This window comes from Lethenteron reissneri, chromosome 64 (genome assembly GCF_015708825.2).
Source record: "Lethenteron reissneri isolate LAM-NWPU_2019-01 chromosome 64, ASM1570882v1, whole genome shotgun sequence".
Taxonomy (NCBI): Eukaryota; Metazoa; Chordata; class Hyperoartia; order Petromyzontiformes; family Petromyzontidae; genus Lethenteron; species Lethenteron reissneri.
In genome coordinates this window covers 3,509,854-3,639,092 of record NC_083842.1, presented here as the reverse complement: position 1 = coordinate 3,639,092, position 129,239 = coordinate 3,509,854, and the positions used below count along the sequence as shown (strand labels likewise).

Genomic DNA, 129,239 nt, shown 5'->3' with positions numbered 1-129,239 from the left:
GTGACCACGTGGATTATTGAACGCGCGTCGTACATTTTGTTCGTAAGACTCTCAACCTCGCTTGCGTTTTGTATACGGAAACGAGGTTGGGGGTGGGGTGGGGCAAATAGCCGTACCTCAGGTGGATTTCAATTGGTTGAGGTCTATCGTTTGCAGGATAGCATGAGCTTACAGAAAATGCACTGAAGTGCTTTGGGACGTCACTAACAGAAGGGACGTGTGTGTGTGTGTGTGTGCGTGTGTGGGTTGAACTTTTTTTGCACCGTACATAGCCAACCGCGCTAATCGGACACCAGCCTTGCATCCAATTTGGAGATGTTTTTGTTGCTGTTTTAATCTGCGCAGACATTAATCTGGCATAAAATCATCTGCACGGAGGCCATGCGATGGCCAAAGGGGATCATTCAACAAGCGCATGCACGCAGTCGATGTACACGATGCCTGCTTAGCACTTGTGAGCTGGGTACTGCGGCACGAAACGACCCCGCAGCAGCTATTCCAACAAGAACGACGGCCCTTTGTCAACCCACTGCCGGAACGAAAGTCCCCCGTGGACGACGCGAGTTGTGGGGGGTTTTCGCCTGGCCGTACTGCACCACGCCGGTCGGTGTGGCTTGCCGAGGGGCGCGGGGGACTCCGGGTGGGCCGGGACCGGTCCAGACGGCGCTTGCCGCCGACGTTATAGTCGGGGGCCCGCGAATCGAACCGGCGGCGTCGGGAGAGCCACCGACCCACCGTAGCAGACGGGAGACGCGGTGCAAGGGTCGCGTTCCTCGCACGGCACGATCGTGCGATCGACGACGAAACGACGCAAGTCAAGTGAGAGCGACGGCGTTGGTCGTTCCGCACACGAGTTGTGAGAGTGTTTAACCAAAAAAATATCCGGCAATTGCAAACGATGTGCATGTAGGCGACTACTGGCGTTACCTGCAAACACTGTTCAGTATTCGTTTAAGTATTGTTAGGACCAACAGTTGCAATAAAATGCTAGACTAAAAGGTGGATCGGTAGCGCTATTTACACTGTGGTGGGGTCTTATGGGTATCACGATGAGTCTATGGGTCTCTGCACGAGTCTATGGGGTCTCTTTGCGCGAGTCTATGCGCTTAGTGAGTCCATGGATCTGTGGTCTATGGGTCTGTGAGAGATGTCTACGGGTCTCTGCGTGCACTCGTGTCCATGGTGAGCGATCCCCCAAGGGCACACGGCTGGTATGCACGACTCGCCGCGTCCAGAAGCCAACAGCTGCATTCACAACCAACTTAGATGGAATTAAGAGTTGCTATTCAATTCGAGCGAAGGCGTCCCAGTCCGGTGGAGGGCTTAGCCCACCTGTGAGCAGCAGCGCCTTTACGATAAGTGTTCACAGTGGCTAAGTTCTGCACCTGCCGGGGATTATTACTTCTGCACCTGCTCAGGTGACACATTCCGCATTGTTGGTCACGTTCAAGTCTGTCTCCTTTCAACCAGGTGAGAATTCACGAGAGCAGCGATGTCCAAGAGTGACCTGGGTCGCAAAGACACCTGAAGCAAAAGACAAATAAAGTACATCATGGAAGCCACAGAAATGAGAGCAGATGGAGTTTGTGTAGTTTTCCTCCCCCCCCCTCCCTCTCCTCCTGCGTTGAAGCAGCGCAGACCGCCGTGGTTTACTGGCGGTCCCCACAGTGGGAGTGGCATGGCCACAGTCGAACTGCCGTGGCAATCGTCTGTAATTTTCCATTCACGGAGATGTGCGCATCGGCCCGTCGATGTTGTTCCGATGCGGTTGATGGTCATCACGCCAATTTCTTCGAGGAATGCCAAGGCAAAGGGGGAGGGGTGGTGCGGTGGTTTGGGTCTCAGATGAAGTAAACATCAATGGCAGCACTCGATGAAAAATAAGATGACAGATACCCACCGAGACGACAAACATTCATCGACTCTGTCTGCGGTTGGAAGCCGTGATGGACAGGTGGTAAGTGGGAAGGACATGTGGGGATGTCAAAAGCCGCTTCATCACATACTCGAGCCAGCACCTGCCGTGGCACAAGATGCCGTTCACACTCCACGTGGCTTGCGGCACAGCGAGACTTGTCCACACCTCGACGTCCGCTCTCGGTAAGGGCCCACGGAGAGACGCCAACGCGAACAAGGCGTTGGACTTCCCCTCCCGATGAATTTGCAATTTTTTTTCCAAGAGTTAAAATTGCCTTTCGGCAATGTGTAAGAGCTGTTAACGTTGTCACGGGAATTGTTCGACGGAATGTTTGCTGCGATTACTGTACACGAAATAAAACATCTCGCGAAGTGAAACGCGCGAAACGCTTGAACTCCATCGGCATTGCACTTTGTGTCCCAGCTTCTCCTTTGCTCCCGAGTTGAAAACAAAACTCAAAGCAGAACATGCACAAGGATACGGCCGCTCCCCACCCATCATTCAAACCACACAATAAATCTTGCCTCTATTGCATTGCAGGTACATAGCATGAACCAGACTGAATGAAATAACAAAATACGCCTCGTGTTCTGCACGGTATGCTTGCTTACCCAGGAAAGCCTCACCGAGCCTCAAGACTCATTCTGAGGAGGGTGCTGCCAAGTTTTCGCCGTAGTGGGGGGGGGGGGGGGACAATGTTGCCGCGTCTAATTCCAATCGAGTAATCTGCGGGTAATTTTTCGATTCCAGTTACATTGTGAGTTTGTTTTTAGCTGTGGGGAGGAGGAAACGCATGCAAAACAGGGGGAGACGAAAGTTTGTTGTCCTTCCCCCGCACCTCCAATTAGCACGGTTGCCTACGTATGGTGCGAAAGAAGTTCCAACGTACACACACATACGTACGCACAGAACAGAAAGGCGCCCGGGTCAGGAATCAAACCCGGGAAATCCACTACGCTGCCGCCCCCGTCGCCAAAATTTCGAAATGAAAAGCGGCGGCGAGGTACTCGCCTCCGAAACTAAACGCATTGCAGACGCACCAGTCGTGGTAGCATTGGTGAAAATCCACCTAAACCAACAGGAGGAGAGGGTACGTGAAATGAAAGTTAAAAAATGTTTTCCCCATTTACACCCATGTACATTATCGCCATTGAAAGAATAACATCATTATTGCCGCGCAGTGTGCGGAGAAAGAAAAGCAAAACAATAAACCGCCAACTTAGCTCTCGAGACTTACAGGGTTCCTTGGAAGCGTCACATGCTCTGCCATGACGGCGAAAAACATCTTGATTCATCTTTGCTGCTCACAAAGCGTTTATTCAGATTTACTCGTGGCAGCTTCAAGTCCAGCGCTCGCGCACACACGCACGGGGCACTACTCGCTTGGCGTACGCCGCGCGCGCGTTCTCCGAGCCAAACGAGGAGGAAACGGATTGCCAGGGATCATCAATGCACGCTCAAGAGCCGATTTTCTTTGTACGGTGAAGTGTCCAAGTAGGCAGAATAACAGCAGAGGGAAGCGATTCCTCGTGTACTATTCGCCGATGCCAAGGGAAACAACAAAGGCTTCTGCCGTTCAGACGAATAAATTAAACTGCGACCAAAAAAAACCTGGGAGGCCTCGCTCCGCAGTGGTTTCCTTTCGGTTGGCACAGCACGCGAGCGTTTAAACTCAGCACGCACACTCAGCCGCACATCAACACTGGGTGTCATCCCTTAATTTGATTCGACTGCTTGCTATCACCGCTGCCGGCGAATGAGCCTCCCACGAGGAGGGCGAACTCTCCAGGGCGTTTTGGTCTACTTCTCCACTCTCCCCTTCGCCCAGCATTGATTCGAGCAAGCCGGGCTGCTGACGAGACGTTTAAATGTCAAAAAACGCTCAAGAGCGTTGCTCGCATCGAATCGTCGGCCCCGAAATGATTCACTCCCAGGGAGGCCGTTGGGCTGATTGGGGTCGTGAAAGCAGAAACACTTTAATTGTTTTCTTATGTGGAGGGACAGCTGTGTGAAGGAGACGCACCGTCTATGTTGTCTAACGTTTGCTCATGCACAGCTGGTTTCCAAAAGCTGTGCGTGCCGAGCACGTGCGTGTACGTACGTACGTAGAACTTCTTTTGCACCGTACGCAGCCGAACGGTGCGTGCGAGCGGCTGCCAAGAGGCCCACCGTGCAACGTCGGCAAGCCGGGCTCGGACGTGGACAGCCAAATCCGAGAGCGCTCCACGGAAATGCCGCCGGCTCAGCGGCAAGTTTTCAGACGGCGGAAGTTTATTTTTCCCCAGGAAAGCCGACCGAGAGCCATGCGGGGCGACTTGCCTCGGCCTGGCAGACGGCGGCAAAGTGCCGCGCGTTCAAAGTCTCGCGTGCTCAGCGGCAAAAGTTAACTTAAACAATATTCTCTTAAACTTCATTTGGAGCTTTCGCGACTGTAGGAGTTACTCGTTGGTTCTTTCGCTGAAGTCACATAGAAAGTAAAGTAATTAACCAAATTAATTAACCGAAAGAACCAAAGAATATTCTGATTTAAAGATTTCGTGACTGCAGGGATTCATATTGTTGGTTCTTTCGGTAAAGTAACGTAGAAGGGAAATAATAAAATAATATAAATATAAAACAATAAAAATTCTCACGACGTTTCGACTGCAACACAAGCAATCATCATCACGTGTGAAATCCACAGCAAGAAAATTAGAAAAAATATGTTTAAAAATATTTAAATATTGTTTTAAAAATATTGCTGTGGATTTCACACCTGATGATGATTGCTTGTGTTGCAGTCGAAACGTCGTGAGAATTTTTTCTGTTTTATATTCATATTATTTTATTATTTCCCTTCTACGTGACTTTACCGAAAGAACCAAGAATAAAGAATATTCTCTTAAACGTTTCCTACGATTGTATCTACAGCACGTTATCCAAATGTAGTTCGAGGTGGGGCCGCCGACCCGAGCATCTGTGTGTTACACAAGATCTCCCTCAAGGTCAGTGAGTGCTGTGGCTGGAGTACGTACGTATGTTGAACTTCTGTTGCACCGTACGTAGCCAACGGTGCTAATCGTAGCTGAAGTGCTCAACTTATCCCCGTGCCAGTGGGCGAACACTTCCAATCATCATCGATCATCATCCATCATCCATCATCATCCATCATCATCCGCTTGGTTGGCTGGGCCATCGAACAAAGACGGTGGTCACCGCATCGCGCGGCGCTTTCACATGCATTTCTGCCGCTGTCTGGGACGCTCTTTCCTTCCGATGTTAGGAAGTCACCGGAGCTATGATGCACTTTTAAATCGTCCAGATTGAAAACTCATTTTCTTAGAACTGCTTTGTGTGTTTAGTTTGTTGTCCTTCTACCACACCTCCGATTAGCTCGGTTGGCTACGTACGGTGCGAAAAAATTGCAACGTACACACATACGTACCCCACGGAGAGGCTGGATTCAGCCATGGGAGTGTAGAAGCTCCACGCGTAGGGGGAACAGAGATAGCAGAGTGGAGATGGCCAGGAAAAGACGAAGCCAGGGTGGTTCCAACACCGTGGGAGAAGCTACAGATAAAAATTAAAACTTTTGAAGGAACTTGTGTACAAAAATCCCAGGAATTGTCAACGGACAATTTACAATGGACACCACGGGTCTCCACAGCAAACCCCGTGGAGACTCCTTAACACTCACCGCCACAATCACACATTTGCTCTCGGAGGGTTGTCTTTCTCCCATTTTAATTAATCAACGTGAACAATTCTCGTACATTAACCTCATAGAAATCCTCAACCCAGTGTTCATAAATGGACTGGAGATGAACACTATTGTAAGAGGTATCGTCTTCTCCGCGTGGCTGACGTTGACATGGAGCCACGGATCTAAGTCTTTAAACAGATACGCTGACACGGATGTGTTGGACAAGCGTGACAAGCGTAGCACAAGCGTAGCACACGCGTGCCGTGTCTTCCTCACTGGACGTGCCATGTGTTCCCACGCACAAAACCCTGTTATTAGGTTAAGGCGCATCGCCCGGACTGTATTACCACATTTCTTTACATATTCTACCCACAGGACGAGTCCGAAAGCGGTTTTCAATTTACCAATTTCTCGAAAACGACGGCACGTGGTGTTCTTGCACAGGACGCCGAATGAGAAGATGTCACGCAACAAGCTTGTTCGTGAGCGAGCAACAAACATTTCTAGACGAGACGATCAAAAATTAAAACATTTCTGGTGATTGCAGCGGTGCACAGGCACCATGACCAAAAAGCCCGACTCATTTGCCAACAACACCGTGGGACTTCAAAAAGATAACATGAATGTATAATGGGTGACGTTTCGGGCAATGTCCCTTCGCCATGGCACCCACACACACACACATGGCATGAAGGAAGAGCCTTTGCTCAAACCGTCGCCTAGAATTTTCAGAATATTTACTTGCAGGAGGAATCCGATGAGCTATTAAGCTCTTTGTTTACAAGATGTCCAGTTGGGGCACGGGGTAAGAACCTTACAACAAACAATACCAAAACATTATAGGCGTGCAAAGTACAAGACAAACACCTCGCCCAAACACAAACAAATAAACCGAAACCATCTCCATCCAGACAAAGCCCACTGAGGCATTAAGTTGTTTTTCAAAAACGACCTGGCCACAAATGATAGCTCGACAAATTGGCTGGTCATTTGGACATTCATCACAGAAAAATTCTCTCAATAGTCTAAACGCATGTTTCTATCGGCCACACAGTGTTATTGGCGAATGTGCTGTTGCCATTTCTCCGCTGGGATAAAAAACGAACCCACACCTCAAGGAGGATACCCACGGCGTTCGGGGTGTTGCATTCAGCTGGACAACATTTGGCCACGTAAAACGTTTCTGCCAACCGACACCGGCAGAGAAACACGATGAGCATTTAGAATTAAAAGCACTTGCGGAAATGAAAAAATAACATGCGTTTTTTTAAAGGGGGAGGGGGAAAAAAACTCCACGAGTAATAAATATTGTGCAGACAACAATAATCGCCGGTGCTCGCAGCAGCGTTGAGAGCCCCGAGCTCCGAGTTGCCAAGCGCATTCCCCGCGGAGCGAGCGAGGCTGCTCGTCTGCAAAGTCTGAGTGCTAAACGCAGCCGCCGCCGCCGCCACCGCCGCATAATGGAAACCATTCGACCGGCTTTCGTGCAGTCTACCGTGCCGTTGCAACGAAAACGGGGGTTTTATTTTCCTGTTTTTGCTGGAGAACCGCTGGATACTTTCCACGCCGAGAGCTGCGCGCCTTGCGACAGGAAGGAACAGCGTGGGATCTTGCCAGAATGTTAAATAACGCGAGAAAATAAAAGTGAAAAGCAAACAGTTCCCGCTCGCTCGCGCGTGCACGCACACGTACTCGGGGGGGGGGGGGGGGGGCCTGGCCAACGAACACTCAAGGTGGCCCTTCTCATGGTGCGTACACAAAACTGAAATCCAAGGATTTATGCGGCCAATGTTGGGACTTTGATGATTGGCAACCGATATTTCCGAGGACGTTAAGAGTCAAGAGTCAAAGTGATTTCCTGCTCAAACGACTATTGGAACAGTGCTCATTTCCAACATCCCTCCGTTGGTTGATAAAATAGGTACCACTTTGTGGATTGTCTCCAGTGGTTGGAGAGACTCACCAACACCATAGGGATGCATATATTCTACCTCTGGCTCCGCAGGGCTGTGAACGGGATATGAACACCAACGCCGAGACGCTCACTTGAGCAGGAAACTTTGAATTTGACATCTCCTGTTTACAGCTGTGAACGAGCGCTTGCAAATCCCGCACACCTACGGCGGCAAGTCTCTCCAAACGCCGTGAGACTTCCCGCAAAAAGCCCTTCTCGTTTTTATCAACCCCGTAGGGAGTTAACCCTCCGACCAGGATCATTTGAACTCGCTCACCTGTTCCCATTCCGACTTTTCGCGCCCCCCCCCCCCCTAACCGTCGAGCCGCCGAGCCGGTTGGTCACCTATATTTACGGACACATCAAACCGATGTCGATCAGGCCTCCGGTTGCACTGTGCTGCTTATTTGTGATTTATAACCCACACATTGTGGGTTAAACATCACAACCCCACCCCAACACCCACTGGTGTTGTTTGTTTTGTATTTGTGCACCGCGGATCTGTCGGAGAGCATCCCTCAGGTCTATCTAAAGGGCGTGACATCACCTTCATTATTAATATTTTTTAAACCCCACTTTCCAAGAACACTTTTATACTCATCAGCGGGCGGCTTGACACTCGGCTTTCATGTCGTCCCACCCAGGGATCGAACAGCTCACCGGGCAAGCGGCGATGACATTAAAGCCCCCCCCCCCCCACGGGTGGATTAAATAGGCGGTAGCTTTACCCGCACAGGAAAGGCACTCTGATGGTGTCACGCACACATCTCGGGAACTGTTGATTTTATTTCAGCAGGTGTAAGAACTCAAGAGACTAACGAAAGAGTCCCATCTGACAAGAGTGACCTGGGGTCACCGAAATTACTAAACAAATAAATAGAAGGGGGGGGGGGGGGAAACCGACCACGCCTTCACACACGAGAGATCAAAAGCAATGCGCAAACACAAACGAACGTGAAATCGAAGTTAAATATTAAATTGTGGTTATGTTTGGCGGGGCTTACACTCAAAACAAACTCACACATTTTCCATGATTAAAGAAAGGAGAAAATGTAAGAATGTAAACTATTACTTTTCAATGATCGGCTTATGACAGCCTATTCGTGTCGATATTTTCAGGCTGTTATTCCTGTTTTAGATGTATCTGCAGGAGCTTGGCTGTAAGTCATTGTGGTCTAAATAATAATATTAATAAAAAATATGAAATGTCATCTACTGTTCTCTCAGCATTATATAAGTACAGTGCCGAGATTAATTAATTAACATCGCATATACAGCACTTTCTGGATAACGAGGGCCAATTTAAATCAAGACATCCTAATTAACCTTCAAGAAATATGAACATTATCTTGTAGTGAAACTGCGTTGGCAGTGATGCACAAAAAACAAAGCAATCAATACATTCGTCAATAACACTGTGGCCTTCATAATAAAAAACGTTGACTGGACGACGTTTTGGGCGATGGCCCTTCTTCACAGTACATGGAGGGGCCTGAGGGGTAGAGAGAGAATGAGGCCGGAGAGGCAGTGTCTAGGTCAGGGGTAAAAAAAAACCCTCAATATTTCAAGAGCCGCGCGATGCATGTGGCGAACGAGACGACGGTGGTGGTCCTCAATAAATAACGGCCACGAAGCAGTTCTTTAAAGCGCCGCATGCGACTTCGTAGCCGCAGGTTGGCGACCCCTGGTCTGGGTGGTGTCCACCCTCTGGTTTACGTGCCGCTTCTACTTTTTGACAATCAGATTTCACTTCATTGAGTGCTCACATTATTCAACAAATAAGCACAAATATAGATAACAAAACATCCTTCGCGAGAACGAGTATGGCAACTTTTGAAGCGCAGTGTTCGAGCATTGCGCGGAATTCCTGCCGCGCAAGGGACCGCCGGGAGCTGGCTCCCACAAGGCCGTCTTGCGGCGCGCGCGACCACGTAAAGCCGATGATGCGATTACCTGCGCGGGCCCCCTGCCAGATCGAAGCGGCACCACTTTGGGTCGGCCGTCGACCGAGGCCACAAGGGCATCAGGCGGGGGGGGGGGGGGGGCCCGATAGCACCCGCGCCTTATGCCACGTGAAATTAAACACCCACTCACTGCTAACTGCGCAATAAATTCGCAGTAACGCCCGTTGCACAAATTGGGGGGGGGAATTAAACGCGTGGGGCAGCATATATCACCGGGCGATGTCAACGGGCCGGGCCAATGTGCCGGGTCGCTCTTCGTTAAGGGGCAGGGGGGGTTCAGAACTCGGTTTATATAACGGCTACTCCCCGTCGACCAGAGCGTGGCCTTTCCTGCATAAACAACGCGGGCCTGGATTATTCAACTCCTCGAGCCGACGAGTAAATTATCCGACGGTGCCAAGGCTGTGATTAAGAGGGTCGGTTTAAAGATCTCGATGGTAGCAAGAAAACCACCTCCCCACCACGGAGATAAGATCGTCAATCTGGAAGTACTTGTGCGGTCTAACTTAATTGTGTGCAACACCACCACGGGCCACCAATTAAACTTACCACAAATATGCTCCTAAAACAAATGTTGCAAACAGTTCCTGTTGGCGCGGTTTCTTGTTTTGAAAGCACACAAAAACAAACGTCTAATCTGGGGCGCGGGATAAGCATGAAAATGCAGGCACGTCATTTTACATTCAGCTTTCATAATAAGGCGATAATTGCGATGCGTGTAGCCGGAGCATGGCCTTGCCCGTCCCTCGTTCTTCACGAATCCCCGGGCAGAAGTAACCCCAAAGCTACTTTGGTCCAGAGGGCTGAAAAACGCATCGACACTCTTTTGGCCCCGACTACATCTGCTAAATTTAACCAGTGCGAGAATGCAGCCCTTTCGGTTGACGTCTTGCACCCAATTTGCACACTAGTGTTTCCTCTTCACAATGATGAAAGTTCAAGTCTCATCACGGTAAAGTGTGGACGATGGCGATGCTTTAGAATCGTATGATAGCGTTTGAGAAAGCCCGCCCAAGTGACCAGCACGTCTGAACGTTGCCACTCATCGATTATAACCTGCACCATCAGCGGCCTCTGCGTATGGAAACCATCCTCGTCGTTGCTCGTGTGAGCTGGATGCCAACCTGGAACAACAGTTGGCGCTTTCCCCGACCCCGCCCCGTTCGTTTCTGAGCGGACTAATCCTATCATTGTGAACACTGCTTCGTCTTCCGTCCACGGGGGAAAAGTTTTCAAACCGTGGGCTGTTGTAGAAATGCCAGTGCCTCCAAACTTATATTTTTATGTCCCCCCCCCACCCCTCACGTTAACTTGCAAGTGAGTGTAATCAACTTCACATCATTAGCCTGGCTCCCACAGCTAAGGGTTTTCCCCCAGCAGGTTGCCTCCACCTCAGAAAACACTCTTTTCTTTGTTCGACTTTGGGTAAAAAAAAAAAACTTCGTAAAAGCTCAACGGCAATTTGTTGCCTGCGCCCAGATTAAAATAATTAAAATAATTAATGGCCGTTATTAAAAAGTATGGAGAGGAGTAACAATTGGCGCTAGCTCGCCAGGATACAGTGTTCCAAGAAGCAGCAATACAACGGGAGCTGCTTTTTGGATCGAGAGGGGGGGGGGGGGGGGAAGTTCTCTAAAATTACCTGCAAACACTCAGCCATGAAAACATAGCCCCAAGCCAGGGTTACACAGGCAAGCCGCCTCCGTGCTGTGATTGTGTACCCAGCCATTCGCAAGCCTGCACACACCGCCGCGGAAGCCCTCTCGTCCTTGCAAATAGTCTGAAAAAACATTGCAAGAGAGAACTTCAAGCCGGCTGGAAAAATGCTGCAATAATTGCAACAAGTCTTGCGTACCTCCTGGAGTATTTGTAGCACAGATGATTTGCCGCGGAGGTGGTTTGTTTAATTGGAGATTAAGTGGAGGAGATGCTCGTGTACATTTCTGAATATGAACATAAACACCAACACTAATGTACAGAATTAGAATATTTATCGTGGAGGAATCCAATGATCTATAAAACTCTTTATCACAGATGTCCAGTCGGGGCGGGTAAGAACGTCACAACAACAAACAGTACAAAAACATGATAGTAGTGCCAAGTACAAAGGTAAACAAATCACCCAAACACAAATTTCACTAAACCATCTCCATCCTACCAGGCAAAGCCCACCGAGGTATGAACGGATTTTTCAGAAGCAAACTGGCCACAAATGATAGCTCAACAAAGTGGCCCATCATTGGGACATTTACAGCACCAAAATAATCTAAATACAATTTATTTTTCTAAATGTGGCGGGAAAAACCGGAGGACCTAGAGAAAAAAAATCCATGCGACCATGGGGAGAGAGAGAGAGACACGCAAACCCATAGGCACATTCTTGACCATCATTCTTTCAAGATTATTGTCAACTGAGATGATGTGAATGTTGGACACGGGTAGGAAAACATTCCGCGCACGAAAGTTGTTTGATTGTCAGCTATTTTCTATTGTCGTTCAAGAACAAAACTAATTTGGAGTTGGATGGCACTGTGCGGGTAGTCAACATCACTGTGCGGAGGTAGCCACGTGCAGGATAATGAGTACCTGTGGAAAGGTAGCAAAGTAAGCAGATTTATTACTCGAGTGTCGCCCTGTGCTTGGGTTTCTCTGGGTGTTCCGGTTTCCACCCTCAAGGCAAAAAGACATGCACGCATGCACACACACGACGAGACGTTGGTGAAAAACATGCCGAGCGGGACGGTCCAAAAAATATTATTAATGAAATTTCAGCGAGGCTTTTCTGATATAAATACACCCCACTATTAAGCAACATCCGTGTAAATAAATAAAGCTGATATACATGTTCCTAATAGGCTTAGCAGCTTACATTTCCCCTTGCTATAGTTAGTGCAAGATCGGAAGGTCCTGGGCATGTCGGGTTAATTATTACAACCATTACACGGAGCTACAAAAAGGCAGATGCAGCCCACCGCCTTGGCCTCTGCACGCCACAAACTCCCCCGAGGGAAAAACACGTCGACGACGATGGTGAACGAAAGAAAAAAAACCACACAAACCCGCCCCAACAACGCATTAATAAAAAAAATATTGCTTAACTGCAATTTTACAAACCGGGAGAACCCAACCACATGCCACCTGCGAATAAACACGCAGGGGACACGGACGGCGGCGTCGGCGGTGGCGGCGGTGCGGGGCGGATAAGAGGCGAGGTGGCGGCGCTTGAGGGGGGGGGAGAGGCGATGAGGGGGCAGAGGGCGCGCGTTGGGGGGTTGGAGGGGGGGCCCGACTTGACAGCTCTGCCGTTATTAAATTGCCCGCGCCGACCACCGAACAATTTCCACCGAAACTTAATCCGTCCGTGCCGAAGCCTTTGTGAAAATAAGCCCTTGTTCACTTATGGCGACTGTTCTTTTGCAAAGCTCCTAAATGAAAATGGCAAAGGGAGGTTTTTCATTTTTACAGACGATCATTTAATGCAGCAGCAGCAGCACTCGAGTATGAACTATATGTATTAACAACTTGAGACGACTATAACTCTGTCTATGCTCCCAAGTGGCTGCATCTTGTTCCAGGCTGCCCTCCCTCCCTCTGTCACCCAAGACACTGTCAAGTCCCTGCTTGTTATCCTTCCATTACATCTTTGCTCTTCCTCTGCTTCCTCTAATCTCCACTTTAAACCTCTGCGTATGATGTCGCCCCCCCCCCTCCACCACACCTCACTCCACACGGCCGCACTGCCTCTGTCTTGCTAACCCAGCATTGTCGGCGATAATCGGTGACCCCCCCCCCTCCACCACACCTCACCGCGCTCCACACGACCGCACTGCCTCTGTCTCGCTAACCCAGCATTGTCGGCGATAATCGGTGACCCCCCCCCCCCCGGGTCGTCTCCTGACGCGGTCACTTCTCTTGTCGTCTCTCGGCATCACTCCGGCGATCCATTGCAGCCTGAGAATTTCTACTTTTTTCACGCGCTGTCTGTCTCTCCCCCCCCCACTTCTTGACATCGTCCAGCTCTCTGCTCCCCATAACGTACCATCACTGGTCTGATGCGGTTGTGTGCGCATCTTTGCCTTGGTTTGCGGCTTCGAATTGGCATACTTTAATTCATGAAGGCCACACCTTAAAATTCCTCTGTTGAACGGCAGCTGAGTGAAAACCGCTGAAAGCATTTGAATTGCGATTTTTTTTTCTCATTGGAAAAACTCAATGAGTAAGATGCTCCACTGAATGTACAATAACATGCCAAGTGACTCACGGTCGATTTTGTCTAACATTGTCCATGCATAGTAGGCTCTGCGGACTGCTTTGTGTTTGTTGCATTACTTCTAACAAAGGTACTGGCACTTGAACAAATTTCCAATATTATTATTTCTCTGAGTCATCCGCGAGCACCGCCCTTGTGGTACGCAGCACAACGAGGCCTGGACGAGCTGGGTTTTATTTGGAGCCACGCGATGAATCAACCCCCCCTGGTCCCCCCACCATCGCCTGCCTAATCGGAATCGCGGCATTAAAAATAAAAGCGCGAATGTGCCCGCGTGAGACCACAAGGAGCCACACCCTACGCCGGGAGCACATGCCACGGTCCTTCCCCCGGCCCCGGTATTATTGCTGTGAGTCACTTTGCCACGTGATCGCGCCCCTGCTCGCAACGCCCGATTATATAGACGGGTGAGTCACGGGGACCGGAATGCAGCGGGGGTGGGGGGGGGATGGACAAGCCCGGCCATTCATTCCATCAACTTGCTGGAGGCGACCGTGGACTTGCCGGTGGCTGGGGCGCGTCAGGGAAGGGAAAGCCTCGGTACGGATTACCCGCCGAGGAGGAGCCCGGCGGTGACTCACTGCGAGGCGCACGGGTCCGGGTTGCCTGCACGGGTCCGGGTGTGCCTGGACGGGCCCCTTTCACGTCCGGTGAGAAGAGGCAGCAACGCGCCTCCTCGATCGGCTTCCCGACAACCATTTTGTAGAGGTTGCTCCGTTGCTTCGAAAGCCGCGTTGTGGTTACCAGGACTGCCCCTACTCAGCCACGGATTTTAATTAATGTTCCCATTCACAAACGCTGCGTTTCTTTCCGCTAAACAGGCGGCATCATAGTTTTTATTACAATGAAACTATTAACATCAGTCGTTTTTTTTATTCCACTCATGTTACAGTATTACTTCATGCAACATTCTTAACTTTCATGGCATTGCTTTAAACAAGGTCGACTCGCTTGGAAAAACAAACTTGGCATCTTTGCATTTTGAAAATAAATATATAATGTCTGTTAACCATTCAACAATAATTGCACTTCATCGCACAGTGTATACAAAGATACACATTACATCTGTCGTTGACTTTCTGCCAAAATATATTTGTTTAAAGGGGGAGAGGACCGAATTGGCTTTTCTGGGTGGTCAGTACCACGCCCAGTCACCTGTTTCCCCAGCTGCTGATGTGTGATACACACCGCAGAAAGTACATGTTCAAGGCCGAGTCGACCTAGGGGAGGCCCAGGAGTGGTCTGGATATTTGTCTCCGATGTTGGCTCGGGCAGCCAGGTTCGCAGTGCAGTGTGCCATCCCGCACCCCCCATAGGAGCGCACACATGTATCACACATGTATCACACATGTATCACACATGACAACTTAATTTGCAATTTACAACATTCCACCCACCAAAGATCAAACGTAGGGGATGCATTTACATTTTTTTAAATTACACTGCACCAAAATAATTTGGAAGATGGACATCGGACGTTGGCACGCAGATTGTACAAATTATAACGACTTATTTACCCCAAGACTAATTTTTCAGGAGGGTCCTATGTTGGGATGTTTTTCCAACACCGTGTTTATTGTATGCTTTAAGCTACAGAAAAATAAACTATAGGACCCTGGAGGAAACACATGCTGAACAGGGGAAGATCATACAAACCTCCACACACAAACTCCACGCGAAAAGGTTCCCGGGCCAGGAATCAAACTCAGGTCGATCTTGCTGTGAGGCGCAAGTGATACACCACCGTAAGAGCTTATCACAAGAATCCACAAGTCGGTGACGGGAAGTCAAGCAGACGTACTGTGCTTGAGAGAGGAGGGGCCCCCCCAGGGCTATCGGGGGGCACCAAGACCCTCGTCGCCTCGCCACCCGCTCAGGACCCGTCTCACGGTGGCGGCCCGGACGCTGGCGGGCTCCCCCGGTTGCGTGCGGGCACGCTCCACCCAGGCTGCGGCAGCTGCCAGCGTGTCCGCCAGCTCGCACGGGCAGCGCATCTGGAGGGGCGTCGACACGGCCCATGATGTAACGCGACTCCATCACAGTTACGCAAGCGAGGGCAACTTCAAATCGTTGGTCAAAGCGGTGGGGATTCCACATTCCTACAGCAGGGGCGAGTTTCTCTGCAGAGCAATCGCTGTTTTATTATTCATAAAGTGGTACTTGTTTTAACGACCCCTAACGGATGATGGGCTGAGTCAACAGTCCCTCCAACAAATATTTCAACTCGCAACCTTCCGATTGCTAAAGCCGAGCCGTGTTGCCGCGTGTAATCCCAATCGAGGAGTTTGCAGGTCGTAATTCAGCATTCGGATGTTTTGGCCAATGACATTGTACGTTCTCTATTAGCAATGGGAGGAAACCAGAGCACCCGGAGGAAGCCCACGGTGAGCAGGGGCGAGAGCAGTCAAACTCCCACGTCGAACCCAAGGCGCGGCGGGTCTTGCCACAGTGCCAACGTGCCGCCCATATTAATATCCTGCTGTCATTAAAAAAAGGCTGCGCATGGTAAACCCCTAATTTAGCTGGAAATTTCCCTTTGTTGAGCACAACCGTGCAAATCCTTAACACAACAAACATACGAGTTGGAACCTTAATAGGGTAAATAAGGTATTAAGATATCATGTCATTTAATAGGGCTCGAATTACACCAGAAACCAGACACGCAGTTGTTCAGCTGTGAAATCTTCGGGGCTGGCTCACAGAACGTTTTGTACTCGTACACCATTTTCACTCTTCAAAGCCGTTACCTAATTATTGCTTTTTTACTTTCTGTAAATGATAAGCAAATGCAGGAGGAGGGGAATGGTGGCGCAATGGTTAGCACACTGTGCTCCGCATCTTCTCATTTGACTTCAATTCCCGGCCGTGGATAATATCAGTGGCGATTGATATCAGAAGCTGGTCTTGGTGCGCCCCCCCCGCCGCACCCGATACGAACCCACCGGTAAAGGTGTGGTGAAGTGCGGGAACACAACCCCAATGGCAGGCGCAGCACGGGGAACCGCTCGATTCAGCAGCGGATTAACGAAGTAGCCCGGATCGTTCAACTCGTGAAGATGCACGCAGCGAGCAGTGCGTGGCGAAAGCGCGACAGAAGAAACGCTCAGCGCCCCACGCGACCCGGAAACCCACACTTGGAATTAAACAACTTATTACAGGACGGTACTTTATTTTCCCAAAAGCACGAGTGTGTAAAGCATCGATATGTTTTTTTTTTATTCTATGCCGAGTACATAAATAACAGTGCTTGGAATGTTTTGGAGCACCATAGTTTTCAAATCCTTGATCACGAGTCAAAGGCTCAGCCCTGCAATTGCTTGCTCACTCCACCGCTGGTGTGTTTTGGCCTACTCTTTCGCATCGCCCATACATCCTGGAAGAGGTGGGAGTATCGACACGTCACCTTTTGCGCTACCTCTTGTTTACACACTGCCATATACAAAATTTCTACTTTTGTTTTCACTAAACGCAAACTGCAGTTGAAAAAACATTCTGAACATCACCGAAACTCTTCCCGCGACATTCAGGTCGATCCAAACAAAAGCTTCTGGACACCATTAAAGATGGTGCATCTCCGATGAAAGCTAACACTCAGAAATGTGAGATTTCAGCAAAAAATCTCACTTGGAATGTGAGGCACTGGCAGCAACATAAGGCTCTGTGGCCAATGCAGTCAGCTCCAATTCCTTCCATTCATTGGGTACCTCCTGCAGTCCAAACTCACTTGGTAGGAACCCATCAGTTTGTGTGAAGGGACATGATAGCAAACTGTCAAAAAAAACCCCTATTTTCTTTTACGAGCAGTGAGTTGTTACGTCAGCTGGGACACACACACACACGCGCGGTTCTTACTTGCTTCAAAACCTCTTCCGAAATCCCTTGGCCACTTTCCGCGAAGATGAGAAAATATACGGCGAGTTGATTGGCGACGTCTGTCACACGGGTGTGAACAGACGACAGGATGGCCGTGACGTCACTGGGATGCAGCCCGTCCACATCAAGAAGGTCCCGAAGACAAACGCACGTCCCCTTCAGAGACGCCTGTCAAAAGAGCACGCGGGCGTACGGCAACACGCTTTGAATTAATACATTCTGTTACGGGGGGGGCGGGAGAGAATGGAAATATCACATTACAGGGCTTGAAGGGAATATTGCACAAGGGCTCCGACATTTCACATCACTGTTCATTTAGGTCGGCCTTTATTAGCCGGAAACTATCTGTGCTAGGCAGCCTTCGGCACATGATACAATAACACAAGTAGTAAGGAAATCATTGACCTGATATTCAGCCAAAATGCAATTACATAAATGTTATCTAAATAAATAACAGACGTTTAAAAAAAAAAACTTTTCTGGACTGGACTTCAATAATATTTTGTGCGCAGTTCCAGCTGTTTCCCACAGTAACTGAACACAGGCCTGTAACGTGATATACTCCAAGGGAAAAAAAAAACCTTGAGGCCAAAGACTGCTTAGCACGTTTGCATTCAAAAGGACACTGAATCTACCCAGGGGGCCTGTTTTAAAAGTACACGGGCGCGTTTCTGATTTCTCGAAACAGACGCCGATAGGTAGCACACATCCATAGCCGCGTTTTCCCCAAGCCAAGAGGCCGAATTTAAACTCTTTTTCAGATGCACGCTGTAATCTTTATTTGAAATAAACACGTTGAGACAAACGAAAGATCACTGCTTCTTTGGCAAAGGCGGAGACGTGGGTGATGCATCGAGACTTCAGTTGGCCTTGGGAACACAAACGCAAAACTTCTGCGTGGGCCAGAGCACTGGGAAAGGCTGCCCTCCCAGGCCTGCAGTCTACATTTCTTGAAGGCAGGTTAGCAGCTGCGGCCGGTGATAATGTGATACATCCGCTGAAAGCACAACACACGGCTGGAGGATTCCGTTAGCACCAGCTGCTGCGTGCAAAGTGTATGACTGCCCGAAGCTAGTCTCTTCTTTCCATTTAAATAAACAGCTTAATTATTTATGACAAGTGTGTTCCATGAATTTTTTTTCTTTCTTCTAACGAGTGTCAAATTCTGTCTAAATAAAATCCGAGAAAAAAAAAATACAACTCCTTCCGTCGGCGATGGCTCCCGCTGAACACATCCTCGCGGCGTCACGGCCATTTCAAAGTAGATGCTCGTGGCGACCTCTCGCTCGGCGGCGACCCACGCGGCGTCAATGCTGCTCCATAACCACAACAAGCCTCGCCCGGTGGAACCGCCTCCCGTCGCGGTGACGTGGCCCAGCGGCGACGCCGCGCTCGCCGCTCGTTGCAGACCTTTACGGTTCTAGTCACAGCAGCCGCCACCATTCTGACTGCGGGCGTAGCAACTGCGGCGACGTGCGCCGTCCGCTCCACGGCGGACACGTTCAAGATGCCCTGACGTCATTTGGCAAGAGTGGGCCAATGTGTGCCAGCGACTGGGGGGTAAGCAGCTTGGAGGTTGTGATGAGTGAGACACGTGTGCAAGGTGGAGGAGAGCAGGTTACCGAGTGGCACCTGACGGTCTGTGACCATGTGACCAACGGGAAGAGACACCGAAAGCCAGACGGTGGTGGTGGTGATGATGGCGATGAGACTGCAACAGTGGTCCTTGCAAATTGAGTGTCGAATGTGCTACATTCTTAAAACACAGCCGAATACTCATTTGAGACTCATACATAGCAATCATCGCCCTCTACTGGCAAACTTACACCCCAGGTCACTCTTGCAAATGAGACTCATCGTGGTCGATTGAGTTCTCACCTGGTTAAACAAAATATAAGCTAATATCTTCTGCGCCCTTTGGCTAAACATTTCCCCCCATTGAGAGCGATCATTTAAACATAAATTTTTCATTTCTTGAGCCATAGAGAGAACACACCATCTGCTATATACGGTCACAACTACACTTTCCAATGTTTGCCAGTAAAGCTTCTTAGCCGCAATGGAGCCACTTAACAAATCACCGACGGCTACACGGCTGGAAACGTGTCAACCGCGGCTCAACACAACAACCACGGATGTCACTAAGCACATCTATGCTGCCCAACGCTTCGCTGCTGGTGCAGAAAAACATCCGTCGACTTGAATGTGTTTAAACCGCATTCGAATGGGAGTCGGCAGGTCACATGTCGAACGGGCGGAAGTGGGGCGACTGTTGACGACACTGCCCTGTGCGACGGTGGTAAAACATTGACCAAAGAGAGCATCCCTGGGTCTGTCAGCAGCTACGTACAGAGGAGGACCTCACCAGGGCTACAGACCGGGAAGCATCATCAAGCGTCCAATGTTGGATGAGCATATGGCTGTGGTGGCAGGACATGGAGACTATTTGTCTGGGGTACAAAGTGGAACCTGCCGTACAGAGCGAGGAGCAAACGTCCGTGCCAGCGGTGTACCTGGGCGTCCAATCGCTGCTGCTCAGCGAGCCAGGGCCAGTGGTAGAATCCGAGGAAGCTCAAGAGGGTGTCCAATTCGCCAGGGCTGGCCGCGAGGGTCTCCTGCAGCGCCACGTCGGCCCAGTCGCCACACTGCACCAACAGCGTCCACAGCTCGTGCCGCTCGGCCCTGTGACGAACGACGACGGTGACACGATGGTCGCTCCCGCTGGGGATGGCCGTTTCCCTCCCTTGCGGCTATGTTGAGTTACTTTCACGGAAAAAAACGACGAATATAATAGAGCAATGGAAATCATTCGGCAGCACGTCGCGACGCTGCATTTAAACTACGCCGAATGGGTAACAGAAATGATCGTGAGAAGTGCCAGCAGCTATGGGAGGCCTTCATCAAGCAGTGGATGACCACAACTGATAATTATCATGATGACAAAGGAAATAAAGTTGCCTTCACGCAACGCTTCTTGCATTGAGGGGTCAAGAGCGGCACGCTTCCAAAGTTAATAATTACTCCGAAATGTTTTAAACATCCCTTCATTACAAGTTATACAAAATTATAATTAGCATCGTTGTGGAGAATATACGTAACAACATAAATAAGCAAACAATAATCCTTCTTGACATTATCTCTCCATCCACAGAGAAAAAAATATCTGTTACACATTCCATCAACCACATCGTCTTCTGGGAGTGCACAAATTTAGCAACATCGGTTCAACACAACCAAACTCTGCATACATTTTGACATCCAGTGTCTCATCATCAACATCATCAGAAACAGACAGGTTACGAAAGCGTCGTAGGGCCGGGTCGGCGTGCCGTGTTTAAACCGCGAGCACCTCTGCAACGAGTAGCCCAACGTGCTAAATGTAAATGTTTGTAATCTAAACAAAAGTTGGTGGGTTAACATTTTTGCGTTTATAAAAGGAAGCAATACACTTTTCAATGTTTATTGCATAGTTGGATGCTAAGGTGTATGCATTAATGCCAGAGCGAAAGTATAGTACGTACAATGCATACACAGTAAGCAATCAAACTAAGCTATACCAATTGCACAATGCTGAGTATTTATCTCGTGCACCTTCATATTTAGTTTTTGATAATTTTTAGAAAATATGCAAGATTTTCCCGTTTAAACCAGGTTTTAACAAACCAGTAACAGAAGCCGAATCTCTTGAAAATGTTTTGCATCGATTGAACCGTCTCCAGTTACAATGGTTTTCGGTTAACCCGCACCGCACCGAAAACCAGACAAATCGATTGCATGGTTGACAGTTACTTCGGTTAAAAGTCCACTCATCCAAACCCAGCCAAACAAGAAATTCAAACCGAGTTGTCTTTGCCAGTGTCAGGGTCACGTCACACACTCAGCGTGCCGATGGGTACTGGCGTTTTAATATGCACCCTGGACTTGTTTGGAGACCAGTGGTTTTCCGTCGGTTAAAGAATGCGAGTAAAATTGGCCTACAGGGGGTCGTTATGGACCAACCCAACTTAAACCGAAAATTACCCACAAAAATTACCCACATAAAACCCATGATTCACACCTCGGACTTGCATCGCGGCGTTTACAGAAAACACTTCATCCTCTTTGAAAGTTCATGAGCAAGATTATGGTGGCTGCTGCTCATGCATAGCTGAACAGGCAAAATACTGACATCCAAACAGGACAACTGCTTTTGGCTAGTCATGTTATAATACTTGGGCAGGCGACGTGTCCCTCTAATGATAGCTACAAGCACCGTAACACCAATTACATTCCATCCACCACATGGCCTTCTGGGAATGCAACAGTTCAGCAGCAATGGTTCAACACAAGCAAAACTCTAGACCGGTTTCCACCCTCAGTGTCTGATCAGCAGCAATCATCATCATCATCAGAAACGTGTGACCCCAGGCCTCCATTTATTTGCAAGTCTCCCCTAGAATCCCACTAAATAATGGAGGGAGCATACTCAGCCAGAGAACTTTGTGAACTGCTGGTCTGGCTGATTATATTTTCTCCCACACACTGCATATTTCACAGTTCATCAGCCTGAGCAGGATGTATTTTTGTGCCGTGACTCACGTTTGGGAGGCCGTGAGGTTCCTAAGAATGTTCAGCGTTCCACTCGTGATCCTGAGCAGATGGGGGTGCCAGGATTTGAGAGGTAAATCTGCAAGAAAATGGAACACATCCAAAAATATAAGAGTTTTTTTTTTTAAACAACTGAGACTAATCCAACTGACATATGCAACTGAGACTAATCCAAGACAAAACGATCACAAGTTCGTCAATCTTCAGAAATTAGATTTCCCATAAAATACCTGGTCTCACAAACAAAACGGGACAAAAGCTGGAAAACAGTGCGCAAAGAAATATTGAGTGATGCGTGCTCCGGATTGCATCGAAAGACAGAAATGAAACCCAACGTAATTCATACCAACTGCGAAGGAAAGAAAGTAAGTAGAGGCTTGGGCGTTGGACGCATCGCAAAGAAGTGTTCGATGGCTGAACAACGACAACAAGGTGACAGGATGGCAGCCAGAGGAGGGAATGACATCAGCCCACGTGCACAAGATAAATTGTGGCATCACAAGACCAGTGATGATTATGATGGTGATGAAGTCTGTGCCATTATATGTTTTACAATGCTCCGATAATAATCATGATCCTTCATTATTATTGTCGTACAGTGCTCATTTACCCAGGAAAGCATCACAAATAAGTCTCAAGATATTTTCAGGAGGGTCCTGCCAAGTTTTCACAGTACAAGGTCGACGTTGCGGCCGTGTAATCCAAAGCAAGTCATTGGCAGTGTCGTTTTCCGGCATGGGTATGTTTGGGCCAATACGGTCAGCGCATCTGGAGAGGCGTCGACACGACGCATTACATAAGATGACCCGATCCCAGTTATGAAAGCGAGGGCAACTGAAAATCATTGGTCAAAGTGGTGGGATTCCACATTCCTACGGCAGGGGCGAGTTTCTCTCCAGAGCAACCGCTGTTTTGTTCTTCATGAAGTGGTACTTATTTGAACGACCCTGAATGGATGATGGGTTGAGTCAAGAGTCCCTCCAACCAATATTTGAACTCGCAACCTTCCGATTGCTAAAGCCAGCTTGCCAGATCGGCAAGGTGTGTTGCTGCGTGTAATCCCAATTGAGGAGTTTGCAGATCGTTATTCAACATTCGGATGTTTTTGGTCAATGACCAGTTAAATTGTACGTTCTCTTTTAGCTCTGGGAGGACACCGGGGGGGTGGGAGAATAGAGACTCCACACACACTCACATCCTGCATAACAGGGGGAGAGAACACACAAACTTAACCAAGTCGCCCGAGTCAGGAATCAAACGCAGGTCCTTCTTGCTGTTATCACTGCGTCACACAACCGAGCAGACCTCCTTAAATGCCATTTCAGAGGTACAGTGAAGCCAGTGAAATTGCATTCACTCATTACATCGAGTGGTGCATGTTCAGACAGCTCCTTTGCTTAATGCGAGTTCCTGAGATCTGACCCGGGAATCGAAGGCAAAAATGCAGTCCAACAACCCAAGAATTATAATCCTCTTTGCTCTGTAAACCATCCAGCTACCTTTGCTGATAACCAAGCACTTAACCTTTTACAGTTCAGTCAGATTTAAATTGGTCAAGTGCTGCCAGTTTTAGACTCGGGAATATCTGCGTTCAGGTACATATTTCATACGTGTTTGATAACATTAAAATCAGAAAGATATTCATCGATTAGAAGAAATTTCCACAAACTGATTTGTTTAAATTGCGGACATTTCTTTTTCAAGTTCAGATTATAGATATTATGTAATATGACTATATCCTCATAAAAGCTAGTTTTTCTTGTACTGTATTGTGTAATCTGTATGGTAAAAAAGATTAAGTTTATTACACCGATACTGTATTGATAAGTGGCTGCTGCACACAACGCTATATGAACCGTTGTGTATTTTAAACGAGAACAGTTTCCACTATGGAACAAACAAGCCTCGAGTTGGCAGACCTCAAGGGAAGGAATGTCTGGCCTGGTGCTTCAGAAGCCATGGAAAAAAATTGGGTCAATTTCACAAAATAAAAAAATACTGTAAAAATTTAATGAAAATAAAAACAAGAGGTCTTCAAAAAATCATGCACGGGGCGAAGCTGCGCAGAATGCAGACCGCAAACATGCCAGGCCGCACAGTAGGGATCACACGGAGCCTCTAGACACTGACATTTTAAAATCGGCAGTGAAGCTCCGAGAATGGAAAAAAAAGAGAAATTATTTCAAGCAGACGCTGCGATTATCAACGTCGAGCAAAAGGGAGCCGCCGCGGTCTGCGATTATGGCGCCAATCACGGCCAGAGCCCTTGGGCCCGGGCAGACCGTCTAATGACATCCCTTGCATCCGCCAAACCCATGGCAAGTTGTGCAGGAAGGGCCCGTGTGCACGCGGGTGGTGGGTGGGTGGGGGGACTTCTCAGCGGTGCCGAGGCCGGGTCATTACGTTGGTCGTGGAGCGGCGGGCGCTTTGTCTGAGCCGAGGTGTCAGGTTGCATGGCGACATGGCCGCTGTGAGCAACGTCGTCGTCGTCGGTGTTTGCTGTGAAACGCCAGCTCCTCGTTTTGGTGAATAATGAAAACCGCCACTCACACTCGACACCGCCGCCGTGCTCTCAAGGCTCACTCCGAATTCTCATGCTTATTGAAGCAGGATTATTTTAGGTAGATATTAAAACAAAACTGGAATAATAGAGCACAACAAAAACGACACGTAATTTTTTAAGCACAAATGCGCGCGTGTTTTTTTACAAGCGCATGCAGGTTAAAAACTGGCGGGGTGCTCTCGGCGGTAAAGTGTCTTTTAAAGTTGAGCAGCGGCCTCGGCAGTCTGACACAATCAATCAAGGCCGGTAATTGAGATGCTGAACCTGGGACCAGTGCTCCCAACAAAAAACGTTTAATGTGCTTAACCATGGCAGTCCAGGAACACTGCTGGGCGCAACAAAGCCTATCGACAGCACCATTTCCCAAACGCGGCGGTGCGAGGCTGCGCCACACAAAGGGAGCTTTCTCCCCGACAACGCGCCGGCCCCGGTGGCGGCGGCGGCGGCACCACCGGCACCCTGGACCCCGCGTTATAAACGCTCTTGCACCGAGGCCCCACCCACCCGGCGGGACAAACAGAAACGACTTGGGGCTGCCACCCTTCGGTCCTCCACGGCCCGCCCGCCCGCCCGCCCACCCCCTGCACGGTAGAAGTCAGATGCGATGGAAGGGGTGGCAAGGATTAAGCAAACAACAAGGCATTTGTGTGTGGGTCGGGTTGATGACTAAGACGCCCTTTGATTCCATTTCCCTGCCATTGCCAGCTGCCCGCCACTGCTATTTTGGGGCCGTCCCGACGTAATTTGTTGCAGATGGGTTTCCTTCCTTTTTCCTTTCCAGGCTCACGAGAGAGCGCGCGTGTGTGTCAGTGTGCGTGTGTTTGTGTGAGAGCGTGCGTGCGTGTCAGTGAGTGCGAGTGTAAATGTGCAAGCGAGCGTGTCTGCTCACTCGCTCCACACGGTACGTGTCTCACTGTTTTTCTTCCATCCTCTTTTATTTAACAAAGTTTGCCGGGATGACTGGGAGAGGGAATTCAAGTGAAAATATAATAACGCAATAAACCCAATCCTCACATTTTCCAGGCATGAAGGATGCTTATTTTGGCAGCAGGCTTTGGGACCAGAGCTTTCACAAATTGTAATCAGGCCTGCCAAACTTATTTAGTGAGCAGCTGGGTGGAATAAAAAACCTAACACAATAAGGGGTTTATTTTTCAAGACACAACATGCACTCATTGATAACCAATTGGCTAAGCCAACTAACTCATGAACTTGAACAAAATAGGGCAGTTTTAATATAAAACGGAGTTCATTATTAATTACAATTTTAACACACTGGCAACATCGATAGCATGACTGACTATACATATACAGTACACCACATTCAACATTTAGTTCAGTTGCGGAAATATAAACAAATGTTGATTCTGCATCTTGATAGACAGCCTTTAATTTCTTCACGATTCCACTGTGGCCACAAGGGAGGAGACTGTAACATCTCAACCGCAATGTACTGTTTGAGCTCTACATTAAAACCACAGACACTCGCAATTAGGGCCAAGGTGTGCTTGCTTGTGAGAGGGCTGTTTTTCCCTCGTCTGGAATAAATTATCCACCTAGACTGCATTTCTCCTGGACGTGGGATTTGATCAATAGACGGCAGTGTTTGTGTTCAAAACTTCAGTCATATAAGCACGCTTCTGTACCCCTCCGTGTTTTTCCTACAAAACTTATATCCTGTACATTCCAAAATAAAATACCATATTTAATATCCTGTACGTTCGGTTTCATTACGCTGTGCTATTCAAATAGCTAGACCTGGGCAAAGCGGCTTGGAACGACAACATTTCTTGCATTGTTGTTATTGTTTGACCTCGGACAAGGCGGTTAACTCGCCGCGTGGGTTCTAACAAGTTAATTGAAAAATGATTGCTGGCCAAGCTCAACTGAATAAATGAAAGCGGATTTGTCGTGTAAATTATTCGGATTGCGGGCCAATGTATGTATGGAAGGGAAAGATTACAGTAATACGGCCCCTGTAACGGATAAAATAAAATGCTATGCTCCGTTAATTAATCTTCCGCTAAGTACACACAGAGAAGCTTGAGACGGGTGTCACGAAAATGAGCCTCATTGCGAGTGCTGACAGGAGGGCACTTGGGTTGGTGGGCAGTTACAGTGGTGCGAGCCGTTACAGTTTCTTATCAGCCAGACACGCAAAACTCTAATCGCCATCGCCACACTCCACTGCTGCTAAATCTGGAGCCCATGTTTAATCTTCAAAGGGCAGTTTGCTAAAATTAAGCATGCCTTCCAGCCCAGTATAAATTACCCCAAGAGAAATTATAATGCATCCATACCAACACCAAAATAAATATATAGTTTCGCAAAATCTGCTGCAAAGTCATATATCGTATATATACTGTACATCTAATGTTAATCAACTACTAATGATTTACAGCCAATTGTCAGTTCCCACGTAGTGTCAGTTATGGGGATTGTTTAACCAATTATATAAAATGTAATTTGACACGAATAACTGTAATGTAATTGTAAGAGGGAGTGACTTTGTGGCAAGGGTAATTTTGTTCGGTTCCAGCTGTTCAGCTTTAAATTAAACTCCTTCATACTGCAATTGTTCATCAGTTCATGAAGCACCACGGCGCCTGCGTGATCCTTCTGTGGTAATGGTGAAGATGAGCTGTTGCACCGTCCACGACGTGGTAAAACATTTACAGCGCTAATTATTTTTTTGCTTTAAATAACGCGCTGTTCCGTGAACACTTTGCCCTTGACTTTACACTCTTGCACGAGGGCGGCCGAGATGAATCAAGGGTAAAGCGCCGCATGGGAAAGGGAACGTTTTTGGATACCAGTATATATTTACAGCTCTTGAACAACAAACTTCAAAGCAGGTAAAAAAAGGCTTGTGCCAGGAGGCTTTGAGTGAAGCAAACTTCATAAGTAGCGGGTGATAAACGACGCGTGCTGCCTGCCTATTATCACAATGATATGGTGAACAATGCTCCGTTTATAGCGGGCGGTGCACGATCGCTATCGGCTGCCCGCGGAAGGGTGCAGTGCTCGAAGGTAAGCATTTTCATCTGTAAATTACAGTCAGTCGCCTCGATATTCCTGCACACCATTAGTCTAGTGCTTCGGGGGCCTGCATTTCTGGAAGCAAAGGTTGGCACAGCGTGCAAATTTGTGAAGCTTCCAAGCTCGCTTAGGCTGCAAAGTGGCCCGCAATTGGCAGTATAACAGGCGGGCTGAATCCATTTGTGCGGAGCTTTGAACATTAGAAGTTTGGTTTCTTCCCAAATGCCTAATGCTCATTAATTGAATTGGCCAAATGTATTACGAATGCAGGAGCCCTTCTGAAAGAGATTCTCAAAGTTCAGTGAGGTTTTCCTCTTTATACATAGGGAGTAACTGCTATTACTCAATAAGAGCCCATTAACATATCCTCTATAAGGCGCACATTGGAGTTAAATATTCAAGTTAAACCTTAACACTTGTCTTTCTTTAAATGCTTTCAAAATAGAAAACTCCATGCGATTGAGTTAATTATTTTGCAATTACTTAAACCGAGTACAATTGAATCGTTATAATGATCAGTCTTTTTTATATTGCGTCACTCATGCAAACTGCATCTGACAACGCTGTATCATCAGCAACAAATGGAGGGCGCATATGAAGATGTTTTTTGACGATGAATTATTGTTTATTATATGTGTGGGAGGAAACCAAAGCACCCAGAGAAAACCCACAAGTGTGAAGGGGCAACACTCTATCCCTCTACTGATGGAACAGTTGGAGGTTTGTCCACACATTGCTGCTACTGCCATCGGCCAGAAAATCAAGGTATGGCACCGTGACACCCACCCACTGGAAGAACGGGAGATTCACAAAATCCCTGCGGTGATCCACCGACCCTCACTGTGGCCTTCAAAGCGCTGGATCATTACAGGCAGCCGCGTGCAGCAGCGTGGCCGCCACCGCCCCCCGCGACTCTTACAATGAGTTGGAGTTTCTTCTGTTCCGCCCTAAGTGTGCACGACTCGCACTTGGAATTTCCAGCTCACGAGCTATCTGGAAACGTGCTCTGCTGGAGACATCCTGGGAAACACTCGAGCTACGAAGCGTCAAACAATGCCGACGTGTAAAAAAACGAAATCTAGGCGACGTGGTGGTTAATTTGGTTGCTAAATGCAGGAAGTCCCCACTGTGATATTCATTGCACTCTATGGAATCACGTGACGTCACTTGTTCCCTGTTCCATAAAAAAATCACGTCCCTCTTTTATCCAGCTGAAGCAGAATATCCCAGAATCACATGACACGTAGAGGACTGTACGGGAAATGATGCTAAGCACGGTGAAACCAGCAGGTTCCTTGGACTTTTGAGTAAAGTGTCAATGCAAGGTGACGTTGTTGCTCCTTTATCCCATCAAAGCAGTCTTATTTTAGCTGTGCAAAAATGTCATTTTGTACATTTGTTGAACTCTTTCGCACGGTACGTAGCCAACCGGCCATAGGAAGAGTTTCAACATGCACCACTGTGAACGTTGAAGGACATCCATTGCGGACAGCGGAATCAAACGTCATCGATACGCCGCTGCCGGTGCCGCATGTGAAAACAACCATCAGCTGTGGTGATTAAACAACACCGAGGATACTGATGATGACAACAGTATAGAACTGAGTTCCGTGAACGTGTCAGCCGCCTGACAAAATACAGGTCGGGGAGGGGGGGGGCAACGCGTGCCTCGGCCTACCACAGAGGGCACGAATACAGCTGCTTCTGTCTCACACTGATGAGGACGGCACTCTGGGAGGTGGCCCACCACCCTGGGCTGTAATTACTGCTCACACCACGTGCCAAAAAGCAATCAAAAAAATATGTACGTGTGTGCGTAAGTGCAATTAAATAAATATATGGCAATGCCGGCAGGCTGGGAGGTGAACACGTGGAGAGATGGGGGGGGGCGGGATGAAACTGGACCACCAAACAGAATACCATTCCACTGACCTGGCAGCTATAATGGCTAATAAAGTAATGCAGCAATAACAAATGCATGTAAAGTGAGCGCTCTGGTTGAGGGCTGGCACGGCGTAGCGGCCAAGTTGAAAGCCATCTTCGGCGACGGTGCCAAAGCCACTCGGCGCGCATCTCCCCTTGTTGGCGGCTGGAAAGCAACGCCTTGGCATGGTTAGCGACGTGGGTCTGCACAACCTGCAGCGCAGCCGGGCTCAAGCTGCGGACGGGCAAGCCCAAGCAAAACTAAGAAACGTGCAGTGGCTTTACGTGCATGCGGCGTTGTAACGCGTAATAACAACGGTTGTAAACATCGACGTCGCTTACCCTGTGCGGTAGAGCGTCGCCGAGTTTCGAGATGCTTTTTCTCGGGAGGATGCTGATCCACTGGGACGTTTGGCCAATTTGTTTTTCAGAAATGATCTTTGAGGCGGTGACACGGCCCAGCGGTGGCGAGCTCACCGCGCTCTGCAGGGAGGTTCACGGCTACAATCCAGCAGCCACCCCGATTCATGCCGCAGTTGCATTCACTCGAAAAAATACGTGCCGCCCGTTTCACAGCGGACGCGGAATGTCCCGTGATGCCATTCCCACAGACCCAGTGTTTGTGTGTGTGCCGTGGTCCAAGTTCGGCAAACTTTAAAACTCACGACGCAAATTACTCGATTCAAATATACAAAAGCTCAATGGGGCTTTCCTGGCTAAACAAGCGATTGACACGGTTGGCTACGTATGGTGTAAAAGAAGTTCCACGTCCATACGTACGATAATATTAATACGAATTCCAGTGAAGAAAAAAAACTGCTCACAGCCACAAACATTGGCAAGCAGGTATGAACTTGGCAAAGGCCGACAGCGTTGATACTCGTCTGCTTTACTATCCCTGTCTGCCTTCAGAGACGCATGCTTGAGTAGAGTGCTCTAGCAATCTGACAACTCACGTCAGTGACTTCGCTTGGCTTCGTATACAAGTTCACCCTTGTGCATGCAATGTTATCGTCACTTGCTACTGCTGGCACAGAGAATGTGTTTTTTTTACACAATCGTGTTAACACAAGTGACTTTTGCTGGATAAGCGGGCAATTACAGCGCTCGGCTTTAGGTAAAACAAGTGCATTGAAGCTTCGCGTTAAGCAGACGTGATCCTGCATTGGGGAAACGAGAGCTATTTGGGGCATGTTGACGTTAGCCAATAAAAAACGTCCCTAATGGTCACTCCTTGGAAACTGTTCTGTCACTGGAATGCACGTTTTAAATAAAACCATTTTACCATGAAGAAAAATCCGAAAAATGTGAATCCGTTAAGAGAAAACCAGAAATTAGTTAACCTGCTGCTAGTTTTACATTGCCGTGACAAATGTTTTTTTTCCCGATAGCTGACAAGATACGACGCACAGCCCAGCTGTGTTTAAGCCCATTGGCAGCTGTCCACAGGATGCCAGGTTATCTGATAACAGGTCGGGGTGACCCAGTGGAAACACTTGAGCCTCCCCGCAAGAATAACCTGGGCTCGATTCCCAACTCAGGCACGTTTCTCTGTGGCAATTGTATGTTCTCCCTCTATTCTGCAAGGTGGTTTCCTCCGGGTTCTCCGTTTCCTCTCATATAAAAAACACACAAAAGCCACACAGTGTAGCTAGCAATAGACACAACATCCCAATGCTGAATAAATGACCAAAAAATGTCTCAATTGGGATTCCACACAGCAACATCGCCCCCAAACTGTGAAAACTTGACAGGAAACTCTAGGGGGGGGAGGGGAGGGGGAAGCCTCGAGACTCAAGTGAGGCTTTCCTGGGTAAGCAAAGCATTCAATAAGCGTGTGTGTGTGCAGGAGGTCAAGTAAAAGGGTGGCGGAGAAGAACAGTGCCACACATCTTTATTAACTATGCCCGTGACAGTTGTCCGAGGCGGGGGGGGGGGTGACGTGAACCTTGGTAATAGAGAACAGCTCCTTCTGTATGTTCCGTTCCGCGCCGGCTTCAATAAGCTAAGGCAGTTTTTTTCCCCCTCTCCCCCCGTTAGTTCTTGGGTGGGGGTCAGATTTCGCCGTCCATTTTAATAAGTGATTTTACATTCACAAGTTACCGTGCACATTTTGAAAGGCACAGCCGCAGCCAACATTTTTCGGGCATTTCAATTTCTGAGGGCTATCCGTGATGAGAAACAGGCGCGACTGTCAGCGAGAGTTGGGGGAGGGGGGGGCTGTCTAGCTGTCGAGGATTTTCTAGAAGTTGGCGCAGAGCCCAACGCAGCATGCATTTAATGTTACCCTCTAGGAACTAGAGAGCTAACATTCTCATGGAGGGGAACAAATGGTCAAGTTTAAGGGGATTTGTGAAAGTCGTGCATGCAAAGATATCCCTGGGGCGTGCGCGAGTTGATGGGACAGAACAACATCTGACCATTCCGGAATCTAGCAAACAGGCCAACGTACATAACGGCGTAGATAATTTTTTCAGCTCGGTTTCGTCTGGAAGAAATTACTCCCAAACTGCCTCGAATCCCACGCCATGCTCGCAGCCTTAAAAGGCATTTGACAACACGCCTATAATTCCATTACCACCCTTATGGGTTTGTGTTATGCAAATAATCTCGGATAAATAAGCCAGTGGTCAACCGTTGTGTGCATTGTATGGCATTGGTGACTCACGCTCGAGTATTACTATGTGTGTGTGTGTGTCTGACATTAAGCAAAAGCAATACTGTACAGAAAATATCAATCTGATGAGACGCTGCGTGTTGAAACCAGTCCAGTGTGTTTGTGTCGACCTATTTCTGCCGCCAAGAATGATGCACTCCCCGAAGGCTGTGTAGCTATTGGGATGTGCAAAAAGCACAGGTGTGTGAAGGAGGTAGTGTATCGTCTGCAATGTTTTTTGTTGTTACGTCACTATTTTCTTTTAAAGTCCATTTAGGTACAATTAGGCACCCGGTCCTCACCGTTAACGAATGCACCACGGTTGCTGACGACGCCTGCCCTTGGTTGTTGTTGTGTCGTTAATTCACCCATGAGATGAAAAATACAACTAAACCCATGGAGATGCACGAAACATCATCACTGCAAGGACAATGACCCTGGGGTGGGGGGGGAGGTCACATCGCTTACCTTCGCAGGGCTGCAGAATCAGAGGCAACAGCGGCCGAAGCAGCGCTGGAAAGTAGAGGCGAAGAGGGATCTGCACCTGGGCCATCAAGCGCAGACGGGGACGAGAATATATACGACGTGCCTCATCGCCGCGCTAGCGCCTCGCTCGATCGGGGCGATTAACTTCACAGAAGGCGAGCGGCGGGGTGACCCCGCACGAGACCGAACCATTAGCTCGCCACAATCACGCCATTGTGCGGCTTTATTACGTCGTCGGTGGCACCGCTCACAAACAGCTCTCCAGGCGAAGAATGCACATTTCAGTACGGAATAGCGACTACGCTTTTTTGCGAGCGGTGTTAGCGTCAGGAAATGAGCCCGTGGGAATGGGCCAGCCCGGGCCGGCTGGCCGGCCTGCGGACGCGCAATCGCCGTGGCCAGCGAGGGCGCCCACCTGCTGCACGTCGTCCTGCTGCCTGGCGCGCAGGAAAGATGCGGTGAAGCGGCGCGTAATGGCCGACACAGGCCAAGCGCCGGCGGCATCCGCAAGCAGTGCTCTGGAATGATCATTGTTACAACAAGCACGGCAAAAACACACGGTCAACTGGCTGGCTGCTAAGCACTCCCCAAAGAAGAGACACAACTCGATAACAACTCCGAGTGGTTTTTGTGTTTCCCCATCATCTGTGCGATTTAAAGGTAATGGGCACATCTCAAGATTTTACTTGGTGTAAGGGTGGCGCAATGGTAACACTCGTGCCTCACAGCCAGAAGTGCCTGGGTTCGATTCCTGACTCAGGAACCTTTCTTGTGTGATGTTTGCACATTCTACCCCGGTTCTGTATGGGAGTCCTCCAGCATCTTCGGTTTTCTCCCATTGCTAACAACAACATACAATGTCACTGGTATTGGCAGAAAAACCTCCCGATGCTGAAAAATAACCTGCCGCTTACTTCATTGTTGGGAATCAAACCCAGGAGCTACTTGCTGCGAGGCACCAGTATTACCGCTGAGGCACCCTGCCGGCCAAGGTTTTTGCACCGCGTATTTGTTCACCCAGTGAAACACGTAAAACTATGCCTGCCTATCCTGCAAGAACATGCTGTCCTCCGTCACACCTTAATTTCCTTATAAAGGCACAAATCTTAATGCGTCTCCATACATAACACCTACATTCCATTGAGCATGGATTGTTGTTAGAGCAGAGCTGTAGGAGCTCGGTAGGAGTGTTCAAACATGAAAGATATAAATGAACGAATAAAGAAAATAACACAAATACAGTGTTGCGTGCAAAATCATCATGGCATCAAAGCCAGACGCCATCCATACCTGCCCTTCCCACAACACCCATCACGCCCACGATCGGGACGCTATTCCCTATCGATCGTCTTTGTCATCGCGAGCGCTTTTTTACGTAACTCTGACGAACGCGCCGCACCACCAAGTGAGAAGTTGCCACGCACCAGCGCTCTTGTATAAAACGAGCCCCCGGACTTGCAAACATGCGTCGAGTGGGGGAAATAATCCGCGCCATCTCCACCGCCGTCGTCACAGGGAGTGACGCGAACAAACAAAAACTGAATGGTAATTCTCTGAATATTTGGTAGAACTGGGAGCCTAAGTAATTTTGCAAGATACGCCCACATAAAAAAAATCACTCACTAAACAATGCAAGCAGCTGCTCGGGTGCTAAGAGCATAGGTTTATTATTACAATGCTTATCTAAAGGTTTAGAAGGACTTGTCAGGATAGACTCTTACTGGATAATAGACAAATAAATGAATGGTGTCACCAAAATAAATGTTATAAAGGCTGCGCTCACACACGTCCTTAAAACATCGCTCGATTTTTGTTGCAACGCGTAGAAAATCACACTCATGCTTAAAGCACTTTACACACGACTTGAAAAAAGCCGTCTCGGTACAGCCTGCCAGATGAATATGCCCGAGATCCCTTTGGCGCCGCTGAAATTGATTCCAAGTACTATTTGAGCTGGAATGTGCCAACTACCTGTGAACCGTGCGGGCACGGTGGTGGTGGTCATGTCACATGGACCGTGTGGGCCATTGAAAAGGTCCCAGCTCAGATGAATTTTGCAAAACAGCAGACGTTGAGAATTTCAACAGATTGATTGGAGAGGCTGCGCTGGTGGTGGTGCACAAGCTCGAGCCCTACTCTAACACATCCGTGTATAACACACGGGCCTGAAAATAAAAATGTATATAGATAATAGGTGATGTTTGGGCAATGGTACCCTTCTTCAAAGTACGTAGAGAGTCCAGAGAAATGGAATGGATGCTATGGGGCCTAATGAGAATAACATAAAAAAAATGAAGACCAGTTGTTAAATTAGCATATGAATAGTTACCAAATAGTAGCCATTGGGTAACAGTCAAGCTCTTTAATGATAACAATAAAGTATTTAGAAATAGACTAATTTATGTGACAGATAAAATTCAACAATGTTTCTGGCACATGGCATTGTGGGAAGATTTGTTCGTGTGCGCACAAGGCACAATCCACCTGGCAATGCACCCCTGGGCCCAGACACTGGGAAAGGAAAGCACGTGTCTCCAATGTGCGCGGCTTCAGAAAAGTGTCTTCACGACGCACATTAATGAGCACGTGCTCCCAATTGCTCCAAACACAACGGCTCTGGCGAGCGGACGGTGCACAGATAGGTTTTTACGGGCGCACGCGAAACCGAGTAACTTTGGAGGACTTGGAAAAAGTAAATTCCACGGAAGGCACACATTTACTTTTGTTCTGCAGCACGTGCGCGGGCTGCTTCTTGTGCCAAAAACTGGTGAAAGGGTAAACAGGCTGTGTGCGCTCTCTTTCTGATAGCTCTACACGGATACTGCTGACAGTCACTGGAAGGCTGCTCGTTTAAACAAGCCAAGCCAAACATGCGCACGGAGGGGAAAAACAATTTACAACGGAAATTAAATAAATAACAGCACACCACCATGCTTCCAAAACCACTGCCTCTCCCTCGCAGCGGCAATCATAACATCGGCGCACCAACCAGAAAACGGTTCAAGTAAATCCGATTTGACATGGCGGAATATATATTTTTTTAGACTACATGTGAAAAACGATTGCCAGTCGACGACGGTTGTGAAGGTGTGTTTCAAAGTGATTATTTTGCTAAATTATTCCTGCAAGCTGCAACCGCACACCAAAAAAAATCACGTGGGGGCTATATTTAAACATACGAAAATGACCCAGATAAACTGGAATCAGATGTAGTTCAACGCAAAGTACTCACGCGTAGTTTAATCCTAATGCGAGAAATAACGCAACTTTGCATGGAGACCCTGCGCAGGCCAAAGTGTCCACGGCTCGAGAAACTTGGTAAACCTGCTTAAAATGGTTCTTAAATGTGCAACAATGCATGGCATGTTCCGCCAAATTGTGGCAACGCAAACTGGACACCAGGGACCACAATCATTTACCAAACATTCAGGAAAGTTAAAGCGTAATCACAATTTGCAAATGATTGCATCTTATTGGAAAAAATTCTCAAATCCGAGCAGAAATATGATGCAGTTTACCAAAAAGAAAAAAATCAACGGCGTGTGCTCCAAATCTTTGTGTAATGCACGAATGCCCAGGGAAGTCACGTCGATTATCGAGACAGTGCTAGTGTTGCCTGGAGATGTAATTTAATCCGACTCCTGCCTTAACAAAAAAAAGTTCCTTTAGAACTTCCAGGGCTGCGCGGTAAACGGGACATCTGGCAGAATTCTACTCCAACCTGGGCTGCTTCTGGATCAATGCGGGGAAAAAGTTTAAGATGGGAGATTGCCATCTGATCTACAGACAGGTATATCATTTGAAATCCTGATGAGACAAGATGTCAAATAATAAGCAAAGAGAAACCATGGCCTCCTCCATTCACACAGGACCAACCAAAGTGAAATTATACCGATGCATATCATAGCCTTTCGAGTAAATGTGTTCATATCTCACGTAAAAATCACGCAGAGTTATTGCGGAAAATAAAAGTAGCTAAATTAAAAATCAGACCGTACGCTTCTTCACAAAAAAATTAGTTTTACATATCGCATCAGCCACACTGCCTTTTGTGAGTGAAGATGTTGAGCAGCAATCATTGGGATTATTGGCTGATAAGGGTTACACTGTGTGCTTTTATTTAGCTATGAGAGAAAACCAGATATCCCACGGGAATCAAATGCAGAACAGGGGGAGATCATACAAACTCCTCACACTTTTACACTCACACTGTAAAACATGGGGAGGTCATGCAAACACCTAACAATGATTCACTCACTGACACACTCACACAAACTCACATTCACGCTCATTCAGGAGAACATACGAATTGCACACAGAAAGGCGCCCGAGGAAGAAATAGAACCCCGGCCCTTCTTGCTGCAAAGGTCAGGCGTCACCACCACTGCAATGCACCCTGCCAATCAGTTTACCCCCCCCCCCCCCCACGTGTGTCCCAGATTCCAGTTCACACCACCGCCAAACTCACCGGAGTATGCCGAGGACTGCGCCAAACAGGACGGGGTGGTCAACGCACGCTGCAGGCTGTAGGGAAGAAGGTCAACAGTTACGCAGTGCACATATTCATTCATTATATTCCAACCACAAAAAAACTGGGGGTGCAACACTAATGGGGGGGAATTTAAATAGACCGGTGAGGAAACATTTCCTGCTGTGTACAACACAGCCAACAGAGGCACGCCACTGCCAATGAGACTGGACAAAACTGGATACCATGAAGCTATGGGAGGGGGGGGGGGTAGCGGTTCGGGTAACCTGTGGAAGGTTTTCAGTAAAATATAACCTCTTTAAAAGCCTCGTGTTGCAATCAAGAACATTGACGACTCTGCCAAATACACTTAAGTTTCCAAATTAACGCTTTAAGGCTTTCGAGAAAAGGAAAATGTACTCCATGTGAGGACAGCAATGAGGGAAATACATTTCATGCGCTATTAAAATTGCACAATTCTCTGCGACCCTCATGTGTTTACACGCACAGAGTAGAATAACTCTTTCTGTAGGGAAACTTACCTTCCAATTTTCCACCCTTTTTAGCTGAAGTTAACATTCACTATTCCGTCGTTAAAAATACAAAAACCAAAACTAAGTAAGTGCTGCCACCTGCTGGAGAAATAAGTATGTTACCCGTGGCAGTACCGGCAATACAGCCACAAACAACTCCCAAAACTGACATATTTATAACAAAACATGAGCGGTTTCGCTTATCAGCGCCAATGCAACAAGAGATATTGCAGCAACGTTCTATACCTGCACCAACTATCGACGCACTGTTTTTGGAAAGAAAAATACGATGCCAGAGGTGAAGTCAATATGATTCCCTGCTCACATTGAGCATTGAGGCAATTGTCACCTCCTGTTCACAGCCCCAAGCCAACGTGGAAAGTTTACATTCCTATGTCAGGGCTAGTACATCCACAGGACAACCTCAGCTGACTTCCATGGAAAGTGGTACTCATTATTATGATGGGCCTAGTCAAACCCCAACAAGGATTTGAACTCAGAAAGTTCTGATTGGGAGCCGTTCCCTCCACCACCAAGCCACCGGTCCGGTCGCAAGGTGGCTCAAGGGATCCAATAATAATTCTGGACTGGAAAGATATTGGAAGCGGCAACTTCTTTAATATAATAATAGGTTTTTTACCCTTTTATCTGGCAACAAAACTGACACCTTTTTTTACAAGGGATCATGTTCGCATTAACCACAATACCTGCGGTCAAAATGCAAACAAAAAACAGCACTCTGATAATGTATGCATTGTCCTTGAAATTGATTGGTCCACACCAGAGACAGCTTTTGTTAGAGCCCAGTCTCACATGGTGTTCGACTAGATGACGCCAAAAGGCACACAACTCAAAGACAACGCACCATCAGAGTATTGAGAGCTCGGTGAGACATTAAGAATACAGAATTGCATTATTATTCTGCTTGCTAATCTTGGAAAGCCTCACCGAGTCTCAAGACTCTTTCACAAGGTCCTGCCAAGTTTTCACAAGAGGCGATGCTGCTGCTGCTGCCGTGTGTAATCCCAAGCGAGTTATTTCAAAGGTAAATTTTCAGCATTGGGATGTTGTGGTCAATACCAGTTAGGCTGTGTTTTTTTTGCTATGGCAGGAATGAGAGAATCCAGAGGAAAACCCATGCAAGAGGGGGAGAGAACATACAAAGACATCATAGAAAGGCAGTAATTGAACCCAGCAACTTCTTTCCGTGAGCCACAACGTCTTAATATTGCTTCACACAACCATACAAGTAATTACATTAAACAAAAACATCAATGGCCCATATGAAGCAATGTAGTGGTGAAGCTGTTACTATGTGTTACCAGGTGAAGCTGTTACCAGCTGTCACTAGGTGAAGCTGTTACCAGGTGAAGCTGTTACCAGGTGAAGCTGTTACCAGGTGTTACCAGCTGTCACTAGGTGAAGCTGTTACCAGGTGTTACTATGTGTTACCAGGTGAAGCTGTTACCAGGTGTTACCAGCTGTCACTAGGTGAAGCTGTTACCAGGTGTTACTATGTGTTACCAGGTGAAGCTGTTTCCAGCTATCACCAGGTGAAGCTGTTACCAGGTGTTACTATGTGTTATCAGGTGAAGCTGTTACCAGCTATCACCAGGTGAAGCTGTTACCAGCTGTCACTAGGTGAAGCTGTTACCAGGTGTTACTATGTGTTACCAGGTGAAGCTGTTACCAGCTGTCACCAGGTGAAGCTGTTACCAGGTGTTACTATGTGTTACCAGGTGAAGCTGTTACCAGCTGTCACCAGGTGAAGCTGTTACCAGGTGTTACTATGTGTTACCAGGTGAAGCTGTTACCAGCTGTCACCAGGTGAAGCTGTTACCAGGTGTTACTATGTGTTACCAGGTGAAGCTTTTACCAGATGGGACTCCTCTGTAAGGCTCTGTAGCCGGCCCGGCGCTGAACCTGGGGGCAGAGCAGCCACCCTCTCCACCAACGTCAGCACTGCGGCTTCCAGAGATGGCAGGTGGCGCAACCACAGGCTCTCCTTGGCGGCACGCGACAGCTGAAGCCGCCCGCTACGCACCACAGCCACGCACAGCCACACCCAATTCATACCGGTGGCCACAATCCATGCCATAGCACGCTTTGTGCACAGTGGGACAGATAATCCCCTACTTAAGCCCCCCTCCCCCTTTCAAACGTTACAATGTTGTGTATCTGGCACCATTTTCATACGATGCCATTCTTGGCCAAGGTTGGGAGACGTTTATGCATACACGTCACACGAAGGGCCGTTGTTGAAAACGTTAGCCTGTTGCATATATTTCTTTCTGTTATCAGGCAGTGTTCATGACAAACGTGGCGGGTTTTTATTGTGGTCGTGCAGCACTGCCATGCAATTGCTGGATAATTGAGGGCTGTCCTTGAAAGAACTTGACAGTCACAAGAGTCCATAAGAGGTTTTTTTTGGGGTTAGATCGCGTAAAAAAATGTGCCGTTAAACCCGCCACCACCCGACACAGCCAACTAGTAAGGGTTGTCACGTAAACAGAACGTGGCCAATTCGTCAATGGTACAGCACTAACCGGTGTGTTGGAGAGCCAAGCCACAACATTTACTATCCGAGTTCGACGTATCGCCAGTAATTAAAACTAGCTTCATCAGGCGACAGCCAGATGTTTGGAGAAGTCTACCTGTTTCGTTCCTTATATAGAGGCGTAGATGTGGTGACCACATTTCTACGCTCTTGCACAAAATGGAGGGGGGGGGGGGATTAATGAGTTAACGTACATTAAGCATGCGCCTTATGCGACCGAATTGATCTTGCCCTGCCTGTCTATTGTGTGTATTAAATTAGTGTACCAACGGTAATCCCTATTGAAGTATGGTGGCCTGTTTTGGCATGCATTTAAACAATGCATTATTTGATTATTCGCTTCCACGCAGCACTAAGTCGGTAGCTATCCGAACGGTTAAAATTATTTGTATTTCTTTCAATTTCGATAAATTCTCTAATTAGTCTTGAGTCCTTTGTCCAGAAATTAGGGCTTTGTTGTGAGTCGGCCGATTAAGTGGGTGAAGTGAGTGAATGATTAAGTTTGCGTGGCCATTTGTGAGGAGCCGATTCAATTGCAAGTATATAAACGATGAATAGTCAAGTGTTGTTCAATAAAGCCAGCAAGGGTTATACATTTTTACACCATCACATTCGACATTTTTCCACATATAAGAGCCGGCAACGATCACAGGTCTTCTTTGCACCATAGCCAAGGGTTTCTCATTAATATCTTTCGCACCACACTCATCGTGGGATGCTGCCATCGTGCAATGTTCAACAAGCAGAGGTCAACGGTTCAATGTTTTCACAAGGCAGTCGAAACAATGGGGCACATTTATTAAATCCCTCCACCTCAGTCCGCGCATCACTTGAAACAGGTGCGCCAGTTAGTCGATCAGCAGGTTACCTGTGGTGGGGTAAAGTGTGGGTACCCCAAGCTCTTATAATATGTCTGGCCAGTGTGGCGGGGCTGTTTAAAGCTCCTTCTAGGGGACGCATTTCCACCAACGTGAGCAAGTAATTGCGGGGCTGCTCCATTGACTTTTATGCTCATCGCCTCAGGTCATGGTGAACGTGTTGCAATTTTCAAAATATTCCATTAACAAACACTACAGCCCAATTCGCCAATAAGTGGTGGTGACATCACCACAGTGCTTGTGCCGGGCTAGGTGCACTTTGAGGCCATCACGTGAAGTGCGGAAGGCTCGAACTGAGGTGAATGGCGTATGCACCACCAGTGATGCCAACTTGCTTCGTTCAGCCACCTGGTGCTTTGCTCGTTATTGTGAGCGTTGCTCCTCTGCAAACACACACGAGACTAGTCAAGCATGTCAGCTTACCTGGCCAGGGCATCCCCTGCAGCTTGCAGGAAGCCGGTCGCCAGGGCTTCTTCCGTTCCCTCACCGTGGCAACAAAGCAATGCCTCCACCAATGGCAACATGGCAGGGAGGTCGAGCGCTGGCCAGCAGGCAAGAGAGAGGCTGTGCAAGGTGGCATCCCTGCAAGCCCTGCCACCCACAAACATAACTATAGCCAGCACACCACGCCGTTTGAGGGAGAAAGTCACAATTGTGCTCTAAGTTAAATGTATCACTGCTGCGCAGATGGAACACGTAGGGTTTTGCAGCCAATATAATGATTCGTAAGAGATTTTTGGGTTAAGCCATGCAGTGATCTGGCCAAATCTGTGTTGCAAGACCCTCCCGCCACCACCCGAAGGCAATAAGATTCATGAAATCAGTTATGACATTATCACGGGTTTTATTCCGACTTCATTGATTTTATCCTGATGATGCTTGACGCAGTTTCAAGTAAAACATTCTGAAAAAATTGCTCAACTCACCGTTGAGCTCACCAATAATAACCGGTGCATTAAACGCTTGCACACGTTACGAGTTCATCTGTTTGGCTGTCGGGTGGTGGAGGGTCTAATGACACAAATTTAGCCTGTGGCCTAACCCAAAATTCCATCACCTCCAATTAGCACGGTTGGCTACGTACATTGCAAAAGTTAAACATACATACATACAATTATGAATTACTGCAAGGACTGTGTGGTGTGTCACATGTCAAGTAAGCTTACCCTGGCCTCCACTGACTGCCACTCAACTCCTTAACTAACGAATTCACCATCTGTTTTTGAAAGTCAGAACAGATTGGTTCATTTAGTATACAAGTGGTAAGAGGCATTCAATTCACATCAAACAATATGCACCAATAATCGTTACGGTTCAAGTCATGCTGTGTAATTAACGTATAAATTAAATTACTGTAATCAATAATTTGGAAGAATTTACCCATGTGAAAATCTGGACTGTGATAGTCAAGGAGAAATTGTATGTAGGCCGTCGAGTCTAGGGTTGAATATGGTTGCAAGAGCCTGCTGTGGATTAACCAATAAAAATATAACTTATTTACCCTGGAAAGCAATAATGAGTCCAAAGACTCTTTTTTACTGGTAGGAACCCACTGGTTCCACCAGCCCACAGGGGATTATTGTGTCCGTCTGTCATGCAGGGAGGGGCTGGGTGGGGAGGAGAGGGTGGGGAGGGGCTGGGTGGGGAGGGTGGGGCTGGGTGGGAGGGGTGGGGCTGGGTGGGGAGGGGCTGGTCACCCCGTGGTGCCCTTATAAAACTCAACGTTTAACCTACTCACGCCGGCTTGTGCCCGCCCTCACAGTCGGGCATATTTACGGAATACACCACGCCGCCGTTGACCCTGGCCATTGACAGAGCAACCCAACGTTCCTACCAGCTCCCTCCGCAGGAATGTGTTCAACAGGATTGTGGTCAAGACCATTTATAGCGTATGGTTTCATCTTTTTTGTTTGTGTTTAGCTATGGGAGGAAAGCAGAGAATAGGGAAGAAACCCACTCAGAACCGAGTAAGCAATCGAACCGAGGTGCTTCTTTCTGCGAGGCAACGGTGTTAACTATGGCAGCGATACGTGCAAGACTCAAGGGTTCTCACATGAAGGTTCTGCTGGTGGTTGTACACATCTGGTGAGCAGCCAAGGACGTCCACAAAGAACTGAATTTCTTCTGTTCCTCTGGAATAGTGTGGTCCCAACAGAGCAGACACCATGTTCTGGAAAGTGATGAGATTGGTTTTGACAACATTGGCTCCAAGACTTTATCACGTTCATTTCACCCTCCGTTGCTTCGATTCAACGTGCAATTACAACTTTAATAAATGACGACTTTTGCCACTGAGCATGACTATTTTAAATGCCACACCATGTTAATCTCTGAAATAAATGCCACGGTCAAAGTTTATTTACCTGACCGCCAATTCGTCTAAAATAGTGCTTATAAGCTCTTTGAGGAACAAAACAGCCTGTTGCTTGCATTATTCAAACGTGCTGCATTGTGTCATTTGTCAAAGATCTATGAAGCCTCGTGAATTCTCCATACCATTGACGTATTAAATCACTTCTGTAGTGCATACGGAACGTGCCCTATAATTAATGCTTTGTACAGCTCAGAACGGTTATTTGAGTTATATGCTGCTAAAAGGATAAAAAAAATACTTATCATCAAACTAGATCTATCCACTCCTGAATGAAGACATCCTCACCCCATCCCTCAATCCATCTTGCTCCTGCGCTTGAGCTGACCTCATACATTCATTTCCGCAATGGTCACCGTCTGTTGTGTGTTTCCCACCTTCAACTGTCATTCCATCACCAGTCATTCACTGGGCATCATCCCGTCTAGAGGAATCTCTCCGCTTACTTTCCTTCAAAGTCAAAATGACTTTTCTAACTTGGATTCCGTCTCTGATGCAACTGTTCCTCTTTCTGCCTCTCAGTAGCATGCATCTCTCCATGCTTCCTATTCACCTTATTTGCTAATGTTTCTGATCCAAAGGCCAAAGCAGACAATATGCAACGATTGAAAACTCTCTTCTTTAAGCACAATGAAATGTTTCTTTTCATAATACGATGAAGCTTTACAAAAAACACCACACCTTGCTTGTATTCACCTATATTTTGTAATCGTGATGCATCTTCTAGTTATGTCCCTCCAAACAGATATCTTAGGTGGTCTAGCAAAACTTGTTGTACACGGTTTTGCTTTAATGATATACATTTAAAGCCCAATGGGTGTACAAGCACACGTAACAAAAACTTTAAATATTCGTCAATAACACTGTCTGGCGCTTTGAAAAAAGACCACTGCTGAAATGCCGCCTGTAATAGAAATGTGCGTTCATTTTAAGGCCACAGTGTTATTGACAAACGTATTGAATTTAAACGACCGACACATATGAAAGGGACACGCATTCTCACCTGAAGCCACTCGTTGGCCTTGCGCTCAAGGGCAGTGCCTGGCTGGGCTGTGTAAAAGTTTCCAAGGCAACGCCACAGCCCTCTGATGCTTTCTCCTGACAAACAGATGGTACGCATCTTTACTGCTGCATAAACCCCTCCTCGGAGGTCACCGTTGACTCCAAAAACATGCCATAGCGTAAAATGGACACTCTTCTCTTTTATCTGCCCATAACCTTCAAAGGGAGAAGAGTAGCTGGTGCTGCTGCGTATATTTCTCCCTTCAAGCAACTGTGTTAGCCATGACCCCAAAATGCATATATATTACATGGCCTCATGGAAGAAGGAGTGCGCGCCGCTCGTTGCAGAGGTTCGAATCCGGCAGGCTGCACTGATTAATACTGCGGTGTAATATTAACTGTAAATATATGTGGCCGTCTGCTTGACGGCAGATGGTAATAAATGGCGTGACGTCATTAGTAAGAGTCGGCCACTGTGATGCCGGCGTTGCGGTCCAAATTTGCCAAGTGTAAAAAATTACCCGCGAGTTTCTCAGTTGGAATCTGAAAAGCAATCGTCGGCTCCTACTGCGAAAGCACGAAAATTTCGCCCAAAGTGCACCGCAAAACGCTGAACACATGTTAAGATCAGAAAGGGCAAAACACCACAGGATACAAAAAGATTAAGGGTATGGTAGTAAACAACACCATACATACAGGCCATGTACTCTCGCAACAAATGAACGCTGCCACTTGGAAATGGGTTGAGCCCATTCAATTGTTCAGATGTGCATTTATACAGCACGATATACTTCTGCAAAACATTCCATCGTCTCTTTTAAAACTCTGTAACTTATTTGTATGAACACTCCATTTGGTTATATGCAAATGTGATTTACATTTTTTGCATCCCGACTGACCTTTTGGTGACAGTGAATACAATAGTGAACAGTTATAACTGGAACATTGTGTATAAGGAACACATTTATTTTAAGTCAATGGCATTATGCCTCTAACAATTTGACTTGAGATGTTAGCCGACACGTGTTTTTGTTGTCATGATTTATAGGATTAATCAGAATAAATGTACGCTGTGTGCTACGAGTACACCTTTGTGGGGAATTCAACGGTGACTGTTCTATAAATAGAGTTACTTTCCCTGTCATAAGAATGTAGAATTTCCACCCCTGGCTCAGGGCTGTAATCAGGACATGAGCACTGCCTCAATGATCATTTGAGCAGGAAATTACTTTTGTGAGTTTGGCTTAGACCATGAAGATTTTCACTCAAATGTTATCCCTCCGTAATTAATATGATTGAATCTGATAATTTACCGTGGCCAAAAACAACACAAATAAGGTGACAGAACGCTAGTTTTTTTAGAACACTGTAATTGCCGAGTGTGGGTGATTGTGTGTGAGCCAGAGTCCTCAAGGTGCACTTGGCCTGGCACAAGCGTCGTGGTGACGTCACCGCCACTTAGTGGCGAATGGCGGTTGTTGTTGTTGCCACAGTCCTCACCGTTGGACACAACAGCGGCGTTACAGCACAGGCGGCCCAGCAGCTGACCAATCAGAGGGAAGCGTCGAATAGCGCCTGTCACACCCTTCAAAAGATAATAAAATGAGCAAAATCAAAACATAACAAGGTTGAAAAATAATGCTGCAAGGCTCTCCAACGTGCGTTAGTCCTCGGAAGTATTTCATTAGCGAATATAACGTCACCTTCCGAGCCTAATGAGATGACATCACATGTTATGATGCCACCTCGCGATGTCCTACATAACGACTGGCAATGCAAATTTGTGTTTGTTGGGGGCAACCACTTGAACAATCAGGTTTTGTGAACCATTCATGCTTTTGGCCCTCAAGACCAGGCGGTGGGATAATACAACGGCAGTCCCTTGAGGTCACTTGTCTACTGTGCAGCAGCTGCCAAGTCTGGCAAAGCGTAGAGCGTAGCAAAAGGGTCGGCGATGATCCTTTGGTCACGATGTCATCTTAACCTTGATCTTTGACCTCAAGTTTAAAAGCGTGAAGAGTCCACCACGTGAGGTTAATTTAGCGGTAGATTGTGACACGCGTGGTGGAACACTGGTGGCGCTATCCTCCTCCTGCACTTCCGATTAGAACGGTTGGCTACGGACGTTGTGAAAGAAGTTCAACATAAACTAAACCTAGATTTATTTTACCAGGTAAGGCCCACTGAGCAATATAGCTCTTTTATAGAAGCGACCTGGCCATTACAAACGATAGCTCAACGAAGTGGCATATCACGTGGAAATGTATAGCAGCCAAAAACTCAAAATATACAGCAGGGGTCAGAATCGGGTTAGAACCCACGACCTCCTGTATACCAGGCAAGGTAGTTAACATCGTTCCACACACATACATATGTAGTATTGTACAGACAGACTCTTCAACGTCTTTTAGTAGCACACACTTTATTTGTGAATACAGTCCCTATGCACTGAGGGGTATACGGTCCCCTCACCCGTTACACTCCGAACGTACAAGCCTACAGGCTACTCATACCCCGCTCCTTCAGTGTCCTCTGACTGGACCTAGGGAGATGTCTCCCTGACCACTGGTTACTCTGAACCCTAGCCCTTATAAGGGCTGGAGGGCTTGGTCCAGGGTCCTATGCTTCTTCCGCCGTCTTGGGTCTTCGTGTCGTCGAACTCCCCGAGAGCTCTGAGCGCTCTGGCTTTATACTTGTTCGTGGCCGGGTTGTCCAATCCCCGGCCACCTTGTGGAACCCTGTGATTGGTCGTTCCCAATCTGCTTTTCGATCCCAATTCACCCTATCTGACCCTGACCGTTAGGTCGCGCGGGAAAACCTTGCTTACGGTCAGCTCTCACAACTTGTGAGACCCTGACCGTTAGTTTGAGCGGGAAAACCTTGTCAACGATTAGCTCTCCCAGTTTGTGAATATCGAGTGGGTAACTCTACTACACATACATACCCCGTGGCTGGTGATGTCGCCAAGTTTCGCGAGGAATTCCTGCAGCGCTGGCAGACGGGAGCATATGTCGGCAAGAAGTGCATCCGTTACATGTCCAGCTGTTTCCTGAGTACACAAATGCTCCCACTCTTTCGCCTTCTGCAGCCAGAATTCCAACTCGTCATTAACACCTCGCTCGGCCATGGCGTTTGGCGGTGCACCCGTTGTGAACTTTCAAAACTGGGAGAGAGAAAAAAAAAGAGAGAAAATGTATATTATTAATGCGCCAACAGAAAAACGCGGGTTCAAATGTCAATGCGTAATGATCTTGCCTCTCGCTCATACACACTCCCGCTTATATCCCCCTGCTCATTCCGAGTCCTCACGTGCTTCCACTTAAGCTCCCGTCAGGTTGGCGCCTGTTGCCCCATTAGTCCCTTATCATCACCCCCCATCTCCGGTCACAGCGTACCCACCTGTTCGACCTCGATTGCACCCGCTTATCCCCTTAATTACTGTCGGTTTGTAGGTGCAAACCTGATGTTGCAACGCGCACACCTGTTTGCCCTCAGTTGCATCCGCTTAACTGTGCGCACCGCGTATTTCTCTCCTCTACACTACCACTAGAGTATAAGGTACGCCTATATTACTGCACCCCATGTCCTATGAACTGATGTATGAAAGCTAGGAGGCCAAAATAAGGAGATATGTATGTGGCTGAGATTAAGCACCAGTTATAACTAGGGATAGAACTGACTCAGAACTGAACTCAGAATTCTGTTAATTGCGCTTCGGTTCAATAGTGTTGATGGAAGTATAGCTCATGATGTAACTGGCAGATCCCCGTATTTTTTTTACAAAAACACATGTTCTATTCCAGTATGAAAAAAAATAAGAATAGCTTTTACCCTTTCTGGCAATAAAACAGGTGTTCAGATGGTCCGTGCAAAGGGTTTCTATTTAGTGATTGAACATTTTAACACCGATCTTGATTTGAAACTTTCGTGACTGCAGGAATCCATATTCTTTGGTTCTTTCCGTAAAGTCATGTAGGTATAAAATAAAAATAAATCACGAAGTTTCGGGCGCAACACAAGCGTCCGTCATCAGTTACCAAAGAGTATCTTATTATATTAATAAAAAGTATGCGGCCCTTGCACCCCCACCTTCTCCGACCATTATATAAACGGAGTGGTAGCTCCTACAATCTCTCATTTACTTGATACAGCCGTCGTGGCTGTGACGGTACCACCTGAAGACGGAGCTTGTGTTGCCTCCGAAACGTCGTGATTTTAATTTTTTTATTTTACTTTTTAATGTTTTTACCTACGTGACTTTACCGAAAAACCCTAAGAATATCTTAACACCTGTTTAAATTTCGATTCAGAGCTTGTTTAATTGCCAGAAAGGGGTAAAAACTTTAAACTTTTCATATTTTAAGGCTGGCGAAAAAAGGTCCCATGTTGTAGCTGCTCACCCCTAGCTGATTGCCTTTGCTCTGTTCGCCTTTTGGCGTTCTCCGGTGTAACGCTGCTTGAGACTGGGCCCTGAAGAAGGCTGTCTCTGGCGTAGGCGACAATCAGTAAAAAAAAACAATGCATATATTAATTATTTATCAGAGCATGTTTATTGACATGTTCAACACAAGTACCGTGTGCGATTAATGCAGACAGGATTCCTTGCAAAATATTTATATTTGGTTTGACCATGTTTAACACCTGTTTTATTGCCAGAAAGTGTAAAACCTATTTTTTTTTCAAACTTTGACACTGGTGAGTGTAAGTCAATGGGTTTCTGTGAGTCTATGGGTCTCTATGTAAGTCAATGGGTTTCTGTGAGTCTATGGGTCTCTATGTAAGTCAATGGGTTTTTGTGAGTCTATGGGTCTCTATGTAAGTCAATGGGTTTCTGTGAGTCTATGGGTCTCTATGTAAGTCAATGGGTTTCTGTGAGTCTATGGGTCTCTATGTAAGTCAATGGGTTTCTGTGAGTTTATGGGTCTCTATGTAAGTCAATGGGTTTCTGTGAGTCTATGGGTCTCTATGTAAGTCAATGGGTTTCTGTGAGTCTATGGGTCTCTATGTAAGTCAATGGGTTTCTGTGAGTATATGGGTCTTTATGCAAGTCAATGGGTTTCTGTGAGTCTATGGGTCTCTATGTAAGTCAATGGGTTTCTGTGAGTCTATGGGTCTCTATGTAAGTCAATGGGTTTCTGTGAGTCTATGGGTCTCTATGTAAGTCAATGGGTTTCTGTGAGTCTATGGGTCTCTATGTAAGTCAATGGGTTTCTGTGAGTCTATGGGTCTCTATGTAAGTCAATGGGTTTCTGTGAGTCTATGGGTCTCTATGTAAGTCAATGGGTTTCTGTGAGTTTATGGGTCTCTATGTAAGTCAATGGGTTTCTGTGAGTCTATGGGTCTCTATGTAAGTCAATGGGTTTCTGTGAGTTTATGGGTCTCTATGTAAGTCAATGGGTTTCTGTGAGTCTATGGGTCTCTATGTAAGTCAATGGGTTTCTGTGAGTTTATGGGTCTCTATGTAAGTCAATGGGTTTCTGTGAGTCTATGGGTCTCTATGTAAGTCAATGGGTTTCTGTGAGTCTATGGGTCTCTATGTAAGTCAATGGGTTTCTGTGAGTCTACGGGTCTCTTATGTAAGTCAATGGGTTTCTGTGAGTCTATGGGTCTCTATGTAAGTCAATGGGTTTCTGTGAGTCTATGGGTCTCTATGTAAGTCAATGGGTTTGTGAGTCTATGGGTCTCTATGTAAGTCAATGGGTTTCTGTGAGTCTATGGGTCTCTATGTAAGTCAATGGGTTTCTGTGAGTCTATGGGTCCCTATTTAAGTCTATGGGTTTCTGTGAGTCTATGGGTCTCTATGTAAGTCAATGGGTTTCTGTGAGTCTATGGGTCTCTATGTAAGTCAATGGGTTTCTGTGAGTCTATGGGTCTCTATGTAAGTCAATGGGTTTCTGTGAGTCTACGGGTCTCTTATGTAAGTCAATGGGTTTCTGTGAGTCTATGGGTCTCTATGTAAGTCAATGGGTTTCTGTGAGTCTATGGGTCTCTATGTAAGTCAATGGGTTTGTGAGTCTATGGGTCTCTATGTAAGTCAATGGGTTTCTGTGAGTCTATGGGTCTCTATGTAAGTCAATGGGTTTCTGTGAGTCTATGGGTCCCTATTTAAGTCTATGGGTTTCTGTGAGTCTATGAGTCCTTCCTTATGAGTCTGGATGAGTGAGTCTATGTCTCTCTGTGTAAGCCTATGGGTCCATATTCTCACTTACTAAGATAATATTTAGCAATGTTTACATAAAAAATCACCCACAATGTGCGTGGATCTCGAAAGCGAAGCAGTGAGGAGTCTGTAGGGCTGGGCGACCGACGCTCATAACAGGTGTTATAGGCACTGGGCAGCAGAGGGCAGTACAGCTCTCTATTCTACCCTCCCACGAACCCCGAGACTGACGAAAGTGGTGAAGTATGGCAATAATATTCTTAGGTGTTTTCGGTAAAGTCACGTAGGTAAAACACCTAAGAATATGATTCCTTGCAGTCACGAAAGCTTCAAGTCTAGAATTATGGCAATAATAACCCGCACGGCACGCACGGAAACACTGACGCACGCACATTGCGCCGTGAATATGAAAGCGATTCGGCTTCTAATTCACACAAAACGCGTCCCATTCCTCTCAGCATAAGACGCGGTGATTGTTTTGGTAACTTAATAGTGTACGGTTGAACTTCTTTCGCACCGTACGTAGCCAACCGCGCAAAACGGGAGGTGCGGGGGGCGGACAACAAACCAAAGTTTTGTGGCATCAAGACGAGCGTTATCGAAGCGCCCGCTGGCATGTTCAGTCTGTGAGGGGGTTTTATTCCACTTTCTTTAAACACTTCATACAACCCAAGCCGCGTCAGCCACTGCGCGGCACTGTACTTACAGTCGAATTTTGCCGCCAAATTATTCTCTCTCCTCGCGCCGACACCCCGCGCCCGACGTCGCGTGACGTCATTCCTCCTCCGCCGCGTGACGTCATTCCTCCTCCGCCGCATGACGTCATTCTCCCACTTGTCTCGCGTGACGTTCTCACCGCCACGACGACGACTGAGAGCGAGCATCGCGCGTGACGTCACGGCGGCTTCCTTTCCTCACGCGGCAGGGTTTGTGACGTCGACTGCGCCACCCAGTTATGACGTCATCGGGAATCGGCTTAACGTGTTCACATTCGGGCTGAACGATTAATCGATTTCAAATGGAAATCGCAATTTGAAACAACGCGATTAGTAAATCGTAAAGGCAGCGATTTTTTTGCGATTTGAAAAGTCCTATTACTTTCCTATAGGAATTGTTTCATTATTTTATTTATTATAACTTTAATTATTTAACTTAACAATTATTCAACGTTTGATTGATCTATTTCAATTAATGATTTAATAAATGTTGGAAGCAATTCATATCTTTAAAGTTCTCATGCTAGCATTAGAATATATAGAGCAGTTCATATTTTGATGGTATCACGTGGTAAAGCTCCATCACGTGTTTAACACAAGCGTTCGTGTAGCGATCAAAACGTCGTGGGTTTTTGTTATTTTCTTTGAACCTATCTACGTGACTTTAACGATAGACCCAAAGAGTATGAATTCCTGCAGTCACGAAAGCTTTAAGTCAAGAATTATAGAGCTCACTTAAGTTAAGCCAAACGAAAAGAATCATTGCCTTTTGCTAAACCACAGCCTGCCGAGGCAGTCTGGGACAAAAATTAAAAAACCTCCACAACATTCGCCAATTGAGTGGGGGAGGGGGGTTATAGGCGACGTTTCGGGCAATGACCCTGCTAATTCTAGATTTGAAGCTTTCGTGACTGCAAGGATTCACACTCTTAGGTTTTTTCGGTAAAGTCACGTGGGTAAAAATAAGTAATAAATAATAAAATAATAGAAATACAATTATAAAGCACGACGTTTCGGAGGCAACACACGTCTCCGTCATCAGGTGGGACCGTCACAGCCACATTGACTGCGAAGTTTGTTGGCAGGGAGGCGGGAGTGGCGCTCTCACCGCTCGCCTCCCCCCCCTTGGCAGCAGCGCGACCTCTGGTGGCGGAATTCCGTCATCGCACCTCGATCGGCCCCGCGGGGACCACGAGGACGACGACGAGGACGAGGAGGTGGGCTGGGGACCCCTGACGAGGAGAGAGCCTCGCCATTCTGGCAAATCGCCCGATGAAGCTGGATGCAATGACCAGCGAAACGTCGTTCTCACATTTCAAATGATGCTGATTCGCTCTCCAACACACCGGTGGGCTAAAGAAGTGAATCCTTTGTAAACGTGACGCATTGTTTTAGTGTTTGGCCGTGTCGGGTGGTGGAGGAGGGTTACGACACATTTATAAATAACGCGATCTAAACCCAAAAACGTTGATTATGAATGTGCTCATCTCGCTTACAGGACCTCCCATCGAAGTCAACGGACCCCTTGCCCCCTCACCTGGCCGCACAGGTGAGAGAGAGAGACAGAGGGAGCCACGGACTCTCACGCGGAAAAACAAAATGTTGACACTCGACGCCTTCCTTGGGTAAAGAGGCGTGATGATAACAGAGACAAAGATCCCCCGTGTAGCCTTAACAGACTGTGGGGGCAAGTGCTGTTAGCGAGCAGCACCTATGAAGGCCGGAACGGTACACGAGGGGGTTGGGTGACCATCACCACGTCCGGCCGCCTTTGTCTCCACAGTGGCGATGTTCACACACTGCACCCGGGACTCATTTGAGGCTGAGTCGACCTAGGGGAGGCCCATGACCGGTTCAGATAATCGTCACTGGTGTTGGCCGTGAGTGGGAATCGAACCCGGGTGGACAGGTTCATAGCGCAGGACGCTAACCGCTACACCATCGCTCCGATAATAACAAAACACAGATACACAAACACACAAACACACACTCACACATACACACAAACACACACACACGCTCACACACGCACGCAAGCCAAGCCAAGCCAAGTCCGCTGACCTATGACAGCTCTTTTCCAGACGTGAACCTGGATATCACAACTGAGAGCTCAACAGAGTGGCTTACATCGTCGTGTGGAACTGTCCAGCAGCCAAACACTCGCAGCGCAATGTCTCTAAATGCAAAACAACGGAGAACCCGGTGAAGAAGTCACGTGACCGCGGGGAGAGAGACACGCAAACTCCAAATATAGGAAAAAGGCGTCGGTTGTGGGGATAGAACCCACGCCCTCCTGTATACCAGGCGGGGTAGTTAACATCTCCCAGCCACCGTGATGAGATGATAGCACAATAGTCTGAGTCCATAATTGGCAATAAGTAAGGGCAAAGCGGTTATAAGCGACTCACAGAATTGTGCGCAGTTGCGTGTCCAGCCCACGACTTCCCTGGAGGCGTCAGCAGCTGCAGCGAGCGCGATGCCGATCACACGACGCGGCTCCAATTCGACCCTCGATCGATGGCCGCGTCATCGCCGCACACGCGTCGAATGAAAATCAAGGGACAAGTCGTCACTTACTAACAAATCCTCCATCATTTCTCATTGCTGGAGGGGTTGCCCCCTCCCCCACTACCTAAAAATACCGACGAGCAGGCGTCGGTTGTCGGGATCGAACCCACGACCCTCTTGGGCACCGAGGGTGAGGTGGCTGACAATCTCCCCACCGCGGCGCCCCTCACGACATCTCTCTACCCGCAGCTGTCTGCAGGAGGTCTCTCACCAGCCACCTGCACCGCGTGCGTGTATGCGTGGGTCAAGTTTCGGGGCTATTTTGTTTACCCAGGCGGGAATTCAGGTGAGCAGTACGACGAGTCTCACTTTGCGAGAGTGGGCTGGGCACATTCGCCTGTCGGCAGGGGAGAGGAATTGCTTTGTGTAATCCGAATTGAGGAGTTTGCCGGCAAGTTTTCCAATTTGGCGAACTCTTGCCAGTGAAGGAAAGGAATGTTTAACTTGTGCAGGGAACACACCTGTCAACCCCTTATCACACCTGTCAACCCCTTACAGACCAATTCAGACCGTATTGATCACCCCGTGCCCCTTATCGATCTCAACGTTCATCCTACAAAGTCCCATCACAAGTGAGAAACACAAATAGACAACACATTTTTTTTGCCCGTATTGAATCGGTTGTACGCCCCATGGACATGAAAACTAAATTTCCCCGTACAAGAATACGGGTGAGCCGTATGGGCTGACAGGCATTCGTGAAGCAGACGACGCATGTTTACAAGTCGTGATGATTGCGCCGGCAGTAATAACCCGGGCGGCCGCTGGATTCGAACCGCTACCGCTGGGCCACGTCGCCACCAGCGGCGTGTGGGACTTCCACATCGACCTGACACGTGGTGGAGAAAGCATAGCCACGGACGAGTATAGAGAGGGAAGCTGCGCGCTTGCTATTCCGTTGAGGGCCAGAAAGAGGGTCTTCATCCAGCAGTGCATAGACCGTGATCACGATACAAACAAAACAACTTTCTCCGGTTGTGAATTGAAATCCTTACTCTTTGGTTCTTTCGGTAAAGTCACGTAGGTGAAAATAAAAAATAAAAATAAAGACTAAAAATAGAAATTTAGTTATTTCTATTTATTTTTATTTTTTCACCTACGTGACTTTACCGAAAAAACCAAAGAGTATGGATCCTTGCAGTCACGAAAACTTTAAATCTAGAATTGAAATCCTGGTTGGAGGGGGTGGCCCATTCACTCGGCCACTCATCCCCTCCAAAGTTGATGAAACATAATTTGTGTTACCACTTTGTGGGTAAGTCAACAGTCGTTGTCCGACAATATTTAACATTTGTAAGACGCGTTTCGAACCGTAGATCCCCCAATTCGCGCCGTGTATGGAAAACAAGATATAAAGAAAACCTGCAGGGTGACCATCCAGAACTAGGGGATTAACAGGCGAGTATAAAGAGGTGCGTTTTCAAGACAGACCTAAATATATCTCTATAATCAACGGAGAGCCTCTTCGCTCCGATAGGAATGTGCAATGTCCACCACCTCTGGCCCTGTAGGACTGCAAACAGCAGACAGAGCATCGGCAGTGAGTGCCCGAAAGCTCGTTCGGACCCGAAATCACTGACCTCACTTTGACTCGAACCGGACTTGGAATAACGATCGCATCGCCGGCAATCAGTCAATGCAGTAATTTTACAGGCAGGAGGAATTGACTGCAAGCCACCCGTGGTCTTGAACGTGAGGCTGACAGGGCCATGCCTGGGTGCTCGCAGCTGCGCTGACGTAAACCGATTTGTCATTGCTCAGTTATTTGTTTTCATGAGGCTACGAGAGGGGGGGGGGGGGTGCTCGATTGTAGACGAAGAAGGCTGTGGAGGCAGTTGAAAGGAGCCACGATTCCATTCCTGGTTTGCACTAAGTAGCTGTCTGTCAGTGATGCAGCCTCACTGATGAACGGACTAGATTCCTGCAGTCCGGAAGGGCGGTGGCAGTGGTTAACATCTTTGCCTCACGGCAAGAAGGGCCTGGGTTCCGATTCCCAGTCAACACGGGTTGCTCGTATTTTGTGAAGTCATTGTGCGTGCTATGAAGAAGAGTCGTGGCCCGAAACGAGCCCAATTACGTCTCTCATTCAATCAAGCCACTCACTCAGAAGCTCACTCATAGACTCACTCAGAGACTCACTCAGAGACTCACTCAGCCATTCACTCAGAGACTCACTCAGACTCACTCAAAGACTCACTCAGAGACTCACGCAGAGACTCACTCAGAAGCTCACTCATAGACTCACTCAGAGACTCACTCAGACATTCACTCAGAGACTCACTCAGACTCACTCAAAGACTCACTCAGAGACTCACGCAGAGACTCACTCAAAGACTCACTCAGAGACTCACGCAGAGACTCATTCAGAGACTCACTCAGACTCACTCAGAGAATCACTCAGAGACTCACTCAGAGGCTCACTCAGAGACTCACTCAGACACTCACTCAGAGACTCACTCAAAGACTCACTCAGAGACTCACGCAGAGACTCACTCAAAGACTCACTCAGAGACTCACGCAGAGACTCACTCAGACTCACTCAGAGACTCACTCAGAGGCTCACTCAGAGACTCACTCAGACACTCACTCAGAGACTCACTCAGAGACTCACTCAGACATTCACTCAGAGACTCACTCAGACTCACTCAAAGACTCACTCAGACTCACGCAGAGACTCACTCAGAAGCTCACTCATAGACTCACTCAGAGACTCACTCAGAGACTCACTCAGACATTCACTCAGAGACTCACTCAGACTCACTCAAAGACTCACTCAGAGACTCACGCAGAGACTCACTCAAAGACTCACTCAGAGACTCACGCAGAGACTCATTCAGAGACTCACTCAGACTCACTCAGAGAATCACTCAGAGACTCACTCAGAGGCTCACTCAGAGGCTCACTCAGACACTCACTCAGAGACTCACTCAAAGACTCACTCAAAGACTCACTCAGAGACTCACGCAGAGACTCACTCAAAGACTCACTCAGAGACTCACTTAGAGACTCACGCAGAGACTCACTCAGAGACTCACTCAGACATTCACTCAGAGACTCACTCAAAGACTCACTCAGAGACTCACGCAGAGACTCACTCAAAGACTCACTCAGAGACTCACGCAGAGACTCACTCAGAGACTCACTCAGACTCACTCAGAGAATCACTCAGAGACTCACTCAGAGGCTCACTCAGAGACTCACTCAGAGACTCACTCAGAGACTCACTCAGACGCTAACTCAGAGACTCACTCACTCAGAGACTCACTCAGAGACTCACTCAGAGACTCACGCAGAGACTCATTCAGAGACTCACTCAGACTCACTCAGAGAATCACTCAGAGACTCACTCAGAGGCTCACTCAGAGGCTCACTCAGACACTCACTCAGAGACTCACTCAAAGACTCACTCAGAGACTCACGCAGAGACTCACTCAAAGACTCACTCAGAGACTCACTCAGAGACTCACGCAGAGACTCACTCAGAGACTCACTCAGACATTCACTCAGAGACTCACTCAAAGACTCACTCAGAGACTCACGCAGAGACTCACTCAAAGACTCACTCAGAGACTCACGCAGAGACTCACTCAGAGACTCACTCAGACTCACTCAGAGAATCACTCAGAGACTCACTCAGAGGCTCACTCAGAGACTCACTCAGAGACTCACTCAGAGACTCACTCAGACGCTAACTCAGAGACTCACTCACTCAGAGACTCACTCAGAGACTCACTCAGAGACTCACGCAGAGACTCATTCAGAGACTCACTCAGACTCACTCAGAGAATCACTCAGAGACTCACTCAGAGGCTCACTCAGAGGCTCACTCAGACACTCACTCAGAGACTCACTCAAAGACTCACTCAGAGACTCACGCAGAGACTCACTCAAAGACTCACTCAGAGACTCACTCAGAGACTCACGCAGAGACTCACTCAGAGACTCACTCAGACATTCACTCAGAGACTCACTCAAAGACTCACTCAGAGACTCACGCAGAGACTCACTCAAAGACTCACTCAGAGACTCACGCAGAGACTCACTCAGAGACTCACTCAGACTCACTCAGAGAATCACTCAGAGACTCACTCAGAGGCTCACTCAGAGACTCACTCAGAGACTCACTCAGAGACTCACTCAGACGCTAACTCAGAGACTCACTCACTCAGAGACTCACTCAGAGACTCACTCAGAGACTCACTCACACACTCTCACCGCCCGTTCAGGAAAGCCTCACCGAGACTCAACTCTTGTCCAGGAGGGTCCTGCCACGCGTTCACAGCAGGGGGCGATGTTGCGACGTGCAATTGGGAACATTTGCTACGTTGCGATGTTGATTCGGCCGAATACCGGCCACATTGCGTGTTGTTATCTTTCGATGTCGGAGGAAACCCATGCAGAAGAGAATATCGCAACGCCACACAGACTCTCTCATGCAGATACCCGCAGCACGTATGCTGAACTTCTTTCGCACCGTACGTAGCCAACCGTGCTAATCGGAGGTGCAGCGGGGAGGAGAGCAAACTGAAGACAACAAAAACGAACGGCTCGAAATAAATTAGCGGAGAGGGAGACATTTAAACCCCGCCGACGAAAGACGCCCGAGACAGACTTCGAACCAACCTTTCTTGATGTGTGAGCAGCGCCACTCTGACCCGCGAGGGCCTCCTCCCCGCGTCACCTGCTTAATAATCAGCGTGTAACGTGTTTTTGTAGAAAACAAATACTGTTTATTATACACTATTATATGCACCATCGTCAGCCCAGGACACAATCGATACAAGAGTACTGTGTAAAGATATAGATTTCATTTAAAATCACTAAATATAGGTAATGTGTGAGTGGGGAGGGAGAAAAGCACCAAGATATTCCATCCTCAAAACGAATCCTGTGACCAATGTGAAAAAGCATGAAACATAAATAAATAACGTTAATAATATTCTGAAAGGAACCAGAAAAAAAATTGCTCTGTACAAAAACAATAGGAGAGAGAGAAAAACTTCGTAAAACAATAGTTTACATTGTATCTTTACTTGCAAATTAATAATTTACACAGCCATTCCGTTCTTTGGTAGACTACAGTACAATAAATATTTGGCAAAAAACTAAAACACACCACATATTCGTATCTGTACCATATTTATTTTGATTATAAAAAAAAAGAGTCTAACTTTATCGTCCAATTTTATTCGTATTAAAATTCACATTGGTCACTGCGCACGGAAGCCGCGAGGGTGATCCTCCATGGCCACGGTTGACCTCAAACTGGCGGCCCCACGGTTCGCTGCGGGGCCACGGTTCAGGAGTAGTGAAATCTCCTCGCTCTATGGCCCCATCGCCCCACGCACGCACGCGCACGTGTGTGTGTGCGCGTGTGTGTTTCTCGCTCAGACACGTTTCCGGCACGCCGGCACGATGTTTACTGCAGTCAAAACGTCCCCGACCGGTCACAAAAATACCACCACTTGGCCGCCTCGAGCGACAAGTTTCTCGTCTGCGCGGTCCCCACTTTGGCGTCAACGTCGCGTTGTCGTGGCGCCGTTTCCGGCGTACGCGAGGCGCGAAATTGGGGGAAATGAACGGATTCGCGAGCTTAGGGGTCCCACATTCATCGACATTAGTGGGCGCGCACCACACACTGGGCCCCATGCGCGCTCACTCCTCCCACGCAAGCGGGAGGCAGCGGGGGGATAACTTTGCTGCCTGCCCATCAGCACCATCAGCACCATCGACACCATCAGCACCATCAGCACCATCATCACCATCATCACCATCAGCACCATCAGCACCATCGAACGGTGGCGGGCGCTAAGTCATCCACCCACCAGCTCACGAACGGCGCCATCATGGGCTCCCGTTATACATTTTTTATACTGTTTGTTTTTACCGCAGGAGAGCCTCACCGAGTCTCAAGACTGCTTTTCAGGAGGGTCCTGCCAAGTGTAAAATCCTCGTCAGTCCAGTCATCAATGCCCCCTGCTGCGATGTGCCTCTGGGTGCCCTGTGTATGGAGTGGACTGGTGCCTGCACGCAGAGTGGGGAACGCGCTGTACCACTTGCGATGATGGGTCTTCCTCATTGTCACATTTATTGTTGTTGCCTTTAGGCCAAGTGCCAATGGTGGTCTAGGCTGAGAGCTTCCGTACGTGCATTGCTGAACAACCTGCATGCGTGCGTGTTGCTAAAGCCAGTTTGTTTTCTTTCCGGCCTGCACGAATGTTTCTGTTCTGACGGCTGTTTCTCATCTTTTGCAGATTAAAGACGTGAACCCGCCACCGCCCCACGCTGCAGCTGCTGCCCGGCTCCAGGCCTGACCGCTCGCCCGCTCGCCCAACCACCACCGACGGGGCCGTGCCCAACGGACGCGAACGATGCAGCCCTCCCGCTACGAGCGCGTGCGGGCCGCGCGGCGTGAACAGGGAGGCCCAGGATTGCCACGCCTGTTCGTCAGCGACACAAACAGAGGCGAGTCCTGGGGGCCCCTCCGTTGTGTGGCGGCACGGCGCGCGATAGCGGCCACGTGGAGACGCGAGCCCCACTCGCCGGTCACGATGGCTCCGTGCGGACGCCTTCCCAATGCTACTCGTATTCACGAGGACCCTTTCCTACATGGGCATATCCGAGCCATGTCACACGTGCGCTGGGACGTGGAATCGTCGCGTCGGCTACGCACGTACCCACTCGCTCGTTGCGTGTGACGTCAAAACGGCGGAAAACCTCGCGCTCAGCGTCGTTGGCGTCGCTTACTCCACGACGTCATGAAAAGCGTGTGACGACAGTGGCACGGCTCGGCTCGTGCAGTGGAAAAAGGTTCGACTCCTGCTGCAGCCCACGAGGCCACATTGACCCCACAGCCGGGTTTCACATCGCGGCAGCTAAGTGCAGCGCTTCAAGTCGGTTCCATCATCGTCATCGTCAGCCACGATCCATCCATCTATTGACAGATCATCAGTTGGGGGTGGATGGGAGGGGCGGGAGGCTGTTGGGGAGACCGGGGAAGCGTGGGGATCCGTGCGTGCGTACATTAACACTGTGCCCGTGTGCAAGTCGCTCCCCAGGTGGAGCGGTAATAATAAAAAGCGCTGGTACACAAACGCCTCTCTCAAAGTCAACGGCGGAATTAGCATGTGTAACAGAAATTAGTTAGTGTAAAAAAAAGAAACCCGCTACCGCTGAAAAAGGGTAGGGCGTTTAACCGACGTAACGTATTGCTTCTCCTGGAAGTGTTTTAGAAACGCTGAGCGAGCGCGTGGGCTCGGTAATGCTGTCGTTGTTGGTCAGTGCATGAGATTATTAAGGAAAGGTAATCATGGCGGTAATAACAATTATAACAATTGTAACAAAATAATGAGAAAGCGGCCGTATTGCTTCTTACGAAGTGTAAAAATGCGCCCCGGCGTTTCGCGAGGAACGGCGCCGCGTCTCCCTCTCGGGAGCAAAGAAAAACAAAACGACTGAAACACTTGAGGTCTGTAGAGAATCTCTCGGGGGCCGAACGCCGCCATTTCTTGGCCCAAGTCCCCGCCGCCCGGCGGCGCGACAGCCGGAGAACCGCGAGGCGAGCGCTCGGAAAAAGCCAAAAGGAGTAAAAAAAAAAATAACAATAAAAAAAATTTGGCGGAAGACATTCCAAGCGTGCCGATCGTCTTCGGTAAAGCCAGACGGCAAAATTGCAAAGAGGCTCAAATCGATGCTCGTTATCCCATCAGCTGCCATCGCGTTTTCCAAACTCCCAGCAGCACGGTTCGCGAAGAAGACGCGGCGACGGCGTCGCTCGTGCGGAGCCCCCCGGCGTGGAACTCCCCCCAGCGTGGAGCCCCCCCAGCATTGAGCCCCCCCAGCGTGGAGCCCCCCCAGCGTGGAGCACCCCGCACCCGGGATCCACGTCGCGCGAGGGCGCGCCGAGCCTACCGTGCGGTCAATGTGAAGCCTCGGGTTGGCGTGTTTTGTTTGCGTTAAGTAAAATTTCACCTCCATTCGACATCCGTCCTCTTTGTCATTCAAGTGCTGCTGTGCGGAATACATTATCATCATCATTATTATTACTCGCGAACTCGCACGATCGCTCCTCCCCCCAGGTTCGATCCGAGTCCGGTCCATTCGCATTTCCCCGTGTTCGGAAATCCGTCAAGCGGAAGAGTCGCGGCCGACGTCGCGGTCCGGCCGGCCTCCGGAGTGCCCCACCGCACGCGTCACGTCGGCTTCTCGACGAGACGCAAAAACGTGTGCTGCCGGTTTCGGTGAAAGCCCCGGCGCCTCGTGCGACGACGCCCCCCCCCACCGCCCCCCGTGTCTCCCACCGTCCGCACCGGAGATTCGGAAAAAATCCAGCATCTTCCAAACTCGCGTTCCAAAACGTATTTTCTTTTCTTCGCGCTGCACGGGTCACCGATTCGCTTCTCCGCTCGGTCAGAAGCATCTCCCCCTCATCCCTGGTGATGCAGGGCGAACTCGGCCTGAAAATTAGCACCTGGCCTAGCGTCCGCAAGCACCGCGGTCGGGGCGGGAGAAACGAGGCCTTCCACTCGGCGGTGGCGGCGGTGGTGGCGGCGGCGGTGGTGGCGGCGGCGGTGGTGGCGGTGACGGTGGTGACGACGGTGGAGAAATCCCAAATGCCGCCACACGGTTTAGCGGAACGGCCTTCCCACCCTTCGCTCTCTCCATCCATCCATCCATCTCGCCCGCCTGCCCGCCCGCCCGCCCGCTCGGTCGCCCGCCACGACGGCCCCCCTACACAGGCGACTCCGGTCTCCGGACATGACCGGCCGGTAAAACCCCGCTCCTCCTACTGCTGTTACCGCGGCGGCGGCGAGCGTCAGTACCCTTGGCAGGTCTTGCAGCACATCTGCCGGAAGTAGGCCCTGCCGCAGAACTTGAACTTGAGCACGAGGGGGCAGTAGGCAACCTTGTTCACGTCCTTGCATTCTGGAGGGAGTCAGGGGGGGTGGGGGGCAGGAACGAACGCGTTAGGTCCCCACGTCTTACCCTGCCCGTTGGATTTCGAGCGGGCCTGGCCGTGTGTGGCCCAGTGCACGGCACGCGCCGGCTGTGGGGGAAGGTTTACTGCCGTATAGGACACGTTCTGTGTTCTCCCCTCTAGTACCCGATCAGTGAGGCTCCTACGCTCGCGGTGAAGGATAAAGTTTGTTTCACAAACGACGTTCCGCTCCATGTACCTGCGCAGCTCTTTCGGTGGGGGAGTGGCGGGGGGGGGGTTAATTTGATCCGAACGAGAACGGAACGTTCGTTTCCTGCTGCTGAAGCTCGCGGCACGTGGAGCGGAACGTGGGAGCAGAGCGGAACGTGGGAGCGGCGATCTCCCAGCCGCCCTGCTACCACACCGTTCTCGACAACGTGTGGCACAACCCTAGACACATCTACACGTCGCTATGGTTACGATGGCGATTAAGACGATGATGAGAACAATGATGATGACGATTATAATGATCACAATGACGATGGCGACGACGATGACGACGACGATGACGACGACGATGACGACGACGATGACGGTGACAACGATGACGCGACTCACCCTCGGAGGTGTTGACGGGCCCCCCGTCACACTTGACCTCGCACTGCTGCATGGGGGGCGGCCGCAGGGCCTCGGGGCACTCGGCGGACGGGTGTCCCGAGTGCGACACGCACGTCACGCTGCGCTTCTGCTGCCCCACGCCGCACTGCGCCGAGCACTGTGGGTAAGGTGGGGTGGGGGTGCGGGGACACGTGGTGTGCGTGCGGGAGAGAGAGAGAGTTAGACCGGGGCAGGTGATGTGACGCTCTGCTGTCACCACCATTTCCTGCTGCCGCCACCACTGCTTCCTGTGATGGTGGCGGTGGTGCAGGAAGTGGTGGTGGTGGCGGGAAATCGTGGTGGTGGTGCAGGAAGTGGTGGCGGTGGTGGTGGTGGTGGCGGGAAATCGTGGCGGTGGTGGTGGTGGCAGGAAATCGTGACGGTGGTGGTGGTGGTGGTGATGGCAGGAAATCGTGGCGGCGGTGGCAGGAAGTGGTGCGGCGGTGTCGGCAGGAAGTGGCGGTGGTGTCGGCTCACCGGGCCCCAGTCACCGGGCACCCAGCGTGGCGGCGGGCACTTGGCGAGTGAGCATCGCATGCGGGCGGCGGGCTTGCTGCCCTCGGTGCACTGCGACGGCGCCAGCACGCGGCTCAGGTCGCTGCTCTTGCACTGGACCACGCGGTGCTTGTACCCCGGGCCGCAGCGCGGCGCGCACTGCGGGGCAAGCGGGCGCAGGGGGGAGGGGGACGAACGCACAAACAATGAATGAATGAGAGAGCAATCAGAGGGATGGATGGACGAATGATCCAAAGCATGAATAAGCAAAGAAATTATCAGATGAACCAGCGAATGAACGGTCGATTAGACAAAGGAAAGACACCCCCAGGGGCAGCTGTCTCTGCTCATCGCATTCTTCCGGTCGAAATCAAGATGCTGATTCTAAAGATTCTGCCTCGTCATCTGTCCTGCAAGGGGACATTCGTCTGCGGCCACTAGGGGGGTGACCGCTCCTGTTGCTGCTGCTGCAGCTGCTGCAGCTGCTACTACTGCTGCAGCTGCTGCTGCTGCTGCTGCTACTACTGTAGCTGCTGCTGCTGCTGCTGCTGTGCCATCCCAACTGAACAAGCTGCGGCGCAACTTGGGCCGCGATGGCGGCGCACCACGGCCTCCCCTTGCGAGCGACGTCACGGGATCAGTCACGGGATCAGTCACGTGCTCCGCGCGTGAAGCGGACGGCGCGGCGTGGCAGTGTCAATGTTGCCGCTCGCCACCGCAGCGTTAACCAGGGCGGCGAGGCGGATTCGAATCCTTGCCGGGTAAGGATTTGACATCTATTCGCTTTACGGCGCGGCCGCCGCGGGGCCGGATGAAGAGAAGAGCACGGAATTATGGGCCGAGCCTCAGCTGTAGGCGATGAGCACACGGGCGGCTTGGTGCTCTCCGATCCACGCTCGTTTCGAACGTCGGGGCTTGCTTTCCGCGGCGAATAACTCCCGTCGCGAACCATTCCACCGCGCGACGCCGAGAAGATTTTGTCACCGTCCGCGCCGACGCCGACAAACCCCCGATCGGGTTCTAACCGACACGCAATCGAAACCGCGAGTCGCGCGTTACCTCAGACCACTCCTGCGCCACCCATCGCGGCGGGCAGGTGCGGTTAGCGCACGGCTCTCGGTCGGCCGGCCGGTGGGTGAGGCAGCGTGCGGCGTCCAGTGCCTCCTGCTCGGCGGGCCCCACGGTGCGCACGCACGCCACCGTGCGCGTGCGCGCGCCACCGTCGCACGTGCGGCTGCACTCGGACCACTCGCCGATCAGCCACCTGCTCTCGCGAGGGGAGCGGGGGGGGAGACTCGTGTGAACGTTTCACTTGTTTGTCCAGGAACAGCCACGCGAGGTCGATGGGAATGTTGTCGTTCAGGAGGCTTTGTAAGATGTTCTCCGCCGATGAACGGTGACTCGTGTCTATTCTTCTTCTTATTATTGTGCCACGTGGGAGGCGGAAAGCGGAGTCGACCTAGGGTAGGCCCAGGACCGGTTCAGATATTCGTCACCGGTGCTGGCCATGAACGGGAGTCGAACTCGGGTCGCCGGATTCGTTAGCGCGGCACGCTAACCGCCATTTACACACTCTCACACTCACAAACACTCGCTCTCAATTACACACTCACAAACACTCGCTCTCAATCTCACACTCGCTCTCACACACACTCTCACACTCACAAACACTCATTATCATGTACACACTCTCACACTCACAAACACTCAATCTCACACTCGCGCTCGTACCGACCTCCGCAACACAAAATGCGGCCCCCGAGTTTGGAATCGAACCCGGGGGGCGCTTCCCCTGCTGCTGCGGGGTCACGTGGCCGCCAAGTGACCGCCACGTGGTGACGCGGGCGGATGACGGACTCACTCAGGGGGGCAGGGCTCGGTGCTGCACGGCCGCTGCGGCTCGCGGGGTTTGGCGTCGGCGTCGCAGTGGCTGCCCTGCACCGCGCTGGCGTCGTCCACGCGCCGGCACGCCGCCTCGCGCTGCTGCAGCCCTGCGCCGACAACGCACCGCACTCACCGCTCCATCACCGCACTCACCACACTCACCGCTGCCTCACCACACTCCCAGCTCCATCACCGCACTCACCACACTCACCACTGCCTCACCACACTCACCGCACTCACCACACTCCCAGCTCCATCACCGCACTCACCACACTCACCACTGCCTCACCACACTCCCAGCTCCATCACCGCACTCACCACACTCACCGCTGCCTCACCACACTCCCAGCTCCATCACCGCACTCACCACACTCACCGCTGCCTCACCACACTCCCAGCTCCATCACCGCACTCACCACACTCACCACACTCACAGCTCCATCACCACACTCACCGTAGCCTCACCGCTCCATCACCGCACTCACCACACTCACCACACTCACAGCTCCATCACCACACTCACCGTAGCCTCACCACACTCACGGCACTCACCGCACTCACCGTAGCCTCACCACACTCACAGCTGCCTCACCGCGCTCACGGCACTGACTTCGGCGGAGGATGGCGGGGATGATGACTGCCATGGTGGTGGTGGCGATGGTGGCGATGACCATGGTGGCGATGATGATGGCGATGATGATGGCGAATGATGCCGGCGATGATTATGACGATAACACCAATGGTGAAGACGATGATGGTGACGATGGCGACGATGCCGGCGATGATTATGAGGATAACAACAACGGTGACGATGGTGGTAACGACGATGGCGTCGCCAGGCTCACCGCCGGCGCAGGTGGCCGAGCAGGGCGACCACGGCGCGAGGTGCCAGCTGAAGGCGGCCGAGTCGACACGGCCGGGGCGGCTCGCCGGGACGTTGTAGCTGTACTCCACGCCCTTGTTCTGCTCCTGCAGCAGAACCTGGCGCCCCGGGGACCACGCGGCGGCGGCAGCAGCAAGAACGACGACAGCGTCACACGCGGTGCCATCGGCCAATCGCCTTGGCCTCTCAGCCCATAGCACCTGGGCCTGTACCGTGACCTCCTGCACCTAGCCTGGCACAACAGTCAACCCACAGCACCTGGGCCTGTACCGTGACATCCTGCACCTAGCCTGGCACAACAGTCAACCCATAGCACCTGGGCCTGTCCCGTGACCTCCTGCACCTAGCCTGGCACAATAGTCAACCCATAGCACCTAGGCCTGTACCGTGACCTCCTGCACCTAGCCTGGCAAAACGGTCAACCCATAGCACCTGGGCCTGTACCGTGACCTCCTGCACCTAGCCTGGCACAACAGTCAACCTATAGCACCTGGGCCTGTCCCACGACCTCCTGCACCTAGCCTGGCACAACAGTCAACCCACAGCACCTGGGCCTGTCCCACGACCTCCTGCACCTAGCCTGGCACAGCAGTCAACCCATAGCACCTGGGCCTGTCCCACGACCTCCTGCACCTAGCCTGGCACAACAGTCAACCCACAGCACCTGGGCCTGTACCGTGACCTCCTGCACCTAGACTGCCAGAACAGTCAACCCACAGCACCTGGGCCTGTACCGTGACCTCCTGCATCTAGCCTGGCACAACAGTCAACCCACAGCACCTGGGCCTGTACCGTGACCTCCTGCACCTAGCCTGGCACAACAGTCAACCCACAGCACCTGGGCCTGTACCGTGACCTCCTGCACCTAGCCTGGCACAACAGTCAACCCACAGCACCTGGGCCTGTACCGTGACCTCCTGCACCTAGCCTGGCACAACAGTCAACCCACAGCACCTGGGCCTGTCCCACGACCTCCTGGATGTTGCCCGGCACTTCAGTCAACTGTGTGTCACACCATGACGATGAGTGGCTCGGTGGCGTGTGTGTGTGTGTGTGTACGCGCGTGTATGTGTATGTGTGTGTGTACGTGTGTGTGTGTGTACGTGTGTGTGTGTACACGTGTGTGTGTACGCATGTGTGTGCACGCGTGTGTATGTCTACGCGTGTGTGTGTGTACGTGTGTGGGTGTGTACGCGTGTGTGTGGGTGTATGCCTGCGTGTACGCGTGTGTGTGGGTGTATGCCTGTGTGTACGCGTGTGTGTGTAGGTGTGTGTGTGTGTACGCTGCGCTACAAACCTGGCGACCCGGGTTTCGATTCCCGCTCACGGTCAACACTGGTAACGATTATCTGAACCGGTCCAGGGCCTCCCCTAGGTCGACTCAGCCTCAAATGAGTACCTGGTGCGGTGTGTAGTTAACATCGTGCCGTGCCGGCCTTCGTAGGTGCTCGCTAACAGCACTTGCCCCAACAGTCTGTCCAGGCTACACGGGGGATCTTTGTCTCTGTCTCACCATGACGATGAGTGGCTCGGTGGTTGGCCCCAGGCCCTCCACGCTCTCCGGCTCGTCGGCCTCGCGCCGGTACGTGAACACCGTCCCGCCGGCTTGGAAGCGCCGCGGCCAGTCGATGGTCCACGCTCCGTTCAGGAAATACTCGCTCTCCGATTTCAATGCTGTTACAACAACAAGTTCAAGTTAATTTATTAGGTATAGCCCTGTGAGCCATTCGGCTCTTGAATCAGGTGCAACCACAACAAACCAAAAACAAAAACATGAACAAAAAAAACATCTTAAAGTGAATATGTGACTGATGCGCAAACAGAAAATCCAGAAAAGACAGCAAAATATTGCAGAAAAATCACTGCGCACCAACGCTGTGTGCAAAAATCCCAGTGGGATGCAAGTCAAACAACCAACAACAACCACAAGACATCTTAGATTAAGGCCATCAGTCTAACTATGTACTACAACAAACATAGTTAGACTGATGGCCTTAATCTAAGTTGTCTTTAACGTCGTCAACGAAGTTATCTCTGCTGTTTTGCTCAGGGCAGCCTCACGACCTCCGTCAACTGGTGTCTGTTTTTTTTTTAACAACGTAGGAAGCTTTCGCGACCAATATCATCCATAGTTTTTGTTTGGGTTAGACCGCCTAAATATATAAATGTGTCGTTAAAACCGGCAGATTTGGCTGTCGCCTGATGAAGCTGGTTGTAATTACTGGCAAAACGTCGTACTCAGATGGTAAATGTTGTGGCTTGGCTCTCCAACACACCGGTTAGTGCTGTACCAGTGACAAATTGGCCACGTTCTGTTTACGTGACAACCCTTACTAGTTGGCTGTGTCGGGTGGTGGCGGGTTTAACTGCACATTTATATATTTACGCGATCAAACCCATTGCAGTTCTAGCATTGTTCAGCGTGCAGGCCAAGTTGCTGCCCGCTACGAGAACCGACGGCCCCAAAACACCGAACACATCAGAGTCACTCGACTGGGATCACAGCCAGCAGCGGGAGCAGCAGCAGCAGCACCGCTCCCTACCACGACAACCCTGGCAGGACCCTCCTGGACGAGACTCACGAGACTCGGCGAGGCTTTCCTGGGTGAACGAGCAGAATGATAACAACGATCACCGTATAAACAACAACAACAGCAATGGCACCGACGCGTCTCACCGATGTAGTTTCTGGACACGGCGACTTCGCGGATGAGGATGTGCACGGCGCCGGCGGGGATGCGTGTCACCTCGTGGTACGCTGCAGTGGGGGGGTGGGGGGGGTGGGGGGTCAGAGAATGAGGGCATGTCAGACGCAGGCCAGCACCGGCCCAACGGGCGCTGTCGCGAGAGAAACGCCGATCCTGGTCTCTCGACCGTGCGCCCGCTTCAACAGAAATCGGTCGACTTTAACTCGCTCCCCGACGCCCGTGGGTATTAACCGGGGCAGCCGCGCCGGGTTCGAACCGCGGACCTCGACGGCGGACCCCCCTCCCCACGCTCGCCCCCCCCCCCCCACGCTCGCCCCCCCCCCCACGCAAGTCACCGCACCGTTCCAGGGGAAGGAGTCGTTGAAGGCGCCGTGCACCGTCTCGCAGGTGCTGCCGTCCCCGCCGCACACGCGGCACTTGTCCTCCACCGCACTGGAGCCCAGGCGCCGGTCGCAGCCCACGTGCTGCTCACGCACGCACGCACGCACGCACGCACGCGCAAGGACACGCACGCGCGCGTTTACGCAGGCGCACGTGCGCGGAGGCGTACGGACACGCGCGTGCGAGGACACACGCACGCACGACCCGGGGAACAGACATCTGCAGCGTGGGCCCGTTTTATTTTTGAAACGTTATTAGTTTAGATATTTCACATGGAAAATCTGTCGCGACGGAACGCATCTCACTTGCGCGGGCGTCTAGGGTGTCAGGTGTCATTGTAAACACACACACACATGCACACGCAGACACACTCACTCACACACATTCATATACACACAGACACACTCACTCACATACACACTCAACAAACATACATACACTCGCACACTCACAGACACACTCACAGACACACTCACACACACTCACACACACTCACTCACACACTCACACACACAGGCACATAAACACTTGGCCCAACAGCCCGTGTAGGCTGCTACAGGGGAGGGATCTCTATCATTGCGTGTGCATGCGTGTGAGTGTGTGTGCACGCGCGTGTGCGTGCGTGTGTGCGTGCGTGGGGAGCGGTGGTGCAGCAGTTAGCGCGCTACGCTACGAACCTGGCGACCCGATTCCTGCTCACGGCCAAGACCAGTGTGAAAACTACCTGAACCGGTCCTGGGCCTCCTCTAGGCCGACTCGGCCTCAAATGAGTACCTGGTGCAGTGTGTAAACATCGCCACTGGGGAGACAAAGGCGGCCGGGCGTGGTGCTGGCCGTTCCGGCCTTCATAGGCGCTCGCTCACACCGCTTGCCCCAACAGTCTGTTCAGGCTATACGAGGGACCTTCGTCTTTGTGTGCGGGCGTGCGTCTCACTCACGCGGCACTCCCCGTTGACGCAGATGTCCAGCGAGTCGGGGTCGCCGTGGCAGCGCGTGCCGTCCACCACGGCGGGCGCGCGCTCCGTGTAGAAGTGGTAGCCGTCCGCCAGGCAGCTGAGCGCACAGGGCTTCACCTGCGCTGTGGGGCCACGGGCAGCACAACAAGCGTCACCGCGCTGCTACGGGGCCCGGCTATGGGCCAGCTAAGGGCCGGCTATGGGCCAGCTAAGGGCAGGCTATGGGCCAGCTTCAGTTCAGCTATAGGCCAGATCAGGGCCAGCTATGGATCAGCTTCAGGCCAGCTATAGGGCAGATAACGCACAGCTTTGGGCCAGCTATGGTAAACAAATGCAATTCAAAGCACCGTGGGATAACTCATTGATCCACTCACTCAACCACTGACTCACCTATCCACCCACCCACCCACTCACCCACATGCTCACCCACTCACCCACACGCTCACCCACCCATCCACACACTCACCCACCCACGCACACGCTCACCAACCCAACCAAACGCTCACCCACTCACCCACCCACCCACTCACCCACTCACCCACACGCTCACCCACTCACCCACTCACCCACATGCTCACCCACTCACCCACACGCTCACCCACTCACCCACATGCTCACCCACCCACCCACACGCTCACCACCCACCCACACGCTCACCCACCCAGCCACCCGCTTATCCACTCACCCACACGCTCACCCACCCACCCACACGCTCACCCACTCACCCACCCACCCACTCGCCCACTCACCCACACGCTCACCCGCTCACCCACTCACCCACACGCTCACCCACACGCTCACCCACCCACCCACACGCTCACCCACTCACCCACACGCCCACCCACACGCTCACCCACCCACCCACCCATCGACCCACTCACTCTTCTATCGCTACTCCCATCGCTAAACAAACGCACATTGTCACTGGCTTTAGGTCAATCGTGCCGATGGTCAACAAATGCAATTCAAAGCACCGTGGGATAGCCGGGACCCCCCTGAGAACGAGCCACCGGACTCGGTGAGGCTGACCGGGGAAATTGAGCGGAACAGCAACACTCGATAGTGTAGAGGTGTAATTGCGCATGTCTACGAATGTTGAGGTGTGATTATGCATGGCCACGGATGGCCAACAAACACAAGGGGCGGGGTTACGGCCGTACACAAGGGTGGCGCTCGCACCGACGTCCGCATGTGTATCCCCCACGGGCCCCCCCCCCTTGGGGGCAAGTCCTATAAAAGGTGATGAGCCGAAAGGCTCGGGAGTCGGGACTCAGCTATAACCAGAGAAGACGGAAGACCAGCTAGTGTAGGCCCCAGAGCTCCCCTGGCTCGCTGTCCTTATAAGGGCCGACCAGGGCAAGCCGGTGGCGTGGCCCCGAGAGCCCAGACGAAGCTGGTCTGGTGACTCAGGGAGCCGGGATCCCAGCTTAACCAAGCTGGGACAGATAGCCTCCCCTAGTCCCGTAGTGGAGGAATTGGTATAGGTTAGAGGGGTTAGCTGTCGAGAAATCCCTGTAGCCCAGTGACCTGTAAATAACTGTGTTGGTGTAATAAATAAGTGTGCCTCCGATCCTGTCGTCAAGCCTCCATATACTTACTACATCTGGTGTCAGAAGTAAAACGTCCAAACGATGGACACACGAGGGACGACACGTACCAAGGAGTCGGAGATGGAAGACGCCGCGGCCGATTCAACACCAGAGATGGCCGGGGTCGGATCGGAGCAGCCGGGGCCAAGTACGCCCGTGCCGCTACGACAAGAGGGGGGGGATGCGTCGGCTGAAGGACTCCGGCTGGCCCACTCCCGCCTGGCGGAACTGCTCTACGCCGCCGCCGCTGCGTTGGAGGAGATCACGCGGCTGGGGGCTGGAGGGGCAGCGCGGGTCGACGACAGCAGCCGGCGCGCGGCAACGTTTCCCGCCACCCCGACGCGGCTGGCGGTTAAATTTCCCGCCATCTCTACAGTGCGAGCGGACGGCGGGGCCGGCCCGCGTCACGTGACTGCTGAGCGCCAAGCACAAGCCGTGACATCATCAACACCGGCCGGCGCGTCGACATCGGAGCGACCGGCGATGCCATGTGCACAGCCCGCCCACACTGTATCATCGGCGGGGAGCGACGGAGAGCGATCTACAGCCACGGACGTCGCCTTGCAGCAGCGTCTGCCACCTCTGAAAGAATTCGTAGGCGCAGACGGAGACTGGGGCGGCTTCAAGAGACGGTTCATCGCTCATCAGGAGATGGCGAACTGGACGGACGCCGAGGCTCTACGCGCGCTGCCAGCGATGCTGGACAACGACGCCCTGGCTACCCTCACCTCGGCGCCGAGGGAAAAGCGCGCCACCCTACACCTGGCGTTGCAGCTGCTGTCAGCCGTCTATGGGCCGCCTTCGGACTGCAGGCAGCTTTTCCACGATCGGCGTCGGGGCACCAACGAATCACCTCTGGCCTTCCGGACTGCTCTCCTGGCTCTAGCGAAGGCTGCTTTCCCAAGGATGGACGAGGAAGGAGTGGATGCCATGGTGGCTGAGAAGCTGCTGCTACTCGCTGATGAGCTGGACGTCAACGTCCTGGCTCAAGACGACTCAGAGATGTCGTCCCTGCTGGTCGCGCGCCACATCCACGGGGGCTTGCGGTCCCTTCGTCGAAAGGCGGCAAAGGGGGCGGCCAGCCATGCCATGGCGGCTACCGCCCTCCCATCGGAGGAGGTCTGCGGGGTGGAGCGGCGAGGGGAATGGAGAGCGGCAGTACCACAGGCTCGGAATGGACCGAGCCGCCAGGAGCAGCCCAGGACATCGGGGGCGCTCACACGCTGCTACAACTGTGGCCTGCAAGGCCACGTTGCGTCAGGATGCCGGGCTCCCCGTCAGCGCGGGGCGACACCTCGTCAGGACGCCACGCCGTCTCCTCCCAAGCTCCAGCAGAGAAATACGGCGAGTCGCGGCACCTCACACGTTTGGCCCACGCACACATCCGACACACACTCACGCGCCCAACTAAACAGGGCTCCAAATTCCCCATCCGTCGCGCGCGATCGTTCGGTAATGCGGCGGGCGCTCCAACCGGGTCAGTGGTCGGAGCTCGCCCATCGTGTCGTTGCTGCGTCGGCGGGATCATCGGTCGTGGTCGGTCACATTGATGGGGTAGAGGTGCGGATTTTAATTGACACAGGGGCATCGGCGACCATTATATCTGATTTAATTTATAACATCCTTCCCGTTCAAAGTCGTCCCTTGCTCCCTGTTGACGTGCCGTGCTATGCCGCTAACGGGGGCTCTCTGGGCATTATTGGCCAAATCCGCGCCACTATCTGCATTGGGGACATTAAATTATCCGGGCCTGTTTTGGTTTCCTCCTCACTCGCGGTTCCGTGCCTGTTGGGGACGGATTTTCTGGCCAAAATGCCCATCCGCATCCTTATTGACCAAGGGTGCATTGAGCTCCCATCGGGCCGACGCGTTACATTTCTGTCTTCCCCCACCACGGAGCGTCGGGCGTTTGCCACCGTGCAGGCGCTCGTCACAAAAACTGTGCGCGTGCCTCCGGGGGCTCAGATGCTCGTCCCTCTTAGATTGCGTCGGCCGTTTAATGAAGGGGTTGCGGATCGGGGGGTCTTGTTGGGACCATCTCGGGCCGGGGTAAATGGACCAGATTTGCTCGCGGCTCAGACCATGGTGAGAGGGGATGGGGACCCCTTCATTGCAGTCCTTAATGTGGGATCGCGAACGGCCGTGGTTCCTCAAGGGACCGTGCTTGCACACGCAACGCCGGTACCCTATGAGGAACCACTCGTGGGTCAGGTATCCACCGATCCTCCGTCGCGACCGCATTCGGACTGTGATGACGGTTGGCTGGATGCGCTTTGCGCGGGTTCAGTGGACCTGTCCGACTCGCAGCGCGCGCAGCTGCGAGTTCTTCTGAGCGAATTTGCTGACGTTTTTAGTCAACACAAATTTGATATTGGTTGTACTAAATTGCTGCGACACCATATTGACACGGGTGACAGCGCGCCAATCCGCCAAAATCCCTTTCGGTTGAGTCCCGCCGAAAAGGATCATGTCAAATCGGCTGTTGATGACATGCTAGCCGCCGATATCATTTCCCCTTCCAATAGCCCGTGGGGCGCGCCGATCGTTTTGGTGAAAAAACACGACGGCTCACTGCGGTTTTGTGTCGACTTTCGGCGTCTGAACAAAATCTCTGTGGCAGATGCGTACCCGCTTCCTCGAATGGATGAGTCGCTCGATGCCTTGGCGGGGGCGCGATTCTTTTCCACCCTCGATTTGCTATCTGGATTCTGGCAGCTTCCTCTGGATGACGAATCAAAACCTAAGACTGCTTTTCGGACACCGCAGGGTCTCTTCCAATTTAACCGCTTGCCGATGGGTTTACATTCTGCGCCGGCAACTTTTCAGCGGTTAATGGAATTGGTCTTGGCAGGGTTGCAATGGGATTCGTGTTTGATTTACTTAGACGATGTCATCGTCTTTAGCAAATCCTTCGAGGAACACCTCCAGAGGTTGCGTGCTGTTTTTCTCAAAATGCGGGCTGCCAATTTGAAATTTAAACCACAGAAGTGCCATTTACTCCGCGAATCGGTGCGATATTTGGGTCACATTGTTGGGCGCTCGGGGATATCCACTGATCCCGCCAAAACGGAATGCGTCAGCTCCTGGCCGACTCCCACCTCTGTGGGAGAGGTCAGGAGTTTCATTGGGTTCGCGTCGTATTATCGGCGATTTGTGGCTGACTTCGCTACGATTGCGAAACCTTTGCATGCCTTGACGTCCAAGGGAGTCAGGTTTCATTGGGGGCCGGAGGAGGAGGCTTCTTTTCGCGCCCTCCGGAATGCTTTGGTGGGGGCGCCGCCGTTGAATTACCCGGATTTTTCACAACCCTTCTTGCTCGATACAGATGCAAGTAACACGGGCATCGGGGGCGTGCTGTCCCAGCTCATTGGGGGCGTAGAGCATGTGGTGGCTTACGGTAGTCGGGTACTGTCTCCAGCCGAACAGCGGTACTGCGTTACCCGTCGGGAATTATTGGCGATTGTTTATTTCATTCAGCAGTACCGCCCGTATCTGTACGGTCGGCGGTTCACCGTCCGTACAGATCATGCGGCCCTACAATACGCCCTGCGGGTTCAACAACCATCGGGCCAGTTGTCTCGATGGTTGGAGATTCTCCAAGACTATGACTTTGTCACCACATATCGTAAGGGTCTCCGCCACACGAACGCTGACGCCCTGTCGCGATTGCCACCCACTTCGGAGTGCGCGTGCCTCTTGGGTTCGGGGCGTTGTAGGTCTCCGAACGTCACCACCGATTCGGTCCTCGTGGCCGCTGCCGATGCACCTTCGGTTTCGGGTCCTATCGAGCAAGAAGGGAGGGATTCGTTGCTGGGGTTGTCAGTCGCGGAATGGGGTCGCCTCCAAATGGAGGACACCTCCCTCCTCGCTCTGCGCCGTCGCGCCGGGGGGATTGGCCAGGGGGTGGAAAACGTTGACTCGTGGGGGTTGTTCCAGGGACTTTTAATGCACTGGAATGGTAAAACCCGGCGCCAGCGGCTCGTGGTGCCTGCTGCTTTAAGGGGTAAGGTGGTATGGGCTGTTCATGAGCGGCTTCTGCACTTGGGGGTTCATAAGACCTTTGCCACGCTCCAGCTAGATTTCTTCTGGCCGGGCATGGAAAAGGACGTGGGGGACCTCTTGGGGTCGTGCACGCAATGCGCGCAGAGGAAGCCACCTGCTAGGGGGTCCAACCCTCCGCTGCAGTCCATAAAAGTTTCCAGGGTTAACGAGCTCGTCGCTCTGGACATACTTGGCCCATTTCCCGCTACACCCAGGGGCAATAGGTATTTACTAACGGGGGTTGAATACTTCACGAGATGGCCTATGGCCTGGCCCCTGGCGAACCAATCGGCAGCAGCCATCGCGGAGGCCTTTGTCCAGGGCTATGTCCTCGACAAGGGTGCTCCGGAACGGCTGCTTACTGACCAGGGTAGGAATTTTTCTGGTAAACTCCTACGTGAGGTGTGCGACCTCTTGGGTACGGAGAAGGTTCGGACCTCTCCGTATCACCCACAAACTGACGGGATGGTGGAACGGCTGCATCGGACCATCACGTCCATGCTGTCCCAGCAGGTGTCGGTATCCCAGACGGATTGGGACCTCCGCATAGCCGGTGTGTTGCAGGCCTACAGAATGGCTCCCCATGCGGCCACCGGATTTTCCCCTTTCTTTTTAATGTATGGGCGCGAAGTTAACCCTCCTGTGGCGACCCAGCTGAAGCTCTCGGCGCTCCAGGCGAAGTCTAAGTTGTCCGAACACGTTAAATTTAACATCGCTCAATTGTCTGAGGCGCGGGAAGCGGCCGTGCAAAATTCTGAACTCCGCCAGAAGGCGAACGAGAGGCTTCGGTTGGGGCGGGTGCAGGTGGTCAAATGGGTACCAGGGGACAGGGCGTGGTTGCACTGTCCTCAGGTGCCGCTGGCAACCTCGTCGAAATTGGTACGGCCGTGGCGGGGGCCAGTGGAGGTCGTGCAGGTTTTGCGGCCGCAATGTGTTCGCGTCAAATGGGGGAGGCGCCGGTGGTATGTGCACCCCTCAAGGTTAAAACCATTCGTCACGCCGCCCCGGGGTTCACACACACACACGCATGGCCAAACGTGTGAGGGTGTCGCCGACTCCCCGTCGTCGCTGCACTCGCCTAACCTGACGCCAACTGTTCCGCCCCCAGGTGAAACAGGAGTGACGGGCCCACGCCCACCAACCCCTCCCGGAAGGGTCGGGGGTCACTCGGCAGCGGAGCCTGACCCTCTTGCACCCGGACCGTCAACAACCGTCACTGAGCGTGCCGGGACGGGCCCTTGTGACGGACCCGCCGCGAGAACGCGCGCCAAAACGCGCAGACTTTTGTGAGGTCGGCCGTTGGGGGGCCTGGCGGACAAAAGGGGAGGGGTGTTGTGAGGTCGGCCGTTGGGGGGCCTTGCGGACGATGGGAAAGGTGACGTCCGGAGTGTATATATATGTTGGTTTTGGGGTGTTATCCGGGGGGGGTGCGTCGGGTTATTTTTTTTCTCTCTCTCTCTCTTCCTCTCGTTGTTCTTGTTCTTGTTAAAAATTACGCGAGGCACACACGGGGTTTTTGTGAGGGATGCACCTTTATTCTGATTTTTTTTTTTTTTTGCAGCCGGGGACGGCTGCGAGCTGTACAGGGGGGGGTGATGTAGAGGTGTAATTGCGCATGTCTACGAATGTTGAGGTGTGATTATGCATGGCCACGGATGGCCAACAAACACAAGGGGCGGGGTTACGGCCGTACACAAGGGTGGCGCTCGCACCGACGTCCGCATGTGTATCCCCCACGGGCCCCCCCCCCTTGGGGGCAAGTCCTATAAAAGGTGATGAGCCGAAAGGCTCGGGAGTCGGGACTCAGCTATAACCAGAGAAGACGGAAGACCAGCTAGTGTAGGCCCCAGAGCTCCCCTGGCTCGCTGTCCTTATAAGGGCCGACCAGGGCAAGCCGGTGGCGTGGCCCCGAGAGCCCAGACGAAGCTGGTCTGGTGACTCAGGGAGCCGGGATCCCAGCTTAACCAAGCTGGGACAGATAGCCTCCCCTAGTCCCGTAGTGGAGGAATTGGTATAGGTTAGAGGGGTTAGCTGTCGAGAAATCCCTGTAGCCCAGTGACCTGTAAATAACTGTGTTGGTGTAATAAATAAGTGTGCCTCCGATCCTGTCGTCAAGCCTCCATATACTTACTACAATAGCAATGGACCATACCTCCGGAGTACGGCTTCCAGGTGTAGTACTTCCCCCGGAAGGGAACGCTGTCGAAGTCGGAACACTGCTTCTCACGGAAGTCCTGGGAGCCCTCGGGGCAATCCTGGAGCGCCGCCATCAACAGCGAGAAACGACAAGAAACGGCGTCACCGTAATCGCGATGCCACGACCACAACAACACCATCAACAACCACACCAACACTACCACTAACAACCACAACCACACCTCCCCAAAAACAACAACAACATCAACACTAACAACACCACTACCAACAACACCAACACTACCACTAACAACAACAACAACACCACCACCACCAGGTACTATGACGCGCAGAAAGAGCCGCCTCTCCAGGGGCCGGTGGGGCACGGGGAGGGTCCTGTGGGGCGTGGAGCGGGGTACGGCGGGGCGTGGAGCGGGGTACGGGGGGGCGTGGAGCGGGGTACGGCGGGGCGTGGAGCGGGGTACGGCGGGGCGTGGAGCGGGGTACGGCGTGGCGTGGAGCGGGGTACGGCGGGGCGTGGAGCGGGGTACGGCGGGGCGTGGAGAGGGTCCTGCGGGGCGTGGAGCGGGGTACGGCGGGGCGTGGAGCGGGGTACGGCGGGGTGTGGAGCGGGGCCGGCGGCGCGTGGAGCGGGGTACGGCACACACGCACCTCCACGTTGCACGAGCGGTAGCGCTTGCGCTCCCCCAGGCAGTACTTCCCTCCATGAGCCGGCCTGCATGGACATGCGGACACACACGGGATGTTTCACCACGTGGACACACACAGACACATGCGTGCACACGCATACAAAGATCCCCCGTGTAGCCTTGCACAGGCTTTTATGGCAAGTGCTGTCAGTGAGGACCTTTGAAGGCCGGATGCACACGGGCCCACACGGACACACACAGGCACGCACGGACACACACGGACACACACGCACACATGCAGGCACACATGGACACATACGGGTACACACGCACACACACGGGTACACACGGACACACACGGACACACACATACGTACACACACGGACACGCACACGAGCACACACGAGCACACACGGACACGCACATGGGCACACACGAGTACGTACACATGCACACACACGGACACACACGGACACACACGGACCTCGTGCCACCGTGGACGCGAGAGCACGGACCGTGGCATTCTCCGGAGCATCGTGTGGGAACCGCGGCTCCCCCCTCGTGCGACCCGCCGCCCGGGGGGGCAACGGCGGTGCGGCGGCGGTGCCCGCGGCAACGCCGGCGCTAAGCGCCGCTAAGCCGCGAGCCGATTAAAGAAAACAAAACTAACAGAGTCAGACGCGGCGGCGGCGCCGGGAACAGCGGCAACAGCTGGTGCCGTGGGCGCTGCTGTCTGGGCCGAGTGCAGTCAGCGGCACTGCAATTGCGAAAACACGCCCAGCCTTGTCCAGATCACCGGCTCCAAAGAGATGCACGCGTGGCCATTCCGTCATCCATGGTAGCGATGATGACGATGACGACGGTGACAGAGATGGTAGCGATCGTGATGATGATGGTAAGAATGACGACGACAATGACGATGGTGATGACAACTGTGATGAAGATGAGGATGGTGATGATGACAATGATGACGATGGTGACGCCGATGATGAGGATGGTGATGATGACAATGATGACGATGGTGACGACGATGATGAGGATGGTGACGCCGATGATGAGGATGGTGATGATGACAATGATGACGATGGTGACGACGATGATGAGGATGGTGATGATGACAATGATGACGATGGCGACGCCGATGATGAGGATGGTGATGATGACAATGATGACGATGGTGACGACGATGATGAGGATGGTGATGATGACAATGATGACGATGGCGACGACGATGATGAGGATGGTGATGATGACGATGATGACGATGGTGACGACGATGATGAGGATGGTGATGATGACAATGATGAGGATGGCGACGCCGATGATGAGGATGGTGATGATGACAATGATGACGATGGTGACGACGATGATGAGGATGGTGATGATGACAATGATGACGATGGCGACGCCGATGATGAGGATGGTGATGATGACAATGATGACGATGGCGACGCCGATGATGAGGATGGTGATGATGACAATGATGACGATGGCGACGCCGATGATGAGGATGGTGATGATGACAATGATGACGATGGACGACGATGATGAGGATGGTGATGATGACAATGATGACGATGGCGACGACGATGATGAGGATGGTGATGATGACGATGAGAAGATGGTGACGACGATGATGAGGATGGTGATGATGACAATGATGAGATGGCGACGCCGATGATGAGGATGGTGATGATGACAATGATGACGATGGCGACGCCGATGATGAGGATGGTGATGATGACAATGATGACGATGGCGACGCCGATGATGAGGATGGTGATGATGACAATGATGACGATGGCGACGCCGATGATGAGATGGTGATGATGACAATGACGATGGCGACGACGATGATGAGGATGGTGATGATGACAGATGACGATGGCGACGACGATGATGAGGATGGTGATGATGACAATGATGACGATGGTGACGCCGATGATGAGGATGGTGATGATGACAATGATGACGATGGCGACGCCGATGATGAGGATGGTGATGATGACAATGATGACGATGGCGACGCCGATGATGAGGATGGTGATGATGACAATGATGACGATGGTGACGACGATGATGAGGATGGTGATGATGACAATGATGACGATGGCGACGACGATGATGAGGATGGTGATGATGACGATGATGACGATGGTGACGACGATGATGAGGATGGTGATGATGACAATGATGAGGATGGCGACGCCGATGATGAGGATGGTGATGATGACAATGATGACGATGGCGACGCCGATGATGAGGATGGTGATGATGACAATGATGACGGACATGAGGAGGATGGGGATGAATGACAATGATGAGATGGCGGACGCCGGATGATGAGGATGGTGATGATGACAATGCATGACGATGGTGACGCCGATGAATGAGTATGGTGATGATGAACGATGATGACGATGGCGACGCCGATGATGAGGATGGTGAATGATGACGAATGATGACGATGGCGACGCCGATGATGAGGATGGTGATGATGACGATGATGACGATGGCGACGCCGATGATGAGGATGATATTTTGACGACGGCGACGCCGCCGACGACGAGGTGCGCGTGCGTACACGGGGTTGTCGCAGTGCCGGAACGAGGAGGAGACCCCTCCTCCGCAGCTGCGGCTGCAGTCCCCCCAGGGGGACCAGAGGCCCCAGGCGCCGTCCACGCGCTCCGGCGCGGTGCCCAGCGGCACGCACTCCCCCTGGTAGCACCACTGCGCCGACACACAAAGACAAAGGTCCCCCACGTGGTCCGTGGCAGCGCAGCGATGCCCGCCCGGCACGGTGCCGCACCAGGCGCAAGTTGACCGAGGCGAAGCCCGCGACCGGCGCCGATAATCGTCTCCGAATATTGGATCGCAAGCGGGTCGCACCGCCGTGTTCGTAGCGTGTTGCGCTAACTGCTGCGCCACCACTCCCTCCCACGTGTGTGTGTGTGTGTCCTAGGTGCTCGCTAACAGCACTTGCCCCTACAGCCTGTTAAGGTTACACGGGGGAGCTTTATCTTTGTGTGTCTGTACGTGTGTGTGCGTGTGTCGGGGCACTGGGGAGCACAGGTGGTGCATCTGCCAGTTACGTCGGTTGGTACATCTGGGTATGTCCCGTGACCTCCTGCACCTAGTCTGGCACTTCAGCCAACCCATAACACCTGGGTCAGTCCCGTGACCTCCTGGTGACAGCAGTGAGAGCCTTCCACATCCCACGTGGTCTCGAAGTGCACAACGCCATGGCGTCGTCACACGCGCGTGCACACACACGTGCACACATACACATGCGCGCGCACAGAAGACAAAGATCCCCCGTATAGCCTGAACAGACTGTAGGGGCAAGTGCTGTTAGTGAGCACCTATGAAGGCCAGCATGGCACATAAGGGGTTAGGGTGGCCAGCACCACGCCCGACCGCCTTTGTCTCCCCAGTGGCGATGTTTACACACCACACCATTTGAGGCTAAGTCGACCTAGGGAAGTCCCAGGACCGGTTCAGATAATCGTCACTGGTGTTGGCCGTGAGTGGGAATCGAACCAGGGTCGTCAGGTTCGGAGCGCGGAGTGATAACTGCTACACGACCGCACACACTCGCACACATACGCACACGCGCGCACACGCGCACACGCGCACACGCACGCACCCCCTTGGTGACGCTGTCCGTCTGGCACTGGGTGCCCTCGGCTGCCGGGATGCTGTTGGTGATGCAGCGGTTGCTGCGGCTGATGCACCAGAGCTCTCGGCAAACTTCCTGACGGACAGGGGAGCAAGTGTGGAGCCTCCGATTAATCATCGTGTGTTGTAGGGAGCGGGGCGAGGAAGCTGGACATCGCAGAACTACTCCCGAGATCCCCTTCAGGGTGGTCGCCCTTTCACACTCAGCCTGCGACAGAGGAATGATCGACGGCCGATGATCCAAAGAGATACAAGAAAATTTGATTTCTCACCGCTGAAATTCTTGCCCAAATTAAGTGCAAAAGTAATATTCTTATTTCGCTGCAGTCATCGGGTTACTTGGCTGGCGCGGCTCGGTTAGCACAATGGAAAAACAACCTGCAAAGCAGGGGTCAACGTTGGCGCGTGGTGGGTAACGTCGGCCCCAACGTGGGCCCAACGTTAGCGCGTCGTGGAAACCGCGGGCGGCGGGCGGCGGCGGCGGTCACGGGCGCACGCTTACCCCGTACTTGCACTGGCGCGACGACGGGCCGTACTGGAAGCGGCACTGCTCGTCGGCGTCGTGCCGCCGGCCCGGCAGCGACGTCGGGTACACGAAGTCGCGCTTGGGCGGGGAGTTGTCCAGGCAGCTCGCGCGTCCCGAGCTGCGGCGGCAGAGGTCGGAGGTCAGCTCAGCGCTCACAGCCGCCGGCTTCGTCACGTGCCAGCGAGTTCGAGCGGCACGGCTGGTTTTGTTTCACCGGCGGGCGGGAACCCGAGAGTGAGACCCGGGACGACGAGGCTCATTCGCGAGAGCGCGTGACCTGCGTCATTGGTGACGTCACCGATGACGTCACCGATGACGTCACCGATGCTGTCACCGATGACGTCACCGATGGCGTCACCGATGACGCCACCGATGGCGCAACCGATGACGTCACCGATGCTGTCACCGATGCTGTCACCGATGACGTCACCGATGACGCAGGTTATAGAAATCGGAGCAAAAGCGACTTGCGTTGCACGGGCATCGAAAATACTCCACAAACGGTGAATTCCCCGAAGCGTGAGGCAGCTCGGGACGACTACTTGGAGACTGATGGCAGCACAGTTACAGACGAGGTGACATCGCTGCCTGCATTCAGCGGAGGGAGAGAAGTGGGGAGGAGGAGGATCGTCCGCCCATGCTCGTGATTATTCCATCTTCGTTCATTTGAGCTATGGACCCAGTAAACATGGAACACTGACCCAACGTTGCCCCAACGTCGAGCCAGCAGTTCCAACGACATGCCAAAGTTGGTTCATAAGTGGTCCTATACTGCCCAACACTGACCCAACGTTGGGCCCAGCGGAGGCCCGGCTGCTATTGCTGCGGGTGGTGCGGTAAGTCGTCGGTAGTCGGTCGGACGCGGGGGGGGGGCCAGGGGTGGAGGTAGGGGGGGGGCAGGGGTGGAGGTGGGGGGGGGGCAGGAGTGGAAGTGGGGGGGGGGGCAGGGGTGGAGGTGGGGGGGGGCAGGGGTGGAGGTGGGGGGGGCAGGGGTGGAGGGGGGGGGAGGGGGGGGGCGGAGGGGGTGGAAGTGTGGGGGGGGGGCAGGAGTGGAAGTGGGGGGGGGCAGGAGTGGAAGTGGGGGGGGGCAGGAGTGGAAGTGGGGGGGGGGCCGGATGGGTGGCGGGGGTGGGGGCAGGGTGGAGCTGGGGGGGTGTTTGCCCGGCGGGCCGCTCACTCGAGGAAGGAGGTGATGTAGTCGCGGCTGCACGACGACCAGGAGAAGGGGCTCGTCGCCGACGTCAGCTGCGCCGCCATGATCTTGGCAGCCTCGCGGCCGCCGCGCGTGCCGCACGCGTTCCCCGTGCCGTCGTGGTTCATCCCGAAACTACGGAACAAGTGCGGCAATGAGAGCCCCCCCCTCGCTCCCCCCCCTCGCTCCCCCCCCTCGCTCCCCCCCCCGCTCCCCCCCCGCCCCCCTCGCTCCCCCCCCTCGCTCCCCCCCCTCGCTCCCCCCCCTCGCTCCCCCCCCTCGCTCCCCCCCCTCGCTCCCCCCCCTCGCTCCCCCCCCTCGCTCCCCCCCTCGCTCCCCCCCCTCGCTCCCCCCCCTCGCTCCCCCCCCTCGCTCCCCCCCCTCGCTCCCCCCCCTCGCTCCCCCCCCTCGCTCCCCCCCCTCGCTCCCCCCCCTCGCTCCCCCCCCGCGCTCCCCCCCCTCGCTCCCCCCCCCTCGCTCCCCCCCCTCGCTCCCCCCCCTCGCTCCCCCCCCCTCGCTCCCCCCCCCTCGCTCCCCCCCTCGCTCCCCCCCCTCGCTCCCCCCCCCCTCGCTCCCCCCCCTCGCTCCCCCCCCTCGCTCCCCCCCCTCGCTCCCCCCCCTCGCTCCCCCCCCTCGCTCCCCCCCCTCGCTCCCCCCCTCGCTCCCCCCCTCGCTCCCCCCCTCGCTCCCCCCCCCTCGCTCCCCCCCCTCGCTCCCCCCCCCTCGCTCCCCCCCTCGCTCCCCCCCCTCGCTCCCCCCCCCTCGCTCCCCCCCCCTCGCTCCCCCCCTCGCTCCCCCCCCTTCGCTCCCCCCCCGCTCGCTCCCCCCCTCGCTCCCCTCGTTCCCCCCTCGCTCCCCCCTTGCTCCCCTCGCTCCCCTCGTTCCCCCCACAGCACCTGGGCCTGCCCGTGACCTCCTGCAGCAGAGAGCCCTCCGACGCCGCACGCCGCACGGTCTCAAAGTGCGGCGAGCGCCGCGGCGGCGACGTCCCCGGCGGGGTTCGCCGCTGGCGTTGTTTTTGCGCCGCGTGTCGCGTGTCGCCGCGTGGGTGCCCTCACTTGTGGCCCATCTCGTGGGCGATGGTGAACGCCGACGCGAGGCCCAGGTCCTCGTTGATGCTGCAGCTGCGCTCCGGCTCGCACATCCCGCTCACCGGCGCCAGGCCTGGCCACCCCCCGCGCGTGGCGGCGCACAAAGACAAAGATTCCACGGGTAGCCTTAGCGGACCGTCGGGGTGGGGGGGGGGGGGGAGAGCCGCTGGCGGAACGATCGATCGCGACGTATTCAGCAGGGAAGGCCGCGGGATTCCGATGTTGACTGTGCGCGAGTTGAGCCACGGGAGGAGGACACGTGCACGCTCCGCGCACGCAGGCGCCCGAGTTGGCAATCGAGCCCAGGTGCCTCTCGCACGGGTGTCAGCACCGCCCCGACGCCCACGGCCAACGTGGTTTTTGTTTTTCCGTTACTTGAGTTCACACGTCCACGCGCCAACGAGATACAACAACAAGCCGGCGTCGCCCCCCTGCCAACATTCCTGCACGCAGAGAGAATGTCTGACGTGCTCCAGGTCTCTCTCTGGGGTCTCTCTCTGGGGTCTCTCTGTGGCATCTATCTCTGGAGTCTCTCTATGGGGTCTCTCCAGGTTTCTCCCTGGCTCTCTCTGGCTCTCCAGGTTTCTCCCTGGCTCTCCCTGGCTCTCCCTGGCTCTCCCCGGCTCTCCCCGGCTCTCCCTGGTGAGTGGCCACATTGCCGCTGTTCCCGAGGCTGGGCCAAGTTTGCCGCGGGCGTCAACACGCGTCACACGACCCAAAAAGACGAAGCTCCCCCGTGTAGCCTTTAACAGACTGCTGGGGCAAGTGCTGTTAGCGAGCACCTATTAAGGTCGGCACGGCACCAGCACCACGTCCCTCCGCTTTTGTCTCCTCAATCCTGATGTTCACACGCAGCACCGGGCACTGATTTTAAGGCGGAGCCGACCTAGGGGAGAGACCCAGGACCGATTGAGATGTTCGCTGCTGCCGATGTTGGCCGCGTGTGCGAGTCGAACTCGGGCCGTCGGGTTTGGAGGGCGGCTCGCTAACCGCTGCGCCACCACTCCCCCCCCCCCCGCCATGACACACGCGCACGCACGCCATTAACACCGCAAGAGGCTAACTCCCCACCGAAGAGTCTTTCACCTCCTGCTCCATGACGAGACAGCCGACGCGCTCCCCGCTCTCTCCAACCTCCTGCCAAAACCACCGTGCCCCCCCCCTACGCTCCTCCCGCACCGCGTCACGTGAAGCACCCCGGCGCTCATCTGCTGAGCCGCTGGTGGAAATTCCACATTCCTACGTTGACTTTTTCCGCAGAGCGGTGCCAATTTTCTTTGCCCCGAGTCGACACCGTCCCCTCGACCAGGACGTGAATCTCGCGACCGCCGCTCTCCGCTCGCTCCCTGGGTCCACCCTGGCGGCCACGGGGGGCCGCGGGGTTCCATTGCACGGCGGGTCCCTCCCTCGTCTCCTCCCCGCCTCGTGCTGTTGCGCTCCGAACCCGAATCCCAACAGCTGTTCCCTCGCGTGTGCGCGTGTTTGTCCATGTGAGCGTGCGGGCGCCTGTGTGTGTGTGCGTCACTGCTAGCGTAGCTCGGCACAAGACAATCCATTCCCAGTGACACTTTCAATCAGCTGTTACCCACACACACGCCCCACCACCACTACACAGGTCACGTGGGGGGGGGGGGGAGTGTACGGAACAAATATACAACCAGTTCCTGGCCCACAAAATATCGACATTTTAGAATTTTTTGTTTTTGCTCGGTGGAGGAACGTCGTCTTCCCTCTCGTGCCGGACCGCGCACGCATCCCGTAGCTGTTGTCAAGGGTGCCCCGTAGCTGTTGTCAAGGGTGCCGTGCGGTGTGTTCTGTGAGCGCTCCCCCCCTCCCCCCCAACACGTGCAAGCCGCGTACTCGCCCAGGACAACCCATTCCGATTCCTCGCGTGTCCACGCGGCCGTCGATGCGATTTCAATACGCCGCCTCGCTGCCTCGCTTCATCCTCTCAAGTTTGCCTTCGTCGCCGTTCACCACGAGACGCGTCCGTCGTTCCAGGCCGCCGGCCCCGTGGAACGGGCGACGGGACGGCCGGCCGAGCGAGGCAGACGGCGCGGGACGGGGACGGCCGCCGGAGGAACGCGAGCCGCTCGTGGCGCGCAACGCGTCCCGAGACCGGCGCGCGAGCGCGTTCAACGGCTACGCGTGTTCGAGGCGGCGCGCGGACTCACCCAGTGTGCCGCACGGCTTGTTCTTGTAGGTGCAGATGTCGTACCTGGGGGAGGGCGGCGGGGGGGATGATGGTGGGGGGGAGGGAGGGGGATGACGGTGGGGGGGGGGGGGCATCGGAGAAAGACGAGTCAGGCCGCACCGCCAAGCCGCGGCACTGTGGCACCGCGCAGCACGACGACGACGACGAGGGGAAGAACCGAGAAACATCTCGGCCCTCCCAAGTGAAACGGCGACAATGGCACCAAACGGCCGCACGTTCAGATTGTGAGTCGGCGGTCGAGGCAAGGCTGAGAGCATCGCGTGGACGATGGCAGCTACGATGACATCACTATGGCGGTCGGAGTGATGCTTACGATGACGACCGTGACCATGACGACTGTGACCATGACGACCGTGACCATGACGACCGTGACCATGATGACCGTGACCATGACGACCGTAACCATGACGACCATGACGATGCGATGAACCATGACCATGACGACCGTGACCATGACGACCGTGACTATCGTGACCATGACGACCGTGACGATGCGATGAACCGTGACCATGACGACCGTGACCGTGACGACCGTGACCCTGACGACCGTGACGATGCGATGAACTGTGACGACCGTGACGACCGTGACCATGACGACCGTGACGATGCGATGAACTGTGACGACCGCGACGACGAGCAGTGACGAGGAGCCGTGCTTGGCCGACTCACCGCGTCATGAGCACGGCGTTGTCGTGGTGCGCGAGGCCGTTGTCCGGCAGCGAGTCGCCCTGTGCGGCGCGCGTGTTCATCCCCTTCTGCCAGCGGCAGAAGCTGTCCAGGGATTTGTCAGCGTGGTGACTCAACTCCAGGTTCGGCTGCGGGGCCACGGACACAGAAACCACAAAGCCGTCACAACGCCATCACGGCACCATCACGGCACCATCACAATTGGGTCACAACGCCCGTCCCACCACAGTCTTGCTACCGCCACACCGCAGCTACCGCGGCGCCATTACAACTGTGGTCAGCACCTTCACCCGAGCAAGGCCGCAGCAGCGTTATTATTGTTGTTGTTGTTATTATTAGTACTGACGGGACAGCGGTGATCGCTGCTGCTGTGTGGAGTAAAATCCCGGTGTCAAATTTTGCTGAATTTTGACTGCGACGAAAGCGCTACAACAGCCTGCGGTCTCGCGAACGATGCCACGGGATCTTTAACGTCCACCGCGATTTAAGCGGACGGCGCGGTTGGCACGCGCCACCGCAGCAGCGCTGCGCCGGCGCGGCCGCCGGAGTCCAACCGCGAAGCTCTCCGCAACGGGCGGCGATGGCGCCACCACCGTGGAGCGAGGCGCGCACGGACAGAGAGACGCGAGCCGGGGAGACGCGCGGACACGCGGCGACGGCGCCGAGACTGCGTAGCGCCGAGCGCACGGCGCCTGGGCACGGAGGGCGAGTGCACAACGCCCGGAGGCGCAAGAACGTCGAGCAGACAGCCAGCAGACCCGGCGGGCACCCTTCCGAAGATCGAGCCGCGGGCCTCGGCGGGCTGTTTCCAGGGCGACGGGGCTCGGCGGGACTAGCGGACCGGCAGAGCGTTGGTGTCAGACAAGCGTGGACACGCACGGCGCGCTCAGCTGTTTAGAGAAACCTTCCTGCCCCCCCCCCTCTCTGTTTACATTGCACAAACTCCTCGACGATGCAGTGTCGGGCACACATACATGCACGCACACGCACACACGCACGCTCGTACGCACACACGTAAGCACGCACAAAGATAATGACGAAGCTAAAACCCGCGTAGACTTTGCAGGCTGTCAAGGCGCACGAGCAGGTGGTGTGTCCAGCATCACGCCCGGCCGGCTTCGTTTCCCCAGTGGCGATGTTTACACACCGCACCAGTTACTCATTTGAGGCTGAGTCGATCCAGGCGAGGCACAGGAGTGGGAATCAAATCGCCGAAGCGTGTGCCTGCGCCCCGATCTCACCGTGGTGCGGTGACAACGCTGGCGGCAGATCGCCCGGCCGCGTCTTGGCAAGAGTGTGAAAACGGAATTAGTAACGGGAGAATAATTTACGTGGTGGAGGCGGCTGTGGTGGTGGTGGCAGTGGGGGCGGTGGGGGCGGCGTATGCAGTCATCGCGGCACCCGAAGGAACCCCACGCAGACCAGAGGCAGAGACACACACCACACAGACCCCACTCAGAGACACGCAACACACTGACCCCACTCAGAGACACACAACACACGGACTCCACTCAGAGACACACAACACACTGACCCCACTCAGAGACACACAACACACGGACCCCGCTCAGAGACACACAACACACGGACCCCACTCAGAGACACGCCAAACTGACCCCACTCAGAGACACACAACACACGGACCCCACTCAGAGACACACAACACACGGACCCCACTCAGAGACACACAACACACTGACCCCACTCAGAGAGACACAACACACGGACCCCACTCAGAGACACACAACACACGGACCCCGCTCAGAGACACACAACACACGGACCCCGCTCAGAGACACGCCAAACTGACCCCACTCAGAGACACACAACACACGGACCCCACTCAGAGACACACAACACACGGACCCCACTCAGAGACACACAACACGCTGACCCCACTCAGAGAGACACAACACACGGACCCCACTCAGAGACACACAACACACGAACCCCACTCAGAGACACACAACACACGGACCCCACTCAGAGACACACAACACACGGACCTCACTCAGAGACGCACAACACACGGACCCCACTCAGAGACACACAACACACGGACCCCACTCAGAGACACACAACACACGGACCGAACTCGGAGACACACAACACACGGACCCCGCTCAGAGACACACAACACACGAACCCCACTCAGAGAGACACAACACACGGACCTCACTCAGAGACACACAACACACGGACCCCACTCAGAGACACACAACACACGGACCCCACTCAGAGACACACAACACACGGACCCCACTCAGAGACACACAACACACGGACCCCACTCAGAGACACACAACACACGGACCCCACTAAGAGACACACAACACACGGACCCCACTCAGAGACACACAACACACGAACCCCACTCAGAGACACACAACACACGGACCCCACTCAGAGACACACAACACACGGACCCCACTCAGAGACACACAACACACGGACCCCACTAAGAGACACACAACACACGGACCCCACTCAGAGACACACAACACACGAACCCCACTCAGAGACACACAACACACGGACCCCACTCAGAGACACGCAACACACGGACCTCACTCAGAGACACACAACACACGGACCCCACTCAGAGACACACAACACACGGACCTCACTCAGAGACACGCAACACACGGACCTCACTCAGAGACACACAACACACGGACCTCACTCAGAGACACGCAACACACGGACCCCACTCAGAGACACACAACACACGGACCTCACTCAGAGACACACAACACACGGACCCCACTCGGAGACACACAACACACGAACCCCACTCAGAGACACACAACACACGGACCCCACTCAGAGACACACAACACACGGACCCCACTCAGAGACACACAACACACGGACCCCACTAAGAGACACACAACACACGGACCCCACTCAGAGACACACAACACACGGACCCCACTCAGAGACACGCAACACACGGACCCCACTCAGAGACACGCAACACACGGACCTCACTCAGAGACACACAACACACGGACCCCACTCAGAGACACACAACACACGGACCTCACTCAGAGACACGCAACACACGGACCTCACTCAGAGACACGCAACACACGGACCCCACTCAGAGACACACAACACACGGACCTCACTCAGAGACACACAACACACGGACCCCACTCAGAGACACACAACACACGAACCCCACTCAGAGACACACAACACACGGACCCCACTCAGAGACACGCAACACTCGGACCCCACTCAGAGACACACAACACACGGACCTCGCTCAGAGACACACAACACACTGACCCCACTCAGAGACACACAACACACGAACCCCACTCAGAGACACACAACACACGGACCCCACTCAGAGACACACAACACACGGACCTCGCTCAGAGACACACAACACACTGACCCCACTCAGAGACACACAACACACGGACCCCACTCAGAGACACACAACACACGGACCCCACTCAGAGACACACAACACACGAACCCCACTCAGAGACACACAACACACGGACCCCACTCAGAGACACACAACACACGGACCCCACTCAGAGACACACAACACACGAACCCCACTCAGAGACGCACAACACACGGACCCCACTCAGAAAGACACAACACACGGACCTCACTCAGAGACACACAACACACGGACCCCGCTCAGAGACACACAACACACGAACCCCACTCAGAGAGACACAACACACGGACCTCACTCAGAGACACACAACACACGGACCCCACTCAGAGACACACAACACACGGACCCCACTCAGAGACACACAACACACGGACCCCACTCAGAGACACACAACACACGGACCCCACTCAGAGACACACAACACACGGACCCCACTCAGAGACACACAACACCCGGACCCCACTCAGAGACACACAACACACGAACCCCACTCAGAGACACACAACACACGGACCCCACTCAGAGACACACAACACACTGACCCCACTCAGAGACACGCAACACACGGACCTCACTCAGAGACACACAACACACGGACCTCGCTCAGAGACACACAACACACGGACCCCACTCAGAGAGACACAACACACGGACCCCACTCAGAGACACACAACACACGGACCCCGCTCAGAGACACACAACACACGGACCCCGCTCAGAGACACGCCAAACTGACCCCACTCAGAGACACACAACACACGGACCCCACTCAGAGACACACAACACACGGACCCCACTCAGAGACACACAACACACTGACCCCACTCAGAGACACACAACACACGGACCCCACTCAGAGACACACAACACACGAACCCCACTCAGAGACACACAACACACGGACCCCACTCAGAGACACACAACACACGGACCTCATTCAGAGACACAACACACGGACCTCACTCAGAGACACACAACACACGGACCCCACTCAGAGACACACAACACACGGACCCCACTCAGAGACACACAACACACGGACCGAACTCGGAGACACACAACACACGGACCCCACTCAAGAGACAGCCAAACTGACCCCACTCAGAGACACACAACACACGGACCCCACTCAGAGACACACAACACACGAACCCCACTCAGAGACACACAACACACGAACCCCACTCAGAGACGCACAACACACGGACCCCACTCAGAAAGACACAACACACGGACCTCACTCAGAGACACACAACACACGGACCCCGCTCAGAGACACACAACACACGGACCTCACTCAGAGACACACAACACACGGACCCCACTCAGAGACACACAACACACGAACCCCACTCAGAGACACACAACACACGGACCCCACTCAGAGACACGCAACACTCGGACCCCACTCAGAGACACACAACACACGGACCCGCTCAGAGACAACACAACACACGGACCCCACTCAGAGACACACAACACACGGACCCTCACTCAGAGACACCACAACACACGGAACCCACTCAGAGACACACAACACACGGACCCACTCAGAGACACACAACACACGGACCTCACTCAGAGACACACAACACACTGACCTCACTCAGATGACACACAACACACGGACCCCACTCAGAGACACACAACACACGGACCCCACTCAGAGACACACAACACACGAACCCTCACTCAGAGACACACAAACACACGGACCCCATCTCAGAGACAACAACACACGGACCCTCACTCAGAGACACACAACACAACGAACCCCACTCCGAGACAGCACACACACCACGGACCCCCACTCAGAAGACACCAAACACACGGACCTCACTCAGAGACACACAACACACGGACCCCAGCTCAGAGACACACAACACACGGAACCCCACTCAGGAGAGCCACAACACACGGACCTCCACTCAGAGCACACAACACACGGACCCCACTCAGAGGACACACAACACACAGACCCCAATCAGAGACACACAACACACGGACCCCACTCTCAGAGACACCAACACTCGGACCCCACTCAGAGACACACAACACACGGACCTCGCTCAGAGACACACAACACACGGACCCCACTCAGAGAGACACAACACACGGACCCCACTCAGAGACACACAACACACGGACCCCCGCTCAGAGACACACAACACACGGACCCCGCTCAGAGACACGCCAAACTGACCCCACTCAGAGACACACAACACACGGACCCCACTCAGAGACACACAACACACGGACCCCACTCAGAGACACACAACACACTGACCCCACTCAGAGACACACAACACACGGACCCCACTCAGAGACACACAACACACGAACCCCACTCAGAGACACACAACACACGGACCCCACTCAGAGACACACAACACACGGACCTCATTCAGAGACACAACACACGGACCTCACTCAGAGACACACAACACACGGACCCCACTCAGAGACACACAACACACGGACCCCACTCAGAGACACACAACACACGGACCGAACTCGGAGACACACAACACACGGACCCCACTCAAAGACACGCCAAACTGACCCCACTCAGAGACACACAACACACGGACCCCACTCAGAGACACACAACACACGAACCCCACTCAGAGACACACAACACACGAACCCCACTCAGAGACGCACAACACACGGACCCCACTCAGAAAGACACAACACACGGACCTCACTCAGAGACACACAACACACGGACCCCGCTCAGAGACACACAACACACGAACTCCACTCAGAGAGACACAACACACGGACCTCACTCAGAGACACACAACACACGGACCCCACTCAGAGACACACAACACACGGACCCCACTCAGAGACACACAACACACGGACCCCACTCAGAGACACACAACACACGGACCCCACTCAGAGACACACAACACACGGACCCCACTCAGAGACACACAACACACGGACCCCACTCAGAGACACACAACACACGGACCCCACTCAGAGACACACAACACACGAACCCCACTCAGAGACACACAACACACGGACCCCACTCAGAGACACACAACACACTGACCCCACTCAGAGACACGCAACACACGGACCTCACTCAGAGACACACAACACACGGACCTCGCTCAGAGACACACAACACACGGACCCCACTCAGAGAGACACAACACACGGACCTCACTCAGAGACACACAACACACGGACCCCACTCAGAGAGACACAACACACGGACCTCACTCAGAGACACACAACACACGGACCCCACTCAGAGACACACAACACACGGACCTCACTCAGAGACACGCAACACACGGACCTCACTCAGAGACACACAACACACGGACCTCACTCAGAGACACGCAACACACGGACCCCACTCAGAGACACACAACACACGGACCTCACTCAGAGACACACAACACACGGACCCCACTCAGAGACACACAACACACGAACCCCACTCAGAGACACACAACACACGGACCCCACTCAGAGACACGCAACACTCGGACCCCACTCAGAGACACACAACACACGGACCTCACTCAGAGACACACAACACACTGACCCCACTCAGAGACACACAACACACGAACCCCACTCAGAGACACACAACACACTGACCCCACTCAGAAACACACAACACACGGACCCCACTCAGAGACACACAACACACGGACCCCACTCAGAGACACACAACACACGGACCCCACTCAGAGACACACAACACACGGACCCCACTCAGAGACACACAACACACGAACCCCACTCAGAGACACACAACACACGGACCCCACTCAGAGACACACAACACACGGACCTCATTCAGAGACACAACACACGGACCTCACTCAGAGACACACAACACACGGACCCCACTCAGAGACACACAACACACGGACCCCACTCAGAGACACACAACACACGGACCGAACTCGGAGACACACAACACACGGACCCCACTCAGAGACACGCCAAACTGACCCCACTCAGAGACACACAACACACGGACCCCACTCAGAGACACACAACACACGAACCCCACTCAGAGACACACAACACACGATCCCCACTCAGAGACGCACAACACACGGACCCCACTCAGAAAGACACAACACACGGACCTCACTCAGAGACACACAACACACGGACCCCGCTCAGAGACACACAACACACGAACCCCACTCAGAGAGACACAACACACGGACCTCACTCAGAGACACACAACACACGGACCCCACTCAGAGACACACAACACACGGACCCCACTCAGAGACACACAACACACGGACCCCACTCAGAGACACACAACACACGGACCCCACTCAGAGACACACAACACACGGACCCCACTCAGAGACACACAACACACGGACCCCACTCAGAGACACACAACACACGGACCCCACTCAGAGGACACACAACACACGAACCCCACTCAGAGACACACAACACACGGACCCCACTCAGAGACACACAACACACTGACCCCACTCAGAGACACGCAACACACGGACCTCAATCAGAGACACACAACACACGGACCTCGCTCAGAGACACACAACACACGGACCCCACTCAGAGAGACACAACACACGGACCTCACTCAGAGACACACAACACACGGACCCCATTCAGAGAGACACAACACACGGACCTCACTCAGAGACACACAAACACACGGACCCCACTCAGAGACACACAACACACGGACCTCACTCAGAGACACGCAACACACGGACCTCACTCAGAGACACACAACACACGGACCTCACTCAGAGACACGCAACACACGGACCCCACTCAGAGACACACAACACACGGACCTCACTCAGAGACACACAACACACGGACCCCACTCAGAGACACACAACACACGAACCCCACTCAGAGACACACAACACACGGACCCCACTCAGAGACACGCAACACTCGGACCCCCACTCAGAGACACACAACACACGGACCTCGCTCAGAGACACACAACACACTAGACCCCACTCAGAGACACACAACACACGAACCCCACTCAGAGACACACAACACACTGACCCCACTCAGAGACACACAACACACGGACCCCACTCAGAGACACACAACACACGGACCCCACTCAGAGACACACAACACACGGATCCCACTCAGAGACACACAACACACGGACCCCACTCAGAGATACACAACACACGGACCCCACTCAGAGACACACAACACACGGACCCCACTCAGAGAGAGGGGCGCCTGGATCGGGAGGCGAACCCCCCCGCCCCCCCCCCCCCCCCCCCCGGATGGTACGCTGGCAGAGTGGGGCCTTGTTTTTTCAGGACGCTTTGAAGGCCACGGTCCCCAGCTGCCGTTACCATGGCCCCAGGGGGGGCGTGAAGGGGGCGGCACGGCGCCGTGGTTATTTTAAGGCGAAGGTGGCGGCGTCACCGGAGCGGAACACTGCCGGCATTCTTCCACTCACTCGGGTGGACGGGACCCAGAGTCACGCTCGCTCGCTTGTCCGCTGCTCGCTCGCTCGCTCACTCACTCACTCGCTCGCTCGTCCGCTGCCCGCTCGCTCGCCGGGCCCCGGAGGTGGACGCGCGATGAGCGCGGAGGACGCGAGATACGCAGAGCGTCCAGGCCGCGACCGCATGGGCAGCCACGCGGGCAGCCACGCGGGCAGCCGCATGGGCAGCCACGTGGGCAGCCAGACGTGACTGCTGCCACCGCCTCCTCTATCGCAACCACCACCACCGCCGCCGCTGCCACCATCATCGCAGCCGACAACACTGCCAACACCGCCACCATCACAGCCAGAGTTGCCACCTGTTCAGGTTTTCCCAGCATCAGCCCTCTTCGTCCAGCTGGGTTTGTCCTTAGAATGTTAGAGCTGAGGTGGGGTCAGTGCAGACTTTAAGCCCCACGACTGCCACATGTGGGGGGACAGCCGTGTTTGTGTTGTTTTTTACAGCGGTCCCCGAGCGCCAACTCGCTTCCCGCATCACTTCCCAGAGCCGTTCCTGGATGGGTTGCCGGATGGGTTCCAGGAGCAGTTCCTGTAGCAGCTCCCGTAGCGGTTTCCAGAGTGGTTCCCGGAGCAATTCCGGGATCGGTTCCCAGATCAGTTCCCAGATCGGTTCCCAGATCGGTTCCCAGATCGGTTCCCAGATCGGTTCCCAGATCGGTTCCCAGATCGGTTCCCAGATCGGTTCCCAGATCAGTTCCCAGATCAGTTCCCAGATCGGTTCCCAGATCGGTTCCCAGAGCGGCTCCTGGATCAGTTCCCGGAAGATTCCCAGATCGGTTCCCGGATGGGTTCCCGGAGCGGCTTCAAACATAATGCAGCGACTCTGCCGGAGCTCACACGAGCAGACAGACGCGCGGCGACACGAGGAGTGGTCGTGGCTCGTCCCCCACCTCGGAGCGCTCCCCCACAGAAGATCGTCATCGATTTGATCGATCGAATTACTCGATCGCCATCTGATACAGTCTGCGCGCGGGGGATAGAGCATTGCCCCCTTGCGCAAGGCGTGGGTTTTCTCTGGGAGCTCCGGTTTTCCTCCCACACATGGTAAAATCATAAACACAACTCATCGTTAATCGGCTGGAAACATCTCACGAGCACAGCACGGCAGTACTGGCAGCAGACTCGTGCCCTGGGTCACCCGTGAGAACAAGACTCCTGGCCTGCTCTCTTGAGCAGGATAGGAGCTCTCACCTGGATAAACAGTTAAACCCTGAGACCTGTTAGGCAACGCAAGAAACGCGTGATAATTAAAACCAAATTACCCTGAGAGAGAGCGGCGGGGGATGCGTCAGCTATTGTGAAAGCCCAGGTGAAACGGGGCCCCAAGTTTCCCAAGAATAACAAGAGTCGCCGGGGGGAGAAGATTGCATCGCACGTTGGCAACAACACGGAGGTGACATCGCCGGCCAGCAGAGGACTCCTGGCCCGGGCCAAGGCCAAACCCAATGCTCCGTGCTGTGTTCTTGGCCTGAAACCGACTGCCTCCCCATCCCATAGACTCACACGGAGACTCGCAGATGGTGCAGACTCGCACAGAGACATACAGAATCACATCGATCTGTAACATGCACCGCGGGCAAACCGTATGGTGGGCGCTCCGGCCTGCGAAGGCCCCGTGGTGACCATCACTGCCGCCGCCGGCTTTACAGCGGCGACGTCGCTCCCTACCGCCAGGCTCGACCCTTCTGCGAACCGCAGCAGCGCCTTCTTTCGTGACGACAGCCGCGCGCTATCGCAATGACGGCGCCGATACCGCGCGCGCTCCGTTATTGCCGTTACTACGGAGAGCGGTGGGGGTGCCACGGCAACGCTACGGAGCGGCCACCCCACGGGGCGACAGCGACCCGAGCGGAGGGGCGTGCCACCGACGGGCGCCCGGCCTGCACCGGCGTAGGAAACGGGTTCCGTAAAACGCTGCCCGGGCTGTGCGGGGAAACAGACAGGAAGGCACTTAACAGATCACAGAGGGCCCTTAATGGGCCCTGGCTAACACCGAACACATGTCTGGCGCACGGCTGCGTGCTACTGACCTCATTCTCGCGGACACGTGCGCCACATGTGCCACTGTGTGCCACGCTCACCACGCACGCGACGTCGGCGCTGACCGACCGCTGTCTTGGGCAACGATGGCGGCGGCGACGGCGGACACAGACACGCGTAGAGATGTGTACACGGCCTCCGCCCGTGCGTTAAGCAAAAAACTACGGCAGCGGCAATTCCTGAACGAGTTCATTCTGGTCCCATTGTCGCAGGTCACCGTCAAAATTGATTTGAGCAAATTGTGACCGGCTGTGTTTGTCTATCTCTGCATCACTGCCACTGCCCAGAAAGTCGGTCTCGTGTGCTCACATTTACCGTGACGGCAGCCTGAGGCAAGAGGGACCACAATGCACTTCTTTGGGAACTGCCCATAATGCTTTGCCCAGAGGGCCGGCTGCACGGCATGCACGCGCGTGAGTGCGTCGCGGATTCACGCGCATCGTCTGCAGCGTCACGCTAACACGCGGTGACACAGCAACAACAGCAGCAGCAGCAGCAACAGCAGGCGCACGCGACGTCGCTCACCTGCTCTTCCGTGAGGAGGATCAGCCGAGTGACCATGATGCTCACGGCATTGCCAAGGCTGGAATCGTGGAAGAGTTTGGCGACCTGACCTCCACCAAACAAAACAGGTTTGGGTTGACCAGGGGATCGGGGCGGGGTAGAGGAAGGGAGAGGGAAGGCGGGGCGGGGGAGGTCGAGGGCGAGGAGAGTGGAGGTGGGGAGCCGGGGTGGGAGAGGCGAGGGGAGACACAAGCCGAGTCACTTCCGAGTTGGGCGTCACGACCGTCCGTCTGCCGACGCACACAACGACAAAGATCCCGTGTGGCCAAGCGCTGCTTTGAAGGCACACAAGGGGGTGGGTGGGCCAGCACCATGCCCCACCGCCTTTGTCTCCACAGGTGCTCATTTGAGGCTGAGTTGACCTACGGGAGTCCCAAGACCGGTTCAGATAATCGTCACTGGTGTTGGCCATGAGCGGGAATTGAACTCGGGTCTCCGGGTTTGAAGAGCTCTAACTGCTACAACACCACTCCCCGCAGACACACATGCACGGACAAAAGACAAAGGCACACACGTGGACACACACGTGGACACACACGTGAACATACACGTGAACACACACACACGTGGACACACACGTGGACACACAGTGGACACACACGTGAACATACACGTGAACACACACACACGTGGACACACACGAGGACACACAGTGGACACACACGTGAACATACACGTGAACACACACACACGTGGACACACACGTGGACACACAGTGGACACACACGTGAACATACACGTGAACACACACACACGTGGACACACACGAGGACACACAGTGGACACACACACACACGTGTGTACGCTTGGCAACTCCCAGCTGCTGCACAGGGAATGATGGCGGCACCTCCACCACAGGGGCCGTGACGACGCACGGTGGTCACGCGGGGGGGGAAGGGAGAGGGGGGGGGGAGAGGGGGGGGCGGCCCTCGATTTCGCCCGGTCAGCGCGTGCCGGGCAGCTCGTCCGAGGTCAAGGTGGCTCAATCATTCTGGGTCGTCATCCTCCATCTGTCTCTCTCGCTCTCTCTGCTCTCACTCTCCCAGTGCCTTTGGCCTAGAACCGAGCACCGCTCCCACGGTGCTCACCGTGCGCTCGTCGTCGGGAGCGAGCCCGAGCTTGCGCAGGTGTTTGGCGCCGAGCCACCAGGTGGGCTCACCTTTGGCAAACCGGCCGGCCGCGCCGCCTGTCGCGGTCAGCTTCGGAGGTGCGCATGCGGGGCGCCGCGTTGCCGACCGACGAACGAACGAACGAACTCGCGGCACTTTCGTTCCCACGGGTGCCGCCAGGGCTCCGGTTTCATTTTAAGCCGCCGCCGAACCGGCTCGAGAGTGGCGAGACCGCCAGACGCTCGCGTCCTCGCGACCGCCCAGCGCCCCCTCCCAGCGCGGCGAGCGGTTGCCGTTTAAACGGTCGCGGTGGCCGCCCCCGACGCTACTGCCGAGCGGCACCTCGCTCTCGGGGCCTCTCTGCCGCTTGCCCCCCCACCCCCACCGCCGCCGCGGGAGGACCGAGGACCTGCTGCTGAGAACTCCAGCGGCGCCCCTCGGCCAGCAGAGCCCAGCCGGGCCCTCCCGGGTCCTGCATGAGTCTATGGGTCTCTACACTAGTCTATGGGTCTCTGTGCCAGTCTGTGGGTCTCTACACTAGTCTATGGGTCTCTGTGCCACTCTCTAGCTCTATATGAAAGTCACAGCTGACCGGGCTGAGACCAATCAACTTCGGAAGTCTAAACCGGGGCCCTCTCGGCCCCCACGGCCCCCGCTGGGCCACCCGGCCGCCAACTTACGATGTTCATGATGGTGAGCAGGTAGTCCTCAATGTCCCGGCGCCCGTGGAAGCCCACCATGAGCTTGTCGGCCACCACCAGCGTCTCCACGGTGCGCTCCACGCTCACCGAGCGGCGCCCGCGCTGGGCCGCCGACGACGCCGCCAGCGGCGGCCGCCACCACCACGCCCCGCGCTGCCGTGCCGGCGCTTTGGCCCCTTTCCGCCGGCCGCTGCCTCCCGTCCAGGACTTCGCTGCCCGGGCAGAACACAGAGCGAGCAAGGGCGTCACTAAAACTACTCAACGAGACTATTATTTTTAATTTTACCAGGGTGAAGCCCCGCTGAGCTGTTAGTCCTTTGTCGGAAGCGACCTGGCCACAAATGATCGCTCAAAGAAGCGGCTCATCATCATCATCACCACGTGGAAATGTACCGCGGCAGCGAAATACTCTGAACGCGTGGTGATGTCGATTCTAAATGTCGAGGTAAAAAACCGGAGGACCCGGAGGAAAATCCACGCGACCACGGGGAAAGACGCACAAACTCCAAAAATATACAGCAGGCGTCAGGGTCGGGGCCAGACCCAGGGTGTGAGTGAGTGCGGGGAGCGGTGGTGCAACGGTTAGCGTGCCGTGCAACGAACCCCGGCAAACCCGAGTTCGATTCCCGCTCCCACAATCAATAACAGTGACGAATATTTGAATCGGTCCCTGGGCTTCCCCTTAGTGGGAGGGAGAGTCTGTTGGCATGAGGATGATGATGACGATGAGGTGGATGATGATGATGAGGTGGACGATGATGATGAGGTGGATGATGATGATGTGGACCCGTAGGCGCTGCTCACCCCCTACGCCGCACGCCGCCTCCTCCTCCCCGTGCTTGCGGTGCAGCCGCACGGCCGAGCGCTTGAAGACGAGGTGCGGCCTCTCCTCCACCTCCTCCACCTCCCCCACCCGCCCCGCCCCATCGTGCCGCCCGCGCCGCGCTCGCCGCGACGACGGCGACGACGGCGAGCTGGAGGTGGCGTTCCGCAGCGGTTCGATAAAGAACTCCTCTCCGTCCGCCACGATCACCCCGTGCTGTGGGTACGGGGGGGGGGGGGGGGGGCGGGAGCCGAGGGAAGGGGGGAAAGAGTCCATCGAGCGCCAACGATCAGCATGGCCGCGTCTGTTCGTTTGCCGCGAAGCTCAGCAGGCTCCGGCCTGCTTAGCGAGTCGCCAGGTCGGGCGAATCGCCGCGTGCACGTTGAACTTCGTTCGCGCCGCGCTAAACGGGAGGCCGCTGACGGAACCGGAGCCGGCCGGAGGGAACGGCGCGGCTCTCCGGACTCCGCTGGACAAGGCGCCGTGACTTCTCGCCGGAGCCACCGCCGCGGCCGCTGCCGTTGGCATTGCTGCCACGCTCAGCAGCCGCGGCCACGTTGGGTCTGCGGGGACGTCAAGGGACTCCGACGGTGCCCTCCTCAATTGAAAATCCACGGGAGGCCCAGCTTCCATAAATAAAACCTCATCGCACCTTCTCACACGCACTGTCACACACACTCTCACACACACACTCACACACACTGACCACACTCTCACACTCACACACACTGTCACACACACTCTCACACACACACTCACACACACTGTCACACACACACACTCTCACACACTCACACACACACTCTCTCTCACACACTTTCACACACACACTCTCACACCCTGACCACACTCTCACACACACACACTCACCACACTCTAACACACACACTCACACACACTCTCACACACTCACATACTTTCACACACACACTCTCACACACTGACCACACTCTCACACACACACACTCACCACACTCTAACACACACTCACACACTCTCACACACACTCTCACACACACTCACTCACACACTTTAACACACACACTCACACACTCTCACACACACACTCACCACACACTCACACACTCACACACACAACAACAAAAACAACCGCCATTCGCCACTAAGTGGCGGTGACGTCACCACGACGCTTGTGCCAGGCCAAGTGCACCTTGAGGCCACGTGAAGTGTCGAACGCCCGCTGGCAGGAGGTCACGGGGCAGACCCAGCAGGTGCCACGGGTCGACTGATCGAGATGACCGATATGACTGGCTGATGCACCACCTTTGCCCCCTACTGTACCAACTTGCTGTGCTTTAGCCACCCGGCGCTCCGCTCGTTGTTGTGAGCGTCGCTCCTCCGCCCTCCGTTGTTGTTGTAGGGCGACTGCCTCCAACTCCCCAGTAACGTCCTTCACGAGCCTCCTCCACTGAGGCCGATCTTGACACCGCTGGTACCAGTCATCGGCAAGTCCACTCAGCTCCACGTCCTCCTGTACCACATCACTCCATCTCTTCTGTAGCCCGTGCCGCGCCCGTTTAGCCCCCTCGATCCGGCCGAACAAAAGCTGTTTAGGCATGCGGTGGCTGGGCATGCGAGCTACATGACCCAGCCAACGCAGCCTTGCCTGCCGGAGGAGCTCACCGATGGGACTTTGCCCAGATCTTTCAAGGATTTGTGAGCTCCTCACACAATCCAGCCTGGTTAAGCCCAGGATGGATCGTAGGCAGGCCAGCCTAAATGTTTCCAACACACACACACTCTCACACACACATTCACACACACACTCTCACACACTGACCACACTCTCACACACACACTCACACACACTCTCACGCACACACTCACCACACTCTCACACACTCACACACACCACACTCTCACACACTCACACACACCACACTCTCACACACACACACACACTCTCACACACACACACTCACCACACTCTCACACACACTCACTCACACACACACACACACTCACACACACTCTCACACACACTCACACACTCTCACACACACTCACACACACAATCTCACACACACTCACTCACACACTCTCACACACACACTCTCACACACACACTCACACACACACACTGTCACCCTCTCACACACACACTCACACACTCACCACACACACTTATCACACTCTCACACTCACCACACACTCACACACTGCAACTCCACACAGAAGGGGGCCAGAGCCGGGAATCGAACCCACGCTCTTCTTGCTGCGCGGCGCGAGCGTCACCACTTCGCCGCCACCCTGATGATCAACGCTGCCCTGGGGCGGCCTTCATCCAGCAGCGGATTAAGCAAGGGCCGTGAGTGATGACGACAGCAGCAGTAGCATTATTGTTGTCATTATAGTTCAAGCCAGTGGCCGTGAGCAAGTGGCTCAGCAGTGCACGGGGCTGCCACAAGCAAAGCACGCACAGAGCAAAGACAAAGATCCCCCCCCCGTGTAGCCTTAACAGACTGTTGGGGCAAGTGCTGTTAGCGAGTAGCACCTACGGAGGCCGGCACGGTACACGAGGGAAGTCGGTGGGCAGCGCCACGCCCGGCCGCCTTTGTCTCCCCAGTGGCGATGTTTAATACACACCGCACTAGGTACTCATTTGCGGCTGAGTCGACCTAAGGGAGGCCCATGACCGGTTCAGATAATCGTCACCGGTGTTGGCCCTGAGCGGGCATTGAACCAGGGTCGTCAGCCTCGGAGCGCGGAGCAATAACTGCTGCACTACCGCTCCACACACGCGCACACACACACGCACGCACACGCACGCACGCACATGCACACACACGCACACACGCACACGCGCGCACAAACACACACGCACACACACTCACACACACGCACACACACTCCACACACGCATGCACACACACGCACCCCCTTTGCCTTGGACCCACAGTCCTTCCTGTCTAGCATTTGCTCTGCTGCACCACCCCCGCCTCTCTCCCTCCCTCTCCCCCCCCTCTCCCTCTCTCTCCTTCTCCCACTCTGCGCGCTCCGACTTCGCTCGCCGTTACAAAAACATCGACCTCAAAAACCCGCGCGCCAGCCAGAGGGGGTGCACGACGCTGGCGCTGCCGCCGCCGCCGCCGCCACAGCGGGGCGAGGACCGGGCTGGCCGCCACGGCCGCCACCGCAGCGGCGCGGCACCAGCGCCAGGCCGTGCCGCCGCTCCGCCACCACGATTTCCATTTTCCCAGAACCGTGGGAACGGCGGTGGCGGCGCGCTCGCCGGTTCCGCGTCGTTACGGGGGGCGGGGGCAGCGGCGGCGGCGGTCACTCGCCCCCGCTGTGAACCCGTCGCCCCGAGTTCGATTCACGGCCACGGACAATCGCACTGACCAGCGTAGTGAAGTATGATCAACAGCCCCCCACCCCCCCCCGTGACGATCCTGCACGGTGAGAAAAGGATTTCCTCCTCCAGCAGTGGATTGACAGAAGGGCCGTGCTCGAACGCTCGGACAAGGTGACATGGAAACCTCGTCAGTGACGATGACGACGACGGTGGCGATGGCGACGGTGACTGTTGACAAGGCGGGTGGAGTGCGCGATGCGACGACGACGACGCTAGCTGGGTAGGGAGGTGAGCGAGAGCGTCAATGTGACAACGGTGTGACGAGCATCGCTCCCACGGGCCACAGCCGGTGGGAAACCGCCGCCCATGACTGTGCGTGGACCAGAGTGGTCACCAGAGGAAGAAATGAAACGAAACTATATTAATTATTTTGCCGAGTAAGGCCCACTGAGCAATATGGCTCAGAAGCAATCTGGCAATCAGAAATTCTATCTCAATGAAGTGGCTTGTCACGTGGAAATGTATAGCGATCAAACCCAGGACCCCCTGTATACCTGGCGAGGTGGTTAACATCTCGCCACCGCGGCAGAGAGTCCCCTCTGCGGTATCCGCTTCTGCGGGGCCGTTCTCTCACCAAAAACCCAAACCCGGGCGGCGCACTCCGACCCCCCACCCGCCCTCCCGCCCCCACCCGCCCCCTCGCCCCCCTCGCCCCCCTCGCCCCCCCCGCCCCCCTCGCCTCCCTCGCCTCCCGCTCACCAGGCCGTTGCAGTTGCTGAGTGCGACGCGGGTGGTGCCCTGGCGGCCCTGCAGGTGGCCCGTGTAGTGGCAGTCGGAGACGTAGTTGTGGCGCCAGTCGAGGCCGCGGCGGCCCCAGTACTCGACGGAGAAGGCCCGCGACACGAGCGCCGCGTTCAGGCTCAGGTTGAGGTGGAGCTGACGCCCGTAGGCGGCGAGCCGGTAGTAGACCTGCGCCGCGTCGCCGTGCCCGTCGCCTGCGCCGCACGAGAGACGCGACAGGTTCCACCACCACCCCCTCGTAGCCTTTGGCGGATCGTCGGGGCGAGCGACGGTTTAGCGGCGCCCGAGAAGGCCGGCGTGGCACGGGTGGGCGGGCGGCGCGACGCCACGCCCGGGCCACCTTTGTCTCCCTCGGTGGGCGATTTTTTTTTTCACGCACCGCACCAGACCGAGTCGACCTAGGGGAGGCCCGGGACCGGTTCGCTTGCGCGCACCCGCCACGCCGTCGTCACGGCCATGTTCTATCAGCTGCTGGATGAAAACCTCCTCCCCACACCCCCACTGCCGGCAGAATTCTTAGCGGCGCACCGAGTGCCAATTTGGCCGATCGCGACGAGCGGGTCAAGCGTTCGACGCTTGGCGTGGGCGCAGGGCCCGGTCGGCCGTGCGAGCAAGAAAGAGAGAGAGCAGGAGAGAGTGAGAGAGACACAGAGCGAGAGAGAGAGTGAGAGAGCGAGCGAGAGAAGAGCAGGAGAGAGCGAAAAGACAGAGCGAGAGAGAGCGAGAGAGTGAGAGAGACAGAGCGAGAAAGAGAGCAAGAGAGAGCGAGAGAGAGTGAGAGAGTGAGAGCGAGTGAGTGAGAGTGAGAGAGACAGAGAGTGAGAGAAAGAGCACGAGAGAGAACAGGAGAGAGTGAGAGACAGAGCGACAGGGCGAGACAGAGTGAGAGAGCGAGAGAAAGTGAGAGAGAGCGTGCTATCCGCGTCGGGGTCAATGCTCTGATTTGATTCGGTATGTTGTCCACACTGCACTGTGTGGTTGTATGTGGCCTTCGACACGGAGAGTGGCGTACACAGCCGCACCAAACCGCACGGAAACAAATCCTGAACGACACGAGGGACCCCGACCGACGAGACGACACCAAAATAAAATCGATTCCCGAACCAAGCGATTTGGCGACGCCGGCCACACCGCCACCCGTCGCCGTTTCCCGGCAGCGGCACGCAACTCACAAACGGCTCGGCGCCGGGGTCGTAGCGGGAACAACGCACAAAGCGGGCGACGTTTTGGGCAAAGGACCTCCCCCCTCATCGCGTCGAGTCACCGGGCGCCGAGCACCAACCCCGGACTGCTCTCGCCGCGACGGCCTCCGCACCCTTCGGGGGGTGCCAAACGAGGAAGCGCCATCCTACACGGGCCTCTGCGCGAAGGCCGGCCCTGCGGCGGCGGCTGCGGCGACTGTGGCACAGTCGGTGCAGTTGGGGGGGGGAGGCTCAGTCTCGTGAGACGAGAGGTCGGCGGGATGAACGCGCGGGGTTCGTGCACCGCGCGTCCAGCGGAGGCAGAGGGGGGCAGCAGCCGACGGAGATTTCCTGCTCAGAAGGAGGGAACTGAACCAGTGGTGCGGTGGATATTCCACGTTACTATGGTACGCAGGGGACGAGTCTATCCGTAGGGCAAGCGCCATTCACCTTCTCCGCGTTGGGATCACGCGCAGCGGCGGCGGCGGTAGCATCGCACACCCCTCCCCCCCCCACTGCAACAACTTGGCAGGCCTCTCCTGAAAAGCGGCCTTGGGGAAGTCTGCGACGCTGTCGTGGGCGAGCTGAGCGCGATCGTGGCCAACGCCGAATTGACCTCCCGGCACCGCCGCACGAAGGCCTCGCCGCAGGGGCCTCGCGCCGGGGTCCTTCGAGGCCGCTACCCCGTCCGGCTCGCCACCGGTTGCCCGAGCATCCCGTCCTCACCGGGGCAACCCGCTGGGCTCTCGGCCGCCCGCCACAACAAGCGGCAAGCGGGCGCCGGGCGCCGTGGCGGCGCCTTGCCAATGCGGTGACGCGACAACAATGTGCCCGAGTACTCAGCAGACGTGGCGAGCGAGCGCGAGCTCCGCGTGCCACTCGCGAGTCAGGCGAGAGAGGAGGTTGGGGCCTTCGGGGTCGGGTCTGTGACGAGCCCGGAGCGGACGTCTCACTGGCAGAGCAGGGCCATCGTCACGCCGTCTCTCTCCCCTCTCTATCCCCTCTCCCCTCTCTCTCCCCTCTCTCGCCACCTCCCCGGTGCCCTTTCGCGTGGGCCGGCAGCGGTGAAACGCTGCGATCGCCAACAGTGAGGTGGGCGAGGTCACCGGGTAGTTCGCTCTCACGGGCCGTGTCAATAAATTGCATTGCCTCACGTTTTGCGACCTTAGGCGGGACCCATTTCTGCTCTGTGGTGGTGGTGAGCCTTCGATGGGTCTCTTGAAAGTCGGTGCGGATTGCACGCTGCGGCTACCACGGTATTTTACGTGTCTATAATGTTGTACTCATCTATCCAGGACAGCCACGCTGAGTCGCAGGCAGGGATGTCTTTCAGGAGGGTCCTGCCGCCGCCGCTGCTACATTGGGGGGTTTTTTATTGTAAGATGTTCCCAGCCGATTCGTTATTATACACGTGCAGGAGGAGAAAACCGGTGCGCCCGGAGAAAACCCCGCGCTTAGCGCGAGGGGACAACGCTCAATCCCCGTACAGACGGACACAGATGGCGAGAAGTCCACTTTCTGTACCGCCTTCTCCTGGCGAGCCGGGGATACGGCACCACCCACAGGAAGGGAGTTGCACAGCCCATCTGTGTGCGATCCACCAACCTCTCGACTGCCTCTCGCTGGATGGCTCCAGGCCGCCAGGTGCAGCAGCGTGGCCACCACGGCGCACCGGGTACATAGCCAAGGTAGAGGCGCAGCCCTGCAATCGCTGGCTCACGCCGCTGCTGGCAAAAGAAGGGGTCTCCGCTAATTTGGAAGGTATTTGGCTTCCTCTCTCTCGCGCTCAAACAAATAAACTCGCAGCGTGAGGGAGCGACGCGGGGCCACGCTGCCTGCACGGTTAGACGGACTGCACGGGGTCTCTCCTCCGTCTCGTGGCCGCAAGTTCGACGTTCCGGCAGCGAGCCTATGTCAGCCTTGGCCGCGATGTCTCCCCCTTTCTCTCCCTCTCCTTGTTTCTCCCTCTCTCCCCCTGTCTCTCTCTCTCTCTCTGCATCTCTCTCCCCGTTTCTCTCTGTCTCTCCTCCCTGTCTCTCTCTCTGTATCTCTCTCCCCGTCTCTCTTTCTCTCTGTCTCTCTCTCCTCCACCGCTGCCCCAAGATCGTCCAAAACTGGCGACCCCCTGCAAGTAGTGGCCACTCGTGAATTTCTCGCCAAATTCTTTCCCCCCACCGACCCACCCACCCCTGTCCGCCCATCTCTCCCTCCCTCTCTCTATGACGGGAATTCTCTCCCCCCACCCCCTCCCGCTGTGTCCGGCCGCCCGGTTCCCCCCACTCTGAAAATACTCTAAAACATTCCCCTCTCTCCTCGCTCTCCCCCCGTCTCTCTCCCCGCTCTCATCCTACCTCTACCCCCTCTCTCCCCCTCTCTCCCCGCTCTCCTCCTACCTCTACCCCCCCTCTCCCCCCGCTCTCTCCTACCTCTACCCCCTCTCCCCCCGCTCTCCTCCCCGCTCTCTCCTACCTCTACCCCCTCTCCCCCCGCTCTCTCCTACCTCTACCCCCTCTCCCCCCCGCTCTCTCCCCGCTCTCATCCTACCTCTACCCCCTCTCCCCCCTCTCCCCTGTCTCATCCCCTCTCTCCCTCTCTCTCTGCCTCTCTCCCCGCTCTCTCCCCGCTCTCTCCTCCCTCTACCCCCTCTCCCCCCGCTCTCTCCTACCTCTACCCCCTCTCCCCCCGCTCTCATCCCCGCTCTCATCCTCCCTCTACCCCCTCCTCCCCCCTCTCCCCCTGGCTCATCCCCTCTCTCCCTCTCTCTCCTCTCTCCCCGCTCTCTCCCCGCTCTCTCCTCCCTCTACACCCCTCTCCCCCCTCTCCCCCCTCTCTCCCCCGCTCTCTGCCTCCCTCTCTCCCCGCTCTCTCCTCCCTCTCCTCTCTCTCTCATCCCCCCTCTCCCCCCTCTCTCCCCAGCTCACTCCCCCCTGTCTCCTCCCTCTCCCCGCTCTCTCCCCGCTCTCATCCTCCCTCTACCCCTCTCTTCCACATCCTCCCCCTCTCTCCCCCCCCTCTCTCCTCCTCTCCCCTCCCTCCTCGCTCTCATCCCCCCCCCGTCCCCTCTCTCCTCCCTCTCCCCGCTCTCTCCCCGCTCTCTCCTCCCTCTACCCCCTCTCTCCCCTCTCTCTCCCCCTCTCTCTGCCTTCTCTCCTCTCTGCAGCAGACGCCGCACACACGCGTCAAAGTTCCGGGTTCGATTCCCTCCCCGGGCGCCGTTCTGTGTTGCAGTCTGAATGCTTCTCCCCGGCTGCTCTGCCAGTGTGTGTGCGAGTGCGAGCGTGAATGTGTGCGGCGTGGACGCTGGCGGCCTGTTCTGCACTGTGTGTGTGTCTGCGTGGAGTCTGCGTGGAGTCTGCGTGGAATCTGCGTGTTCTCTCTCCCCCCTGCTCTGCACGGGTTTCCTTCTCCCGTGCCTAAAACAAAACGGCACAATGTCACCGACACTGGCCAACCATCATCTCAGTTCTGAAAGGCCACCTGCAATATGACTCAATTGGGATCACACAGCAGCAGCATCATCCTCCCCCCGACCTTCTTCGAAAACATGGCAGGACCCTCCTGAAAACGAGTCTTGACACTCAGCGAGTCTCTCCTGGCTAAACAAGTGGAATAACTAAAATAATAATCACCTCGTATGAGCCCAAATCAAAATGCGTATTCCAAGCAAGAGCCTGACTGCTGCTGAGAGGCTGCATGTTGAAACCGAGTGTTCAAGTCAATGCTGCTAACACTGAGCACTCCCAGAATGCCATGTGGCTGATGGGGAGTGTAAGGGGAGAAAATTGCTGATGTTTGTGCAGAGACGGATATGGGAAGGAGACATTTGTTTATTTAGTTTTCTCCGTGTCTCTCTCCGTGTCTCTCAATGTGTCTGTGTCTCTCCGTGTCTCTCAACGCGTCTGTGTCTCTCTTGCTGTGTCTCTCCATGTCTCTCAATGTGTCTGTGTCTCTCCGTGTCTCTCAATGTGGCCGTGTCTCTCCGTGTCTCTCAACGCGTCTGTGTCTCTCCGTGTCTCTCTTGCTGTGTCTCTCAACGCGTCTGTGTCTCTTCCGTGTCTCTCTGTGTCTCTCAACGCATCTGTGTCTCTCCATCTCTCCCCCCCGTTTCTCTCTCTTGTCCCGAGTTTCCTCTTCACTCTGTCCGTCCACGCAGACGGACAGAGGGACACGCAGACGGACAGACAAGGGGCTCCCCGACTCGGACAGCCACGGCCGCCGCCGTGTCCCCCACCAGCGCCACCATCTCGGCGTGTGACCCCGCCGTGACCCCCGCCGTGACCCCCGCCGTGACCCCGCCGTGACCCCGACCGCGCTCTTGCCTGTCCGCAGCCCGTCCACGCTCCTCCTGGGCCGGGCCCGGCCGTCGTTCCTCTCGGGCGGAGGGACCGGCGCTCCGTTGTGGTCGACCCTCTGCGGTATCGTCGTTTCGTAGTGATCCACATTCCGCAGGAAATCAGCTGGGGGGGGGGGGGAGACATGGAGGAGGAGAGGGGCGGGAGCGAGCGAGCGAGTGAGGGGTTGGTGGTGGTGGTGGTGGGCGCGAGAGCAACGCGGTGGGGTGGGAGCCGCTGGGGGTGGAGAGGGGGGCTGGGGGGGGTGGTGGCTGCCCCCCCCCACCGCACCATTGGCCCGCTCGGCACGTGCGGCGAGGAGGAGGAGGCGGCGAGCGCGGACCGGCACGTTCCGCTGGACATACCAGACGGACTGGTTGGCCGGCCGTCAAGAAAAGCCTCCTCTGCATTGTCTGACTGTAATTACAGACAAAGCGCCCGGCACTTTCGCTGTTACAGCTGCGATTTCTCTCCCCCCCCCCCACAAGCCCCTCTTTCCCGGGCGCATTCCGCCGCGTAACGATTTCTCCACCACTGCACTCTCACTTTCGCCTCTCCACCACCCCCCAGCCTCCTCCTGCTGCCATGCTGCGCGCCTGATTATCTTCTTGTTGTTGTTGTTTGTGGTGGTGGTTGTGGTGGTTGTGGTGGTGGCGTTTTTGTGGGGAGCGGTGGCAAAGCGGTTGGCGTAGCGGCGCTACGAACCCGGCGATCCGGGGTCGGTTCCCGCTCGCGGCCAACGCCGGTGAAGATATTTATCTGAACCGGGTCCTGGGTCTCCCCTAGGTCGACTCGGCCTCGAATGAGCACCCGGTGCGGTGTGTAGTAAACATCGCCACTGGGGGAGACAAAGGCGGCCGGGCGTGGGTGCTGGCCACCCACCCCTCGTGTGCCGTGCCGACCTTCATCGGTGCTCGCTAGCAGCACTTGCCCCTACAGTCTGTGAAGGCTACACGGGGCTTCTTTGTCTTTGTTTGTTGGTGGTGATGGGTCCCGCTCGTCCGTGGGAAGCCACCATGGGAAAGCTGCCGCTGCCGCTGCCGACAGTTTGCCCGAGCTCTGCGTTCCTACATTGGGAAGTTTGGCCGAGCCCGTGAATGTCGGTGACGGTGATGATCTGTTCCGCCCGGCATGCAAACCACACACAGATAAAGCTCCCCCCGTCATGTGCAGGGTGCGCGGGCTGCTGGCGGCAAGTGCTGTTAGCGAGCGCCTATGAAGGCCGGCACGGCACAGGAGGGGTGTGGGTGGCCAACACCAAGCCCGGCCGCCTTTGTCTTCCTCGCGGCAGTGTTTGCACTCCTGCACCGGGTACTCATTTAAGGCTGAGTCAATCTCGGGGGCGGCCAGGACCGATTCAGATGAATCGTCGCCACTTGCTGGCACATTGAGCGCGAATCAAAACTCGGTTCGCCACGTGCTCGCCCTGTGCACAACACAGGGCGAGAGAGCACGCAAATTCCACACGCACACACACACCACCCAACACACACACACAACATACACACTCGCACACACACACACGCACACACCCCAACACACACCCAACACACACACACCCAACACACGCACACACACACTCAACACACGCACACACACACACACACCCCCAACACACACACACACCCAACACACACACACGCACACACCCAACACACACACACACACGCCCAACACACACACACACACGCCCAACACACACACACACCCAACACACACACACACCCAACCACACACCCAACACACACACACACACACACCCAACACACACCCAACACACACACCCAACACACGCACACACACACCCAACACACGCACACACACCAACACACGCACACACACCCAACACACACACCCAACACACACCACACGCACACCGCCAACACACACACACGCACACACCCAACACACACACACACACCCAACCACACACACCCATCACACACACACACGCACACACCCAACACACACACACGCACACACCCAACACACACACACCCAACACACCACACACGACACCCAACACACACCCAACACACACCCAACACACACACCCCCAACACACATACACCCCCAACACACACGCACACACCCAACACACACGCACACAACCAACAAACACGCACACACCAACACACACGCACACACCCAACACACACATACACAACCAACACACACACACCCAACACACACACCGCACACCCAACACACGCACGCAAACACACACACGCACTACACCCAACACACACCACACCCACACACCACACACCCACACACACACCACAACACACACGCGCACACACACCCAACACACACGCATACACACACACACGCCCAACATACACACACACCAAACCCGCACACACCCACACACACACCCAACACACGCACACACACACACCCAACACACGCACACACACCCAACACACGCACACACACCCAACACACACACCCAACACACACACACACGCACACACCCAACACACACACACGCACACACCCAACCACACACACACACCCAACACACACCACCCATCACACACACACACGCACACACCCAACACACACACACGCACACACCCAACACACACACACCCAACACACACACACACACCCACACACACCCAACACACACCCAACACACACACACCCCCAACACACATACACCCCCAACACACACGCACACACCCAACACACACGCACACAACCAACAAACACGCACACACCCAACACACACGCACACACCCAACACACACATACACAACCAACACACACACACCCAACACACACACACGCACACCCAACACACGCACGCAACACACACACGCACACACCCAACACACACACACCCAACACCACACACACCCAACACACACACACAACACACACGCGCACACACACCCAACACCACGCATACACACACACGCCCAACATACACACACACCCAACACGCACACACCCAACACACACACAACACACACCCAACACACGCACACCCAACACACACACCCAACACATCCAACACCACACACACAACACACACACCCAAAACACACACACACGCACACACCCAACACACGCACGCACATACACACCCAACACACGCACACACCCAACACGCGTACACACCCAACACACACACCAACACACACACACACACGCACACACCAACACATGCACGCACACACACACCCAACACACGCACACACCCAACACGCGTACACACCCAACACACGCCGCACACACGCACCACACACACCCAACACACGCACACACCCAACGCACACATCCAACACACACACACATACCCAACACACAACACACACACACCCAACACACAGCACACAACACCCCCACCCACACACCCACACACAACACCCACACCCAACACACACACCCACCCAACACACACACACACCCAACACACAACACACACACACCAACACCCAGCACACACACACACACCCACACACCCAAGACACAACACACACACCCAACACACACACACACACACCCAACACCACACACCCCAACACACAAAACACACACAACACACACACACACACCACACACACAAGACACACACACACCCAACGCACAACACACACACAACACACACACACACACCACACACACAAGACACACACACACCCAACGCACAACACACCCAAAACACACACAACACACACACCCAACAAGCACACACACGCAACACACACACACACACCCCGTCTTACTTCTGCCCATGAGAGGGGAAAGAAGCACAAACGCTCACGCCGATAGGGGCCACCCGGTTCGGTGATCGAACCCAGGTGGGGTGTGTGGGGGGGTGTTTGCTACGTGCGCGTGCGTGCGTGCGTGCGCGTTACACGCGCGTGCGTGCGCGTGCGTGCGCCGTGGACACATTTTGGTGGTTGCCAGAATACTCACAAGAAGGGGGCACGTCAACAGAAGTGCCTCGGGGGTTGCATAAGCTACAGACTGCCCCCGCACAGTGCGCGCACGTCCACATCGCCGCCGATGGAATGTATAGGAGGAGGAGGGCAGGGAAAGGGGCCCCGGCTACGAGTTAAGTCACCGCGGGACCCAAGCAAAGATTTGAATTGAAAGCCAAAGAGATGACCCTACTCAGAAGTTTTCAATGCCACCAAAAAAATGATCAAGCCCCACCACCACCACCACTCGTGTCAGTCGACACCGTCGCCTGTCACTCAAACTAGCCCCGCCTTCTCCATCCACCCACCAAAGACAAAGGCCCCCCGTGTAGCCTCGGCAGGCTGGTCGGGGCAAGTGCTGTTAGCGAGTAGCACCTACGAAGGCCGGCACGGCACACGAGGGGGTGGGTGGCCAGCACCACGCCCGGCCGCCTTTGTCTCCATCGCGGAACAGGCGATGTTTACACACCTCCGCCACCAGCTGTCACACATCAGCAGTGAACTCACACGCGCGTATACACAGAGACAAAGATCGCCCCTATAGCCTTTGGGGGCAAGTGCTGTTAGCGAGCACGTATGAAGATCGGCACGGCACACGAGTGGGTGGGTGGCCCGCACCCCACGCCCGGCCGCCTTTGTCTCCCCGGTGCTGATGCTTAACACATCGCCGCCACCACCCACCCAGGTGCTTGCGTGGCCGTGCGGCAGAGGCAGCGGAGTACAGTAGACACCCTCACTGCCCCACTACCCAATGGCGCAGCGGTGGGGTCGCGAGTTCAAATCCCACTGGGTTTGGTTCACTCAGCCCATCATCATCCCTGTCACGCGGGGTCGATAAAATAGGTACTATTTTGTGGAGAAATTAACGGTCGTTGGTTTGTGGATGGACTCGCCCCCGGCCACATAAATGTGGAATCCCCCCCCCCCCCCACTTTCTCTACAGGATTGATGCCTCAATGCTCGTTTGAGCAGCAGCAGCAGCAGGAGGTCACGCTGAGGGCTCTAAGGCAGTGTGGAGGAGGGGCTGGGGGCGGTGTAATGCTGGATACTGGACGTGGTGATAATCCTCACTCGGCCACAGATGGCGATGGTTACATCACTGCGACCAGCTCAAGGGCCGTGGCAGCAAAGCCCCGCTGCTGTAGCGAACATCCCACAGCACATCCACGTCTCTCCACCTTCGCCACTCGAGTCTTGGGGTCAATTTACCGCCGTGACCTCCACGGCGCGGGGAAGATCTCACCCAGGAGTGCGGTTGACAAAGAGGGACGTACACATACAAAGACCCCCCGTATAGCCTTATCAGATTGTTTGGGGCAAGTGCTGTCAGTCAGCACCTACGAAGGCCGGCACGGCACGCGAGGGGGGGGGGTGGCCAGCACCGCGCCCGGCCGCCTTTGTCTCCCTAGTGGCGATGTTGACACACCGCACCAGATGAGTACAGAGGGTTCTGGCCAAACATCTTAATGCAGGACCTTTTTGAAAACGAGTAGTCTTGAGACTCACGCTGCCCTGGGTATGCACAAGCGTGCTGAGTTGTCATTCCGCTTGTTCGCCACGGAAAGCCTCGCACGAGTCTCGAGACTCGTTTTCAGGAGGGTCCTGCCAAGTTCTCGCGGTAGGGGGCGACGTTGCAGCTGCTGCTGCTGTGCGATCGCAAATTGAGTGGAAGTCTGCGGGGAATTGTTGAGAGCTCTGCGAGGAATAAAACCCGGAGGAACCCCTTTGCAGACCAGGGGCGAGACACACCGACTCCACACACAGAGAGAGAGAGACGCCTCCACGCACCAAGGCCCTGATTCCGATTTCCCAGAGCGTCTTGTAACTCAGAGAGCACCCGTGACCGGCCCTCATTATCATTCTCAAACGCCGAGTGAATTGAGTCGGACAAACATCCTCACGTCGGAGCGCGGTGCAATGTCTGGCGCCGGGCTCTGTCCGCACTCAAAAGTCATTCGCCGCTCACACGCACGCGCGCGGACGTCAACATGCAAACAACAACAACTGCGGTTTACCTTGAGACGTGTAGGAATACTTAGCATAGCGAGCCGACACCGCCATCCCAGCTGTGGTGAATGCAATCCATGTGAGAGCGCCCGCCCAAAGTCCCATTATCGGAGGGGACGTGAGCTGACGATGCTTCCGACGCTGATTCTCCTCTTACCGCCGCCCCCTTCCGATCTGCCTCGATCACTCGATTCACTCGCGGTCAGAGCAGCAGCAGCGGCGACGACGCCGGCAGCACTGGTCGTGGCAGCAGCAAGAGCAGCAGCAGCAACAGCTGACAGCTACAGAGTTCAACATTCTGCCTGCGAAGGGTCCATGTCCAGGGAGCGCGATCCAGTCCGCCTTTCGCGTCGTCCGTGCGCGCCGCGGCAAATGCATGGGGGGCGCGTGGTGGGGGGGGGAACTACGTTCTCCAAACCACCGTCAGCACCACCACCACCGCCGCCGCCGATGGGTCTAACGTGCCAGCCTTTGTAGTGTTCGTTTAACTGTCGGCCAAAATTATAAAAGTTCAAAGTATACGTGGACCGCAATGCAAGCGGGTGATGATGGAGCGTCTTCTCTTTTGATGTCTTCTTTAGCAGCCGCTGCTACTGCTGCTGATGATGCTGATAATTTCGCTGCCGCTGCTGATGATGATGGTTTCGCTGCTGTGCTAAGAAGATCCACCAGCCATCGTGGTCGATGTCCGCCCGTTGCTAGAGTGGTCACTGAAGCGAAACTCGGGGCAGTTGAGGATCCTTCAACGAGTTCGTTTTGTCCCCCTGCGTGATGACACACAGAACACACCGAACACACACGGCAAGAAAGTGCCGCTGCGTGTGAATGAAGATGCTGCCGAGACCTACACACACCACCACCACGTCGAGACAACCTCCTTCCCGCTGCCGTAGCGACTCACTGTTATAGCCACGCGCCAAACGAGGCCCCCCCTACAAGCAGAGAGTGAGAGAAGCTGAAAGCCGCCCGATGTTTAAATATCAGCTGCGGCAGTGCGTCACCAGCTCCGACACGCGGAGTGACCACCCCCACAAGTGTCCAAGCGATGCCACCACCACCAACCACCACCACCAACCACCCCACCACCACCACCACCAACAACCACCACCACAACCACCACCACACAACTTCCAGTCGTGCTCTTGGACGCGCTGTGATATCGATCCATCACCATCGCCATCATCATCATCGCGATCGCCGAGTGGCGATTCCTATTGGCTGCCGCACGCTACCAAAGGCGCAAACCCTGCAACTGCTTGGCTCACGGAGGGGCCATCCTCCTCCTTCCTGGAGACATCGCGGGGAGACTTGTCCACGGCTCGATCTGCGCGTCTGCTGCCCCTCCCCACCCCCCCTCTCGTATTCAACGGGAGAGAAGTTGCACCACGGATCGGCACGGAATTGACACTGATTGGCGGCAGATTTTGATCTGTGTCAGATCTGTACGAGTTGACCACATCAGACACCACCTTCCGACAAAGACAAATGTCCCCACTCCCACATAGCCTACGCAGCCTACGCAGGCAAGTGCACACAGACAGACTTCCCGCACGCACCACAGATCAACCCCTAGACTGTTGAGTCAGCTCCTGTCAGCGAGCACCTATCCAGGCCGCCACGTCTCTCACGGACGCAGTCGGTGCTGCTGCTGCTGCTGGCGGTGTGGCCGGCACCACGGCGCTGACGTCTCAACCACACGCGACTCGTTTGTGGCCGAGGGCACCTAAGTCGGGTTCGGGCATTCGGTTCGGATCCTCGTTTTTCCGCCACTGATGCTGGCCCAGGCACGAGAATGCAACTCGCGGTGCATCGCGCTGATCACTTTCACACCGCATCCCCCGAACCACACGCAGTACAGTAACACACAGAGAGAGAGAGAAACTACGCACAGCAGAATGTCTGCGCTGTTATAAGAGCGCTTGCCATCGAAGCGTCTGCTAAGGCGGCGCGGGGAATCTGCGTGTCCTTGCGCGTTGTACGCGTGCGAATGCGTCTTTGTGTCGTGCGGAGGTGCTGCTCGCGGACAGAAAGTGTCTCTCCCCCCCCCCCCAACTGTTAATGCGACACGGGGGTGGGATCTTTGTCTTGTTCTTTGTGTGTGTGAGTTGTGTCTATCTGCGCGTGTGTGTGAGAGAATGTGTGTTGCGTGTGTGTGTGTGAATGCGTGTCTGTCTGTACGTGTGTGAACGTGTCTCTGTGTCTGACTTTGTGAATGTCTGTTTACGTGTGTGAGAAAGTTTGTGTGTGTGAATGTGTCGCCGTGACTGTCGATGTGAATCTCTGTCTTTTGTCTACGCAAATGTGCGTGAAAGTGTGTGTGTGTGTCTGTGACTGTGTGTGTGTCTGTGACTGTGTCAGTGAACGTGTCTGCGTGAGTGTGTGTGCGCTCCGCATGCATTTCACAATAGCACTAACCACATCAGACGCGCAGCATATGACCCACATACACACACAGGCACACTCCCTCACACACACACACACGCGTTGTGTGTGTGCGTGTGAACGTACTCACAGTCAGCTGTACGAGACGAGAGACCGATCGAAAGAGAGATTCCTCCCTTCGCTCACGAGTGCAACTCCTCCTCCAACATCCAACGTCGGCGTGTCCCCTCTCAAAGCAGCAAGCAAACCAGCAGCAGCAGCAGCATCACAACTTTTCGCCAGACGGAGGAGCAGAGAGTGAGCCCCCAGGCACACACGGCTCACACATACGGCTCTCTCACATACACACACACGCGCTCTCTCACATACACACACATACACACACAGCTCTCACATACACACACACACCGCTCTCTCACATACACACACACGGCTCTCTCACACACACACACCGCTCTCTCACATACACACACGGCTCTCTCACATACACACACACGGCTCTCACATACACACACGGCTCTCACATACACACACACGGCTCTCACATACACACACACGGCTCTCACATACACACACACATACACACACCTCTCACATACACACCGCTCTTCACATACACACACACGGCTCTCTCACACACACACACGGCTCTCACATACACACACACACGGCTCTTCCCATTACACCACACGGCTCTCACATACACACACACGGCTTCTCACATACACACACGGCTCTCACATACACACACGGCTCTCACATACACACACACGGCTCTCACATACACACACGGCCCTCACATACACACACACGGCTCTCACATACACACACACGGCTCTCCACATTACACACACACGGACTCTCACATACACACACACGGCTCTCACATACACACACAACGGCTCTCACATACACACACACGGCTCTCACATACACACACGGCTCTCACATACACACACACAGCTCTCACATACACACAACGGCTCTCACATACACACACACGGCTCTCTCACATACACACACGGCTCTCACATACACACACGGCTCTCACATACACACACGGCTCTCACATACACACACCACGGCTCTCACATACACACCACACGGCTCTCACATACACACACGGCTCTCACATACACACACACAGCTCTCACATACACACACGGCTCTCCCATACACACACCACGGCTCTCTCACATACACAAACGGCTCTCACATACACACACACGGCTCTCACATACACACACACGGCTCTCACATACACACACACGGCTCTCACATACACACACGGCTCTCACATACACACACGGCTCGTTTGCTCCCTGCCTGGGTTCCCTTGCTACTTTCCTGTCTAGCTCAGCCCTCCTCTCTCTCCCCCCTCTCCCTCCCCCCCACCCCCCCTCTCCCTCCTCTCCCTCCCCCCCACCACTCTTCAACGTCTTGAAGTCTCCCGTTTACTTAAAATATCGACCCCCAGAAGCCAACGGGCAGCCAATGGAGCAGCGGGGGGCCCAGGGTGGGTGCAAGGGGGGGGGGGGGAGACAAACGCGGCGCGGCCAATCCCAGCCGGGCTCCCTCCCCCACCGCCGGTGTGGGGGGATGGCGGTGGGGGACATTCTGAGGCTCCTCCCTCCCTCCCCCCACCACTCCCCCACCACTCCCCTCTCTCTCTCTGCTGTGTGGATAAGCAGAACATGGATTGAGTCACTCCACTGCTGGATGATGGCCTCTAAATTATACATATCTCCATCACTCCCACAACGACATCATCATCTATATGCTTTTCCTTCTCTGATGCGTCTCATGGAACCCCCCCCCCCCCCCTGTGTGTGTAGCACTCTGCACGTTTGCAATAATCCACTGCTGGATGAGACCTCTCCACGCCATGTGGGTCGATTCGCAGTGATTCTCAGCCTCTCCACACCCCCTCTCTCCACATCTCTCTCCACATCTCTCACATGTGTCTCATTTAAACGTCCCCCCCCCCCCATCTCGCCCTCTCTCCACCCGCTTGTGTATCTCGTTGACTTTCTGCCCCCCCCCCCCCTTTCTCATGTGTGAACATGTGTGACAGCTCATTTGTCAATCCACTGCTGGATGAGGCCCTTTCCAGGTTTCGCCTAAACCATTCCCTACCCCATCTCCCCCCCCCCATCTCTCACCCACCCACCCCTCTCTCACTCCCCCGTGTCTTCTGCCTCACACCCCCCTCTCACTCCTCCCTCACTCCTCCCTCCCTCTCACTCACTCACGACCCGTCTCCCCTTCCCTCTCTTTTTTACGATCAGAGGAAACAAGAAGATGCTCGGTGTAGTTTGGCACTTTGCTTCGTTCATCATTTCGGTTTTTTTAGTTTTGTTTCAATGCTTTGCTTTATGTAACCCCCCCCCCCCCCCCCTGTTTAAATGAAAGATTTCACAAAATATTTTATGCTCTGCTCTCCTCCTTCTTACCCCTTCCCTCTCTCTCTGCCCCCTCTCTCTACCCCCTCTCTCTCTCTACCCCCTCTCTCTACCCCCTCTCTCTCTCTACCCCCTCTCTCCCTACTCCATGTCTATGTCCCCCTGTTTTCTATGTAAGTTTTTTTTACTACGACAAGTCCTACGGCCTCCGACGGGTAGCTCATATCTGCATGCAGAGCTCTCCGTCATCTGCCACCGAGCACACGGCCTCCTCCAGCGCCCACTGCTCCTTGAAGGCCGGCACGGCGTGGGTCAGCCGCGCCACATGGCGGAACTCCAGCCCACACACCCTGGGGCACCGACCAGAGCGCGGAAGATGCCCAGGCTGCTGGCCGGATGTTTCCCCTCCAGGGCCACCTTCCTCGCCCTGTACATGGCGAGCTTGGCGTAGCCGACGAGCACGTTGACCAGCCCCTGAAGATGTCCTAATCTCTCCTCGTCATCAGTGCCAAATCTGTGCCGAATCAGTGCCAGACCTGTGCCAGATCTGTGCACTTTCCCGTTAAATCCGAGGGCAACAGACACGCGGTTCAACCTGTTGACAAGTCTCCCGCAGAAGACCGCGCTGTCTCCACGGTCCGACCGAGCGTGGAAGAGTAGGCCAAACGCCCACCCAGGGCTCTCTCGCGTGGAGGCCACTTCCGTCAACAGCAGCGTGAACGAGCAGTTGCAGGGTTGCGCCTTTACCTTACTTCACCACGCCGTTCCGTGCTGGTTGCAAACAAGCAGGCAAACCCTTCCCATATCTGTCTCTCGACATCTGATGTATAAAACAAAGTATTTTTCACACATCCCATCAGCCGCACTGCCCTTCTGGGAGTGTGCAATTTCAGCATGCAAGAACAAAAAACCCTGGGCCGGTTTCGACAGTCAGTGCCTCGTCGGCAGCGAGGCTTGCGCAGTGCGGGGAGGTGTGTGGGAGAGGTGGGGGGTAGGGCAATGCCAGCCCAGGTTCTCCGATGCTTTTTTTTTATATCAGGCGCCACTGATGTGAGCCGAGGATTGGAACTCGGGTCGCCGGGTTCGCAGCGCTGCGGCGCTCACCGCTTGCTTTGCTGCGCCACAGATGATTGCGTAAAACAAAAGTCGTCAAGAGTGTTTGACCCCACACGTGGCTGAGAGTGAGTCACGGGAGAGAGAGAGCGAGAGAGAGAGAGGGGGGAGGAGGAGGTCATTGTTTCGAAACGCAGCCCCGCCCCCCAAGTGCGCGCGCGCGCGTGTTCTCCCCTAGGTCGACTCAGACTTAAATACCTGGTGCGCTGTGTAAATGTGGTGCACTGGGGAGACAAATGCGGCCGGGCGTGGTGCTGATCACAACACCGATCCGGCCTTCATTAGGTGTTGAAACTCGCTAACCGCACTTGCCCCCACAGTCTGTGTAGGACGGTTTACAGGGGCAGTCCTCCACAGGGAAGCTCATAACTCGGCACACCACGCCCAGTATAGCTGCCCTCCCCGCGGACGTGGCTTCCACGTCGTGACGCGCCACCACCTTATTTAATTATTTTTGTTCCACCACCCCGACTTCTGCCGGGCCGATTCAAGAGCGTGGGCCACCGTAAATAGACCCCCGCGAGTGGATGAGGTTGCAGGGTCCGGCCAATCACCCCTCCCTACCCCCTGACCCAGCGTGAAGAGGTGGGGAGGGGGAGGGGACATGCCTCCCCCCCCCCAGGGCCGAGAGACGAGGCTTGCTTGCGAGCGCCACTCACTCCGTGATGATCATTCTGCTGAGCATGATCATGCTGATTCTTACTCTTTGTTTTTTCCGGTAAAGTAACGTAGGTAAAAAATACAATAAATAAATGAAAACAACTAAATTAAATTAAATCACATTTTCATTTATTGTATTTGATTTTTTTTTTACCTACGTGACTTTACCGAAAAAAAAAACAAAGAGTATGAATCCTTGCAGTCACGAAAGCTTCAAATCTAGAATTAATGCTGATTCTTGTTGGTGATGACGATATCGCTGGTAATGATTCTCGCTGATGATGATGGTGATGCTCATGACACTGCTGCTGCTGATGATGACGACGATAAATGCTGATGGTAATGCTGATGATGATAATGCTGCTGATGAAAATGCAGATTATATTGAATCTTGCTGTTGGTGATGATAATGCTGTGATGATATTAATGGTAGAGGTTCTCATTATTATTATACCAACGATGATCCAGGCGATTATGCTGCTGCTGATTATTCTTGTTGCTGATGCCACTGCTGCTGATAGATGATGGCGCTGATGACGCGCAGGATGATTGCTCATCAAGGCCCGTCCGCTTTGCTCATTCCACAACTCACCACGACCGCGCACTCTGCGCAGTTTCCCACTGGCACCACGCCGCTGATGGAGCAAGGGCATCATCGTCAGCAGCATCATCATCATCAGCAGCATCATCATCAGCGTCATCCGCCGCGTTGATCTTTATCAGACGCCTACATGCAGAGTGACTCATACGTGTTGTGTGCGCGTGCAGTGGATTTGGTTTTCACAAAGTGGCCGTAATCATTCCCCTCACCCTGCCCAACCCTCTTCGTTACGCCAACGAGATGATGAGCCGAGCCATCCTATCCTGGCTCAGCGGTGTAGCGCGTTCGACGCTTATTCTTTGGGGCATTTCGTTAAAGTCACGTAGATAGGTTCAAGAAAATAACAACAAAACTACGACGTTTCGATCGCAACACAAGCGGTCGTCATCTTTGACCCTATCTACTTGACTTTACCGAAAGAATACTAATTCCTGCAGTCACTAAAGCTTGAAGTCAGATTGTCGTTCGGCGCTTGTTAAGCGGGGATTCGCGGTTCGAGTCCAGGTGGGCGGGGGGCCTGGTTAATACTGCGCTGGGCGCATTCATATCCGTGGTATTGGGAACTTTTCAAGAGACCCCGTGACGTCACACGTAGGAGTCTGGCCCACGTGACGGCATCGTGCGCTCGGCGTCACGTGTGGCTAGGAGATGTTGGACGTACCTCGCCTGGGTCTACAGGAGGTCGTGGGCTCTGAACCTCGACTCTGACGGCCGGCTGCTGCTATATTTTGGAGTTTGCGTGTCGCTCTCTCTGCTCATCTCGCTCACCGTGAGTCGCGTCGATTTTACTCTGGGTTTTCAGTTTTCAGTTCAGTTTAAGTTATTAGGATTACCCGCTTGAACCATCGGCTCTTGATTTGGGTGCAACCGCAACAAAGAATACAATTACAAGATACACCTAGAGAATTCCTTGTACACAATCTAACATCACGTACATGAACAATAAAATCCGACAGAAAAAGCACCACTCATCCATGCTGGCGTACAAAAAGTGCAAAAATTCCATTTCGATGTTGATCCCAATAGCATCATAATACAATACAGATCAAAATTATAAGTATAAATCTATACTAAATAAAAACATCGGGCCAAACCAATCCCTCTAAAACTTACTAAAACAATGCTAATAATAAAACAAACGTAACAGTTTCCCAACAGATGTGATTAAAAGTTTACAATAGCTACACACACAACACACATCACTAAACCTAGCATCCTTCGCTAGCTGCATAAGTTAATCCATAACAGCGATTAACAAAAGCAGAGCAGCGCACTATAATCAGGTTTCCCCCCCCCCCCCTCAACCACTCCACAATTTAGAATCAACATCGCGCGTTTAAGTTGTTTTTGGCTGAACCCCACTGAATGTCCACGTGATCATGGACGACGATGATGACGATGATCCCCACATTCGTTGAGCTGTCATCGTGATCGGCCAGGTTCCGTTCTGCAAAGGAGCTCCACAACGCAGTGGGGCCTTACACCGAGTAAACTAATCGTTTTGAGTCGGCTTTCGTGACCAATATCAGCCATAATACCAAGTTTTTTTTTTGGGGGGGGGGGGGGTTAGATCGCGTAAATATTTCAATGCGTCGTTGGTAATTACTGACGAAACGTCGTACTCAGATTGTAAATGTCGTGGCTTGGGCTCTCCAACACACAGGTGTGGTGCTGTACTAGTATACTACACTATACACTACACTATACACTACACTACATACTATACACTACACTAGGCAGTATGCACTAATACACACTACACTATATACTACACTATACACTACACACTACTACACACTACACTATACACTACATACTAGTGCTGTACTAGTATACTACACTATACACTACACTATACACTACAGCACTACACTACACACTACACTATACACTATAACACACTACACTATACACTACACTATACACTACACACTACACTATACACTACTACACACTACACTATACACTACATACTAGTGCTGTACTAGTACACTACACTATACACTAGACACTACACTATACACTACACTACATACTAGTGCTGTACTAGTGACGAATTGGCCACGTTCTGTTCACGTGACCAACCCCTTACTACTCTTTGGTTCTTTCGGTAAAGTCACGTGGAAAGAAAATAATTAAATAATAATAGAATACGACGTTCGATTGCAAACACAAGCAATCGTCATCAGGTACGAATGAATTAAAAAAATATTTCTACGTGACTTTACCGAAAGAACCAAATTGTAATTCCTGCAGTCACGAAAGCTCAAATTCTAGTCTAACCCCTTACTAGTTGGCTGTGTCGGGCGGTGGCGGGTTTATCGACACTTTAATATATTACGTGATCAAACCCCCCAAAAAACGATTCCAAAATATAAATATTCCAAATTATTTACTTATTTATCCAGGAGAGCCACGCCGAGTCGCAGAGGCTCTTTTTCAGGAGGCTCCTGTTGCTGCATTGGGTTTTAATGACGAGTCGTGTTTATTCAAAGCCAACGCCTTGCATAAGGGGGCAACGCTCTATCCCCCACGTACACATGCAAACTGACGGCGATTAGCGCACTGGCTGTTCTGCTTTGTCCTGCCGAGCCACGATATGGCTCCCTCCTACACGCCCAGGGGAAGGGAGTGTCACAGCCCATCTGTGCGGTGACCCACCAACCCTGGCTGCTGCCTGCACAGCGCTGGGATCACAGCCGGCCACGCACAGCAGTGTGACCACCATTCCGTCCGCTTTACGATGTTGTGCACTGCCCTCTGCTGCTCACCTTGCAGCCTCACAGCCGATAGCACCTGGAACGCGCCGTGGACACACCATCCAAGCACCGGTCCAAGATCAGAAATCCAAGACAATTCCCTCCGTTTAAAGATGAACGCATGGGGCGTCACCACGTGCGCCACACGCACCTGATGACTGCTAAACTCTGGACTCGAGTTCAAAAACCCTTGCCCGGTTGGGATGACTCAGTTCATCACCGTCGTCATCATCGCCCCCCCCCCCCATCCGAGGGGATCAATAAAACGACCGCCAGTTTGTTTGGTGTAAGTCAAGAAACGACTAAACTCTGGATGGACTCGTCGCCGCCACGGGAATGTGGAATTTCCACCAAATGGCTCAAGCGGGAAAAATGAGCGCGGCTTTCGGGTGGAGGTGCTCACGTCGTTCACCCTCCCACCCCACCCCCCAATCTGTGAAATAGAGCTTTATAGCTCATCGGATTTCTCCAGTATAAATATTCAGATTCTGGAATGAGCGCCTGGTCAGCGAATCAATCGATCGCCTCGTCAGCGAATCGATTGCTTCAGTGAATGAATCGCCTGGTTAGCGAATTAATCGATCGTCTCGTTAGCGAATCATTCGATCGCGTCGTTAGAGAATAATTTGCTCGCCTCGTCAGCGAATCAATCACTCACCTCGTTAGCGAATCAATCACTCGCGAATCAATCCATCGGTGCCCCCCCCCCCCCCCCCC

The 129,239-nt window shown here is 53.9% G+C and overlaps 2 protein-coding genes across 5 annotated transcripts; both read right to left on the bottom strand.

The window, feature by feature from the left end:
- Window positions 1–5,415: 5,415 nt before the first annotated feature.
- On the bottom strand, window positions 5,416–51,668 carry FANCC (FA complementation group C). 4 transcript variants are annotated; one of them, XM_061577633.1, is made up of 17 exons: window positions 51,591–51,663; window positions 49,125–49,210; window positions 47,669–47,887; window positions 46,225–46,309; window positions 44,726–44,820; window positions 43,405–43,521; window positions 42,518–42,567; window positions 41,775–41,942; window positions 39,793–39,952; window positions 37,384–37,439; window positions 33,331–33,433; window positions 32,898–32,973; window positions 22,240–22,327; window positions 20,175–20,343; window positions 17,641–17,829; window positions 15,590–15,782; window positions 5,416–5,467 (listed from the first exon to the last, which is right to left on the bottom strand). In XM_061577633.1, exons 3-16 carry the CDS (start codon window positions 47,849–47,851, stop codon window positions 15,621–15,623), a joined length of 1,701 nt encoding a protein of 566 aa, XP_061433617.1. In that variant the 5' UTR covers window positions 47,852–47,887; window positions 49,125–49,210; window positions 51,591–51,663; the 3' UTR covers window positions 5,416–5,467; window positions 15,590–15,620. The 4 variants fall into 4 exon arrangements, with proteins under 4 accessions (XP_061433617.1, XP_061433614.1, XP_061433615.1 ...); XM_061577630.1 differs by lacking the exon at window positions 5,416–5,467 and having other exon boundaries at window positions 14,412–15,782; XM_061577631.1 differs by lacking the exons at window positions 5,416–5,467; window positions 51,591–51,663 and adding an exon at window positions 51,453–51,575 and having other exon boundaries at window positions 14,412–15,782.
- Window positions 51,669–62,027: 10,359 nt separating this feature from the next.
- LOC133358989 (A disintegrin and metalloproteinase with thrombospondin motifs 6-like) lies at window positions 62,028–118,922 on the bottom strand. Its single transcript, XM_061577367.1, has 26 exons — window positions 118,908–118,922; window positions 118,614–118,752; window positions 112,652–112,789; window positions 107,110–107,345; window positions 103,016–103,250; window positions 102,191–102,423; window positions 100,363–100,446; window positions 88,838–88,983; window positions 88,128–88,171; window positions 85,921–86,026; window positions 84,848–84,997; window positions 83,647–83,788; window positions 83,113–83,220; window positions 82,051–82,196; window positions 79,488–79,551; window positions 78,832–78,934; window positions 71,032–71,171; window positions 70,053–70,176; window positions 69,682–69,762; window positions 68,518–68,678; window positions 66,967–67,102; window positions 66,099–66,228; window positions 65,297–65,501; window positions 64,220–64,396; window positions 63,704–63,860; window positions 62,028–63,093 (listed from the first exon to the last, which is right to left on the bottom strand). Exons 1-26 carry the CDS (start codon window positions 118,920–118,922, stop codon window positions 62,984–62,986), a joined length of 3,510 nt encoding a protein of 1,169 aa, XP_061433351.1. The 3' UTR covers window positions 62,028–62,983.
- Between the last annotated feature and the right edge of the window lie 10,317 nt (window positions 118,923–129,239).

Coding starts and splice junctions, on each gene's coding strand:
- FANCC (XM_061577632.1), bottom strand. CDS start 47,851: ATGGCCGAGCGAGGTGTTAATGACGAGTTGGAATTCTGGCTGCAGAAG. Junction 43,522..44,725: donor AGGCCAACGAGTGGCTTCAG/GTGAGAATGCGT, acceptor ATCACTTTCCAG/AACATGGTGTCTGCTCTGTT. Junction 37,440..39,792: donor TTACAGAGGAGTCCCATCTG/GTAAAAGCTTCA, acceptor TCTTCCCTACAG/CCTGCAGCGTGCGTTGACCA.
- LOC133358989 (XM_061577367.1), bottom strand. Junction 107,346..112,651: donor CGTGGACGGGCTGCGGACAG/GCAAGAGCGCGG, acceptor CGTGCGGCGCAG/GCGACGGGCACGGCGACGCG. Junction 86,027..88,127: donor CAAGCCGTGCGGCACACTGG/GTGAGTCCGCGC, acceptor GGGGGTGGCCAG/GCCTGGCGCCGGTGAGCGGG.